Here is a 112,597-nt window from a genome sequence, read left to right on the forward strand (position 1 = left end):
CAAAATCCCCTGCTCTCTATTCCCCCAAGTCCAAGTGTATTTGATTAACCTCAGCATTTCTCACATATAAACCGTATTAATACTTAATTGTTTTGGTGACTCCGCAGCATGGCCATAATATCCCGCTCGCCGTGTCAACACCCAATAGTGAGAATTTCCGATTCTATGTAAATCGGGATATATTCCAAACGTATCATATTCCCAATACTCAACATTTCAGAATTCATGAGCCCTGTTAATGTACCAAAGGCTGTACTGAGGTTTTATTACAGCGGTTGCATACTGTAGCTGTAGATGAGGCTCTAAGGCCGGGGATTATCACATGTCCGTCCTTTAATATCTGTAAGTTGACTTTTTTTATTAAAGGAATGGGAGGTGATGACCCTCTCTAATACCGGTCATCTTATCAGTCAGGGCATGCCACTGTGCTAGTGTTGCAGTGGTTTCCTATGGGGTTCAGCCTTAGCTGTGCTTTACAAGGGTCCGACCACTGTACAGCCCTGTTAAAAGTGCACAGAGCCTATGGTGCATTTACTGAGGTCAGCTTCTGATAAGCAGAGGATTTGAGAGAGAGAGAGAAACAGAGAGAGTAGGGAGAGTGAGGGAGGAAACTGAGAGGTATTGAGAGGGAGAGCTTGCACTGCTATTGGCTTCAACTGAAGACAAAACATTGGTTTCAATAGGGATGTGGAACACATTTGTGTGGGTATGTGAGTGAGGATCTATTAGTATATACTGTGTGAATCCCTGACTCAGCTACTGTGTGATAAGAGACAGGATTGTTTACAAAATTATGGATCATTACTTACATACACTTTCCTAGTTTGTTCCTGCATTCCAGACAGTCCAGACCTATAATATACTATAGTCCACACAGCACTGGCTCCAGTCTGGCCCCTGTACTGTAGCTGTGTCTGTAGCTTTAGATGGGACGGTGGGCTGGAGAGCAGTGCTGTCAATGTTTACAATGCCTCCTGTGTGCAGACTGCCAAATTAGCCGCACACCCCAACTGTGTGTGGTCGAGTCAGTGTGTGACGCTGTTCTCTCTATCTTGTCTTATCCTGTGTGCTTACAGCTATCTCCTCTCTCTCCCTTGCTCCTTCTCTCTCTCCCTAATAAACAGCCACAACAGAGCAGGGAGAGGCGATGCGAAAGAGAGACATGGGGAGAGATAGATGGAGAGAGAGATACAGAAACAGAGAGAGACATCACAGGTGGAGGGGAACAGCGCGACACACACTCCTCTGTGAAAGACTAAATGCTGCATTATGTTTACAAATAGACTCAGTTCAATAAGATTAGTGACCTTAATGACTCCAGAGTCCTAGAAAATGTAGTATAGGCTGTAGGATTAAAAGAGATACATGTTTACAAACTGAGGACTGAAGACAAACGTGTGTGTGTGTGTGTGTGTGTGTATATATATAAATAGTTATATGTATGCATGTGTGTGTAATGACATGAACACACACAGAGGAATGTTTTTACCACTCTACCTGCCTTTGGAGTTGTTGTATAGTCAGTGACTCTGCAACTACAGTTCAGTACAGCAGGGGTCTCCAGCCCTGGTCCTGGAGAGCTACAGTCCAGTCCAGTAAAGTACAATCCATTGGGGATGTCGTCCACCAGCACCAGCAAGGAAGCACTGGAGACCCTGGGAGCTGTTGCATGCGTGGGGCGGACAGGACGGACAGATTGGAGCATGTTGAGCACCCTTGGGCTGACAGAGAGAGAGAGAGGAGCTGCCCTCAAATGCACAACAGCGCTGTTTTCATATCAAACAATGCAATCACAAGGGGACCACCTGATGAACTTGATCCTGAGAATGGCCTGAGTATGACCTCTTAAGAGAACTTTCCTTTCACTGGTTTGATGCCTGGAAACCTTATTGACAGAATCTCAGATGTGTTTATTGATAAAATGAACAGGAGACCAGGAGGGAAAAATCTTGCAACCCCCTCCTTCCCAATGATCTGCCCTTCAGTACAGCCCTGGCTGCTTGGTTGGTATGGTGTGGGTCTTTATTGGCTCAAACACAATCCCAAAGACACTGTAGCCTCCTGCTGTAGAGACACACACACATTCACAGACACACATGCTCACTCGCACACACACGCACATTCACAGACATATACACACACTTGCACGTTCACAGACACGCTCACACGCACAGACACGCACACGCACAAACACACTCACACATGCACACATGCACAAACACACATGCACGCACACGCACATTCACAGATGCATATGCGTACACTCACAGTCTCTCTCACAAAATCACACGGATCCCTTTCAACACCAGCCTGGGTTCTGGACCCACTCCTTAGTGACCCAGGTTCTGATTGGCTTTAGTGTGAATGCACAGACACAGGGAGACAGTGGGTCGACCCAGATCAAGAGCTGCCCAGGCTGGAGGTGTGTGAACCAGCCAGCCAGCCAACACAGGCCCGGGCAGAGCCAGGCGACAGGCCCGGCACACGGTGGGCTGCTGTACTGGTGTTGCAAGGGGCTTGGGTGGATTGGACACCTGGAGTGAGACCGTAGCAGAACTGGAGCCACAATGCCACTGTAATACGCACCAGACCCCAGAGGGACAGGGCTAATGTCTGCCTCACTGAATAGTGTTTACAGTCCCTGTCAGTCAGTGGTCAGTGCAATGCAGGTCAGTTGTTGAGAGCTGATGTTTGCAGCCCGGCCCACGTCTGGCTCGCACAGACAGGCAGGTAGACAGTCTTTTATTTATTTTTATCCTTTCAATCAAACTGAGAGCCTCATGCCTTTTTGTACCTTTCTCTCTCTTTCTCTCTCACTCTCTCTCCCTTTCTGTCTCTCCTTATCTTTCCTTCTTTCAGAAGCTCTGCCTCTGGCAGGGTGGAATGTAGTGTACACTGGGACTCTTACCATGTACAGCGCACTGACACAGACACACTTACACACTGACTGACACACAGACACACAAACTCAGACGAACACTTATTCTGAATGTCAGACACACAGGCACATAGACAGACAAGAGAGACAGACCCAGACCCAGAGCCAAACAGACAGGGCCATCTGGGTGGACAATAGAGAGAGAGAGACAGAGAGAGAGGGAGAGTTTGATGAAGGGAAGAGGGTGGGGAGGAGCAGAGGGTGGGGTGGAAACACAATAAAACAAGACACAACACAATACAACACAACACGACACGACACGTCAAAGCAACAAACATCTAATTTTGTATAACGTAGGAGGGTCCTATCTATCAGTTTCTGTACGGCGCCCGGCACCACACAGAGACAGCTGCATGTTTTCTACTGAGAAGCGAGAAAAACAACAAGAAAATGAAAAAAAGATAATAAAACCACAAAAAGAAAACAAAAAAAGAACCATTGTGAATGAAAATCGTCTTGCTCTAAGTTTTATACGGAGTGCACAGATATTATTACTACTATTACTATTGTTCATATGATTATGATTATTATTGCTTGTACTATCCTTGGTCTACTATATATCCACATATATAGAGATGACATATGATTATTATATGCGCTTATCACTTCTCGGATTATTGTTAACATGACTGTTATGATGTGCTTTTCTGGACTTCTTCCTTTCTGTCTTTCTTTTTGTTTTATTTTGACAACGAATTTCTCGATTGACTTCCCGACTGAGGGATTTATTTTTGTACAATTACTTACTCGGCCTCTCCGCTCTCGTCTTGCAAATGTCATTACCAGGAGCCTCGGGGTGGGGGCCCTGTGCATGGTTACAGTTTTACTAACGAGCCAGTCAATTAACTATTCTTTGATATTTAAGCAAAGGTATAAAAGACTTCGTACAGTGCCACAGTGTTTATCACCAGCTACTTAATGCATTACCTGTCCACTTTTTTTAACGCACCATACATTACACAGCTATACGTTTTATATATATCTATATCTATCTATATATATCTATATATACTGTATAAAGATATATGTTCATTTTTTTCATATATATATATATATATATATATATATATATGTGTGTGTGTGTGTGTGCAAATGTAGGAGTTTCAGCCAGACTCATGCTCTGTTCCATAGTATTGAATTTGATGTAACCATGTTGTATGGGGTTGGGGGGTTGGGGGGGTGGGGGGGGGGTTGCATTAATCTGGACTGGAAAGCATAGAAGCACTGGTTTAAGATGCTTGGGTTGGGGGTGTAAGGATGGAGGAGGAGGGAAGGGAGACAGAAGACATCACCAAAAAGTGTCAAGACGATACACCTACATATATATATATATATATATATATATATATATATATATGTACTGTTTTTCTTCATGCAATTTTCTGCCCGTCGTCACAATGTGGGCAGAGCTGACATCAAAATACTGAAAACATTATATATATATATATATATATATATATATATATATATATATATATATGTGTGTGTGTGTGTGTTTTTGTTTTTTGTTTTTTGTAAAGCTTGCCAGTGCATGCGTTTTAAAATACATTGATCAATGATGACACCGAAAATGTTTGTTTAAAAAAAGGAAAAGGAAGAAAAAGTTACAAAATAAAAAAAAATATATAAAAAAATTAAAAATGTTTCAAGGGAATCTGTGAGGATGAATAAAAGGCACTGCATGAGAACCTGACTGGAGACTCGCTGTGTTTATTGATTCTGTGATACAAAGTTATGTAGTTGTGTAGTTTACAGTGTGTGTAGTGTGAGTGTACAGTGTGTATAGTGTGTGTGTTGTCTGAGTGTACAGTGTGTGTAGTGTGAGTGTAGTGTGTGTATACAGTGTGTTTAATCTATGAGTACATGGTGTAAAGAGTGTGTAGTGTATGTGTGCATCAACATGAGAGTACATTGAATGTACAGTGAGTTTGCACACACAAACATTATTCAACCTCAAAACTGCACTGCCCTATAGGAGCTGACTAGGCACTGGCATACAGGCCGGCTGCGTATGAACTGTACAGGTTCATATTGTGCAGTACAGTGTGTACCGAGAGCCTGGCTGCAAGACTTTCTGGTTGCCAGGGAAACTGTTCTGGGACAGAGAGAAAGAGGGAGGGAGGGAGGAAGGGAGAGAAAACAGACATTTCAAGAAAGAAGGAGAAAAAAAATCAATTTCATTTGAAATTTTATAGCACATGAATTATTTAAAAATGCTGCCACAGAGAGAGAGAGCGCGAGAGAGAGAGGAGAAAGAAGGGAGGAGGAGGAGTGTGTGTGTGAGAAAGGGAGAGGCGACAGAGGAATAGAAATAGACTTGAATGCTACAGAAGAGAAGGGACAGGGAACAGAGGGAAGGGAAGAGAGGCATGGATACAATACAATGATGTTCTTCTGCAGGAGGGAAGAGAGAGAGAGAAAGAGAGGGGCTGTCAAACAACACCAAACAATTCAAAAAGAAAGACAAGGACTGAGATACCTTATTGAGCGCTGCAGGAGAGATGAGAGACATAGATTAGACTATTGAATTCTACAGGAGAGAAGAGAGGGAACAGAGGGGGGGAGAGAGAGAATGGGATAGAGATAGAATAATGAATGCTGCTAGTCTGCAAGTGAGAACGAGGGAAGAGAGAGAGAGAGAGAGAGGTTTGTACTCTCAGGGAGAGAGGGGGGACTGTAGTGTTTATATCAGGGACTGAGGGAGGAACCTGCTGTGTTATTTCTGCCTGTGTTGTATCTTTTGTGTTTTATTATATATATATATCATTTCTATCGCAGTAAGGCAATAAAAAATAATAGAACTTGAGAGGGGGGGGAGAGGAGGAGAGAGGGAGAGAGAAAAGAGGGAACACTGACTGAACACCATAGCATATTAACACAGACGGGGAGAGAGGGAGGGAGAGAGGGAGGGAGAGAGGAGAGAGGGGGGGGGGTTAACACTGACTGGACACCACAGCATATTAACACAGGGAGGGAGGGAAAGCTCCTGCTGTCATAATGCGGCTGTGGAGTGAGAGGGAGGAGCGAGGGGCATCTCTGGGGAAAACGAGTGCAGCTCAGAGAGGGAGAGAAAGTGAACAAGAGGGGGAGAGGGAAAGGAAAGGGGAGAGTGGTAGAGAGTGCCAGAATAAGAAAGGTAACAAGGGAGGAGAGAGATAGAATGACAATGATTGGATGAACGTGAATGTGATCGGGCCCTAAATAGGAATATTAAAATATTAAAATTAAAATCAGCGCAGATACTTCATTCATATGCGGGTACAGCAGACAAGACTTCCCAGCTTGAATTCCTTTCCCATTTTCATCATTTAAACACAGCTGTATCCCAAACACCTGACACGACAAAATCTGAACACACTTCTAGAAGATGACACACATTTTAAAATACAATCGTCCACTTATCAACGTAACTTTTAACACGCGTGGAACGGTGACATCATCAGATATTCGATTCAGGACGTTCCCGAGTGGGGCGAAGGAGATGGACAGATGAGGGCATGTTTAGAGAGAACCAAACACTTTCACCTCCTTCATCCAACAGAGCGAGGGAAAGAGGAGCCGTGTTGATGCAGCCAACGTATAGAACTGCCCCGATTGGGTTACAAAATGAATAAATCAGTACAATAACAATGAGACAGGAAGTCAAGTCCGTCTGACAGGAAGTCAAGTCTGTGTATCTTCACCTGAGAGCCAGTAGGCTCTCAGGTGAAGATACACAGACTTGACTTCCTTTCAACTGGAGCAATTGTACAGGAATGGAACAAACATATATTTTTTATTTTTTATTTATGCTGTAGGAAGTTGCTTAGCTACTAAAATCAACCGGTTTCCTGATTTTTAAATATGTGGTTTGCAATGTACATTTAAAAAAAAAAATGTCAGTACCTATTAACAGTTCCCAGTGATTAGAATGGTTTATCCACATCCTAGAAGTTTTACCCAAGGGACTTAAAGTTGACAGAAAGTACATTTTGAAAGCATTACAAGACACCTCAAGCAAAGCACCGCCCAAGTCCTGGTACAGGCGAGCTAAAAGAAGTGCCAAGTGATGTTTTTTTAAAGGAGTAAATAAACCGATAAAGAGATTCACACGGTTGAGAGATTTCACAGCCAGTATACAGTGGAATCAAGCACATGAAAGACAAAGAACAAGGTAAGAGACGGGAAGATGGGAAGATATAGGATGAAGAAGAAAGCAAAATCACAATAAAAAGAGAGTGACATGTTGGGAGAGAATTCACGGTCGGTGTACAGTGGGACCAGGCACTTGTTGAAAAAGACAAATTGAACGATGTATGATTTCAGTTAAGAAAAGAAGGAAGATCGAAAGAAAGCTATAGGAAGAAAAAGAAAGATTGAAGAATGAAAGGTGGGAAGAAAGAAGGAAAGAAAGAGAAGGAAAGACATGGAAAAGATAGAAAGGAACAAAAACCTCGAAAAACTAATATAAAAAGAGTAAAAGACACTGAAAATAATACAGGTAGACATAGTTGGAAATTAGACATCTGCTGGGAAGTATGGACCGAGAGTATTGGCAGCTGTGGACACACAGGGGAAGAGGGGGGGAAGAGATGGAGAGGTAGAGAAACAGAGAGGGAGTCATGGAGAGAGGGTGAGAGGAAGATTTGGAAAAAGATGTGGAGAGAAAGGGATGGAGAAAAAGAGAGAAGGCATCTGCAGTGCAGCACAGACAGTGAGGGAGTCATGGAGAGAGGGGGGGGAGAGGGAGAGAGATGGAGAGAGGAAGATTTGGGAAAAGAGGGGGAGAGAGAGAGGGCATGGACCCAGCCAGAGGGGGGACGGACGGACAGACAGACAAAGCTGGGGCTGGGCTGCCATCTGGCGGTGGCACTCCCCCACCACAGCCCCAGTGTACACTAGAGGGAGCCAGTCAGCTGGTACAGTAACGGCTGTGGAGTATAAACCCTGTCAGCGTGGTGTTCATCAGCTCGGCCCACGGCAGGATCCCCAGGGGCCGGCTCTACCAGACGTTTCCATCAGAAAACACAGCTCAACATAAAGAGCCCCACTGTTTCCCATCAATCTGTCCTCCTTACCATAACGTAGCCATACCTTGAGATTAAATAAATATATTAACATCCACAAAACTAACTGATCGTTTAGCTAGGCCTACCTACCTTAAATAATGTGGCAATGCAGATGGAGAGACAAGGCCATTCAATAATTGAACGTTGGTATTGCCCATAAGGAGAAACACCACAAAAACAGTTCATGAAAACGTACAAAACCTACAGATGCAGAGCCCATGTGTGCTGTGTAGAAACATACACAGAATAATACTGCATATCAGTTATATGGAGCTGAAAATGACTATCCTAGGGAAACAGCAAGATTGCTGTATATTTCCTTCTCCTTTCCAGACACTTTAAAGTCGTTGAATTTGAAGTTCAGATAGATTGTTACAGTTTTAATACCATATAAATAATTAAATCCATACATATACATATAAATTTGTATAAATCTAAGCTTAAAAGCAGTCATAGCTTGTCGCTGGCATTGACAACCTACCAACCTTTACCAAAGGGTTATTATATCAGATACAGTGCCTAGTATTACAATAGGGGCTACAGTAAAAGTACAGTAACATTTAGCCTACCACTTTTTTCACTATGAGGTTGTTAAGAGTTAATGAGTTGTGTTGGAATCATGTCAGATTTGTACTGAAACCACTTGCATTGCAACCATAAACTGCAGCCATAATAAACACAAAGCCGCCACTTTTCGAAGTGATGACGTCACTACACAGCACCGCCCCCTCCCGTGTCCTGCTTACACAGTAAATTAAATCAACTCAAATGAAAACGAAACGCATCATTACAGCCGCCGAAAAATCGTGGTCAAAGTGCACTTCTCGCACTTTGTGACGGATGTATCTGAATACACCAAACACGCACTTCAGCCCGATGTATTTTTTTTTATTGAAGTGTTGCGTTTTGGTGTGGAGCAGGACGATGACGCGCACAAAATGGCGTCGTGTTTACAGCGCCGCTGATCGATACACCTATAGACCAATTGTTTACACTCGTCTGGCTTTCGGCGAGTTTCACAGCACGGCGGTGGCGTCGGGCTTTTTACACAGTACGAACCTAGTCGGATTATAAATACAGGGGACACAACATAAGGTACGTTTGGAGAGAATCAGCTGAAACCAGGGAAGCTGCTTCTTTCTGAAAACCTGCTGATTTCCTTCTCTTTCAATCAGAAACACCAATGAATCAGTCACACTACGCAGGGGAAATCGGTGTGGATAACAGAGCAATATACATAATCAGACAGCGATGTGTTAATTATAATATCCCCCAATAATGCACAATTCCTGTCTTGATTGATTAGCTGATTAGGCACTCTATGAGACAGGAAGGGGTTTTCAAGAGTAAAGTTTTAAAGACATTAAGACCCGAGTCAGGGCTTTTATTTACAGTTGTAATAACCAATACAGGCTGATTACACATCTGATCGTTGCACTGGGCGGGTCTTATTGGTTTTGTATCCTTGGCCGTTATGAATGCTGATGTCATTGTTCGTCTCCCATTCATTAATGACGATTAACGCAGCTCCGGTGACGTCAGTCGCTCTGCTCAGCTGTGCACTAATTTGCCCGACACAGTGAAACAGCTGATCCGTGGTTCCTGTCTGGAAACAGCACCGGCACTCATTTGGTGTGGTTTCAGCTTCATGGCGACTTCCACATCCCGTCTTCTCCCACAGTGACCCGGTGACTGTGACATCACACAGGCCCCCGAATAGAGATTTGTTTATCTTTGGAACATTTACCTGTCCCTGTAACACTCGCTCTGTGGGAGAGAGATAATATCACATTTCCTGAATTTGGATGTTTGTCTCTCTCTCTCAGTCAGTGTGTCTGTACTGTATTTAACTCAAATTCAAATTCAAAGGTGCTTTATTGGCATGACCAATCACAACATTGTCAAAGCAGATACAAGTGTACTACTCTCGCTCTATCTCTCTCTTTTTTGGGTGTGCAGGCAGATGCAGTCCACGGAGCCCGCAGACTCGTCCCTGAGAGAGGGGATGCAGTCTCTGGGTGTCGGGGAGGAAGAGAGACCAGAGGGAACGAGCCGGGCCGAGGAGGGAGGACAGCGGGAGAAGGAGGAGCAGGGAGAGGGGGAGGAGGAAGGGGAAGCTCTGCGAGAAGCGACCGAGAAGACCCTGGATTCAGAGGGAGAGGGGGACACGGGAGGAGAGAAAGGTAAAGCACAGCGAGGGTGACTGGGCTGAAAACTGTAAAATCATCAAGGGGGAAAGAGTCCTGCTGGACTGACTGACACACTGACTGACACACTGACACGCTGACTGATACACTGACACGCTGACTGATACACTGACACGTTGACTGACTGACACACTGAAAATACAGTAATAATCTCCCCCCCCCCCACCACTCCAGATAGTGAGATGGATGAGGATGCGGCAGAGGAGGAGAGCGAGGTGAAGGAGGAAGGGGAGAGAGAGAAAGAGGGAGAGGGGCAGCAGGAGGAGGAGTGGGGGGTGCCCTGCAGTGACGAGGAGATCGAGGACCCCGCCTCCTGGATGCCCCCTCCCTTGGAAATCAAACGTCTGTATGAGCTGCTGGACCGGGGAGGGGTCCTGGAGCTGTGCCTGTCCCCGCTGCCCCGCCGCCCCCCCACACCTGACACACAGTCCTCCCCCGACAGAGACAGCGCCGACTCCGAGGAGGAGAGAGAGAGGAGGGAGAGGGAGGACAGGGAGAGAGACTACAAGTGAGTGAAAGAGAGAGGGAGGGACAGGTGGAGGGTGAGGGAGGAGGGAGAGAGGTGGAACAGGAGAGAGAGAGAGGGAGGGAGGGAGACTATCTGAGGGGATGAGAGAAAGAGGGAGGGAGGGAGGGAGGTGTGTTTCGGTGTATACTGTGTGCTTGGTGGTGTTCAGTGTGCTCACTGTGTTCACTGTGCTGCTGTGTTCAGGGCTCCCAGTCCGACAGAGTTTGACTTTGATGAGGAGACGACCCTCAGCACCCCAAAGAACACCTACATCAACCGCCGCAGAACCCCAGGTACACAGTGTGTCAATCAGTTTGTCAATATGTCAATATGTGTGTCAGTCAGTCAGCGTGTCCGTCTACCCTTCTTACCCTCCCTCCTTCTCTCCAGGCTCCTCCGGCCGCTCCCAGCGGCGGGAGGCCCGGCTGGACAAGGTGCTGTCAGACATGCAGCGGCACCGCAAGATCGAGGAGCACATCCTGCGTACGGGCCGGGACCTCTTCAGGGCCGAGCCCTCGGGCCCCACCCCCACGCCCATCCCCCCCGCCGCCCCCTCGGCCCAGAGAGCCGACCCCAAACACATCTTCTCCCCCCGCCAGCGCCGCTACTGAGGGCAGAGAGAGGGCTGCCCGACGCACTGTGTGCAGTACCGGACCGGACCGGACTGAGGGCCGAGCTGTCTGTCTGCCTCCGCTCGCCTCGTTCTGTAAATAATTGTACTTTTATACTGAAATAAACCTTTTCCCCAACAGGAAGGCTTCACTTGGAATCAGACTCTGTGCCCCGTGCTGCTGAGAGAGAGAGAGAGAGAGAGAGCGCGAGAGCAAGAATGAGAGAGGGTTGAGAGAACGAGAGAGGGGGGGAGAGAGAGAATGAGAGAGAGAGAGGGAGAGAGAACGAGATTCCCTATTCTGCCAAGTGTGTTCAGTGTCAGTGTGTTTATAATACAGCGCTGTCAATCCTGTGTGTGTAGCAGCAGTTGTGGAGTAATACAGTACTGTTCCCCAGACTGCAGCTGCTGATCAGCATGTCTGTCTGTGTGTGGAGACGCTGGCTGAGAGAGAAAGAGAGACACAGACACACGGGAGTGACTGGCGGGTGGAGACATTGGACTCACGCTGCTCTGATTTCTGTCAGCTGGAGTCATGGCTTGCTCCCTCTCTCCCTCCCTCTCTCAGCATGCTGTGGTATAGCATGGCTTGGTCTGTGTGTGCCTGCTGTGTATTGCAGTGCAGTTTATAAGTCTTGACTGTTACACAGTTTGGTTCCCAAGGAAACCCATTTTTTCCCTGATGGAGAGAGCGGGGTTGGGGGCAGAGGGAGGGGGAGAAAGAGGGGCAGAGATGAGGTAGGGGAGAGGGAAAACATGAAGGAAATCATCTTTACGTTACATGCCCTGAATTATTAAAGAAACATTGTGTCACAAAAAGGGAGGGAGGGGGAGGGAGAGGGAGAGAAAGCAGAATATACCTTTGCAGGAGGAAATGAGGAATGTAAGAGAGCAGGAGGGAGAGCTGGAAAAGAGGGAAGATGGAGGAGGGAGACCCAAGGAAAGAGGGAGGGAGGGAAAGCTCCTGCTGTCATAATGCGGCTGTGGAGTGAGAGGGAGGAGCGAGGGGCATCTCTGGGGAGAACAAGCACAGCTCGGAGAGAGAGAGAGAAAGAGAGAGAGTGTGAGAGTCAGGCAGTAAAAGCAGAGCAGGGTGCACTGCCTGCCCCTCTCCTCTCCTCCGACCGACACACCGCCAGCGTCCCCCGTACCCGCGGGGCTGTTGCTGGGGATGGGCAGCTCCGGGGATGGCAGGCAAAACTGAGGCTGTGCTGCCATCTGGTGCTCAGGCTGCAATCTGTTTACCCACACTGTGGTCTGACTGTTTGTGTTATTAAGGAATATCAGACCGCCACCCTATGGCCTGTGCAGCCGACACACATTATTGCATGTAACCCCCCAATAGAGGCAGTTCAGAGGAGAGCAACCAGACTTATTCCAGGTCTGAAGGGAAAGTCCTACTGAGAGACTGAGGAACTGAACCTTTTCACCCTGGAACAGAGGAGACTACATGTCCACTATAATTACACTATGGGAGGTACAGATCTAGATGAAGTAACACATGAGAAAGACCTAGGAGTCTATGTGGACTCCTCACTTTCTCCATCCAAACAATGTGGGGAAGCAATAAAAAAGGCAAACAGAGTGTCAGGGTATATTGTTAAAAGTGTAGAATTGAGAACAAGGGCAGTGATGTTCAGACTGTACAATGCACTAGTTAGAGCTCATCTGGATACTGTGTGCAGTTCTGGGCTCCACACTTCAAGAAAGATATCGCTGCTCTAGAGGCAGTTCAGAGGAGAGCAACCAGACTTATTCCAGGTCTGAAGGGAATGTCCTACTGAGAGACTGAGGAACTGAACCTTTTCACCCTGGAACAGAGGAGACTACGTGGGGACTTGATTCAAGTCTTCAAAATCATGAAAGGCATCGACCACATCAAACCAGAGGAGCTTTTCCAGATCAGCAGGGACACACGCATCCGGGACACAAATGGAAATTGGGCTTCAAGGCATTCAAGACAGAAAACAGGAGACACTTCTTCACACAGAGAGGCGTCACAATCTGAACAAACTCCACAGCGATGTGGTTGATGCTGAAAATTTGGGAACATTTAAAAATAGACGGGATAGGATCCTTGGATCACTTAGTTACTAATGGACACCAAACGAGCACGATGGGTCGAATGGCCTCCTCTCGATTGTAAACTTTCTTATGTTCTAATAGAGTTCAGTGAGAGGAGAAAGGTCTTTACGCTCCCAGAGAGGGGAATCGGGTTAGGAGGGCAGTCCTCATGTCAGCACTATCATCTCGGAAGCTCTTCTCGAAATATATGCACTATTTATGCAGTGAATACCCACAAAAGAAACAACAATAGGTAACTTAACACCTCTGTTCAGGTCTAGAGGCTCAATAGAGCTTTTCCTCCCTGTAAGGAAAGGAGCAACCAACTATCAATACACACTGTTCTACAGCTTACATATCCGTTAACTACCTAAAGCAGGTATACTTACCGAATAGCCAGCAATTTCCAAATTTCTTTCAGCTGGTTTGATATTTGACTGTTCTTACAAATAAAGTAGCTCAATAATTGTGCAACTGGTGAGACTGTACCTTTTCCCGATTAGTTAACTTGCTCTTGGGAAGGTTACAGTGTTTTTCTCCCCATTGCCTTTGGAAGAGTTGCTGATTGCAACTGCTTGTAACACATTTCCCACAGTTCTTAACTACCCGATGCAATTGTAAGAGCCGCAAAGGCAGGCAGCTTCAGTGCATCTGATTGGCATTAATTGTCACCTCATTTGCATAGTCTCCTCCCTGTTTTAGAGGCTTTTTGCAGAAACACCCAGAATGAAATCTTAAATCAACGGCTGAAACACGCTGGCAGATTGTTGCTGCAAAACTGTAAACCACACAAAAGCTGTGGTGTTAGTCCACGCCTCCCCAACATCGATTGCAACGGGTTAACAGCTCTTAAACCATGCGCAATCTTGTCGTACATCCAGCCCGTTGAGAAAGATTTAAAGATTGTGATGGGTTATTTGGGTGTAGATTTGAGGAGAATGGGATAGGGTGTAGGATGAAATATACAGTCAGCCTGTGATAAATCTTGCCAACATTGTACAGTCACACACACACACTGTTCAATGTACACATGATGTATCAGTCTGTAGTGGATGTGTATTACTGTGTACAGTCAGTCTATTGTCAATGTGTCATGTAAAAAGTTACAGCTTTTAGGTATTACAAGATTTAAGGTATAAGAAAATAAGTTAAAACATAATGAATGTGTGGCAGGGTGTCTGGGAGTGGCAGGGTATGGCAGTGTGGCAGGGTGTCTGGGTATCAGGCAAACATAATTCCATTTAACTTGCATAGGCTTTTATTCCTCATTATATGGACAACAGTTTCCACTACAGCCTGTTAAACAGTTACACACACAGCAGTGGTCCTTCATGTAGCAGACAGACAGACTGCTGCCTCCCATCTACAGACACTGTCATTGCAAGCTCTGTAGTCAGTTATCAGACATCAACCGTTGGCCTGATCAGGGTGCGGAGGTGCCATTTCCCATTGGAGTATATATCCCAATGGTAGCAGCCGGCAAAGGCAAATGGTAAGCAAGAAAGAGAGAGTCTTCTACGGTACACAGAAAGAGAGAGAGAGAGAGAGAGAGAGAGAGAGAGGAGGAAGGGGGGGAGAGAGAGAGGGAGGAAGGGAGAAAGAGAGAACGAGAGATGCAAAGGAGGAAGAGTTTACAGTTTTAAGGCTTTTTAGTGCATAACAGTGAGAGGCAGCTCCGCAGATCCTCAGGGGACACTGTACAAACGGCGCCCATCTCTCTCCACAACTTCTCCTCCTCGCTCCTCTCCCCCTCTCTCTCTCCCTCCTGCTCTCCGGGACCGGCCCTCTCTCCCCCGCCCTCCCGCTGGCCCCCTCACTGCTTGCCCACCCCCGGGGCCTGCAGCGTCCCCAGCAGGCCGGAGGCGGCGGTGAAGAGGTTGACCGGGGATGAGCCGTCGGTGATGAGAGTGGACTGCAGCCCCAGAGACTGGAGCAGCTTCACCTGAGAGACAGAGGGAGAGAATCGGGTTGGGAGGAGTGAGGGTCGGTCACGGTCAATAAATAGTGGTCAGTGAGGGTCGGTCACGGTCAATATCGGTCAGTGAGGGTCGGTCATGGTCAAGAGCGGTCAGTGAGGGTCGGTCACAGTCAATAGTGGTCAGTGGGGGTCAGTCATGGTCAATAGCAGTCAGTGAGGGTCAGTTTCCCACATGGGAATCAACGGGGCTTAGTAGCGCTCATGTCAGAGAGTGTGAGTCAGTAGTGGTCAGTGTGGGCTAGCAGTGTTCAGATTGGGTGAGTGAGTCTGTCATGGCCAGCAGTGGTCAGTACCTGCAGCTCGGGCCCTGAGCGGGCGATGTCGCGGACGGTCTCGGCCCCGATGCTGTCCATCATTGCCTTGAAGCGCTTGCTCTCGATGGTGACCAGCTTCTCCTGCTTCTCCACTTCCAGACGGATGGTCTCCTGCTGGAACTGCAGCTCCTGCTCCCGAGCCTTCGCCAGCCTCAGCAGCTCCGCCTCCTGCAGAGAGAGAGAGAGAGTGGGGGGTTCATACAGTATAGACACACTGACTGACTGACACAGCGTCTGACTGACTGACGCACTGCCTGTGTGCATGTCTGCCTGCCCCAGCCCCGGTCCTGCCCCCGGCCCCAGTCCTCACCGCCTCGATTTTCTGTGCCTCGGCTCTCAGCTTGGCCTCCTCCACCGCTGCCTCCCCCTGTATGCGCGCCGCCTCCGCCTTGGACTGCGCCTCCGCCTTGGCAGCGCCGGTGCTCTCCACAGCGGCACTGAAACGGCAGGGCAGCATCAGAGTTGGCACCGCCGGCACCATTACCACGGGCACTACTACTACGATTATTACCACTTTTATTATTACTACTAGTATAATAATATTCATAATAATTATTATGTTCATAGTAGCAGAAAAGCTATGTGCATGCACGAATGAGTGAGTGAGTGTGTGTATGGGTGAGTATGTATGGGAGCAGCTGACCTGAGGGCCTCCAGCTCCAGCAGCTCTTTCCTGGCCTTCTCGGCCTGCGCCTGGTCACTGATGCGCTGCCTCTCCAGCCGTCCCCGAGCCTCTTGCTCCAGACGCTCCGCCTCGTGCCTGAGAGAGAGAGAAACAGGAGTCAATACAGTACAGACACAGTGACTGACTAACTAATAGGTGTAAACAGCACTGCAGGCAGAGGTGTTACAGTGTGTGTGTGTGTGCGTACCGTGCAGATGCCTCCTGTGAGTTGGTGGTGATCTCAATGGCCAGCTGCACGCTCTTCTGCAGCGCGTCGCGGGTGCGCTGGTCCACCGGCTCCACGGACTGGATGTCCACGCTGGTGATCATCAGCCCGTTCTGGGGGAAGCACAGGCTGGAGCGCAGCTTCACCGACTCGTCGAAGCCGAACACGGCCGAGCAGATGATTCGGTTCGAGTTCTGGGTCCCGGAGAGGTGTGGAGAGAGAGTTTAGCACCTCAGGGCCTCAGTCAGTGTGTCGGCGTGTCAGTGTGCAAGTCAGTCAGTGTGTCAGCGTGTGAGGGTGTCAGGGTCACACCTTGTGGAAGTCGTCGAACTGCACGGAGGCAACGGCGCCCCTGATGCGGGAGGCCAGGGCCTTGCAGGCGTCGCCGATGAAGTCTGGCACAGAGAAGATCTTGGATGCCTCAGCACCCTTCGCATCCTGTGACACCTCGAAGTGCCTGAGAGGAGCGGAGACACGGCACACTGGGTCACTCTGCAGCTCGTTAGTAGAGACACTCCATAGCTCGTTAACCCCGAGTCACACTATAGGAAATACACATGGCACACACAGCCCAGCCCTGCCACACTCACACACTCAGCCCAGCTTTACCAGTTGTAGGAGAGCTGCAGCTGCAGGCGGGCGTGGTCGGCGGTCTCAATGGTGATGACGTCGGTGCAGAAGTCGGGGCCCAGCAGCAGGCAGATGGCCTTGATGACGTTGGAGCGCTTGGGCTTGTCCCCCGACAGAGACAGCACGGTGAACTGCTCATCTGGTCCCAGCATCACCAGCTCAGGCCCAAACACCACCCTGAGGGAGAGAGGGAGGGATTATAAACACATTGACTGACTAGCTGAGTCTGTATCTAGCAGTCCAAATATTGCCAATATAGCCCAGTCTGTACCCAGCCATTCCCCACTGTACCTGGCCTTCTTCTCTCTGTAGTCGTACACTTGCACAGCAGCGTTGTGTGGTACCCTGTAGGAGACAACGCGGGTGCGGTCCCTGGGCTCCTCGGGTCCCTGGCGTTCGTGCCCTCTCCGCTCCGAGCGGTCAGCCAGGGGGTCTTGGGCGGCGGCCAGCAGGCTCTCCACGTTGGGTGGCAGATCCTTCTCCCACAGCTCCTCGTCCTGGGTCAGCATGTAGGTGTGCCCGATCATGGCACGCACCTGGGGAGGGACCGGCCAATGGGGAGCGAGTTAGCGGGACCAAGGAGCCAATGAGGGCTTATTTGGGCAGGCTGGGGGTGGGGGAATTGAAACTGTCTGAGTTTGAGCCCATTGGTAAATTCCAACACTAGTTAGCATCTCTGTTCTCATAGTAACTGCATTGTCATAAACAAGGTAGATGATACATGTGAGGGGGTCAATTTAAGTAACCGAAAATAACCCATATTCCCCATCAATGATAATGGGAAAATGCAAGTCACACAATTCATAATCATTAATACTAGTGTAATCATTAAATCACTGACACTAGTAATGACATCACCAATCGTGATAATGACATCAATAAACACTACAAAGAAAGCCTCTTCCTCTTCCTCTTCCCCTCTCCTCCCTCCCTCCCTCCCTCTCTCTCTACCTTCCCACTCTTGATGTCTCGGATGTAGATCCCCTCGTTCTCGTCCAGCGGTATGGCCTGTCGCTGTAGCAACACCTCCACCCCCACCGGTGGCACGTATTCCAGCGGCCCACGCAGCATCCAGCGGTCCCCGGGGCGACGGAGCACCCCCCTCTCCCCTTCCTCTCCCTCCTCCGCTTCCCGCTCCGTCTCCTGCTGTGAGTGAGAGAGAGAGAGAGAGAGGGCGAGTTAATACAGTGCAGACTTACTGACCGGACACTGACACTGCACTGAGAGAGAGGGGCATATGATGCCTGCTTTAAAAGCATTGAGTTGAGAGAGAGAGAGAGAGAGAGATGACACAGAAGTCAAATTCCTGCTCTATGCGGATGGCCTAGTCCTGCTGTCGCCCACAGAGCAGGGGCTTCAGCAAAACCTGGCACTGCTAGAGCAGTACTGTCAGTCCTGGGCCCTGGCAGTAAACATGAAGAAGACAAAGATCATGATCTTCCAAAAAAATACTGTTTTATTAGGTTAAGTATTTTACAATCAAAATAAAAACAAACAAAACAAATTTTAATACTTCCAAAAAAAGGCCAGACCTCAGGGAAACAAATACCACTTCACGCTAGGCAACACTACCCTAGAACACACCTCACACTACACTTACCTGGGCCTGACTATTAGTGCGTCAGGGGGTTTTAACCTGGCAGTGAAGGCACTCAAAGACAAAGCAAGAAGAGCTTTCTACGCAATCAGAAGAAGATTCTATAACATTAATATTCCAGTCAAAATCTGGCTCAAACTAATTGACAGTGTGATCCAGCCCATTGCGCTGTACGGTAGTGAAGTATGGGGTCCACTCAGTCAACAGGACTACACTAGGTGGGACAGACATCCAATAGAGACCCTGCATGCTGAACTCTATAGAAACATACTGCAGGTGCACAGGAACACACCAAACCACGCATGCAGGGCAGAATTAGGCCACTTCCCAACCCTCATTAATATAAAGAAAAGAGCACTGAAATTCTGGATGCACCTGAAGAAAAGTGAGTCAGACTCACTCCAGTACAAGGCCCTCCAAACCCAAGAGCTCAGCCCTGAAAAGAGTCCCCTGAGTCAGCTGGCCCTGAAGCTCACGGCACTGACCCCCGCTAATACTGCGAACAGAGACCAGCTTCAGGTCAGCACTGCTTACCTGCCCCCAATTAGAGTCAACCAAATCATAAAGATAACCAAAACCTCCTATCTGGAACATTGGAACAATGAAACCAAATCCCAAAGTAAATTGGATTGCTATCGGGCCCTAAACAGAGAATACACCCTGGCAGAGTCTCTCTTCACTGTCAGAGATACGAAGCAGAGACGGATCCTGACCAAGTACAGTGACCACAGCCTGGCCAGAGAGACGGGCCGACACAGGCAGAGCCGGCTGCCCAGAGAGGAGCAGCGCTGTGGTCACTGCGAGACAGGAGAGGTCGAGACAGAGATGCACTTCCTCCTTCACTGCAATAAATATGCCAAAATAAGGGACACATTCTTTAATAAATTCATAAATATTATAAAATAATTTTCTGAATTGATAAATCCCCTCCTGGGGGAGGGACACACAGCCCCCCTGGCTGCCCAATATGTAGCCGCCTGCCACTGTGAAAACATACATGAGCACCAGCTGTAAACTTGTAAACTATAAATAAAGTAAATGTACATGTCTATTAAGATTTTATTTATAAATTATATTGTACTGTTTCAATTTTTTATTTTTTTTCCTCCTTTTTCTTACCTTTTATTATTTTTCAATGTATGTATATAATATCAACTGCTTTGGCAACACTACAAAACTGTTTGTCATGCCAATAAAGCACCCTTGAATTGAATTGAATTGAGAGAGAGAGATGAATACAGCCCTGACACAGAGAGAGAAGGGGGTGGTTAAACAGTGAGACACTAATATTATAGTGAATGGGAGACAGATACATATCTCAGCCCCAGCCACTCCCTCTTTCCGCTCATTCCCCCTCAGTGTCAGTGAAGCACCAGCATCCTTCCCTCTCTCTCTCTCTATTTATATGGCCAGTCCGTACCAGTGTGTATATATGACCAGTCTGTATCAGTCTCTATATGGCAAGTCTATAACCCTTATCCAGGGTGACTTACAATTGTTACAACATATCAAATTATTTTTACATTTTTTCACATTTTACATTACTGGAGCAATCTAGGTAAAGTATGGCCAGTCTGTACCAGTCTGAATATGACCAGACTGTCATAGTGGTCTGTACATGGTCAGTAGAGCACAGTCTGTGTGTGGCTCATCTATAGCAGTGTCTACACCTTGCCCTCCCTCTTGCTCACCCCCTCAGTGTCAGTGAAAGCCTCCACGGCTCTGAGCACCAGCCCCTCGTCCTCCGACAGGATGTACACGTCTTGGATGCCTTGTTCCAGGTTCTCCCCAGGTTGCAAGAAGAACGACTTCTCCCCCTGAGAGAGAGAGAGAGCGAGAGAGATGAATACACACACGGACACACAGACAGACACACACACAGTCACCCCCCCAACCCCTGCACCGCCGCCACCTACCTTGACAACCCTCTTCTGGCCCAGCTGCGGCTTGCCGTCGGGCCCCAGGGGGTCCAGCACCACGCAGTACTGCCGGCCGGTCAGCGTGGTCACCTGCACCACGCCCACCACCTCCTCGCTCACCTCGGGGATGTGCGCCTCGCAGTCGGCCAGCGTGATCAGCCACTCCTCACCCGTGCGCCGCAGCCGGCCGCCGGCATCCCGGAACGAGCGCAGCGCCCGCACGTGGAGCGCTTTCTGGGAGGGAGGGAGTGAGGGAGAGAAGGAAATGACGCTGTGCACTGTGAATACAACATGTCTGTTTATATCTGATAAAGTCTTCAATATCTAATGATTGTATCTGTTGTTCCTGAACACTGGGCCTGTCTGGCAATGCTTTGGCCACACTGATGTCACTCAGTCATGCCCATAAAGCTTCCTTGATTTGAATTGAGAGAGAGAGGGGATGTAATAGAGACAGTCACTCACTGACTGACCGATAGAAACACAACAAAGATCAGAGAGAGACTGACAGGCACACAGAGAGACAGTGGGACAGTCACATAGACAGACAGAGGGACGGATGAGCAGCAGTACCTTTTCGGTCAGTACGAAGGCATTGACAATGTCGATCACCTCCTCGTGGACTCCGGGGAGGTAGGCCCCCACTTTACGCACCAGCCACTCCTCCCCTGGGGCGACACACACACTGTCACAGTATGACACAGTCTCACACAGACGATCACTTCCACATGCAGTCACACAGCAGTCTCACACATGTCACTCTGTGATTGCTATTCCTGTCCAGTGTGTAGAGGTCAGTGTCGTGTTTAGTGTGTAGTGAGCGGCGCTGCGGTCAGTGTCTCACCAGTCACTCTCTGATTGCCGTTCCTGTCCAGCCCCTCCTTGCGGGCGCGCAGCCGGATGGCCTGGTTGTGCTGGATCACCGTGGCCTTCACCGTCTCCATGACCTCCACCTCCTTTCTGGGAATATAGGTCCCTAACGCACAAACACAGCACAGCAGTGCGTCACACCCATCCTGTCAATCTGCTTGTCACTCTCTGTCACTATCACCCACTCACTCCCGGTTCCCCTGTCCCCCGTGTCCCCAGGATCTCTAACCGGGCCCTTCGAACAGCCACTCGTCCCCAGCGATCCTCTTCTCCCCGTCGGCCTCCTCGAAGTCCAGCAGTGAACGCAGACGCAGGGCAGAGTCTGGCAGCACCACTTGCAGAGGAGCTATGTTCTGGAGGTGGGGGGAGGGGGGTGGGAAGACAACCAGTGTGTACAGTGTGTCAGTCAATGTGTACAGTCAGTGCATCAGTGTGTACAATGTGTCAGGGTGTACAGTATGTCAGTCCATGTGTACAGTGTGTCAGTCAGTGTGTAGTCAGTGTGTACAGTGCATCAGCTAGAGTGTACAGTGCATCAGCCAGAGTGTACAGTCAGTGTGTACAGTGTGTCAATCAATGTGTACAGTCAGTGTGTACAGTGCGTTATCCAGTGTGTACAGTGTGTCAGTGTAGGATTCAGACCTGCTGCAGCTCCTCTCCAGGGTACAGGGGAAAGGGCTCCTGGGTCAGCCGGATCTCCAGGTCGGCATGGCGCAGCTTGGCCTGCCCCGCCTGGTCGAACTGGACACGACCCTCGTCATCGCGGGCGACTGGATTGACGATGACACAATAATGGCGCGGGGGCACCATCAGCATCCGCACTGGACTGAACAGTACCCTGAGAGAGAGAGAGGAGAGAAAGGTAAGGAGGGAGGGAGGGAGGGAGTGTGTTTGCAGTGTATTACACGCCCAGTGTGCGTACCTCTCATTGTCCTGGCGGATGTAGGTGTTGGGCCCGGTCTCGACGCGGGCGATATTGGTGTTCTGGTCGAGCACATGGATGTAGTGGTGGGGGGGGATGCGGATGATGGATTCAGCAGACATGTCCATACGGCTCTTCTTCGCTGTCATTAGTGAGAGAGAGAGAAAGAGTTAATATGGACACTGGGAGGACACCTGCACAGAGGGAGGGAGGGAGGGAGGGAGGGACTGGCAGTCTAGTGCTGTGCTTTAAATAAGGCAAAATTGTGACTCCCGCCAGCAGTCCTGGACATACACAGACAGTTTGCCTATAGGGAAATGTGTGTCAGGTAAGTAATCACAGTTTTGCCTTCAGATTCAGATTCAGATTTCAACAAAACTGCCACAGAGGGTCCAGGTGGGTCTGCCTAGCAGAGCCCCCGTGCACAGCACCCCCTGTGGCCCCCTCAGGCTATGACAGGTCACAACATAATTTCCTGCTAGTGTGACTGCGTGCCTTTCTTCCGGTAGTACAATTGCTAATCTCTCTCTTTCAATCAACTGTGGGAAATGGATCTTGAGCTTGGCAGGTGTGATTGTCTGGCGTTTGTTTAGTAATTTCAGCTCTCAAATTTGATTTTGCTCTTTTTTTATATGCTTTTGCTGGATATCTGTACAGCGGCTCTCCAGAGAGTTCTGTTTTGGAAAGCCATTTCTTTTATTTTGGTCGTTGCGGTGTTTAAACGCTTCCACTTGTCCCAACCTGGTTTTGCTCGGACAATTTCTCTACAAGTTTTCTGTCGAGCGGCGGTTTTAGCAGTGCCATTATGACTGGCTTTTCCTATATCTCATTGAGAAGTGGAACTGCCAGATTGAGTCCCAGCTCAGTTGGCTGGTACTGTGTGTTAAGGGACGTGTTCACTGGGTGCCTCTGTGCTGTTCAGAGCCCCGGTGTATGTTTCAGGTTGTACAGCTTACAGGGCAGGGCGGTGTCAGGAGCACTGTGAGTCGGAGCGGCTCTTTTTAGGAACACAGCGATTCATTTTGCTCCCTCTCTCTTGGTGCAGTGTCCGTGTACCGCAGTCCCCAGTCAGTCAGTGTGTCTATACTGTGTGTGTGTGTGTGTGTGTGTGTGTGTATGCATGTAGGTGGATGGGTGGCCGCTCCCTCTTGCCTCCACAGTCAAGAGCTGTACTTTGACCCCGATATACGACTTCCGCACAAAGACAAAATCAAAGCAGAATCCTTTCTATATGCTGGATTCAAGATAATGCAGAATCCTCTTCAACATCATCACCATAATAATAATAATAATAATAATGAATAATAATAATAACAGCAGGATTTTAGATCCCCATTTTGCAACCCACACAGAACACTGGCTGCAAGCGCCTATAAAAACACATAAGCGGACTTGACATAATAACATATCAGTAACGACAACATCATTATAATATGAATACTATTACTAATCTTAATCGTTTTTCCTTTTATTAAATGCAAGTTTAGCTCCTTGTCATGCACACCTCATTTTGTTAGAACACAGAAACTTTGGTTTCAATAGCAAACGTCCTGTCAGCCACACAAAACCTCACCTGGAGCGTCTGATGCCATTGTTCGCCGGAGCTGGAGATACGAGCGAGGCTCACGCAAATAAAACGTTTATTCTACTTCTAGAACGGGCAGGAAAGAACGCCGACGTCGTTCTGACAAGCCACGCCCACCAGGGGCTGCCAGCCAATCAGCGAGGTCGGTGCGGGAACCAGGTGTGGCGAAGCTCCAGTAAAGAGAGCGGCGCGGCGCGGGGGGCAGGACCGGTCCGATCACATTGGCAGTGAAGGCGCTTTCAGACACACTGCTGCAGCGTGGGAGTGGACCACACAAAACATTGTCATTATTATCATGACGCACACTACAGTACTGCCCGCTCCCGTTTTATTGCAAAAAATGTAAACGATTGTAATTGGCTGTCTGTGCATTAACTTCTAGTTTGACAAGTGGATGCGTTTCAGTTGCAGGGCGAGTCTACCCCGTCCTGCCTCAGACGGGATCCTGGTCTCATATTTATATACAACCCAGTCACTTTCTACTGCAGCTTTTTTGTTTGTTTGTTTTTGCTGGCTGTGTATAAACAGAGTACGCACCATGACACATAACACATAACACACCTCAACAACCCGGATGCACCGACACACACACACACACACACACACACCACGCCTAAATCCAAACCCAATAATCATCTCCCAACTTACTTTAAAGGCTGAATGTTGCTTAGTTTCCCACACAACTTTTTGCTCAGTCAGAACCGACTCAATCGACCTCTCTGTCTTATCTATACTTTACTCTATATCTGTAAGCGTGACGTACAAACCTAATATATATATATATATGTTTGGCTCTCGGACGTGTATCAGCTGCCCCGTTGCAGAGACTGACGCAGGACCCTGACTTCCTCAAACGATAGCAGAACAGCCCACGCCCCTAGCAAATACCGTAATACCCGGCTGTACGGAATAGCCAGCCTGGCATCTGCCCACGCAGTCATTCATCATCATCATCATCATAAATCAGTGTGGCTGCTATTCATGGATCACTGTCAGTTTCTGATATAAGGGATAGTATATAGTAATAATCATAATAATAATACTAATAATATATACTGTAGTGACTGTCAGCACTTTTCTGTTTTCTGTCTCTAGGCTATAATGTGGCCCCTCGCTGTTAGAGAAACGTGTTTAATCTGATCATTTCCACTGAGCAATACGGTAATGGGGAGGGATTTCCCGGCATCCACATTGCAGCTGGCACTGGAATTGGGTCACGCATGCTCAGTTGAGTCACGTTGCAACAATGCCTCTCCCCACCCCGGGCAAGACTGATCGTTTTAATCAGCCCTACCCCCCCCGGCCTCTCCCTCCCTCCTCCGGCGGCTGGTGTAGTCCTGTAGTATATAGTGTAGTATATACTAGTATAATCGTAAATCTCGAAAAACTTCTCACTTCTAAATCTTTTGTAGTCATTTTGTGTGTACTGTATGTCTGGGTGTGTGGGTGTGTGAGCAAGGTGGCTGCTCCCTCTTGCCTCCACAGTCAATTACTATACTTTTTGACCCCCATAAATGACAATGACTGCACTTAGGACTTCTGCAGTTTAGACTCTCCCTCTGCTGCCGTGTGGTCAGCCATGTCTGATGAGAATACAGATCGATTTTTGTAAATGTAAAATACTTTTACCAATAAAACAGTATTTTACTAATTTTGAGAATTAATGTTTTTACTTGTGTTTTAACAATTGTTCTTAATGAAACATTTTCTTTTGTTGTGATAGTTTGGAGTTTATTTATTTTTTTAGTTTGTTTTTTATCCAATGCATTGACCGTTTTAATTATTTTAAATGCATCAGATTGTTTTGTTTCTGTTCCTTTGATGTTTCCCCTTTTTTGCATTTTCGGTTAAATTACAATGTTTTTGTAAAATGTTGTTGCTTTGGCAGTTCGCCATTTATTCACAAATGTAATTGTTTTTATGCTTTCATGTAAATGTTCACTTTGAGTTTATTTGGTATTTTTGTTTTCTTTAAAACACTTGAAGAATTTAAAAGTTATAAATGATTTTAGAATTGGATTTTATAAAATTGCAATCAAAAGTGAAATACTCAAACAATAAAACAGTATTTTTACTAAAGACATCTGTGGAGAGGAGCATTGATGAGTTTCAATATTTTTTTTTAGACAAACTAATATTAAGTGTGTGTGGAATGTGTCATATTTTGTTGCTATGGAATAAGAAAGTTGAAAACACGAGAAAGCGCATACAATGCCGTGTATCCCAATTCAGAAAAACAACTCACAAGAAATTGTACCCGCATGGTGAAGTGGATTTGCGACGACTATGACTTTTTCTGCAGTTGAACATGTCAGTTTAAAAATGAGCAATCACAATTATAAAGTCCCTTATGTAATTACCTTATACAATTACCAACGCACTCACGGACGAATGGAAACAGTCCAGGCGGGACAGCGCAGTTCTGAGCTGAACACACCCGTGATGCTGCTGTTGCGCGCTGTTCTCCACACCCACAGCCAGACTACAGGTTCGTTTCAAGACAAGATAGTGTATAGTAAATCGGCCGTGTTAATACTCTTGCTGTGCTGAATTCTGACCAATCAGGCATTTTCTTTCTTCATTTTTGCATTTTGAGGGGAGGGGAGGGGCCCCTATTTTGTTCACAATACCATCTCCCTCTGGGGGTGAGGCTGGTGTCTATATTGTCTATTGTCTTCATGTCAATTTAAAAATAATATTGTCACTAGCAAATTGTAACAAATATGGTGGTACATTTTTGCTGGATATTAATGATTTATAATGTATAAATTGTATTTATTACTTGATTCAATCTTCGCTTACAGACTGTTTTTAAAAGCCATTTTACAAAATAATCTGCAAAACTAATGCCATGCAAAGACATTTTGGGGGACAGCAGCTCATGGGGCACCCTACTCCTCTGGGGGGAGCACTGACGGGGGCACTTGTAGAGTCACAGGGAAAAAGGGCAGGGGCTCAAGCCCCCCCTGGGGTCTATCTGTGCACGTGCCTGCCCTTATGGCACCCCCATTAAAAAAGAAAATTGCCTATTGCAAATTAACCTTCTGTTACTGTACTATTTCATATGATATAGGCAGCATATGAGCTATCAGCTGTAGGCTGTGTGTACTAGTTTTCTCCCCAACTTATCCTTGATGACAATAAGAACTGAAAATAAGTCTGTTAATTTGGCACATTTTGGAGCATCTTCCTCAAGAGCCTTTTTTTCAGGGGTCTATCACTGCCACCACCTTAATTTTTTCCAATCCATCTCTAATGAATGACATCGAGTGAAAGTGGATCTCAAGCCTGTTTGACTTTGAATGAGAATTTGCATAACCATAAGATTAGCCTCCCCCTTAGCTAAACAGAAACCCGGGCTGGCCATTTTTTTATTTTATTAGCAGGACTGGTGATTGCATGCAGATTGGCCAAATGCTCTTTATGACAGAGAAATAGTGCAAAAATGCTATATATTTGTTTCAGCTTCAACCGGCCCACCTGTCTAAAAAATGGTCTGGCCCATCTGGCATTTGGCAGAATTGCCAGGTGGCCAATCTGCCTATGTCTAGTAGCAACACCAGCTCAGCAGTAAAGTGGAAGGCCACACAAGCTCACAGAACAGGACCACCGAGTGCCAAAGCACGTAGCGTGTAAAAATCTTCAGTCCTCGGTTGCAACAATCACTACCGAGTTCCAAACTGCCTTTGGAAGCAACGTCAGCACAAGAACTGGTTGTCGGGGAGTCTCATGAAATGGGTTTCCATGGCTGAGCAGCCGCACACAAATCTAAGATCACCATGTGTGATGCCAAGCGTTGGCTGAGTGCAGTAAAGCTCCTCTGGAGTGATGAATCACGCCTCACCATCTGGCAGTGCGATGGACGAATCTGGGTTTGGATGCCAGGAGAACACTACCTGCCCGAACACATAGAGCCAACTGTAAAGTTTGGTGGAGGAGGAATAATGGTCTGTGGCTGTTTTTCATGGTTTGGGCACCTTATTCCAGAGAAATCTCAATGCTATAGCATACAATGACAGTTTCCTGTCCTCTATCAGCATGACAATGCCCCCGTGCATAAAGTGAGGTCCATACAGAAATGGATTGTTGAGATTGGTGTGGAAGAACTTGACTGGCCTGCACAGAGCCCTGACATCAACCCCATCCAACAGCTTTGGGATGAATTGGAATGCAGACTGCGAGCCAGACCTGATCGCCCAACATCAGTGCCCGACCTCACTAATGCTCTTGTGGCTGAATAGATGTAAATCCCCACAGCAATGTTCCAACTTCTAGTGAAAGCCTTCCTAGAAGAGTGGCGGCTGTTATAACAGCCAAAGGGGGGACAAACTCCATATAAATAACCATGATTTTGGAATGAGATGAGCGATGAGCAGGTGTCCACATGTTTATGGCCATGTAGTGTAAGTACCAGATCGGACCTCCCTGTAGCACAGACAGAGAAAGGGATGTTGCAGTTCCATGCTGTATCCACGTGGTGTCAGGGTTGAGTCATCTCCAGTCTGCGTCGAGCCGGCACCAGATTTGGGATAAAAACAGCTAAAAATATCGAAATACTTTCAACTCATTTGCAATATGTCACTATAACAAAAAGTCAGCCCAGTCTGCTCGGTAATCTAAATGGAGACCATGTTAATAACTCTTTTTCAGTCTTTTACCAATTCAAAGTTACCCCTGGTGACTTGAAGAGAGCAGTTACATTATTTATTTATTTTCGTGTGTGGACTCATCCTGAAATATTTTTGAAAACTTTTACTATGTGCAACAATATCTATTTAAAAATATTAACTTTTTGAAAATGATTACTTAAGTAAGAATCAAACAACTATTTTTGTCATAGGTCCAAACTGAACATACATATTATAATTTGTATATCAGTTGGTCAGTGTGTCAGTCAGCCACCCAAACGGCCCACAGAAGAGACAGACACATGAGTCGGGACAGTATACAGTTTAGATTATATTGTTGCAAATGGATATTACATTACCAATACAGTCTTAATATCGCAGGAAACAGTAAGCAGGAGCAGATATATAAATATATATATATACATGTACAACTGAAATAAATAAATAAAAAGTCAATAAATAAATAAATAGACAAACAGGTAGATTGGTAGACAGAGAGAAAAACAAACAAAGAGAGAAGTATATATATACTGGAAGAGATATACTGTATATATATATATATAGTATTAATACTTTTCCTACATCCAGGCTTGTAACTGTATAGAAGTAGTTTTCTAAGTAGGGTTTTTACAGGGAGATGCACTTAGATGTTTCTCTAGGCGTAGTGTCTAGTAAGTGTGTCTGTCCTGTATCACCCCTTCCCCACCCACCCAGCGCAGTGTCAGCGAACTGCAGTGTCCAGTCAGTCGGTCTGTCCGTCAGTCCGTGTGTCTGACCTGCATTAGTCTCTCTACCCACAATGCACTGCAACCCCTTCACAGCTGCTATCAGTCCACAGGGAGGAGAACGAAAGTCACTGACTGCCTTTTTCACGACGGGATTCAAATTGGATCAGAGTTACAAGGGATAGAGCACCATTCACACACGGGACACGAACGCCACAGCCAGTCCAGCCCCGTCCACATCAGTGCAGTGCAGTCCTGTTTTTAACAGGATTTCACAATTAGTGATAGAAAGTTTCAGATTCCCCCTGGTTTCTCCCCTCTCCCCCTCTCCGTCTCTCCCTGTGTCTGTGTCCTATTGTGCGTGTGTTCTCTCTTCTCTCTCTCACTCTCCTGTTCTATTGTGTGTGTATTACTGTGAAAATCTGTTCTCCTCCCTCCATCCCTCCCTCCCTCTTGCTCTATTGTCATCTTCCCTCTCTCTCTTGTCCATGTCTGCCTCTCTGTGTGTGTGCAGCACCGAGGGACAGTGAGAGGTAATAGGAGTTTGCCTGTGTAGAAAGTGCAGAACTGATGGATTTAGGCATAAAATAAGCAATCTACAGCTTAGGGGCCTCTACATGGGGGGGGGGAATACTGAATTTCCACTTTTACATCAGAAGTTGAAAAATAATGGAATAGGGATGGGACAGTTTCAGTCAGATACGACTAAGAAATGACACTTTCACTGCTACACGATGACTTGTCCTACTCGGGCTGTCCCTCTGTGCAGGAAGAAGTACAATTCATACGGAAATGCCATTCACACTGAGGCAGCGTTTCAGAATCGATCGGTTTGCTCTAAAACGAGTCGACGTCAACCCGAAACAACCCAAGAAATTCCTGGCCCCCTGATTGGCTCATAGGCCTGCTCCCCTGTCAGAGCCAGTCCGTACTGTTAGTCTAATGGGTGCTCAGTTCCATCAGTCAAAATGGGCCCCTTTTTCTTTATTTTTTTTTCTTTCTTCATTTAAAACATATAGAAGCTATTTGACTTCCGTTTCGGGCTGCAATCTGTATATTTAGCTGTTAACTTCAACCCTGAAACTCCAAATTGCTTTGAAATCCTAAGAAATGCTGGCATTCCTGGTGTAAATGTACAGTCTGTTACTCAGTAACTTGATCAGATTAAATGGGTTTTGGATGAGAAGCCCACTTGCATTGTCCCTGGTCTTATTCAGGCTTTAAAAAATAGTCTTTACCTGGTGATTAAGTCTAGTTATTTCTGTTACAACACACTTTATTTTTGGTAATGCTGTGGCGGGCCTCGAAAGCTTGACACCGCTCAGACCTGGAGCCCCGTTCAAACAAACAGACACTTTGCATCTATGGGAGAAACATGTGCTCCTCATATTGATCAATGGGCCCAGACGGGCCCCTTGTCGGTATCTCTCAAAGATAAGCGCTGACTTTTGGAACGGATTTCAGCCTGTAGTCCACATATTTCCTCGCTAGGTCGACAACATCGCATAGAAATTATATCGTTAGTCTTGGAGAGGTTGGAAACATATATGGCGAGGTACCTTTCTGACCAAAATCAACATCAACATGGAAATAGATGTCACATCGATCCCACACTTTTTACACCCCCAAAAGGGGCCCATTTTGGTATAGAAACAACATCAGGAGCACGTGTCTGTACCATATATGGAAAAGAGGGCACAGATGGCACCGAGCCCCGCCCAGGAGAGAGGAGACGCACTAGTGGAGCCCGGTCTCTGTGGAGAACAGCTGGCCGCCCCTGGGAGCTCTCCCTTCAGGGGACATTGGACAAATAAAATCAATTCCTACACAAAAAACAAAGCTACATAAATACATCCATCCATAAATAAATAAACAAATAAATACATAAATACATAAATAAACACATTCATCAACTGGTGTACAAATGCAGTCAAACAGAGACATAAGAAATAATTACCGATCGAAGGAAATCAATTACACAGGGATGTTAATTACAGCAGCTATGTACACAGAAGGGGTCTCTGGTTAGAATCCTTCTGCTCCAGGCCTTGTTATCCCTCCCACCCCCATTCCCTCGGCCTCACTTTTACCGCCTCCTGTGTCAGTATGTGTTTGCTTATCAATGAGAGATTTGGTTCTCTCCTGCCTCTCCCCCTCCCTCTCCCCTTACTCTCTCATCTCTCCCGTCCTTTTTATATGTGTTTAGTACTGAGGGATCCTCGTGTCATCTCTCTCACCCCCTCCCTTCCTCTCTCTCCGTCTCTGCCTGTCTTCTGTGCCGTTGCGGAGTGAGAGGGATTTTCTGTTATCCTCTCCCTCTCTTTTGCACGACCTACTGTGTGTGCATTACTGTGGGCTCCTCTCTACCTCTCTCTCTCCCAATCTGTGGAGGGCATTCGAACTGAGGGATTGAGAGAGAGAGAGAGAGAGAGAGAGAGAGAGAGAGAGGGAGCACAAACAGGCCAGAAAAAAACCCAAATACATCCAAACTTCAAATACAAAGGAACCCCAACCAAAACCCCAAAGAACGTAGTCTCCGAGTTCAGAAAGTCATCAGATAATACACTAACTACAATGGTAACAGTGACAGCTGATCCACTGCTCTTACTGACCAGTAATCTACAGCTATGTGCTCTCCTCTTCCCCACACATCCAGGCTTTTACATTTCACATTTACAGTATAATACATTCCTATTCTGTAACCTGAATAAACACTTGCTTTTTAAGGTTTTTTACTGTTTGTTTCTCATTAAAAGGAATACAATCTGCGGGAGATTCTACTAAAACCACTGGTTTAGCCCCCCACCCAGCTCCCTCTCTCTCTCAGTGCAGTTTTAAAGTACCGGTCAGTCTGTCAGTCAGTCCATGTGTCTGTACGGTATTAAACCCCCTCACCTCTCTCTCTCTCTCTCTCTTTCACACCTACGTTAACACACTGTAGCATCCAATGAGTCGGTCAGTGCGACAAGCAGTCGGTCAGTCAGTGTGTCTGCTTTAACCCCTGTTCCCTCCCTCCTCTTCCTCAACGGGGTGAAAAACAAAGTACCGGTACCAGTAACAAAGCCCAGTCGACGCACTTACACCACCAACCCCCTTCGCTCCCTCCTCTCTCTCCCTCCCTCCCTCTCTCAGTGCGAGGGGGCGTCTCTGTCCAGAGCACCATATCCGTTGGCGTTGATGTGGTCGCACCCCTTGCCCCAGACGCTGTGCGGACAGTGTGGGGAGGTGGGAGAGGAGGAGGAGGAGGAAGAGGAAGAGGAGGAGGAAGGATTGGCCGGTGAGGAGAGGGCTGGGGGGCTGGGGGGAGGCGAGGGAGAGTGGCGGCAGTGTGGGTGGGCATGGGAGTGGCCGTGGGAATGGGAGTGGGAGTGGGAGAGGAACAAGCGCAAGGCGCCCCGGCAGATGAGGGTGAACCAGTACACCTGGGGGGCCATGAGGAGGGCGGCCCCAAGGTTGCAGTGCCAGGGGACGGCCAGGGGCACCCGGTGCAGGGGCAGCCCGGCGTACCGCCCGTAAGCCCAGTACAGGTAGGGGAAGAGCAGGATGCGGCAGGTGAAGAAAGTCACCAGCATCAGGGCTCCGTTCACCTTGTGCAGGAGAGTGTGCTGCTGCTTGTACTGATGGAGAGAGAGAGAGAGAGAGAGGGGGGGGGGTGAGTACAGTTTATGCTGACTGCTCATTGACCTTGCATTGAGCCTCAGAGACAGAGACAGGCAGGACAGACAGAGAGGCGGGGATTATTGGGAGAACACACACATACACTGAGCCGGAGAGAGACAGTAAGAGACAGTGAGGGACAGTGAGGGATAGAGAGACAATGAGGGATAGAGAGACAGAGAGACAGTGAGGTATAGAGAGACAGAATGAGACAGTGAGGAGTAGAGAGACAATGAAGGATACACTGAGCCGGAGAGAGACAGAAAGAGACAGTAAGGGAAAGTGAGGGATAGAGAGGAGAGAGACAGTGAGGGATAGAGAGACAGAAAGACAGGAAGAGACAGTGAGGGAGAGAAAGAGACAGTAAGGGATAGTGAAGGACAGAGGGGGGGGGACAGTGAGGGATAGAGAGACAGTGAGAAATAGAGAGACAGAGGGAGACAGTGAAGGATAGAGAGACAGTGAGGGACAGAGAGGCAGAGAGACAGTGAGGGATAGAGAGACTGAAAGAGAGTGTGAGGGACAGAGGGACAGTGAGAGAAAGAGAGAGAGAGAAGGGGAGAGATATTGTCAAACACAAAAGTGATGTGCTCAGTACAGAAGAGGCGCTTGGTGCCTGAGCGCGGGCTCGGCCAATCAGAGAGGAGCCCCACGAGGGATCAGCGCCGTAATCTCCTCCAGGTGCTGCTCATTTCAGCAAATTAAAAATAGCTGCAGAGAAGAAAACGACACAGGTCTCCCTCCAGTGAGGAGAGCAAAGCCAATCAGCCATTTAAAAGGACTGTGTTTAAAGAGACAGCCGCCCCAGGTCTCCTTAGAAAGCCTGTGAAAATTTTTTATAGGGGAGCAGATATTTTACTTATACACTCCTACTAACACCCGAGACCAGAGAAAGCCATTGTTCTTGGGACTGCGCTAGATCCCCCCTTCAGGAGGAAGTGACATCAGAGGTCATTGTAAAAAAGCTGACTTAAGAGACATTCAGGGACTGGAAGAGGCAGAGAGAGAAAGAGGGGAGGGGGTAGAGAGAGAGGGGAGGAGTAAAACAGATGGAAACAGAAATAAATGCCAGAGAGTGTGAGAGGCAGAAAAGGGAGAGACAGAGAGTGAAGGAGGGGTGGGAGGTGGGGGGGTACTGTAATCGGAGGAACAAGGACAAAAGGTTAAAACAGAGAATGACAGAGAGAGAGAGTGACAGAAAGTGACTGAGAGAAAGAGAGACAGAGAGAAATAGAGAGAGGGAGAGATAGAGAGAGAGAAAAGGAAAGAGAGAAAGAGAGTGGAGATATTGTTGTAACCCTGTCCTACCACGAGAGCTATATTTGGGGTATGAGCAGCTGTTAGACTGTGCAGTTAGAGTTACTGCATAAACAAGCACACACACATTGCACACACATACAATATGCACACGCACACACACACAACATATACTGTTTAAAACGCATACACACACACACACGCAGAAGCCTTAACTGTATAGTATAGTATAGTATAGTATAGTGACCAGACTGGAGCCAGTGTTGTGGGTACTATAGTATAGTATAGTATAGTGACCAGACTGGAGCCAGCGTTGTGGGTACTATAGTATAGTATAGTATAGTATAGTATAGTATAGTATAGTATAGTATAGTATAATATAGTATAGTATAGTGGCCAGAATGGAGCCAGCGTTGTGGGTACTATAGTATAGTTTAGTATAGTATAGTATAGGGCCAGACTGGAGCCAGTGCTGTGCAGTTCAGTGCAGTATAATGTAGTATAGGGCACAGGCTATGTGTGCAGTGAGCTCACCTGGATGAGGATCTTTCCCAGACACACAGATGGGGTGCTGAGCTCCGCCAGGAACATACAGCCCTGGAAATAATCGCCCTTCCCCTGCCGCCAGAACTGAGAGAGAGAGAGAGAGAGAGAGAGAGAGAGAGAGAGAGAGAGAGAGAGAGAGGGTTCATATAGACACACTAACCGACCGGTCACTGCAGTACACTGACACAGAGAGGGACACACATACCCAAGCCGATACGCAGAAGCATACCGCACACACATCATAACACACAAACTGAGAAATAAGGGGAAGCTGGTTACCACGGAGACGGGGAAGCAGACGGTCACCATGACGACGTGGTGCAGCACCATGAGGAACTCCCGGCGCAGGTAGCTCCGCAGGGCGGCCGCGAGCGCGCCGGGGCCCGAGCCGTGGCCTTTGACCTGCAGCTTGTGCCAGTAGCACATGAACATGGCATAGATGTCGTAGATGAAGTACGGAACAGCGAAGAGGATGTAGGAGCTGGTCAGCCAGTGTCTGAGAGAGAGGGGGGGGTTAATACAGCATAAGCCAACTGACCGACTGAACAATGCAGCCCACTGACACTGTGCTGCGAGAGAAAGACACACACGTGCAGACAGACATTCGGCAGATACACATCAGACAAACAAACCGACTGGAAACTACAGAACACTAACACGGCACTAAGAGCCAGAGAGATAAATATAGAGCGATGCAGACACACAGATTAACTGAACACTGCAGTAGAGATGGTGGTGGGGGGTTTAATACAGACAAGCCCAAACATACTTTGGATTACACTCTGTGTTACACCTTGGATTTCCTGGATAGAAACTAATTAGGTTTCTAATTAGATTAACAAGGACAAAAGATTAAGCCTGAGAGAGAAGGAGGGGGAGGGGGGAGGGAGAGGAGACAGAAGGGGAGTAGTACTGATTTGCTTCTAAAATGCATTGTGTGACTACAGTCTAAAGCACCAGTGGTATATTGCTATGTCAGTGATTACTAACGGTTTGTGCTGTCTGAAGAAGTAAGAAAATATTCTGCAGTCTACAGTACACTGCAGTCACTATCAGTCCACCAGAGAGTCAGTCAGTCAGTCATTCAGTGTGTCAGTCAGTCAGTGTGTCAGTCAGTCAGTCGATGTGTCAGTCAGTCAGTCAGTCCAGTGTTTCTGTCACTCTACACAAACACATACACTCACACACACACTCAATCACTCACACAGTGCCTGGGTGCAGCAGACCTGACCTTCTCTACACTACTGCAGACCTTCATTCGTCCCAAACATTAAATATTTACTAATTATTGAACAGGGATCTTTGCAACACTTATCGACTGCGATGTGCAGACCCAGACCTGTGAATAATGGATGGACTTTTCCCTGTTTTCAGTGTTTGTGTCCAGTGGTCAGCATCTTTCCTTTGCTGACACAAAAAATTACTGAAAACAGTGTGGTGTACCAGCGCTGTGTGGACTATAGTATAGTATAGTATAGTATAGTATAGTATAGGGGCCCAGACTGCAGCCAGCGCTGTGTATAGACACCCCCAGAAACACTCTCTCCTACTTCATGGAAAACTTCAGAATGAATTTAGAATTTATTTTAGTCATAGTAGTGTCGTAGAGTCCAAGGCTGAACTCGAAGCGTGTTGATATCCCACAGATCCCTTCTCCCCAGCAGCCACTGTATCTCTCGATTTAGAAAAACAAAAGTGCTTGTGACCTTCCTCAGAAACGCAGAGACACTTCCTTTTCCAGCAGCGTCTCTCCCTCCCCTATAGAAAGACACACACTGTCTTTCCACGGCCCCTAATCTTCCACTCGTATTCCCAGTACTGAGTCCTCCGGCTCTGAATATTTTGTAATCTCGAGGGATGGGACAGTCCTGGAGCATCCGCAATACGTAAGGAATTCGGTGCCATGGAATCGGCACGTACCGCAGGCACATAGAAGCGCATGCGTGAAAAACGTGGCGTCGGGTTCAGGGAAGCGCTGCTTTTGGCGGGACGATGAAACTTCGCTTTAGTGAATGCTCCCAGCAGTGGAGGCGTGAATGTGCACAGACACAGTAGTGCCCAGCGTACAAAACATCCCAGCTTGGCATCCTGTCTCACTTCGGTTATGATAATACGAGCTTATTCCACACAGCCTGGACTGTCTGCTACCAAGATGCAAGCTGAACACACCTATAGAAGATGACATGGTTTTACAAAGAAGCGGTCAAGTTCTCAACGTCACTTTCACATGAGCGCGACAGTGATGTCATCAACCAGCGCCAGATAGTCGAATTGGGAAGTTCCTGTGTGGGGCGAAGGAGACTGACAGATGAGCATGTTTAGAGTAAACTGCCGCCTTCAGGTAAAAGGTAGAAGTAAAGTGGAGCTGCACTGAAGCAGCCAGTGCCGAATTGATTAAAAATAAACACTAAAAATAGGACAGGAAGTCAAGCTGGAAAATTTTGTCCACTGGGAACTCTTAAATCCCACAGCAGTTTGCAACACCACAACCAGTAGCGCATCCTGATAGACAAGAAGGCCTTCATCCAGGGGACCATCAGCTCTCATGCCTTTCATAAAAAGTCAGCCTACAGATATCACTGTGTCAGCTGACAATCAAGACCCATCTCATTCCCTTTTATTTTCCCTTTCTCCATGAATTGTTTAAGATTTGACAGTGTGACAGCACCACTGAGACCAACACAGTATCCAAATGTTCAGTTTCATATCTAAAACGATACAAAAGAGTAAATGTCTGGTGTTACATGCGTGGCTACTGGAACAGCAGCCCTCAGCTCAGTTCCAGGGGAGCTGCAGACACCTGGGCGATGCTCTCGGCGAGGGTCAAGTTGCAATTATTTCATACAGGCCTTGTTAGGATTTCAAAACAATTTGGAGTTTCAAATAGTTTCTGTATGTTTTAAATGTACAAAGAAAGAAAAAGAAGCCCATTTTGACAGATGCAAAATATAAGGAGCACTCTTTAGGCTGGCTCTGACAGGGGAAGGCCTAAGAGCCAATCAGAGGGGCAGCTGGGACTCGCACTGCGGGCAGACGTTGGGACTGACGTGTGAATTATTCTGTGGGAAGAGCACTGATTGGATAATGCAGAGATACCCTCAACCCAGCTTTCTGTTCAGGCCGATAGGGATACAGTCATGTGCTGATCAGCATCTCTGATGACATGGGTGCCTGTGGCTAGATCCCCGATCGTGTCCCTGACAGGGGAATCGAAATATCGGAGGGCCACGGGGGGTGAGGGGAGGCTCACTGTGGCGCAGTGTGCAGGCAAAGCGGCACCATGTCACAGCAACTGTGTAGGGAGACCACAGGCATCCCAGAGAGGGAGTCAGTGTGTCAGTCAGTCAGTGTGGCAGTGAGTGTGTCTGTCAGTCAGTGTCTCAGTCAGTCAGTGTGTCAGTCAGTCATGGCCCTATTCAATAATATGTCAGAGCTACAGTTGATGGGACCCACACTTCTGTCAGTTGTTCCAGAGCATGTTCTTGCAGTTGTTCTCTTCTGTAATAAGTTATATTAGACTGTGATCTGTGCCGTTCCTGTGCTGGGCTCAGAGACAGGTGTGGCTGGTTCCATACAGTGGCGTGTGGGGCTGTGGTGTGGTGGGTGGACAGTTTTGTTTCAGGTGCCAGTGACCCTTGCACAATGTGAGAGTGTGAATTAGACCAGGACATGTGTGTGTGTGTGTGTGTGTGTGTGTGTAGCAACTACTACTACGAGTACAACTGCAACTACTACTACTAAGAATAATAATAGCACAGCCTGATGCCCCTACTGTACTGTACTCACATATATCTGAATATAGCATAACCTTCACTATAGCACCAAACAGCACTGCAAAGCACAGTTAATCTGTTTAACCTTCATACTGAATGCTCTCTCTCTCTCTCCCCCTCTATTTCCAGGGATCATAATCCTATAGCAGGGGTCTCCAGCCCTGGTAATGGAGAACTACAGTTCCTACTAATTTTCTATTAAAAAAAAATGGACCTGTCTATATATATTTGTTTAGACAGTCAGTTTATAATTAGTTAATACAAATATGCAGCATTTTGATCAAAAGAAAGAAAACGTATGATTTACTTCCAGGTCAGAAACCTTAAGTCAGCATGTCTCCCTGGTGTTTTATGCATTTAAAAATAAAAATGGGATTCAATTGCACCAGAGAACACACCCCTTGCTGCCCTTATGGATCAAACATATGTTATAAACAGGACCTGTCCGTCAAAATGAACTCAAGGCTGCAGTGTTCAAACATACACCCTGCCAGTGACCACTGCAGTCCTGATTGTGGTGCTTTTCCTGCCACAGGCCTTGCTGGCCAGTCAGCACTATCGCTCTCTCAGGTTGGGAATGAGTGATGGAGCTTAAATATATAAAGAATGCTGTGTAAGATCATTATAGTTTTAAGGTACTTGTATACATTTATCGATGGATTTTTACATCTATGTGGATTGTGTTTTTTTCTTGGAGTAATTTGATATAGTTGATGGTTTTAAGTGCTGATTGTATAATTGTGTACTGGTTGATGCACTGGGTTTTAAATTAACTGAATATAAAAGTAAAAGTCTCTATCCCTCTCTTGGGCTCTCTCTCTCTCTCTCTCTCTCTCACTGTATCCCTCCTCTCTCTACCTCTCTCTCTCTCCAAAACACAACTGAAACTGTGTGCTCAGGGGTCATACGTTTATGCCTTCCTCAGCACTGTCCGAGAGAAGTGTGTCACAGCGGGGACGGTGCGTCAGTGTACACAACCACAGCCTCGCATGACCTGCAGGTGTTTCACACTGCTGGCCTGCCTCTCTCTCTCTCTCTCTATTTCGTACTGTCTCCCCCTCTTTCTGTATGTCTCGCCCTCTCTCTTTCTCTCCCTGTATCTCCCACTCCCACTTTCTCTCCGCCACCCTCTACCTCCCACTGGACACCATCGCTGCCTCTACTGGCCTGCAGCTGTTCAACGCCGCTGGTCACAGGCTCAGGTGACAGCTGGGCTGGCCTGCCTCTCTCTTGCCCCTTTTCCACTGGCACATCTGGTGCGGTGCTGGAAAAGGGAGGATTCTTCTTCCCTCTTCCTTTTGGCCTCTCTCTTTCCCTCATTTCCCTGGGATCCCTCACTCTGCCACAGGCAAGCAGACACACTGGAACCATCCCGGGCAATCCTTATTATGATTATAATGATTATTATTAAGTTATTCAGAAGATGCCTCTATCCAAGGCGACACACATGCGTTCAGAATCACTGACACACAATGCTCTCCATGTACACAAAATCACAAGGAAGACAATATATGAGTATCAGACCGGAACTGATCAATTTAAATTTTTTTCAACTAAACTGAGGAAGCTGAAACTGTACTTCTGCATGTCTGCCTGCTGCCTCGCAGAGCATGTGTGGGCTCCCCTTGACCGCTCCCCGTGGACAAAAAGTGTTCCAGACAGAGGGGACATCCCAACTTATCTCACCCACACACAACCTCACCCCTTTTCTCCGCAGGGCTGTGTATGCCCCCCCCCTCCAAGTCACACACATATATTAAGCAGTGTTTCTCCCGTCAAGGTAACAGTAAGGAGAAAGATGATGTCATCAGATTACTCACTGGTCCTCAATGATGTCATCGCAGGAAGTGGCGATGATGTAGCCGGCTGTGGAAGCCATGATGGCCTGAATTGAGGACACCAGCCTGCGGACAGACAAACAGACAGACAGACAGAGAGACAGGACTGTGTGAGTTGGACAGACAGACTGGCAGGGTCCAAGAGTCGGAGATGGAAAATCAGAGTCACCGGGGCTATACTGAAGGGTGGATAATTTGGGAGACGGATGGAGAGTCAGGGACAGACAAACACTCTGTACAGTACCGTCTCCAGTCAATCAGCTAATGCAAACCGCATTGTCAGAGTTAATGCACTGGCTTTGTTAATGTACTGCAGTTGCCGGTGTGTCAATATAACCCCCTGTGTTAATGCATCCAGGCAGTCCTCTCTGTGTGCAATGTTTCTGCCCTGCGGTCTGCAAGTCAGTCAGTGTTTGTGTAGTATTACAATCCCCATGTTACAATGTCCAGTCAGTGTGTCTGTTTCAGCCTTTAGGTCACCCACCTCCCTCCCAATACTGTGTTAGTGTTAGTGTACTCACAGTGCAAAGTGAGTGCACCTGTTCCAGTGAACCAGTGTCTCTACTAACTTCCGGTGACTCTCTCTCACTGTCTAGGTGTAGTGTCTGTATACAGTAGCGTCCGTACAGTGGCAGGCAGTGTGGAAACTCGATATTAACCCCTCCCTTGGCCTCTCTCACCTCGCCGACACGATCACGGCATCCCCTTCGCTCCATTGCAGTGCCGGGAGCTTCTTGAGGCAGCGCTTTGACAGGACAAACAGGCCGGGGAAAAAGAGCGAACCGGCGGCAAGGATCGTCAGCATGGTCTGAGCGGAAGAGGGCCAGAGAGAGAGACGGGAAAGGCCTCGGAAAACGCCACCGGGCGTCACAAAAATAAGATGTAAAAAAACGATATATATATACACAAAAATAACCCCCAAATGATGTTACTAATGAGAAATGATTGGGTGTTTAGGGGTGTGTGAGGTGTTCCCGCCTCTTTTTTAATATATAAACAACCCTCTCCAGAGAGTCAGTTGAAGTTCACTAGGCCACACGTGTTTACAGACGGATCTGTGGGTTTAGTATAAGGTGCCTCTTGCCTGCAAAGCCAATTGTCCAATTAACAACGCATGCGCTGTTATCAATAACGGTATTAATACAGTTTTAAGTAATAACTCATTTTCTGAATTATTCAATTTGAAATGGACGTGTCTGCCTTAACCCCCCTCCCTCCCCACCCCCCCAACCCCCCACCCCCGTCCCCCCCACGCAAAAGCTTAACAGATTGCTAACCTGTATTTTATTTCGTTAAATAGACGGAGAGAAAAAAGGATACAAAAGAAGAAAGAGGAATGGGGAGGGGGGGCAAGGGAGGGAGTGAATGCAAGAAGCAGTGGGGAGAGAGAGAGAGAAGACGAAATTCACTTTACTGTGGGCAGTATTTTGGTTCCCCCACACCTCTTCAGTTAGGAATAAAATGACTGTACAATTTATACGGAATTTAATGTCTGTTACTAATCTTAAATCAATAAATAGACTCGCCAATGGATACACACAATTAGAATAGACAATGACCTTCTCTCTGTCCCTCACATCTCTCTGTGTTGGAGGGTTGGAGACGGAGAGGGGGATTGGGAGAGAGAATAAAATGTCAACCAAAATAGATCTGGCACGGATTAGACAACGGGGAGATTTAGAAAGATTACAGACACACACACACACACACACACAGAGGGAGAGATGGACGGATAAAGGGATAGACGGAGAAAGAGGGAGTCAAGGAGGAGGGGTGTGGGGGGCGAGGATGTGGGTTACGTGTGTCTGGGGGGTTATGAATGGGCAGAATGTGGAAAAGGAGAAAGGAAATCGAGGAAGGAGGGAGGTGGGGGGGATCAAATTGGGGAGTGGGAAGTGTCGGATGAAGGGAAGACAAGGCTGGGTTTGTCTAGTGGACGCAGGCCGGGCCACCACTGACAGACACAAACACACACTGCTCTCTCATGATCACCCTCTGCCAATGCGGGAATTAAAACAATTAATAACGCTCGTCTGCAACGGTATATTTAGTTACAAGCGCTAACAACTGCACAAACACGCACAATCGGCCGCATTCAATCAAAGCGCAGCTCCTGCCTCCCCGTCCCCCCGCACCACCGGCGACACAATAACGGGGCTGTTTCGCTGGATGCGCCCGTCCTTTCGTTCAATAGGGTTTTGGGTCTCGCAGACGGGACAGGATCAGCAAATGCACCCCCAGCACTGAGCTGGACCACGGGCCCAAATCCCAGTTTGTGTGCGGGTTATCTTTGGAGAAAATGCGCAATGCGCTATATAGTATAGTAGCAGACAACGGCCGAGCGCTCCGTATTGGAATTAGACGTCGCTATTCTTTTTATAACACAAGCGAGGGTGATTATAATAATACTGATAATATTAGAAGAAAGCACACTTACGTCTTTGCAAAAAACATTTTTTTTTTAAATCCTCCACCGCTAAATACCCAGTTCTCTCGCAGAATCCGTGCTTATTATTTAATTCCCCCAATACAAAAAAAAAAAAAAAAAAAAGACAATTTGCTGTACAGGAATGAAATTGTTTTTGCAAAAAAATCAAATGCAATCCTTTTTGTCCCTCTCTCGGCTCAATCCCGTCGCTCTTCTCCAGCAGCGACCGCCGGCGATCATCAATCAATGAGGCAGGACTGATGCCCAGTCCGAGCAGCGGCGCACACACGGACCCACACGCACTGGCACTGGCACAGTCCCGGGTCGGGCCCAGTCTTGGCACTGGGAGGTAATCGCAACACTGTCGTCTGTGCACCCGGGTCGATATTAAACCTGGGTGGGCATCGATGTTGGATGTTATGTGTCAATTTTTTTTTTATTTCTATATATCTTTGGTTTTCTTTCAAAGGGCACAAGCGGCGCCTGTCGTGAAATGTAGGTCGAGCCGTGCCCGTGTCGCTGCGGCGCCGAGTCGATGTGTCTCTCTCCCCGGCTCAAGCGAGTCGATGCCCCGGCTTCCTGCGGCACAGACGACCGCGATAATTCTCCACATGTTTAGGAGCCGAGAGGAGGGGGGGGGATGGAGGGATGGAGGGAAGGGGAGGGGGGGTTGCTCTCTCTCTCTCTCTCTCTCTCTCTCTCTCTCTCTCTCTCTCTCCTCCGCCACAGGCTGTCACAGCAGTCCCCAAGTCCTCCCTTCTTCCTCCCCCCGATAAAAACCAGAAGCCGCCGCTGTTTACAGACGCACCCGTGGGGACATCTCTGTTAGCCGCCGCATGAATGAACCGCTACTTCTGCGTGTATGTGCGTGTCTTTTTATTTATTTATTAAACGCGATCTTTCATTTATATAATTTGGTATCTCTCTCTCTCTCTCTCTCTCTCTCTCTCTCTCTCTCTCTCTCTCTCTCTCTCTCTCTCTCTCTCTCTCTCTCTCCCCCTGTCGCCGGCACAGATGTATAATGCCACAAAAAGAGAGAAAGTGCCCCGGTTTTGCTCTCTCTCTCTCTCTCTCTCTCTCTCTCTCTCTCTCTCTCTCTCTCTCTCTATGAATGAGTGAGAGAGGGGGGCTGGGGGTTATACAATGTCGCCGTGTGAGGCTGTCAGAAAACGGGAGGAGGGGGAGAGAGAGAAAGAGTCGTTTAAGGTCGAACGGCCTACTTTGGAAATCGCGGTTGTTTTTGAAGCAGGGGTCTTTCCGCCGCTAGGTAGCCGGCCTACCTGGGCCCCCCTGCCCGCCCCCCACTGCAGACAGGGCCGCGGTCTCGCAGTCTCTCCTTTCCCCTCAGGACAGAGGGTGCAGGGGGCACCTACAGGGCATCCCTCGTTGTACCCCTGCTGTACTTTTCTTTATACCGTGGAAACTCCCCACCTCTAAACTCAATGCCTTACGCCTGCGCCTTGGTCTGCTACATATGGCCTGTGGTGGCATAAAACGCTGGACCGGGAGAGACCTTGAGTCACTGTGCATGAGTGTTGGCTGCAGGATCGCACGATGACTATGGTGGACACACAGGGCAGCACAGAGAAACAGGTGTAGGACAGTGGTGGCCCTGGGGGGGGTTTGTTCACCTTGCATGATCCCCCCCCTTGGAAAAAAGTGCCAAATCTGTCCCGGTGCACGTATGTTATCCAGGTATCAGGTGACAGCTGTGATATATTGCGACAGCGATGAGAGTCCGTGTATTTAACCCCTGGCAATGCACAAACACTTGGGGGGGCTACGGTTATTCTGGGGAGTCCTGCCAAATGTTTGATCCGCTCCCTCCTCTAAATGCAGCTGTCCCCCTTTAGCATCTCCCTCCCCAAGTGTCAGATCTCTGACACCATCGCTTTGGTGTCAGGAACGGATTAGGTTTGTATCTAGCTTGCACAATACTGCTCAGACCCTTTTGCCACCAGCATGCCCGGCCCAGTTTGGACTCAGGTTCTGAGTGGTGTTAGTGTGAAAGCACAGGCATGGGGAGAAGGAGGATTGGGGTTCTCCAGGACCGGGCTTGGACACCCCTACCATACAGTGAACCCAATCAGAACCCAGGTTGCTGAGAAATGGGTCTAAACCCAGGTTGGTGAGCTGGTGTGAAAGGGGCTATAGTCACACAGGGATCTAGAGTAACATGTACTAGTGCCTGTGGATAATGCACTCAACCCAAGGCACCAAGCATTATTATTACAAATAATAATTACAATTTGTCTTAGCACACACACAGTATAGACACCCACACACAAAGTATACACACAGCATACAGACACACAGCTAGCCCCAGGAGAAAAATCCCAGACCAACATACCCCACCCCATTCCCCAAGGTGGCCAATCAGACACAGCAACACACGTGACCTTGGGCACCCCCTACTCCCCAGACACGCCCTCTTACCTCACAGAAAGGTCTCCCTCATTTGTTCAGCACTAGGGGCCACACCGTCTGAGACTCCTGAAGTGGGGGACGCAACAAGATCCCACAGATCCCTGATGGACCTGCCCTGTCAGAAACACACAGAAGCTAGCAGATTCCTTTAACGTGAGGTAGAATTGTGTGATCCCTATCTTTTCATACGCCAAAACAGACCCTTTTTGGTGTACGTAGAATAAAAGGATGACACACATCTTCTATATCAATATCTAAATCTATATCTATATATCGATATCTGCATTTGTTTTATATGGGTGACTCTTCTGTCTTTCCCTCCCATATAAACACACACACACATTGCGTTGCCCCTGGCCATGACAGCACACAACCCACGTACTGCTTTATCGAGCCGGCTGCACTGACCCCAGAGCAGGAGCAGCACGAAATCTATTATAACTTTTTACATTTGCCCCCCCCATGGACAGAAATAGGCCCGTATGCTATGTGTCCTGGCGCACAGATTATTAAACAGGTATCAGGTGGCATGGTGTGATATTGTGGCAGTGCTGAAAGTCAGTATATTGATATTTATATTTAGCACAAGCACGTAGTCATTTCGGGGTGCACCGGCATGAGTTTCACCCACAGCAAGTTGTACTGTTACAGTGTGACACTTTTATCAATCTGTTCTGTCCACATGCATAATATGTACATTACATACATACAGTTCAAATACTCTACCAGTGACAATATCCTAAATGTATTCCAGCTTACTACTACTGATTATAATAATAATAATGATGAAGATGATGAAGATGATGTGTCTTGTGTGGATCGACCGTACCAGACCTTCGGCGTGCGGTTGCCGAGGTAACCTGTAATCCCGCCTCCTGTCAGGTCGGTAATCTGCCGGCGCGCTCCTGGCAACCGCGCCGCGATTGGCCAGCTCTCCGATCAATCATCATGACTCGCTGCCACTCATTGGTGACTGGCGGCGCCGTGAGCCAATAAAAGTCGAGCACGACGTCTGCCGATCTAATTGACGTCAGCACCAGCCAATAGACCTCCGGGAGCAGAGAATAATGTGAGCTATAAAAGGAATAATCCACTAGTATTGTACTGCAGCCGCCTAATGTAACAGGAGCGTTTTAAAGTACTGTACTGTTACTACAGGCCCTTAATGGAACAGCACTATTCTACTGCACTGTTACTACAGCCCCCTATTGGAACAGCACTATTGTACTGCACTGTTACTACAGCCCCCTATTGGAACAGCACTATTCTACTGCACTGTTACTACAGCCCCCTATTGGAACAGCGCTGTTCTACTGCACCGTTACTACAGCCCCCTATTGGAACAGCACTATTCTACTGTACTGTTACTACAGCCCCCTATTGGAACAGCGCTATTCTACTGCACCGTTACTACAGCCCCCTATTGGAACAGCCCTATTCTACTGCACTGTTACTACAGCCCCCTATTGGAACAGCGCTATTCTACTGCACCGTTACTACAGCCCCCTATTGGAAAAGCGCTATTCTACAGCACTGTTACTACAGCCCCCTATTGGAACAGCGCTATTCTACTGCACCGTTACTACAGCCCCCTATTGGAACAGCCCTATTCTACTGCACTGTTACTACAGCCCCCTATTGGAACAGCGCTATTCTACTGCACCGTTACTACAGCCCCCTATTGGAACAGCGCTATTCTACAGCACCGTTACTACAGCCCCCTATTGGAACAGCGCTATTCTACTGCACTGTTACTACAGCCCCCTATTGGAACAGCGCTATTCTACAGCACCGTTACTACAGCCCCCTATTGGAACAGCGCTATTCTACTGCACCGTTACTACAGCCCCCTATTGGAACAGCGCTATTCTACTGCACTGTTACTACAGACCCCTATTGGAACAGCACTATTCTACTGCACTGTTATTACAGCCCCTTATTGTAAGGCAACTGTTCCAATGCACTTCCATTAAAAGACCCCTATTGCAACATAAGCTTTGCCTTGTATTACAGCCCCCTATGGCAACAGGCCTCTATATCAGTGCTATGATGGTAGACCGTCAGCAGGGAGCTGAATTATGTATCAGGCTGTTATGAAAGTTTCAGACAAAGGGAGGCTGGGCAAGTCCAAGGTGGACGAATCACATCGCTCCACTGCCTCCCGCTCTGAATAAAACATGAGCGTCTCCTCATTGCAGCCCCAGCCCTGACATCATCAGCCAGACTGGACTTTATGAGTGTGTGTGCCTGTGAAAGTGTGTGCGTATGTGTGGGCAAGTTAGAGAGAGTGTGTGTGTGTGTGTTTGTGTATCTGTGTGCGCGTGAGAGAGAGAGAGTGTATGACTGTATAAGAATGTATGCGTGTGTGTCTGTTGATCAGTCTATATATCAGTTTATCTGCTAATCTGTCTGTCTGCCATTTAAAATATATCCCATTTTATGAAATAGAGAACAAAATATATCTACCATATTGTAAGAAATCCAATGTGTAAGGATTACATAGCACCATGCTGACTCAATAAGATGTATATTAAATAATGGTAAGAAAATAATCTAGAGAAACAGGTGGATCCCCAGACTCCGGGAAGGTTCATTTATAGATTGAGACTTTGAAAGCAGACAAAAAAAAAGTCCCTATATGGGAATAATTAGAAGAATCAATGAATATGCATTAAATACTGATCAACATGCAAGTCTAACAGATTATATTGGCTACTGAATAATCAACAATATAGCTATAGTAGATAACTAACAACCTTTGGTACATTTCCACCTCAGCACTTCTGTAACCTTGTGGACGACTCTCAGAAACAACAGGAAGGTTTGTTATCAATAAAGCCATCTTTACCTCATTCTCTGAAAGTGGCGAGGCAGGGAAATCAGATGTATTGACAGCTGAGTGTCTCTGTCTCCGAAGTTCAATATAGTTTGCTGATCAATATTAGACATTCTCTAACACTATAGAATTGCCAGCGCTGGATTAACAGCCTGGAATCTCTGATTATTTCTTAGGCCTGTAGTGTATTCTGGAAGTCACCTGTAGGTGGCGCCCCCTGGTGCACCATCTGTCAAGACCAGACTGGAGCCAGTATTTTGAGGGATTCAGAGAGAGAGAGAGAGAGAGAGAGAGAGAGAGGGGGGGGGGGTGAGTACAGTTTATGCTGACTGCTCATTGACCTTGCATTGAGCCTCAGAGACAGAGACAGGCAGGACAGACAGAGAGAATAAGAAGGAGAAAAACAGAAAAAAACACCTGTTTTCTATAGATCTGTTATTGGCATGACTCTCTCTCTCTCTCTCTCTCTCTCTCTCTCTCTTTCTCTCTGTCTGTCTCTAAGCCACCTACCCCCTCTTCTCTCTCAATTCGATTGGATTCAGTTCAGTTCCATTCAGTTCCGTTTAGCTCGGTGTGTGTTATTAGTGTGACAGTGTTATTGGAGTCTTGTTCAGGCGTACAGTGCAGCTGGACAGTGAAAGCAGTGACGCACATTGAGCACAATACAGTACAGTGCAGCGCAGTACAGGACAGTACAATTGTAGTACAGACACGGGACAGTCCCTCAGTGTGTGTGGGGCTGCACCTGTTGAAGAGGGTGCAGTGTACAGGGTCTGCCACAAGGCAGCAGAAGAGCTCTGGACTGGAGGGGCTTCCCTCTCCCTGTTTCCTTCTTTCACCTGTCTGTCACTCTCTTTCTCTCTCTCTCTCTCTCTCTCTCTCACGCACACACACACACATCAACTCTGACACAGTCTCTCTCTCTCTCTCTCTCATGCACACACACACAAATAAACTCTGACACAGTCCCTCTCTCTCTCTCACGCACACACATACTCTCTCTCTCTCTCACGCACACACATACACACACTGTCACGCACACACATAAACTCTGACACAGTCTCTCTCTCAAGTAATCACACACACCCATACACTCCCTCTCTCTCTCTCTCTCTCTCTCTCTCTCTCTCTCTCTCTCAAACACACACAATGCACTGTAAACAAAAACAGTAGTATTGCAGTAGAGTATCACGGGGCTTAAGTGTCCTACTGTACATTTTACATTAAACTGTGTGTTAACCATAACTAATCCAGTACACTGAATACCTTCTGACTCCTTTCTGACGCCTTTGCCCCAGTTTGGCTCATTGTGTCTAACGTCAACACAGCGAGGGCTGGCCAGGATTCCAACCTACAGTCTGGCAGAGTTGAAACAAGTGTCATATCCACTGTGACACCGTTCCACCCTGTGGCACTAGGGAAGACACCTGCATGTATTTTGGGATTTAGCCATTTCCGCACACTGTGAACCACACTGAATGAATTAACTTCCCAGTCCTGTACTCACCTGCACCAGGTTTGGAAAGACAGCTTGATATCTCATCATGCATGTACACCGTAGGTTACATGTTTACATTGGCAGTTGTGTTTACAAAGCCAGTTCCATCCCATGCAACTACACCCAGGCTGCAAATTCAGCACAATATGAAACCGGCACACCAGTCTGATCAATTCCCACAAAGGCCACCAAGCTGCCGACAATAGGTCTGGACTGAAACAATGTATCAAAGCGATACGAAGCCTGTCTGACTCAAAAAGACACATATTCATCAATCAATCAATCAATCAATCAATTTATATTTGTATAACGCCCTTCGCAGGGTAGCCACAGAGGGCTTTACAGAGTGGTAAACATACAACAGACATATAGCAAAATAAAAGACAATAAATACATTAATAAAATGAATAAAAATAGACCTTTATCAGTTGAAATGAACTAAAACACAGCAAACCAACATTAAAATAACACACAGCAAATTTGTACATAGCAGTAAACAAAAATGCAGTTATAAATCAGTTATCCTGACATCATCTTTCTACGTGTGCTAGCAGAACAGGGTTCTCAAATACCGGGAGCATGTTGTTGATCAATAGATTAGGATGATGAAACTTAAATAACAACGATGAGTTTGCAAAAGATACTGTCATATGGTGTTCTTTTCATAATATGGCAAGAGTCCAGGTACCTCCCAAAACACAACCTGTCCTGTTGACATTTCTGTCAACAGCCCAGGTACATTTTGACATAAGGAAGTTATTGTCTTAAAACATCACAGGAATTTAAACCTTGCACGCTAGTATTTCATTACCTTCCTTTCACAACTCTAATCGTGCAAACAGTTCCTAAACTGACAGTCAGCCAGTCCTGTATTCATTTCAGCACAATATTTTGCTGACTTTTGATGTTGCCCACAGCTATATAAAGGTGGAGAACTACTGTCTATCTGTGATATAAAATTTGCAAAATACTGCTTCCTTATCAGACGATGGGCTTCTTAGAAATCTGAGCAAAGTACAGTAATAAAAACATAATGTTGTGTTTTACTGTGAGGAATACAGTTTATATGAGGAGCTTCAGCTGTTGAAGAAATACAGTAGATTATAGCTGTGTGTGATATAAAATGTTAACAAGGCTGCTAAATGCTGCCTCCTTACCTGGCAATTGGCTTCTTAGAGATCTGAGCAATGTACAGAAAAAACAAAAAAACATCACAGTGTTTCACTATGAGGAATACAGTAATATACAGCATTTGTGTACAGTGTGAAATAGTCTCACACTCACACTGACACAGCCTGCGGAGAGAAAGAAAGAAAGGGTCGGGGATGGGGAGTGCTTCATTGAAAGACTATGACAGAAGAAGGGAAAGTGAAGGACAGAGAGGGAGAGGGACAATGTCAGTGTCTATCAATCATTAATGTGGTCTGGACCAGAGTTCTTACACTGTCACCCACTGCACACATCCTGTACACACACACACACACACACACTCTGGCTATAGTCCACACAGTGCTGGTCCCTATACTGTACTATACTATAGTCCACACAGCACTGGCTCCAGTCTGGCCCCTATACTATACTATACTATACTATACTATACTATACTATACTACAGTCCACACAGCGCTGGGGTGGGAGTTAACCCTTTCCTTCCAGTTTCTCTCACTTCTCAGGTTATGCACTGCAGCACCTATACTGCACCTACCTTTTTCTCGGTGTGCGATTACTGTATCTTCTCCTATGCCTACCCCACCCTTTAGCACTTGACCGAACTGAGCAGAATCATGTCTGCAGCCAGATCATTAGTACAGGGACTTGCGCTTATTGTATACAGTAGCTTACTGATTGCATTTACTGCACTTTTTCATGCGTTGAAAAAGGTTTCTTGTGAAAACTGTCAACTAATATGGGGGGTGGGTAGTATTTATTAATTTGCTTGCTAATTCTTTTACTTTACAGACAAAAGTGTACTGGATTGAGAACTTGTGAGACCTGAAAAACTACACCCAGCAGAGAGAAAGAGAAAGAGAGGGGCGGGTATAGGGGGAGTGTGCTTTGATGCGAAGGAGGGGAATGGTCGAGGGGAGGCAGAGATGGATAAATATATGCTATTGAGAGAGAGAGAGAGAGAGAGTATAGTAAGTTTTGCTCTGTTTGCTATTTCGTGTGGGACCAGCTATAACGCGCAGTGAGTCAATTATTATGATTCTGATGATGATGGTGGTGGTGGTAATTATTAGTAGTGGCAGTATTGTTGTGGTCTTTATTGTTTTCATACTGGGAGAGGAGTGTGCGGTGCAGACAGCGGGCTGTGTCGCGTCCTGTGCCCGGGGCTCGGGCGCTCTCTGCCCGCCTGGCTCAGCGCTCCTGGCTGCCCGCAGCTTTAACCCTGCAGGCATGGAGACGAGTGGCACCCTGTCAGGAAATGAGAAAGATAATGGGACTGAAGTAGGACCAGTGCGTGAGGTGCCTTTCAATAGCACGTCAGTTGAGAACAAGTTGGAAAGGCGTTTGCCACAGCGGGAGAGGTCCCCACCATGTCGTTTTGTCAGGGTTACCGTCTTTGCGGGTTTCACACATTGCTGTCAGTCTCCCAGTACGCCGCAAGGGGGCGCTCTTAGTGTGTCTGTATCATCTAACCCCCCTTCATCTTTCTCTCTGTCCCTCTATCACTGTTTACCCCTCCACCCCTCTTTTTGTCTCTCTCCACCGCTCCATTTCCATCTCTATTATTCACTCTGTTCCCCCCTCTCAAATTCAAATTAAACTCAGGTGAACTTCATTGGCATGCTTTATGGTGGTGCCAAAGCATTTATCATACAGACATAACCATACTTTTAAAATCGTTGAAGATGTTGAACAATAATAATAAGATTAACTTTATATATATATATATATATATATATATAGAGAGAGAGAGAGAGAGAGAGAGAGAGAGCACTTACCAAGCACAATTGCTGCACAATCAATACGAAAACAACAATAGTTAAAACAAGGATACACAAAGAAATACATTTTAAAAAAGAAAAAAAGAACAAGATGCAATCAGGAAAGCACATAAAAAATGTCAAACAATATAGCTAATGAAAATTGTCGAGGAGAACAAATGCAGTAGATAATACAACAATACAACAAGTAGCAACGTTGTGTGTTAGATGAGAACTTACAATAAAACTATCTTTAAAAAATGTTCAATAACTGTTTCATAACATACATTTGGAAGTTCAAGTGTATAAAAATGAGTTTTGAGATGTGATTTAGAAACATGGACCGACTCAGAGGATCTAACGTTAAGAGGTAAAATGGGCCTTTAGGGCAAAAGAACAATCTCAGATTAGATTTCTTAAATTTCAACCTAGACTTTGGAACGGCTACAAATCCCTGGTCTGAAAATCTGAGTGGTCTTCTAATGTTATAGGGAATGTAGGAAGGCGCCAGACTATGCAATACTTTGTATATGATTGTAATATCTTAAAATAAACCAGTGTAGAGAGGCTAGTACTGGGGTAATGTGTGAGCAAGAGCCGGGCCAATGTACGGTAATTTAAGCCTGAAAATGAGGTATTGCAGTAATCGAGACGTGAAGAAATAAAAACATTAATAATGTTCTCTGTATCTCCAAAATATTAAACAGATCAAACTTCAGCAATGTTTCAATAAGTGAGTACAAATAAAATCAGTGTATATGTATTACAGCCTAGGTAATGACCTGGGTACTTTCACCAGCCAGTGTTGTGTGGAGTAGATGAGCGGGGAGATTAAACTATTTTAATGTGATGATCTGGGGGGTTTAATAGGAAAATGGGTTCATTGATTATCTTGGATATGGTTGTTAATGGTGTGTAGTGTGTCTTCTATGATGGTTACATTTGTTTTTTGAGAAATAATGGGGATTAAAATGTCTCTCTCTGTCCCTCCCTCCTCTCTCTCTCTCTCTCTCTCAGGGATGGAGTTGGTTCGTCCAGAGCTGTTTGATTTTCGGGGGGTGGCCATGACTAACTATTTCACTGACAACTTTGACAATGTGGAGAAATTCTCAGCCAAGCCCGATGACATTCTCATTGCCACCTACCCAAAAGCAGGTCAGTGTCAGAGAGCAGTGTGTGTGTGAGAGAGAGTTAGAGAGTTAGACTGTGAGTGTAATTAATTAAATTCTCTCTCTCAGGCACTACCTGGATGTCACACATGCTGGATCAGATCTATTTTGGGGAGAACCCTGAGACCCTGGCGTCCGAGCCTGTCTTTCACAGGGTGCCCTTCATGGAGATCTGTGCCCCTGGTATCATGACAGGTTGGTGCAGGTTGTGCAATGTGTTGTGCTGTGTCAGTCAATCTGTGTCTGTACTGCATGTATTCCCCCATCACTCTCTCTATCACTCTCAAATTCAAAGTGCTGTATTTGTGTGACCAGTGTACGTATTATGAAAACATTAGTGACAAATCACTCTCTCTCTCTCAGGTGTGGAGCTGATAGAGAACATGACCTCATCTCCTCGCCTGATCAAGACTCACCTGCCGGTCCAGTTGGTGCCAAAGAGCTTCTGGGAGCAAAACTGCAGGGTAACATTAGACTGAGTCCAGTGTGCTGATAATTAGACTGAGTGGAGTGTGAGCACAGTGTGTGTAACTGATTGCAGTGTGTCTGCAGTGTGTGTATAGTGTGTCCACAGTATCAGCACAGTATGTCTGCAGTGTGTCTATCGTGGGTGCAGAGTTTAATGTCAATGCAAACTGAGTACAGTGTGGGTCAGTCAGTTTATCTCTCTCCCTCTTCATCCTCTCTCTCCCTCTCTCTCTCTAGGTGATCTATGTTGCTCGTAATCCTAAGGACAATGCTGTGTCTTATTACCATTTTGACCGCATGAATAAACTGCAGCCGGAGCCAGGAAACTGGGAGAGCTTCCTAGAGAGATTCAAACAGGGACAGAGTGAGTCACACAGAGAGACAGTGTATCAGTCAGTGTGTGTGTCAGTCAGTCAGTGTGTCTGTATTCACCTCATCTCTCTCTCTCTCTCTCTCTCTCTCTCTCTGTCAGTGGTGTTTGGGTCCTGGTACCCTCATGTTAAAGGATGGTGGGAGCGCAAACAGACCAACCCCCGGATACTCTACCTCTTCTATGAGGATCTAAAGGAGGTGAGGCTGCTACCCCTTGCGGCGTACTACAGCCCCCTATTGGAACAGCACTATTCTACTGCACCGTTACTACAGCCCCCTATTGGAACAGCACTATTCTACTGCACTGTTACTACAGCCCCCTATTGGAACAGCACTATTCTACTGCACCATTACTACAGCCCCCTATTGGAACAGCGCTATTCTACTGCACTGTTACTACAGCCCCCTATTGGAACAGCACTATTCTACTGCACTGTTACTACAGCCCCCTATTGGAACAGCACTATTCTACTGCACCATTACTACAGCCCCCTATTGGAACAGCGCTATTCTACTGCACTGTTACTACAGCCCCCTATTGGAACAGCACTATTCTACTGCACCATTACTACAGCCCCCTATTGGAACAGCACTATTCTACTGCACTGTTACTACAGCCCCCTATTGGAACAGCACTATTCTACTGCACCATTACTACAGCCCCCTATTGGAACAGCACTATTCTACTGCACTGTTACTACAGCCCCCTATTGGAACAGCACTATTCTACTGCACTGTTACTACAGCCCCCTATTGGAACAGCACTATTCTACTGCACTGTTACTACAGACCCCTATTGGAACAGCACTATTCTACTGCACTGTTACTACAGCCCCCTATTGGAACAGCACTATTCTACTGCACCATTACTACAGCCCCCTATTGGAACAGCACTATTCTACTGCACTGTTACTACAGACCCCTATTGGAACAGTATATACAGGACCTGTCATTCAGTCATTGTTCCTATACTACCTCTTTCTCTCTCTCTCTCAGTGCAGTGTCAGTCAGTCAGTGTGTCTATACTACCTCTCTCTCTCTGCCTGTGTCTGTGTTAGGACACTGATAGAGAGCTGGGCCGGCTGTGTGAGTTCCTGGGCGTGTCTCTGAGTGAGGAGTCCCGGCAGAGAGTGCTGAGAGCCGTCGGTTTCCAGAGCATGAGGGAAAACAACATGACCAACAGCTCCTCTGTGGACCCCAGAGTGCTGGACCAGAAGATCTCTCCATTCCTGAGGAAAGGTAGAGACAAGAGGGAGAGAGAGAGAGAGGGAGCTGAGGCGAGAAGGGGATGGGGCACACTCACACTCTCACACACTCACACACACAGGCACTCACACACTCACACACTCACACACTCACGCACTCACAGACACACACACACACGCACATCTCCTCACAGCCTGTCTAGTTAGACGTTGTTTCGCATCCCTGTATGGCATGACCTCATGGAAGCATATGTTGGATGTAAGTTCAGCTCTTGACCTGGAGCCTCAACAGAGAGAGCCCCACTTCCTGAGGCACTGCGGTCACCCGGCAAAACAAGCAGTCTGAGAGCCACATGGGAACACACGCTCTTATCACACTTGAAGCTCGTGGTAGACATGTTCGGATATTAGTGGTTGTGGGAAAACCTTTAAAAGTCTGCAACCGAACAAAGAAACAAGGGGGGGGACAAGTAAGAGTGGGAGAAGACACACCAGGCTGCCGGCTCACACTCATACACACTGACCTACAAACCATTAACCCCTCTCTCTCTCTCTGTTTCTCTCTCTCTCTCTGCAGGGATGGTTGCAGACTGGAAGAATCAATTCAGTGTTTCACAGAGTGAGGAGTTTGATGAAGACTACCAGAGGAAGATGAAGGACACCACACTGACCTTCAGGATGGAGATATAGACTTTGTGTACTGTACTGTACTGCATTATACCACTATACTGTACTATAAACTGCATTGTACTACAGCTGAGATAAAGAGAGAGAGAGAGAGAGGGTGTCTCTGTGCTGTAATGTACTGCATTATAGTAATATACCGTACTAAAGTGCATTCACATAGATTTAATATTTATTTTGAATATATGGTATTATATCAACACTCATGTTTTTACAGCACATTACTGCACTTTCTAAGAAACCCATCACCTGATAAGGAAGCAGCATTTTGCAGCCTAATTCAAATTTTATATCACAGACAGACAGTAGTTCTCCACTTTATATAGCTGTGGGCAACATCAAAAGTCAGCAAAGTATTGTGCTGAAATGAATACTGTCTGGCTGACTGTCAATTTAGGAATTGTTTGCACGATTAGAGAGTTTCCACATCAAAGTCGAGTTTGATAGCTTTGGAGTGAGACATATCGACGGCAGCTTGGTGGCCTTAGTGGGAATTGTTCAGACTTGTCTGCTGGTTTAAGATTGTTTTGAATTTGCCGCCTGGGTGTAGTTGCGTGGGACGGAAATGGCTTTTCACAGTTTGTGAAAATGGCTAAATCCCAATGCTAGTGTCATTCGCTAGTACCACAGGGTGGAATGGTGTCTCAGTGGATATGACACTTGTTTCTGCTCTGTCGGATAGTAGATTGGAGTCCTGGCCAGCCCTCGCTGTGTTGACCAATAGATACTCCATGCTGAACTAGGGCACGGTCATTGCTGCCGAGGGGAGTGGGTGTCAGATGTGTGTCAGATTCACAAAGCACTCTAATAGCTCTAAGAAAACAGTAGCTTATCAGATTTAAAACTAGTGTACAGGAATAAAGAGGGATTTTTTTTTACAGTCATGTAATAGTTACAGTAACTTAGTGGCCACTCAGCTGCAGATTTATTTTATATTCATTATTTACAGAGTAGTTACACGTCCACTGACAGGTCCCCTGTATGCTCTGTAATTTTCTCTTTCTTGATTTCATTCTTCCCTTTTTTGCCTGGCTTCCTTCCTCTCTTGTTGTCTTGCCAACTCTCTGTCTCCAGGAGTACTTGCGGAAATTAGAGAAAATGTTAAGAATGCATCCCATGGGGATGGGGGTGGGTAGTGGCTTAACTCGACTAAAACTGTACTTTTTATGGCACTTAGGAATCTTAGAAAGAGAGAGAGAGATTGTTCTTGCCCTAGATTTCACAATCAGTCAATCAAATAAATACTTTCTGTAATTAATCTTGTTCTGGTTAATTCCTACCCGCTGTGATGCACGTCTGGAAGTTATTGCACAGGTAGAGTACAGAAATCACTAAAATAGACACATTTTCTGATCAGGCTTTTTCTTACAGTCACGGACAGTGCGTTATTATATTATCAGGACAAACCACATTTTCCTGCTATTTACCACTACAAAGCAACTGTTTTATTTATTGTATCAGATGGTCTCCTGGTTTCTCGCTCCCTGCTCCACATCCTCCCTGGCCCCTGTGGCGTCCATCTCAATGCAGCTGTGTGCTTGGATGGCCCTTTGGTGTGGGGCGCCTCTGCCAATCACAGCTCTTCGCTGAAGTCCACAGCCACAGAAACAGGAAGTCATGTGTGACAGCGATCCAAACAATGTTATTGACCACAAGCTGCTTAAAGCTCTCAATGGAAAGCAGAACTGGGACTGGATTGTATTTGTGTAGTTTGTAATACATACAAGTGAGGTGCTAAAGTTAAGTTACAGTCCAACTACATATTCTTCTAGAGTACAGACACTGACTGAGCCCTGTACTGTACTGTATATATACACCTGGAGTACAGACACTGACTGAGCCCTGTACTGTACTGTATATATACACCTGGAGTACAGACACTGACTGAGCCCTGTACTGTATATATACACCTGGAGTACAGACACTGACTGAGACCTGTACTGTATATATACACCTGGAGTACAGACACTGACTGAGCCCTGTACTGTACTGTATATATACACCTGGAGTACAGACACTGACTGAGCCCTGTACTGTATATATACACCTGGAGTACAGACACTGACTGAGACCTGTACTGTATATATACACCTGGAGTACAGACACTGACTGAGCCCTGTACTGTATATATACACCTGGAGTACAGACACTGACTGAGCCCTGTACTGTATATATACACCTGGAGTACAGTCACTGACTGAGCCCTGTACTGTACTGTATATATACACCTGGAGTACAGACACTGACTGAGCCCTGTACTGTACTGTATATATACACCTGGAGTACAGACACTGACTGAGCCCTGTACTGTATATATACACCTGGAGTACAGACACTGACTGAGCCCTGTACTGTACTGTATATATACACCTGGAGTACAGACACTGACTGAGCCCTGTACTGTACTGTATATATACACCTGGAGTACAGACACTGACTGAGCCCTGTACTGTATATATACACCTGGAGTACAGTCACTGACTGAGCCCTGTACTGTATATATACACCTGGAGTACAGACACTGACTGAGCCCTGTACTGTACTGTATATATACACCTGGAGTACAGACACTGACTGAGCCCTGTACTGTATATATACACCTGGAGTACAGACACTGACTGAGCCCTGTACTGTATATATACACCTGGAGTACAGACACTGACTGAGCCCTGTACTGTATATATACACCTGGAGTACAGACACTGACTGAGCCCTGTACTATATATATACACCTGGAGTACAGACACTGACCGAGCCCTGTACTGTATACATACACCTGGAGTATATATACTCACCCGCACCCCCCCACCCATCACACACACACAGTGTTTCGATGTGTTTTGGCATCAATTTATCGAAGGAACAGAAACACAGACAGCTCAAAAGATATACATCATTTGTTTATTGGTATAAAATTGTGTCTGAGTTTCAGTGGGCTAAGTCAGTGTCGTCGCTATTGTAGTAATCAGAGCTGAGAGAGGATCGACCCTGCTGTGTGTAACGCACTGAATCAGTTCACACAGTCCCTTGAGTTACTGCCTCTCTGCCCTCAGATTCAGTTTGCAGTTTGCAGTTCTCACTGTTGTAGTATAATGCAGTACAGTACAGCACACAGTCTCTATATCTCCATCCTGAAGGTCAGTGTGGTGTCCTTCATCCTCCTCTGGTAGTCTTCATCAAACTCTTCATTCTGAGAGACAGTGAAGTGATTCTTCCAATCCGCAACCATCCCTGGAGTGAGAGAGGGAGAGATAGAGAGAGAGAGAGAAGGAGAAGGAGAAGGAGAGGGTTGCCTGTGGGTTAATAGTTTGTGAATATGGTGCACCACACTACACTACTACACAATACATTAAACTACATTTGCACTACGCCTCTCCCCTGTCTCTACCTTTCCTCATGAATGGTGAGATGCTGTGGTCCATCACAGCGCAGGTGGAGTAGTTGGCCATGCTGTTGTCCTTCATGTTCTGGAAGCCGACGGCTCTCAGCACTCTGTCCCGCGCCTCCTCGCTCAGAGACACGCCCAGGAAGTCACACAGCCGACCCAGTTCCCTGACCACGTCCTCACACAGACACAGGGACAGAGAGAGAGTGTTAATACAGACAAACTGACCGACTGACCTTCCAATAGGGGGCTGTAGTAACAGTGCAGTAGAATAGTGCTGTTCCAATAGGGAGCTGTAGTAACAGTGCAGTAGAATAGTGCTGTTCCAATAGGGAGCTGTAGTAACAGTGCAGTAGAATAGCGCTGTTCCAATAGGGGGCTGTAGTAACGGTGCAGTAGAATACCGCTGTTCCAATAGGGGGCTGTAGTAACAGTACAGTAGAATAGTGCTGTTCCAATAGGGGGCTGTAGTAACGGTGCAGTAGAATAGTGCTGTTCCAATAGGGAGCTGTAGTAACAGTGCAGTAGAATAGCGCTGTTCCAATAGGGGGCTGTAGTAACGGTGCAGTAGAATAGCGCTGTTCCAATAGGGGGCTGTAGTAACGGTGCTGTAGAATAGCGCTGTTCCAATAGGGGGCTGTAGTAACGGTGCAATAGAATACCGCTGTTCCAATAGGGGGCTGTAGTAACAGTACAGTAGAATAGTGCTGTTCCAATAGGGGGCTGTAGTAACGGTGCAGTAGAATACCGCTGTTCCAATAGGGGGCTGTAGTAACAGTACAGTAGAATAGTGCTGTTCCAATAGGGGGCTGTAGTAACAGTGCAATAGAATAGCGCTGCTCCAATAGGGGGCTGTATTAATAGTGGAGTAGAATAGCGCTGTTCCAATAGGGGGCTGTAGTAACGGTGCAGTAGAATAGCGCTGTTCCAATAGGGGGCTGTAGTAACGGTGCAGTAGAATACCGCTGTTCCAATAGGGGGCTGTAGTAACAGTACAGTAGAATAGTGCTGTTCCAATAGGGGGCTGTAGTAACGGTGCAGTAAAATAGTGCTGTTCCAATAGGGGGCTGTATTAATAGTGGAGTAGAATAGCGCTGTTCCAATAGGGGGCTGTAGTAACAGTGCAGTAGAATAGCGCTGTTCCAATAGGGGGCTGTAGTAACGGTGCAGTAGAATACCGCTGTTCCAATAGGGGGCTGTAGTAACAGTACAGTAGAATAGTGCTGTTCCAATAGGGGGCTGTAGTAACGGTGCAGTAGAATAGTGCTGTTCCAATAGGGGGCTGTAGTAACGGTGCAGTAGAATAGCGCTGTTCCAATAGGGGGCTGTAGTAACAGTGCAGTAGAATAGTGCTGTTCCAATAGGGGGCTGTAGTAACGGTGCAGTAGAATAGTGCTGTTCCAATAGGGGGCTGCAGTAACGGTGCAGTACAATAGTGCTGTTCCAATAGGGGTCTGTAGTAACGGTGCAGTAGAATAGTGCTGTTCCAATAGGGGGCTGTAGTAACGGTGCAGTAGAATAGTGCTGTTCCAATAGGGGGCTGTAGTAACAGTGCAGTAGAATAGTGCTGTTCCAATAGGGGGCTGTAGTAACAGTGCAGTAGAATAGTGCTGTTCCAATAGGGGGCTGTAGTAACAGTGCAGTAGAATAGCGCTGTTCCAATAGGGGGCTGTAGTAATGGTGCAGTAGAATAGCGCTGTTCCAATAGGGGGCTGTAGTAACAGTGCAGTAGAATAGTGCTGTTCCAATAGGGGGCTGTAGTAACAGTGCAGTAGAATAGTGCTGTTCCAATAGGGGGCTGTAGTACGCCGCAAGGGGTAGCAGCCTCACCTCCTTTAGATCCTCATAGAAGAGGTAGAGTATCCGGGGGTTGGTCTGTTTGCGCTCCCACCATCCTTTAACATGAGAGTACCAGGACCCAAACACCACTGACAGAGAGAGAGAGAGAGAGAGAGAGAGAGAGATGAGGTGAATACAGACACACTGACTGACTGACACACACACTGACTGATACACTGTCTCTCTGTGTGACTCACTCTGTCCCTGTTTGAATCTCTCTAGGAAGCTCTCCCAGTTTCCTGGCTCCGGCTCCACATAATTCATGCGGTCAAAATGGTAATAAGACACAGCATTGTCCTTAGGATTACGAGCAACATAGATCACCTAGAGAGAGAGAGAGAGGGAGAGAGAGGATGAAGAGGGAGAGAGATAAACTGACTGACCCACACTGTACTCAGTTTGCATTGACATTAAACTCTGCACCCACGATAGACACACTGCAGACATACTGTGCTGATACTGTGGACACACTATACACACACTGCAGACACACTGCAATCAGTTACACACACTGTGCTCACACTCCACTCAGTCTAATTATCAGCACACTGGACTCAGTCTAATGTTACCCTGCAGTTTTGCTCCCAGAAGCTCTTTGGCACCAACTGGACCGGCAGGTGAGTCTTGATCAGGCGAGGAGATGAGGTCATGTTCTCTATCAGCTCCACACCTGAGAGAGAGGGAGAGGAAGACGGAGAGGGAGAGGGAGATAGTACAGAAACCAATTGGGTGGAGACATTACAGTTTCTGTATTGGGACTTGTAATCCCTTGTATAGCTGTGTCTCTGTATGTTTCCCAAGATAAAGTAAATCCAATCACTTTGAGACTGGAGTGGATAGTTGAAAATGGTCTATAATGTGTCTCTCCAGTAGTGTGTGTGTGTGGGGGGGGGGTGCCCTGAGCTGACCTGGCATGTGTTTGGGGGCACACATCTCCAAGAAGGGCACCCTCTCGTAGACGGGGAGGGATTTCAGGGTCTCAGAGTTCTCCCCAAAATAGATCTGATCCAGCATGTGGGACACCCAGGTAGTGCCTGAGAAAGAGAGAGAGAGAGAATTGAGCATTCATCATTCCCATTAAAATCCCCCTTCCCACACCTATGAAAACAACAACTCTAACCACTGCCCCTCTCCCTCCCCAGCAGCAGTGGCAGGGCCCATGTGACTGCAGGCTGTCAACACATGATCCACACACGGGTCCATACACTGGTCACACACATATAGCTGCTCTCTGACACTGACCTGCTTTTGGGTAGGTGGCAATGAGAATGTCATCGGGCTTGGCTGAGAATTTCTCCACATTGTCAAAGTTGTCAGTGAAATAGTTAGTCATGGCCACCCCCCGAAAATCAAACAGCTTCGGACGAATCGCCTCCATCCCTGAGAGAGAGAGAGAGAGAGAGAGAGAGAGAGGTACTATTTATGTCTACCTGGTTGTTAGTGTTTTACTTTTTCTTTTTTCACTTAGAAGGAGAGACTGATGGAGAGAAAGGGAGAAAAAGTAAGCGACCAGTGAAAGGAGGAACAATGGCAGCTCAGTGTAATAACATGCTGCAATATGTGAGCTCAGTGGGAACAAACTGGGACATTGTTACCGCAAAACATGGATTAGCATCAGCTGTAAACAGAGCTTGTACAATAGGGGGCTATAGAAACAGTAAAGCGGATTAGCGCTGTTAAAGTAGGGGTCAATGGAAAAGGTACAGCACAGTATAACAGTGGTGTTACAAAACAGGGGGCTGCAGTAACAGTACAGTTATGTCCCCTACAGCTTGCCATACAGGTGTGAGCATAAAGTGATTTGTTTCCTGTGAGACACATCCCAGTCCACAGAACAAAACCCTGTAATGGATTAGTATTCTGAGACTGCCGGAACTGAAATTTGACCATGCAATATATGTATTGTGCTGTTTAAAGGGACCAACACACTATTATTATTTCTTTCTTTCTTTGCAGATGCCCAGGGTGACTTAAGGTTTTCATAAGAGACATTTCCAAAGCATTTAATGTGCAGTAACTACAATCAGTACAAACTACAACACGCACACGTCAGTGAAGACATAATTGTTCCGCCTCAGGTGTGTACCAAGTGGTGAGGCTGGCATGGGAACAGGAGTAGTAACAGTACACTGATAAAAGGGCTCAAAATGCAAAAGTAAACAGGAGCTTGAGGGAGCAGAGTTGAATATATGCATAAGAGCAAGATTGCTGAGCTCTCTGATAACGTAATTCAATGTAATACTAAATATACGGTATTCTAGTTTTAATTTAAATTAATTTCATAGCACTTTAACTGCTTTTCCACATGCCTGACACTGTGCTAACGAAGCTGTCAGGGAATTCAAGGAAGCCAGCGTGGCATTAATTACATTCACTATAAGGAACATAAGCTAGTTTTTAAGAAAACGTTGAAGATACACATATCCTATGAAATAAATAATTCTCAAAAGAACATCTATAATAGGCAAGCACTGATTTTTGGGTGGTAAATATTGTTTTTATTGCACATTTATGAGCACACAAGACCTCATGATGGGATCTACTGGTGTACCACTGCACGCACAGGCTGCTGGATCATTATCGCTAACCTTGCTCAAACCAAAGTGTGTTTGTTTTACCACAACCACCCTTAACTTTAAGGCTCAACTGATGGCAGAAAGCACACTTTTGACACCTGTCGACTGCGTGGTTAGTCGGTCATTGTTATCTGTTAAACACAAGCACTTTTAGATAATGCAGTGTATTTGTTTTCATTACAGTCAAAAGTGAGCACTCCATTGCAGGTTATATATCTTGGACTTCTTGTGCAATGTTTTACTTTTACAGATTTATACTATAGTTGAAGAGGAAGGAACTGGTCTTACAATAATAGCAGTCCATTCGCCAGTCTTTCTGCTTGATCAGGCATTGCTTTGACTGCATTGTAATACTAATCATACACTGGAAAACTACAGTGTTGAATACTGAACAGGTTCAAACAAACAACTTTAGAAAAAACATGAATTATTATGATTTTAAAAGTCCCATGTTTGGTGCATAACCGCATGAAAAAACAAAAATGAACAATAACTATACTCTTCTCGATATACAATTAGTAATGACCATTTTTTTTTCTTTCTTTCTTTCTTTCTTTCTTTCTTTCTTTCTTTCTTTCTTTCCTGTCTTTCAGTTTGCTTATGTCTCCCTTTCTTTTGCTCAATCTGTTTCCTACAATATCTGCTGTCAAAAAAGTCTCCACTGTCCACGAAGAATTTAAACATGTTTTCAATCACTTCAACAACAACCCACATCAACATTTACATGTTGGCAACACGCCAGGAAACAAAAACGGTGGACTTTAAACAGCAACCCAAGCACAAAACCTATTGGCTTTCTATTCATTTTTTAAGTCAAGGCTGGAGAGCGGGTGCCACTCTCCACTCTTGTTTCAACATGCTCTTCTCTATGTGGAGACACTACAATCACTGGAGTTATAAGTAGCAATGGCCACAAACAATAATAGTAATAATAATAATAATAATGGACTCACTGCGTGCGATTGCTGGTTGCCTGCTTCCAACGAAAAATCACAATTGCACCCCCCGTCTCTCTTTCTCTCTCGCACACACTTATACACTTCTCCCCTCCCTCTTTTCTTCTCTGACCTACCAGGCTAGAACAGTACACTCCCACTCTCTATCTCTCTCTCTCTCTCACACACAGACACATTTACACACTTCTCCCCCCTCCCTATTTCTCCATGACCTAACATTCTGTCTCTCTCTCTCTCTCTCTGCCAGCCTCTTCACCTCATTCACCCTTTCATTTCTATTGTCATTCTCTCTGTCCCATTTTGCCCCCCTCTCCCTCAATCTCTCTCTCTCTCTCTCTCTCTCTCTCGCTCTACTACTAACTGAAACCGCTGCCAAACCATTCAAGTCAGTCCTAATCCACACTGACAGACTCATAACAGTCTCTACAAATCTAGGCAGACTGACACGGCGGCTCCCCCCTCAGAGCGCCTCACAGCCGTGCTCCCCTGCCCTTGTCACGCCTTGGACACATGTACTGCGTTGACTGGAAAAACTTTTTAACTGTGTAAGTTAACTTTAAAGCGAGACACCTGACAGAGACGAATCCCGAGCCTTTACAGCCTGAGCTGCCACAGCCTGGGGAGAGAGACAGGCCGACCCCGGCAGAGAGGAGAGAGAGTGTGGGCCGTGGGAGAAGTGGAGGATGAGGCCCACTTCCTGCCGCACTGCCCTAAAAACACCGCCATCAGGGACGCCCACCCCCACAGACTCGCAGGCCTGACCCCTGATCTCAGCTGGGGGAGGAGGCACAGACAGCAGACAGAGAGCAGTGCCATACTTCAGACTATCTATACTGTCTACACAACAATTGTCTTCAAAATGTCTGTATTTATCATTGCCATTGCCCTGTTCATGAGCACCAGACACGTCTGTCAATGCTTTGGCAACACCGATGTCAATTAATCCTGCCAATAAAGCTTTATTGATTTGACAGAGAGAGAGAGACTGTGATCAACTGTAAGACAGAGAGACACGGAGACTAAAAGTGGGGTTGGCAAATGGGAAAATTGTGTGTTTGAGTGCATAAGAGATAGAGATACTGGAGCGAATAGAGAGAAGGAGAAAGAGAGGGAGAGAGATGGTGAGAGGAGAAAGAGGGAGAGAAAGAGAGTGACAGTGAGAGAGGGAGAGAGAGAAATGCAGATCTTAAATGTATATTTACTGCATCTATTGTTCACCACTATTGTTCCTGAGCACTGAAGCTGTCTGTCAAAGCTGTGGCCATTCTACTGTCACTTAGTCCTGTCAATAAAGCTTTTCCAAATTGAACTTGAATTGAGACGGGGAAAGAAGTGGGGGTGGGGGGAGTGTGTCAGAGTGCAAGAGAGAGGTAAAGAGGGAGCCTGACTCTTAGAAACGTTGTCAATAAATGTAGAAAGATTAAGAAAACCAGAAAGAAATCACTCACAAGAAACCTGTCTGACGCTCACCTCATTGCAGAAGCGCCATTTGTGTGTTTCTACTGGCGATCTTTACTCCCAAGATAAACTGTCATATTAAAGGGTAGGTTAAGACAAGAACAGGTGTTAGTCGAGGGCACGGGTCGAAGTGGTGAAACGGGGCCCCCCGCTGAGTGCAGGAGGGCCACATGGTCAGAGTTGTAAACAGACACGAGCTGACAGCAATGGCCACGTGCAGGGCCCAGAAAATGAAGGGGGGGTTTCAGTCTGTGCCAGTACAGCTCAGAATTTTGCAGAGTGTACTGGGCATGGGCACGAGCATTAGAATATTCGAAGGGACGTATTTGATTACTTGTGAGATTAGTTGAATTCTGGGAGATTAAAGAAAATTGTAGGCATATATAAAAACATTAAAAAGCTTCGACTGGAATATAAAAATAAGCTATCAGTCTTACATTATCCTAAGGGTTGTGACATTTGAAATTAATGAATGTAAGTCCACACTAGTCTCTCCCCTGCCGTGGATATGGCCACTTTATTAAGAATGCTAATGCAGCTGTACATTTTAGTTTTTTTTAACCGATACCTTATTTCAATGTAGCCTAAGCAATTTATTTATTTTAGCACAAGAACCTGTATACAGTATACGCACGGTACAGTAGCCCAGTTCTGAAGATACAGCTCTTTTCAAATTAATATTTTTCCATGTGTAACTTTTATTTTTTTATTATAATTTGTTTGCACAATAATTGGCGTACCTTTTGAAGTTCATATATTTTTTTCATTACTTTTTTATCATTAACGTGAATGCCGAAGGAAAGGTTTTCGATAATGCAATATATATGTTATTATTATATATTTAGTAATAATCAGAATCCAATTTACTGGTATGAAATAAAAATGTATATTAATCATTTAAAACGTAAGCGCTTAATATGTTCAATTGCCGATGGGAAATTAAGTCACATGACTTTTCATCTTTTTAAAAATACGCATGCGCATGCATGCATCGTGACCACTTAAAGACGGAACCGGAAATGGGACTGGGAAATATACATTTAAATAGGTAAACTAAAAATTAATATAAATGTATATTAATAAGTATTAATGTTGCTAAATACGCAGTACAATTCAAAATTGTCAATTGAATTAACAGCTGTAATACATGATTTACTGTCCCGTAGCACATATTACGTATTGAGACATTAATATAGCATGCGCCAGACCCCCCTCCGTGGAGAGTGGGCTCGGCCCGGCTACAAAAAGCAGCGCGCGCACGCATTCGCTCTTTTCTGCTCGCGGAGACGGTGGGGCGCATGCGCAGGGGCCACAGCGTTGAGGCGCACTGCACGGGTGAGTAACGAGGGGGTAAACATTAGCTAAAATGATTGAAGCCACGAAATACAAGTTCAGTGTAAACGTTTAATTGTTATGAATGTGCGAGTTGGAGTGCAGTGCAGTCCGTGCCAGCAAGACGCTGTCGCAGAGCTAGAGCCTGCAGTCAGTTTTCACCTGCGAAGCTTCGTTGTGGCTAATTTGCGTGACTCGTCGATGACGTCACGTTCATAATCAATGCGTTCACACTTACGAGGCCCTGGGCCGCCTCAAATGGAGTCGGGCCTTTTTTAGAGACCCCGTTCACATTTGCGGCCTAAACGACATGCATGCCGGGAATAAACATCTGCTCAAGCCAGTGATTAGGTCTGTTTACAGGTGTATGCGCTATATTTATAATTACAACTTGTTAATATTGGTGTGTATATATAGGCTACTGATTTGGTTCTATATATCTTTTAAAGTTTTGCAGCCGAAGCTGTCGAATCGAACCAAGTTCCTCGGAAAAACGTGCGACGTTTTCTCTGGACTCCACTGCGTTTGTAATAGTCTGATCTTTGCATTTTATTTTCCTTTAGCCATTGAAAGCAGCCTCTGACGCGTCTATAGTTTTATCCCCAGACAGCAGCGCTGCACATTTCCTGGGTTTGCTTTTTAACTGTATGTTCATCCACATTGTAAACAGCGCTTTCATTTCTGCATCGTCCCAGTTGTCGCCTCTAACGCCGGCATTTGTGATTGTACTGCTCAGCTCAATAACTGCATTTCGGATTGCATAGTAAATAACTGGTCTCGTTTTTCACGTGTAAAATGCATAGTTACATTTCAGACTTAAATCACTACTTGGTACAAGAACAAACAATAGCACGTTTACCAGCTACACGCTTATTTTAATGGACTGAGTAGTTTGAACTGTTAACATTAGAACTAATTACTTAGCCTAGACTTTTTAAATGTATATAAAGATGTGAGCTAGCGAAATGTATCCGTACATTTTAAGGCTATAGATTGACTTGACATTCAAACAATATAGACAATATACTGCGTGTCCTGTAGTAGGGCGAGCTGTCTTGGTGTCCATTTACTTTGCGTTTACTCTCGGTTTACGCGGACACGCAGTCTCTGGGGGCGGGGCTTGTGTTGCGTCACGCTGACCCTGTTCACATTTGAGTTGAAAAGGTGATCGTCCTAAAACTCGAGTGTGAACGGGGTCCATTACATGTTAACTTTAATTTTGTATTTTATTCAATAAAGTGTTGGAAATGGCCAACAGGTGTAAAACCAATGAATATAACCCAGTGTAACCCAGTAACAAGACTGAACTAGTATACTGAAAATAGTAAATGCCAAAGACACCGTAACACGGTAACCTTGACATTTGGGCTAACCATAATTAAAATTAGGTATACAATACTAATACTAATAGGTTAATGACTCGTAACTTGCAGAGTTCGTAACGAGCTGTGTACTAAACACGGGTCATCTCCAGTTTGCTGTCATAAGTCCTACTCAATTGACCCATTAAACATTAACGCACAAAAGGTCCTGAAGCCAGTAATTAGTTTTGAATAGTTGGTCTGTATCTAGTTGAATGGGTTAACCTCTATTGTGGCACAAATCTTTGATAATACTTTAGCATTGCAACAGCAAAGTAATTTACAAATGCACAGTGAGATAATATGGGGAGTGGAGTTGGCCCTGCCTGTAGGGTTTGATTACAATCGCATTTCAATCATTTTTTTTAAGCGGAGGTTCTGTCACACAGCCTCAATCTCACACCAGACTTCTGTCTTCCCAAACATTAGCAACAAATACTTTCCCAGCCTTCACTTTGTTGCCTCCCTCCTCCACAAATCCAACCCCTGCAGCAGCTCCTTCCTCCTTTTACATTACATTTGTCATTTAGCAGATGCTCTTATCCAGGGCGACTTGCATTTGTACCCATTTGTACAGCTGGGCATTTTACTGGAGCAAGTACCTTGCTCAAGGGTACAACAGCACTTCCCCTTCTCCTTCTGTGTGTGTTGCTTCTGCTGACCACCTCCTCATGGCCAGATCAGTTTCCTTAGTCAAGGCGTACTGGCAAAATTACTTGTATTGCAAACATTCAGAAAACCCCAATAGACTGACTGATTGTGGCTGCTAGGTGTCAGTGTTACTGTGAGCAGCTGGATGTGGATGAGATGCCGTCACTGAGCAGCTTCTCTGTCTGTAATGCACTGGAGGCAGTGCTGCACTGCTTGGCGCAGTCTGTGTTTCTGACTCCAGTTCATTGTCCTCTGTTTAACGTGATTAGACACTGCACTGTTTTCCAGTAGAGCCTGGTTCAGCACCAGCTCAGCTCACCCCCACCCTGCTGCTCAGTGGGAGCCCTTTCCCCAGAGTCTGGGAGAGCGCTGGCCTCTACAGCTCCTGGGGGAGAGATGAGACTGGAGAACGGCAGCTCTGAGGACAGACCACCAGTACAGGTCAGAATATTGCAAAGTATTCCAATATCCTAAGAGATGTTTGTATTTGATTTACTTGTGAGTAGAATTATGGGAGATTAGAAAAAAGTAGGCATATTTAGGTGTGGAAAAGCTTTGACTTAAATATAAAAATAAGCTGTCGGTGTCGCACTATCCTGAGGTTTGTGGCCATTCAAAATAATAAATGGATGTCTGCATTCGCCTCTCCCCAGAGCAAGTGGATGCATGTTAATTTTCTTAATGCTTCTGGCTAATGCATTTGTACTGTTGCAGATCTTTTCAGATTGTGTCCACTTGTGACTTGGTTTTAATTAAGGACACTTAATGTTTAACTTATCCTTTTCTTTGCACAATAATTGGCGTCATTGTGCACCACTGCAATTGGAAGACTGAGCCCTTTTCCATTTTCAGCCATGCATTGGGGCAGACTGAACATTTATACGAGTAATGGGCGGAACAACATTCAGAACAATGACTAAAGCAACTAAATAGTTTTATTGTAAACATTTAACTGGTCTGAATATGCAAGTGAGATTGCAGTGCAGTTTGTGTCAGCAAAGACACTCGCAGAACTTGAAATTCAGTCTGAAGGCATAGTTTGAAAGTTAATGGAGTGAGAGATGAAATGTGCTTTTATGAGGTCTGAGCATCATGATGCTTGTTGATGTTCATACAGTAGCCTGTAAAGCGGACGTGTAAGGAAGGGAAAGGAGAGTGGACTGCATCTGAAGCCAAACGCCGAGCCATGTCATCCTATAAAACTGTTAATGTCTTTCAAAGTTCTAAAATGGTATTCTAGTATAAGCGCATGTTTAACTCGCACTTCTGCTGGTGTATTTGAACAAACTAAAGCGAAGTTGAAAACCTTTGCACAAAGCTCTAGTTTGTTACTGTGATTCAAGGTCTGTATGTGGTGAAAAGGGCGGGTAACAGTCTCTCTCTCTCTCTCTCTCTCTCTCTCTCTCTCTCTCTCTCTGCCCGCAGCTGCACTCTTGTCCCGCCACCATGAGATTCTGCAGCCTGTGTCGGCGCCTTGGATTTCATGGTTCCTCTGTACTATGCCGGTGTCCCTTCCACAGACTAAGCCTTTAATATCAGGCCTCCGGGACTAATGAGGAGCAGCAGCCCAGGAAAACTAAACTTAAAGAGATGCGGAAAGGAACCTCCGTCAACCAGAGCTGCTCTGCGGTTTGGGGACATGGGTTTGCAGTGACTGATTGTGGCTGCTAGGTGTCCGTGTCACTGTGGGCAGCTGGATGAGGATAAGATGCCGGTACTGAGCAGCTTCTCTTCCTCTAATGCACCATCGGCTCCTGAGCTGGTCGTCTTCTGGACTACACTGCAGGCTGTGCTGGACTGGAACATTGTGCACTGGATTGCATTTACTACAGTGTATTGTCCAGTCCTATAGACTACTGTAGTATACTGGTGAAGTTCATTTCTCACCACACTTCACCATCACCCCCTCAACTGCACCCCATCCTCAGGGCAGTAGACTCTGGGCCACACTGTCCACTTACAGGAAGCCGTGCTCCCAGTTTACTGCTGCCTCCTGTAATCTTCTCTAGTCTGACATCACTGAACTGGAGTCAGAATGCCACCTGGGCCCAGTGTCTTCCGTCTTAATCTGAGCAGACGCCACACTGGGGTTACACTGTATTCTGGTACAGTCCAGTTCTGCTCCAGCTGGATTTGGTCCCAGTCCCGTTTGAAGCTGGGGATCGGTGGCTTTGCCCTTTGGTCAGTCTCCAGTCCACTGAGCACAGTGTCTCACCCACTGACTTTAAAAGAGGATAATAGCCTACTCTCCCCCTCGGTCACCCGTGTCTTAGACCTGCAAGACTAACTAGAAGATGCATTTGAGTGTGGAATGGGGGAGGGGGATTGAAGGGGCTGTGGATGTATTGTTCAGTAGTTTTTTTATTTATTGGTTGGCAACTGGGATTGGGGTTGATTGGTGCCCCCTGTAACCTTCTTCAGTCCATCACTGGGCTCAGTCTGGGTTTCTGACTGGATTCATGCTGTTTTCCAGTAGAGCTCAGTTCTGCTCCAGAAGGGTTGGGTCCCAGTCCTGTGTGAAACCCGGAGTTGGTGGCCTTTCCCTTTGCTGTTTGCTCCAGTCCACTGAGCTCTGGATTTGGGGTTGTTTTCCCCTCTGTGCTCTGACAGGGTCACTCCCACGGACTTTAATATTGGGCCTCTGGGACTGAGGAGGAGTCTAAGAAAATGAAGAGAAGAGTGGATAAGAGCCTACACCTCCTCAGCCACCCATGTCATAGACCTCCAAGACTAACCCCTTGAGTGTATAATGGGTGGGGGTGGTGTTAAAGGTGCTGCTGTTGTGTTGAGTAATTATTTGTTGCTCCTTGATTGAATTCATTGTTCTTGTTTCTGCCTATTTATTAATTTGATACAAGATATCGGGGAGCTCAGGATCCCGTGATGGGACCCACCTCCGGGGACGGCTATCTCCCCCTGCTGGAGCCCATGTCCAAGATCTTTTAATGAAAAGATTGTTTTTAAAAATGATTTGAAGAATGAATTTTAATTGTTTTTAAAGAATTAGTTGATTTTTAAATGCACCGGTTTTGTTTATTTTATGGTTTTATTTGTTATGATTTATCTGATGCATTTTCAGTTAATTTAAATGTATTTGACCATATTGTTTTTGTTTAATGGTTTTATTTGGCAGTATTGCCCTTAATCACAAGTTTATTTGATTTATTGCACAGGTTTATTCGAGTATGTATTTTGTTTAAGTTAATCACTGTAAGATTAAAAAAAAAAAAAAAAACAATTAAGTGATTTTAAGAATTGATTTAAATTTATTTTAATTTTGAATATTTATTTACTGAAATGTAAAATACTTATCCTAATAAAACGGTAGTAATTTGAAATGTTAAATTTATAAAATGGGGTGTCTGCAAAGCAACCCTACCGCTGAGGGTTTCATTTTTATTACCATTACTACTAAACTGTTGGGTGTAACGGTACAGTCTTGTATAATTTGCACCCTTCATTTGAAATTGTGATTAGCTTAAACCGTGTTCCTTAAACAATACAAATGTATCTAACTTTGCTGAACACTGATTCAGCATAGGAAGTAACACCGGTCCATGTTGCCCACTGTAATTTCTCAAAATATTGATCTAGGTCTCTGACTTAATGCAGCTACATGATATCCAATTAAACTGCTTTGAAACTGGGAAAAGATACTTTTACAGGGTACGGGAAAACCCACTGTATCTTATAAACTGGAGACTACACTCACCTAAAGGATTATTAGGAATACCTGTTCAATTTCTCATGAATGCAATTATCTAACCAACCAATCACATGGCAGTTGCTTCAATGCATTTAGGGGTGTGGTCCTGGTCAAGACAATCGCCTCAACTCCAAACTGAATGTCTGAATGGGAAAGAAAGGTGATTTAAGCAATTTTGAGCGTGGCATGGTTGTTGGTGCCAGACGGGCCGGTCTGAGTATTTCACAATCTGCTCAGTTACTGGGATTTTCACGCACAACCATTTCTAGGGTTTACAAAGAATGGTGTGAAAAGGGAAAAACATCCAGTATGCGGCAGTCCTGTGGGCGAAAATGCCTTGTTGATGCTAGAGGTCAGATGAGAATGGGCCGACTGACTCAAGCTGATAGAAGAGCAACTTTGACTGAAATAACCACTCGTTACAACCGAGGTATGCAGCAAAGCATTTGTGAAGCCACAACACGTACAACCTTGAGGCGGATGGGCTACAACAGCAGAAGACCCCACCGGGTACCACTCATCTCCACTACAAATAGGAAAAAGAGGCTACAATTTGCACAAGCTCACCAAAATTGGACAGTTGAAGACTGGAAAAATGTTGCCTGGTCTGATGAGTCTCGATTTCTGTTGAGACATTCAGATGGTAGAGTCAGAATTTGGCGTAAACAGAATGAGAACATGGATCCATCATGCCTTGTTACCATTGTGCAGGCTGGTGGTGGTGGTGTAATGGTGTGGGGGATGTTTTCTTGGCACACTTTAGGCCCCTTAGTGCCAATTGGGCATCGTTTAAATGCCACGGCCTACCTGAGCATTGTTTCTGACCATGTCCATCCCTTTATGACCACCATGTACCCATCCTCTGATGGCTACTTCCAGCAGGATAATGCACCATGTCACAAAGGTCGAATCATTTCAAATTGGTTTCTTGAACATGACAATGAGTTCACTGTACTAAACTGGCCCCCACAGTCACCAGATCTCAACCCAATAGAGCATCTTTGGGATGTGGTGGAACGGGAGCTTCGTGCCCTGGATGTGCATCCCACAAATCTCCATCAACTGCAAGATGCTATCCTATCAATATGGGCCAACATTTCTAAAGAATGCTTTCAGCACCTTGTTGAATCAATGCCACGTAGAATTAAGGCAGTTCTGAAGGCGAAAGGGGGTCAAACACAGTATTAGTATGGTGTTCCTAATAATCCTTTAGGTGAGTATATAGATTTATCGTAAAGTAAGTTTGCATGAAAATCAATCAGGTATTTATGACACTGGGTGGGCTTGATTAAAATACGTGAAAAGCAACTTCTGGCTTAGTGGGGATGCATGTAGACTGAATGCAAACCAGTTGGGATGGCTGCAGTATGGAAGTAGGTACTCCTGTTTTCCCAGGACATGTCCACAGGTAAACTTAATTAGCAGGGAAGCTTAGGCCTGATTCATTAAACATGTCCGCCTATTTCTAATGTAATGACTTGGCATGGCGGTGCGCATGTATGCAGTGGCTTTGCTCTCCTTGAAACCGTCTTTAATGTTTGTTTTGTGCTAAATTTCGTTGTATAGTTTTGCAATGACAAAGGTATTCTACAAGGAATAGCAGTCAAGTGGCAAGCTGTCCAACTAAAGAGCAAACTAAAATAGCTTGGCATTCTTTGACTGTTGAAGTAGCATGGTGTATATGAGGTTGGGAGGAAGAAGATGATTCAACAAGGTTTATTTTCACTTATAGGGAGTTCTGTATTTTATTGGGTTACAATTGACATCTCTTCGCAATGCACCTTCTCCCTTTTCTCTGAAATGCAAAATGTCACTCAGTTCCAGCTTCACTGCACTGGCCAAGCTGCTTTTATGACTAGTGTATTTTGCTTTACATTACCTTTCCCTGTTCGCATGAGAAGGAAGAGATATTGATTTTGGTTCCCTGGAGGAAATACACAGATAACCAGCTCAGGAATGTATACAGGGTTTGTATATCGGAGAATCACTTTAGATGATTATTATTATTATTATTTCTTGGCAGACGCCCTTAGCCAGGGCGACTTACAACATAAGTAAATACATAGTCCAAGACTACAGTTCAGTACAAGGCATCAAACATTACAAATTCAAATTTACATTAAACAGAGCAATTGAAAATATAATACATTTTACAACTTCCAATTTACACAGGTAAGTATAGTAAGTGAGGTCATGATTTAACGTGTTTGAGAGTGACAGTCTGACCCTCCCCCTCCCGCACAGTGCCATTTAGAGCCGCTCTCTGCATTGTGATGGCACAGTGTCACGTGTCTCCACTGACCCGAGCTGCACCTCTGTGTCCAGGACCGCACAGGAAGTTGACGACCATAATCTCATTCTGTATCAACGAAAAAATACAATAAGACTGGACTTGATCAGATCAAAATCTGTTACAAACATCTACTCAATCACAGTATCATTTCATAGCAGGAGCAACTTTCTATTACATACTAATAATAACATTTGTAACACACACACACACATGTATCTATATATATAGACTAATAATTGAGAAAATAATATGTTTAACATACAGGTTAAAGTGATTTAAAAAAATACTGTGTTAGAGGAAAGTGTGAACCAAACCAAAGACCAGGAACGACACGACATGGGCCGTGTCTGAGCTTTTACAATTGCACCTGAAACCCAGCAAGACCAAAGGGAAACACATTGTGACTGAAGTGGTTTTCTGGAGAAGTCTCATCAACTTATGATGTTCAGTAGCCAGTGGAATAAAACAAGTTCAGTTACCTCTCAATTTCCCCCTGAAGTGACCCGTAGGTCTAACACATATTGAATACTTAAGGTGTTGCATGTAAGTGGAGACAGAGGTTCCTATTTTAATGGCATATATGGAGTTTTCACTCGTTGCAGACTTCTCTCAGGCAAGGTCTGATATCACAACCGCACAGCTGCAGTCCAGAGTCTGGGCTGAATGCCAAACCACCTCTTTCAGCAGCTGCACAATTACAGTGACATGAAAGGTAACATGCGGAGCTGTACAATCAGCGTATAATCTACATGATAATTGCCCGTAAGCAGCACACTATACCTGTAAAGGGTATATGTTTATTAAAATTTGAAATCTGAAGTGTGACACATGAGTAACTGCACTGTAAATGAACTGTAAGCGATCAATGCCACGACATTTACAATTCTGACGATTCCATTTGATGACAAAGTGCACCATCATAATCAGCCAGAGGAATTTGTTAAGCGAAAGAATACAATCAAATGAAACCGTTTCAGGGTCCTGAAACGTAAGCACAGGTAATTCTGGGGGTTCGACCTGGGCTCGGTACTGAAACGGCCTTAACCAAAATAGTGAGTGATGCTCTTCTGTCCTCTGACATAGGTGACTACCTATTATTGTTCTTTTAGACACACATGGGTTAGCCCCTCTACACCATGGCGAGCTCATAGCCCTGTATACACCTGATCAAACACTACCTGGTAGTCCCTAAAATGTGTAAAGACAATACAGGCGGTAAAGCCCTCTGGCACACATCTCTAACTCATCTATTTTGTTCTCTCCGCATTGGATGACAAGCCACAGATGAGGCACGTCCTCCCTGTTTATGTTTACATTGTCTCAAGGGGAGGCAACCATGAGGCCTAGGCCTTACGCAGAGGACCCCCAGAGATTGATTTTCTCCTAGAACCATCTATCATTCCACAGGAATTTTTGATTTTCTCTCCTCTGTGCCAAATGCTTTATTTTATTTGGGGAATTTTGTTTTAAATAACTGGTGTCTTGTTTTTTTATTCTGGAAGCACTCTGTGGCAACCTCGCTAAGGGCGCTATAACAAATCAAAATTGATTGATTGTGAGGTTGACCTGAGTATACAAACAAACCGTTTGCTTCACACTTATGCGAAGTAAAAGCTAAAACATTCCAGGTGCTTTTAAAATGCTTTTCTATGTAACTGATCATTCAGACTGTTGAACTACTACAATAAATTCTACAATGGTGTCACTATATGTATTCATCTGAAGGTTGTATTGAAAATATGAATATGTTCATAAAAGACAGTGGCTTACATGATCTGTAGTAATTCATGTTTGTATTCTTTGTAATTGACCCTTCCTCATATTGCGGTAGATTGTGGTATTTTTTTATTTTTGTTAAAAAAAACACTTTAAGAAAGCTGGTATATATTGTTTAATCATAAAATAATTCACACAGCTACAACAAATACACACAATCTTTGTTTTTTGTATTTTTATGGACCTTTTCAAAAGTGTGTGTAATTTAGCGGACAAGATTTCAGGTTGCCATTCTAGTTAAGTTACCCAAATTATGTTTATTTGTCATTGTCTTTTGCCATTCATTATCTTCATGAAATTAAATGTAAAAAATATAGTATGAAAGAAAATGTGAGCACTATTCTGTTTTTCACTTCTGTCAAATTAGCTACACATTTAAATTAAATACGTTCACTACATTATGAATTAAACAATTAGCTATTGTCACTGTCATCTGAGGTGACACCTATTCTCAATATGGTCTCGAGAAAGAGTGCTCGAGCGCTTTCAAAAATGAAACTGGGACACTTTTCAACAATATAATCACATACCTACATTGTGTAGCTATAGGTTATATTGGTACATGTATTAAAACAAGTTCTACGGGGATCTACAGTGAGGGAAAAAAGTATTTGATCCCCTGCTGATTTTGAACGTTTGCCCACTGACAAAGAAATGATCAGTCTATAATTTTAATGGTAGGTGTATTTTAACAGTGAGAGACAGAATAACAACAAAAAAATCCAGAAAAACACATTTCAAAATAGTTATACATTGATTTGCATGTTAATGAGTGAAATAAGTATTTGATCCCCTATCAATCAGTAAGATTTCTGGCTCCCAGGTGTCTTTTATACAGGTAACGAGCTGAGATTAGGAGCACTCTCTTAAAGGGAGTGCTCCTAATCTCAGCTCGTTACCTGTATAAAAGACACCTGTCCACAGAAGCAATCAATCAATCAGATTCCAAACTCTCCACCATGGCCAAGACCAAAGAGCTGTCCAAGGATGTCAGGGACAAGATTGTAGACCTACACAAGGCTGGAATGGGCTTATACTTATTTCCCTCATTAACATGCAAATCAATTTATAATTTTTTTGAAATGCGTTTTTCTGGATTTTGTTGTTGTTATTCTGTCTCTCACTGTTAAAATACACCTACCATTAAAATTATAGACTGATCATTTCTTTGTCAGTGGGCAAACATACAAAATCAGCAGGGGATCAAATACTTTTTTCCCTCACTGTATAATAACCTGTTTGTGCTGGGATCCTATGCTTTTTGGTGAGCCAGCTGGGCTTAGGAGAGGAGGATGCTGGAATGTGGGAGATTTTTGGAGAGGGGCTGCGCGACACACCATGCTCCTCTTCACCCTCGCTGACCATCTCAATGGCAAGACCATCCGGGAGTTTGTGGAGAACAGGTTCACTACATGGCCAAAAGTATGTGGACACCTGCTCCTTGAACATATCATTAAAAAATCCTGGGCATTAATATGGAGTTGGTCCCCTCTTTACTGCTATAAGAGCCTCATCTCTTCTGGGAAGGATTTCTACTAGATGTTGGAGGTTAAGGTACAATCCTTCAGTTGAAGCAACCCTTCGGGTCCCAGTGAATCAGGCACCCCAGTTAGCGCTTCCAGTAACAGTGTAGACTCTCAGCAGGAGACAGGCCCAGGAAGTAAAGTCACTGACACAATGTCTGTTCGTTTATCTTTGTTTATTGAAAGTTTCTACAAGCAATATTTCAAAGGAGGTTCGGGGCCATCCCGAACCTGGATGATATTTTCTTGGCATATATCCCGGGGCAGTTCCGAGACATGGGAAGCAATAATTCATGAGGTATTCTTTATAATTGGGGAAACAATATTTCATCCAGACATGGAAGCGCTGGTACCAAGGACACAGCACACACTATACTGATGTTATATAATTTTGGTTCGTTAACTAAAGAATGTCCACAGCAGTATAAATGATCTCTATCTGCCACACAGATAAGTCTGAGCAGAGAAATCCAAATAAGAACAAGGAAACCCTTATAAGAGCAAGTTTTAACTAGTATCTTACTGGAAAGCAATTTTACCCCAACATTGGATCATTGCTGCAGGGATTTTCTTCCATTCAGCTACAAGAGCATTAGTGAGGTCAGACACTCACAGCTGGCATTACACTTCATGCCAAAGGTATTTGATGAGGTTGAGGTCAGGGCTCTGTGCAGGCCAATCCAGTTATTCCAAGATCTGGACAATCCATTTCTGTATGCACGGGGTCATTGTCATGCTGCTCAGCCATGGAAACCCACAGTTATTGTGCTGACGTTGCTTCCAGAGGCAGTTCAGATTGTTGTAACCAAGGAGAGATGGTTTTACATACTACACTCTTCAGCACTCAGCAATCCTATTTTATGAGCTTGTGTGGCCTTCCAATTTGCATAGACTGTTGTTGCTCCTAGACATTTCTAGCACATTATTAATATTTGATTTCTTAGCAGACTTATAATTGTTATATCACATTTTACCCATTTATACACTTACTGGAACAATCTAGGTTACAGTACCTTACTGAAGGGTCTCCCACCTGGAATTAAACACACAACTCTCTCAGCTCCAGAGTCCAGAGCCCTAACCACTATTCCACACTACTGCCCCAGTGGACTGGGGTAGCTCTAATAGGGCAGAAATTTGACGAACTGACATGTTGGAAAGGTGGCATCCTTTGATGGTGCCATGTTGAAAATCACTGAGCTCTTCAGTATGGCCCATTCTACTGCCAATGTTTGTTTAAGGAGATTGCAAGGCTGCATGCTTGATTTATACACCTGCCAGCAATGGGTGTGGCTGAAATAGCCGAATCTAACACTCATTAGAAGGGGTGTCCACATACTTTTGACCATGTAGTGTTTCGCGCTCTGGACAACAAGAACAGGGGCGATGGCACAAAATACAGGAGATGAAGGCAGGAAATGATGGCAGCAATTATCTGGCTGTATGACCAGAGTATGTTACTGGCCTGGCAGAGATAGCAGCATGACACTGAGCTCACAGTTATCATAACATCGCTGCCAGAGCCTAAGATGTGTTTGTAATCGTAAGGTCATTAAATAGTGTAATGTAATACTGTAAAAATCAAAACTGCGCTGAGCTGCATGCTGAACTTTCTATTCATCCTTAGTAAGTTATTTATATTTTGTTAGGTTTTAGTGTCCTCGTGTGGTGAGAATATATATTGCAGTGTGGCACACTTGCCCTTCTTTCAGAGAAGGTTAGATGGGTTGCAGAACCAATTAAATGTTTGAAATAGATATGTTTTTTGTGTATGATTTGAATATTTGATTTGTTTATGTTCTTTTAACTACTACTACTACTACTACTACTACTACTACTACTACTACTACTACTCATTTGTGTAATAGAGAAACAATAATTGACATTTTATTTTAACATAATACAATTATGTTTTCAGATCAACAAGGTTTTATTCAGAGTTTTGGCTTTCTAATGAAATAGCTATAATTTTACACAATAACCTATATTCAGTCCAAAAACAACCAAACCACTTTTTATACATGCTAAATAGTAATTTCTATTGGTTGACATTGTATTGGTGTCATGGTGAAAGTGAAACAAAAAAATTGTGTATATGTGGTACCTATAAATACTGACACCAGTTTTCCATTTCATGAATACTGCATGATGAACTTCAGTGCTAACACAGAAGCTGTATCTTGGAGGAAGATTCAGACTGAGAACTGAGAGAGGTTGAGGCCATTGAGAGGTAATTCATTTAAACTTAACTACTGAATTCCAAAAATGTTTGCACTCTGGTTTTCATTAATTATTTTGTGAGTCATACCCTATGGAAATAAATTATATGCAAAAAATTGATGGATAGATGGATGCAAGGGCACCTTTATAAAATAAAATGTGGAATCTTTGTTACATATAAGGAACATTTATTACATATATGGAACATGTGTCACATATAGAGGGCTAAAGGATTAATATTTGCATTTATTTATACTGATATTGTTACTTTAATTTCGCATCGGCCACACCTCATTAAGCAACCTAATGTTGAATTAAACTCTTCTCAAAGGTTTTGTTTAAATAATTTTTTGTTTTGTTTTAAAGGAACTTCTTGTACATTTTTCTTTATTATTTAAACCACAAACACATACTTTCATAAGGAAATGAACAACTAAAACTATGTATTATATATATCGTGATTTGTTAACTTTTATTGTAAAATTGAAACTCGATAGGATGGTTTTGCAGATTTTCTTTGAAAATGTCCCTAGCAATAACGCACACAGTCATCATAACATTGTCATGTCGTTCATGAAGTGCAGATTTTCGCAGTTCTGCGCGGCTCCGCCAATGAAAGCGGAGGATTCTGCAGTTCTGCGCAGAACTGCGAAAATCTGCGCACAAGAACCCGAACTAAAACACGAATATTCAGACAATAGCGCGACTCCCTGTCTCCGCCGTGCAGCACAATTGAGTGGCTCAGAGGGAGAGGGACAGACCTGACGTTTAAATGTATACCTCACGCGAAATGTTTTAAACTACTGAAGAAAATCATTCTCAATTATAGTTGTAAGTAGTGTTCATATATACTTGTATGTTCTGTGTCAGGAGACGCTATTGGACCGAGGTAAAGCTAGTTTTACTTCCGATATTCAACAGACTGCTGTCTCCAATAGCTTCCCAGAAACACAGCGGGTTCTCTCGACACTGGTGGTGATCTGAAGGGAAATGAGAACTACATTGCACAGCCATAGTCCTTTCCTCCACAAACCCGGCCACACGGGGTTTGAGACGCTAGAGAGTTAGAGACGGGGGTGAAAGTGCCTATTGGCGAGTTTTAAAGCCTAATAGCTTTCCCCTCTTAGATGATAGGGACATAAAACCAACTTCTTTATGTGCAGGAAGACACCACACAACTTTCACATTCATTTTCACATTCAGCTATTCATTTTCACCCAAGTTGTAAAAAAAGGTACATCATTGCATTTTTCTTCTTTCTTTCTCTAATAACTGTTTTGTCTTTGTAGGTAGGGACGTGAAACCAACTTCATTGAGTGCAGAATGGCCATTTACAACTTTCACAACCATTTATTTTAACCCTAGTGGTCGAAAAGGGCACAACATTGCATTTTTTCCCCTTTCTTTTTCGAATAACTTTTTTGTCTTTGTAGGTAGGGACTTCAAACCACTTTCATTGAGTGCAGAATGGCCATTTACAACTTTCACAACCATAAAATAGCCTTTTAGGAACTAGGAATCGGTCTTTGTGTGTTCGTTATTTCCTTAGTTCGTCACACAGTAAGTTGACTTTGTGCCCCTAGTGGGTGGTCTGGTCACTGATTAAGCCAAGGGGAGAAGTACATCACTGGTGGGTTACAACATGTTTACTATTTCATTGTGAACCTAGTGTTTCGATATATAAAACATAAGTTCTCTAGTCACTATAAATTCTCTCCTTTGACTATGCCTCACAGAGACTTTGCAAGTACCACTGTGTGTCTGAACTGGTCACTCTCTCCAATTAGCTGGTTGCCTAATACTTAAAAACCCATAACCTAAACTGATAGTCACACCCTTCTTGTAGATATGGAGAAACTTTCTTTCTTCCACAAGTGCTTCACCTTAGGTGATTCACCTCATCAATATATTCCACCACAGCAAGTGTTACACAAGGTCACTACCTGAGCTCTTGGCTGCACTCACTGTACACCTGTGACTGTACAGACAAACAGAGTAGCAACCACATCATCAGGTTGGTAGATGAAACTTCTGTGGTTGGTCTGATTCCCTCCAAAGATTGGACATAAGCCTACAGAAGGGAGGTGTCAGATCTCAGATGTCAGTACAACAACCTGAGCCTGTGAAGAGGCTTATTACAGTTTATTTAGATTAATTAAGTTAATGTTTGCTCCATGTTTCTTATACAATATGAAGAATGTAATAAATCAACAATTTAGTCACAATGACAGTATGTATATGTAACCTTATATATATATATATATATATATATATATATATATATATATATATATATATATATATATATATATATGCATGTATACAAAATAGTATTACAATTGGAGCAGCCACATTTCTGTTCTCACTTTATGTTTCACATTTCTGTTCTCTATATCCTATGATGAAGCTTATAAGGCTCTTAAGGTTTTGACTAGAGTAGAAAAAAAACACAGTGAGCTCTCAGTTGCATGGCTTGGAATGTGTTTTATTGTTGTCATTGGACAATGTACAAACTCTGGCATAACCAGATGTGGGATGCCTATATGTGGGATGCCTATATAAGCCTAATACATTGTATATAGAGTTGAATTCATCTGTGACTTCCCTGATGCATCAGTATTCAATTTACCAATGTTAATTTATTGGTTAAGGAGTCTGTGAGTAAATTGGTTTGTCAGTTAATTTGTTCAGTGTTTGAATCAATTTGAACACCTACAGTAAAGTATTATTGCAAAGAAGTTGGCTTCTGTTTGGAATCTTTTGAAGACCTGCCTCACCACAGAACCTAGTTAAAAATGAAAGCTTTACACCCTCCAGACCTGAACACAAACAAGACACAAACAAGACAAACAAGCTGATTGTTGATTTAAGGACAGGCAAGAGGAGCGCCTCTCCCATCATCAGCAACACAGAGGAGGTAGAGAGTGAGCTGCTTCAGGGTCCTGGGGATGCAATGTATGATGACTTTGACTGGACCCACAACATGGAAGCCATCATTAAAAAGGCACACCAGTGCCTCCCATTTCTGAGGTGCCTGCAGAGATAGGGATTGAGCATATAGATGCTTGTAAACTTCTACCACAGCATCATTTAGATTATCCTGTCCGCATGCATCACAGTGTGGTATCACCACCGCCCAGGACATGTTTAAAATGCAATCCAAAGAGTAGTGAAAGCAGCACAGAATATTATTAGAGCTGAGCATCAAGCCACCAGCTATCTGTACACCATACCACTCCCCCACACCGCTGCCTTAACCAAGCTTGCCGTACCGTGGGACACCGTCTGTCGCTGTCCCTAGTGCTGAAAGCATTTTTTTTTCTATTTCATTAGCACTTGTGAAAGAAAGACATTTCTGTCCATATCTACAAGAAGGGTGTGACTATCAGTTTAGGTTATGGGTTTTTAAGTATTAGGCCACCCACTAGGGGCACAAATTCAACTTACTGTGTGGAAATAATGAACACACGAAGACCGATTGCTAGTTCCTAAAATGCTATTTTATGGTTGTGAAAGTTGTAAATGGCCATTCTGCACTCAATGAAGTTGGTTTCACGTCCCTACCTACAAAGACAAAACAGTTATTAGAGAAAGAAAGAAGAAAAATGCAATGATGTACCTTTTTTTACAACTTGGGTGAAAATGAATAGCTGAATGTGAAAATGAATGTGAAAGTTGTGTGTTGTCTTCCTGCACATAAAGAAGTAGGTTTTATGTCCCTATCATCTAAGAGGGGAAAGCTATTAGGCTTTAAAACTCGCCAATAGGCACTTTCACCCCCGTCTCTAACTCTCTAGCGTCTCAAACCCCGTGTGGCCGGTGCTGACCCGGTGCCGCGCACTTAGAGCTCGTTGTGAAGTGTAGTCCTCACGTCCCCCTTCAAATCACAAGCAATTTCGAAAGAATCCGCTGCTGTGTTTCTCAGAAGCTATTGGAGACAGCACTCCAATGTCTGTTGAATATCGAAAATAAAACTAGCTTTACCTCGCTTAGAAATTAAATTCGGGATTAAATTTGGGGAAATCTCGATGGAAAAGTGCCGAGAACCCAGCTAGCTAAATAAAGCGTACACCTACTTTTCATTCTTCTCCTTCTTCGTCTACAACATTAACATAATAATAATAATAATAATAATAATAATAATAATAATAATAATAATAATACGTTTGTCTAATAGAATTGTGGTTACCCATGTTTGAAAAATCCTTGATTTCGAGCTAAGTTTCACCTACAGTTTAATACTCTTTGTAATGTAGCAGAATACAGCAAATGCAATTTATTTTTCTGTTCTCAGCGTCTGAGAGCAGTTCAATTATATAATCCTATATCCTTAATATGGAAGCGTATTGCTGCCACACGAAAACAAAACAAACACAAAATCATGTTTACCACAGAAATAGAAACATTTAAGTTTTTATTTTTTTTCCGTATTTTGGGGGCATGTTGTTGCCAGGAAAAAAAATACCACAGAAGTGGATAGCAACTGAAACTATATTGTTCATGCCAATCGTTCTGAAAAGGCGTCTCTTTAGTTAAATATTTCTTTGTGTTGTGTTGTCATTAAACAAAGTTCAAAACTGCCACAAAATACACTACTTAGAAACATGTACCAGACAAATCACTTAATCACAAGTGCAGCCGGAGTTCCATGCTTGGGATTTGAGCCGCTATAAGCACAGCAGCCGCAGCCCGTCCAGCACAGTAGTGTTAAGCCGCTACATAGAAATCGCAAGTGTCAGACACTGTCCACCTTTAATTTAACCATGGTCTTAAGCATAAATAAATATTACAGTGTTTGAGCCACGTATACGGAACTGTGCTCAGTATGATGAAAAAACATGCCCGCTTTACTTGAAGTGGCATTGTTTGTGATGGCAGTCCTTCTGACAAATATAATATGCCTTTGTCTTATTAAGTAATTTATTCAGTACACAACAAAATTACATCAACAATTTATGTAAGACAGTACAGTATATAAAACATGCAATCATTTGAATCAATTGTACTTATTTACCCTAAAGATTATTTTATGGAAATGGATATATACACCGATCAGCCATAACATTATGAGCACTGACAGGTGAAGTGAATAACACTGATGATCTTTATCATGGCACCTGTCAGTGGGTGGGATATATTAGGCAGCAAGTGAACATTTTGTCCTCAAATGTATAAAGTTAATTTAATTGCTTGTTTTGTTTTCCAGATTGCAAAACCTTTCTCCAATAATTATACATCCAGACGGAGGGATCAACTTACTCAAAATGGGAAACATAATAACTTGCAGAATATGTGGACAATTTATAGACTTAGATTTTATCAGGTTTCTTTTATCAGTTTTCTTTCCCCATCTTACATTTTCTCTTCATATAATCGCAATTTAACTTATGTAGGTCATGTTACAATAGACAGAAAGATGCAGATGAGGAAAAACAAAAGAGGGAAGAGGAGGAGAGAAAAAAGCAGGAGAGGAGAATGAGGGAAGAGGAGAGAAGAAAACAGAGGGAAGAGGAGGAGAGAAGACAGGAGCTGGAGAGGAGAAAGGGAAGAGGATGAGAGAAGCTGGGAGCAGGAGAAGAGACTGATGGAAGAGGAGGAAAGAAGACAGGAGTTGAAGAGGAGTAAGTGGAGATGGGAGGAGGAGAGAAGACAGGAGCTGGAGAGGAGAAAGAGGGAAAAGAGAAGACAGAGGGAAGAGGAGGAGAGAAGACAGGAGCTGGAGAGAAGACAGAGGGAAGAGGAGGAGCGAAGACAGGAGCTGGAGAGGAGAAAGAGGGAAGAAGAGAGAAGATAACAGAGGGAAGAGGAGGAGAGATGCCGGGAGCAGGAGAGGAGAAAGATGGAAGTGAGGCAGAGACTGGAAGAAACTAAGAATGATTTGCATGAAAAGAGAAGAGAAAGTATAAGAGCTGAGCAGGAGAGGTTTGAAACCAAAGTGGAGAGAAAGACATTCCAGTGCCAGTCCAGCTTCCCAGACCACACATACCCTGACCTTGGATTTCTCAACATCCCTGAAGAAAACATAAACCTCAGGAAACTCTGTCCCGAGCAGATCCTGTCTCTCTCACATTCTCTCCAGGAGCTCTTGTTTGAGGACTGGGTTGAAGAACTGCCCCAGATGGATACTTTGACTCATGCTCATGTCCTGATTGCAGAGCTGTGTGTGATGGCACTGGATACTGACCATGATGACTTTCTGGAGCTTACTGCTGACCAGCTGCAGCTGGCAGTGGAGACAGTGGGGCATGCAGTGACAGTTCAGGATGACCGGGAGGAGGAGGAGCTACAGGTACAGTGTCTGCACTTCACACAGGCCTTGTTCTTGACTTACACACGGCTATTGCTATCGCCAAGGAATGGAGTCAGGGAGAGATTTCATCAGAGCAACTCTTCCTTCTTCAATTCCTGGAACTCCTCCTCAGAGTCCTGGAGTGGCAGGCAGGCCTATCTAGTGCAAAGGAAAAGCGTCTGGAGCTGATCCTGGAACAGGTAGGTCAATCTCTGCCTGAAGAAACCAAATCCTTTGCTTGTTTGCTGCCTATTTTGCAGGCACTACTGAGAGCTAACTGGACACCCCTGGATGCACTTGATTGCATAGAGAGCTTGGGACAGAAAAAGTTGAACTTCAATGACGCACTGTGTGTCTTAGAGCTGATACAACGGCACAATCTCCCTCCATCCTGGACAGACAGTCAGGGTAACTCGCTGAACACTCTGCTGGAGTCCACATCCAAATGCAGCAAATTCTACCGCGGACTGGATGAGAAGCTACAAAAGGAAAGCTCACACTGCCTGGACTCCCTGCTTTCTGAAGTGCAAGAGACAGAGTGTGATCAGCTGAGGAGTGTTATTGGTGCTGTGCTGAAAGACATAAAAGAGATTCAGGAAGAAACAAAAGACAAGGGAAATGCAGGTAAACCTTACAAGACACTTTTCCATTACCTTTTGAAAGAATCCAGGTTTGGGACAACAGAGCTGAGGATAGTGCTGTCCCACCTTTGCAGAGCAATGTTCTACACACATGGTTGGTATCCCTCAGTACCTCAGATAATAAAGTGGTATAACTTGGTTGAAACTTATGGAAGGAAAGACTGTGAGATCCTAACGCTAGAGAAAGACCCCTGTGTGGCAGCCATGTATGCAGCACTCAGGGTGCTTCAGGGGCATCGGGTGGGCATAGTGCTGGGCTCTACCTCCTCCAGGTCACAGGACTGGCCTCCTCTCCTATCATTGGTCAATCTTTCATTCACCTCATTCAAACCCTCTCTCCTTCACAGTACTTAAACCCCTCTGTTTCATAGATTCATCGTGAAGTCTTGCTTTCTTTCAAGAATCAATTCTGAGCCTTGTTTTGTGTTTGCTTCTCCGTGTTTTTTTACCTCTTGCTATCGTCTCTCGTTTACCCCTTCTGGATCTCCCCACTAGCCTGTTCGCCTGATCGATCGATCTTGGACTGTCTCTGTTTTCTCTCTCTCATTTTGCCCTTATTGGATTATCTGCTTCAACTTCTAGCCTGCACTTGGATGCCTTCCTTTGGTCCTTGTGGACGTGACAATATATATATATATATATATATATATATATATATATATATATATATTTAATTTACCCTCTCATATGTCATTCAGACTGAAAAATATGACAATATGAATAACAATAAGGCATAGTTTTATTATACTGAATTCAGGCCTGCATGTAATATTATAATGTATAACCATTGGTTCACTTTATTAATGTATTCAATGTAACTGCACTGTGTGAGAAGGCATAACAAATGATGCAATAATACAGAATGATTTACCTTCTCACACAGAATAAAGTGTGATGTGCTCTAATAGTATGAACTGATGTATTTTCTATTTTTTGTCTTAGCTCTCAAATAGACAAAGACAAGATCAAAACACCTAAAAGATGAAAAAAGGACTAAAGCCATGGAAAAGAAAAGCCATTCACATTTGGAAAAAAAGATGAAGGGATAACAGTGTGGCTCAAATCGACTTGACAGTTCATCACCTTGAGCTCAAGATCAATGCAACTTTGAAAAATGTAAAACTTAATCAATAATGTAGGCGAGCGCAGGATCGAGGGTGAATATTTAGTAAATATTTTAAACACCACACAAACACCTGGAACGCACAATGCTTGAAAAGTGCCCCTGTGGTGTTTTAAAATAAGTTTTGATGAAGAAGTAACCTGTATAACCGGTTAGCAATAGCTTAAGAATATGACATTGTGTTAAAATTCACCAAAGCACATTGTGTTAAATAGACACATTGTGTTGTAATTTTGTAAATTTTAACACAGTTGTTCAATTTAACACATTAGTTCTAAGAGTACATACATAAACAAAAGGAGTTACAACACACTTGTGCTTTAATAGTATCAGCATTTTGTGTGTGTGTGTGTGTGTGTGTGTGTGTGTGTGTGTGAAGGGGTGCAACAACAAATAATAATGTAATAATAAAAATAATAATGTCCAATAAAGTGAAGAAATAATTTGTACCCATCAGTATCTAGGGTAATTTGATTTTTGTATATAATAAACATTAAAGGTTTATCAATTCGTTAACATTTAAACATCCCTATTAGGTAGCACAGTATACAGTGAGGGAAAAAAGTATTTGTTCCCCTGCTGATTTTGTACGTTTGCCCACTGACAAAGAAATGATCAGTCTATAATTTTAATGGTAGGTGTATTTTAACAGTGAGAGACAGAATAACAACAAAAAAAGCCAGAAAAACGCATTTCAAAAAAGTTATAAATTGATTTGCATGTTAATGAGGGAAATAAGTATTTGATCCCCTATCAATCAGCAAGATTTCTGGCTCCCAGGTGTCTTTTATACAGGTAACGAGCTGAGATCTCTTAAAGGGAGTGCTCCTAATCTCAGCTCATTACCTGTATAAAAGACACCTGGGAGCCAGAAATCTTGATGTACCAGCTCAGTGGGATGGCAAGAGACAGTCATTACATTACATTATTTGTCATTTAGCAGATGCTCTTATCCAAGGTGACTTACATTTGTACCCATTTATACAGCTGAGCATTTTACTGGAGTAATCTAAGTGAAGTACCTTGCTCAATGGTACAACAGCACTGCCCCACCCAGGATTTGAACCCACAACCTTCCAGTTACGAGTCCAGAGCCCTAAGTAGGCAACTTGTTGCAGTCACATCTGCTATTTCTACTGCAGGAACTGTAAGCAATTATTACATTACTACTGTAACAGATGCAGCAGCACTAGTAAAAATAATAATAATAATAAAAAATCAGCAGTCTTTTTAATCTACAGAGCCAACAGGAGGCAGAATAACTAGGTCCCTATTCATATCCAGAGTCCAGAAGAAGGGATAGAGCTTATCTCCCTCAGTGAACTGAATGTCAGCGAAGGTGTAGATATGAGCCCTGGACTCCACTTTGTAAAAGGAGACCCGCCTCCTCCAGAGATCCACACACACCGCCATCCGGCTGGGCTGTAGGCTCTGGGGGAGGGGAGTCACAGGGTCGGTGAGCGCTGAGAAATCGGAAGAGAAGGATCCCAAAGCCCAGTATCCCTGCTGGGGCGTGAAGGCGAACTTCCCCTTCCTCTGGGCGGACTCCCGAGCCACGCCTATCCTGCACCAGCCGTTGACCTCCACCATCCAGTAGTGTGTCCCCGAGGTGAAGCTCTCCCGGCTCACGGTGCAGCACCAGGAGTCGAAGCGCCGGGGGTTGTCGGGAACCTCCCGCAGCTTTCCCCGTCGTACTCTCTTCCCATCCTCGGAGAGGGCGAGCTCACAGTACGCCACGTCAGGGTCCAGCGTCACGTCCACTGTCCAGGGAGGGGACACAAACATATAGTGTGGTGCGTATAAACAACACGGCCAGGGTGATACCACCACCATCAAAATTCATCCACACATTGACAGGGTTCAAGTGAAGCCGAGTGAGACGCAGCAGAAAAGACCATTTTGTTTATTAATGCAGCGGATAAAGGAAATAAACCCACCAGCAAGCAAAGGAAACATCTATGTACAGTAAAGAATAAGTAATTTAGAAGAAAAGATGGGACAGTGCCGACATGTATTATTACTATTATTAATCAATCAGGCAGCAGTGTGGAGCACAGGTTAGGGCTTCGGCCTCCTGGGCTATATTGAAGCAATTGTAAGTTGCCCTGGATAAGGGTGTTTGCTAAGAAATATAATTATAATATATTTCCAATCTCTAGCGTTAGTTAAAGTCAAATTTAAAAGGATTTTCCAATCACATCATAAAGGATACTCAATGCTGGTGCAGTACACCTTGTCTCTTACGGTGACGTGTAAATAAAATGTGTGGGAGCGCACAGATGAGGTTGCTTCTCATAAATCAGCAGCAAAGAACACTCACCCCATTTGCCCAGGAGACCTGCAAGAAACAAGGCCATACGTTAAAGATGAAGAAATATTATTCCAATCAAATTGCCTTTTCATATTGCACACTTATGACAAGAAAGATGCACGCTGAATGTCTTGTTGTTTTCATGACACATGCTGTAAGTAAGTGTTTTCTACATTGTCAGATTCTGGAAATATTCTTTGAAAGTAATTGTATTTGGCAATTAACTTACACATGCCTGTAACCCAAATTCGCAGAGTAAACCAATAATTCAACACAAAAATTGAAAATTCATAAACCACAATTTTGTGCTGTGACTTTATGGGAGACATGTGAAAAGTAAGACAATACATGCAACTTACATGGCATTTCACAAATAAAAAACAGAGAATGCGCTTTTTATGCTTTATTGAGAATTCAGACAAAAAAGTAAGAAACACAAAATTGGAGTTTAAACAGCTATGTAGTGGTCATGTGGGTCTTTGAAACTTGCCTCAGATGGAGACTAAATGTTTCCCCTGTCAGGCACTATTGCTCTCAGGCTGGAGGGAGGACTTGTAACAGGCTCGGGTGAATTAATGCAGAGTGGATCCCCAAGAAATACAAATGTCACCAAATTGATTTACTTACCTTTAAATGCCCACAGATTCTCCTCCTCTGCAAAAAGAGAAATGGAGTGGAGTCAGCAACCCTGTGAACCCAGCAAGTCCACTGAAATCGTAGCGATTGCTTTTAAGAAAATAGACTCAAGAAAAGTCTCATCCTGCAATATTAAAAAAGGGGGCTACAGCACAATGTGGAAGTGTAAACCCTCTTCAGAGGCACAGAGAATCCCCAGCACACTGTTCTCATAGGAGTGACTAATTCAGACATGCTTACAAGTGGACAGCACAGAGATTTTATCTATCTATCTATCTATCCAATGATAATCTTATAAAAGGGTCTTTTAGTTTTGTGGATTTTAAGGAATATGCTGCATGTGATTGACTGCCTGGTGAGCCAGAAGAAAGTTCTTGAAAATAGGGTATTAATTGAGCATCTGGGAGTCTGTGTGTGCAAAAAGGCTAAAGATCCTCCCCACTCGATGATCAGTCACCTATCGCTCTTGAGGTGATGGTCATACACCACTCTGTTATCTAGATTGAGGGTGCATGTCAAAGGTAACAGTGTCTTTAAGAACAGCTACAGCATTCACAGTGACACACATTATGATCAAGCTACTCACTGTCCATTCTCCTCCACTGCCTCAACAGAAGAGGAACCGCCACCACACCAGTGACCACAGAGAGAGCTGTGGTGAGGAGGAAGGCCACCATCCACCCACAGGGGTAAGGGAAGAAGTCCACTGCGAAACAGAACAGGAAGGTTAATCCACAGGAACCCTCACACACAACTCCTCCGCTGCTAATCTGGGCCTACGTAGCAAAGCCACTACAATACTGGGACAGACGAGGGCAGTGGCACCCAGTGTAGCACATCATGGAGGTGGTCCTTGTCCTCTTGTTGTCATCATTCCCTTAGTCATGTGAGTCTAGGCCTAAACAAACTATTTACTTTCTGCTACATATGCCTATTGGGTTTGTCCACTACAACTGAAAAGAAGCCATATCGTGAAAATTATTAAACAAAGAGAGTAATTTAGACATCAGATGAGAGATTGGAAGAAGAAAACTACATAACATATACTTGATTGCATGGTAGAATAACAAAGATGGTTATTGAATTGTCTGTTGTGTTGAAACAGCATCCTGCAGTGACTGAAATGAAAAGGGGAACAGCGAGCTACAGAAAGTGACACCTCAGTGTGCAATCGGTTGCAAAGGAAGTGTGTCATGTGACACTTAGGGAGTATCAGCTCTTTGAAAACAGCAGAAGGTCAAGGAATTTGTCTATTCTCGATTACAGTAAGAATTACAACATCTAGTTGAGTAATTGAAGTTATGAGCCAGTTAGGATTATTACTATTTTTTATTATTATTTAAATGTGTGCAGTAAAAATCTACTCTATAAGAACTGGAATGTTGCAGATCTAGGCCAAAAATAGTTTTCCAATTTTTCCAAATAGCCGAAGTAGTATTTAAATATATATTATCAACAGAAGCAATTATTAGTTTTTAGATTCAAATGTTGATTTCACAAAAACAACATTTTCAATATTTGAAAGTATTTTAATTGAATCTCACAAAACATGGGTAATTAATTGTATGTAAACATAATGTGATATATTGTAACAATTGTAAGTCGTACTGGATAAGGGCATCTGCTAAGAGATATAATAATAATATTGTGTATTTGGTGTTCCTGTTCAGGTTTGCTCATTGAAAGTGCTCATAATTGCGCTTTAGCAACTGAGAGAACCTGAAGTACTCACTGGCTATGTGGAGCTGGGATGCCCAGTCTGGTTCAGGCACTGTGCTCCGGATCAGGCAACAGAAGACACTGGAATTCTGTCTGAGTGGGAAGTAGCTTCTGACATTCAAACGCCCCTGACCGTCACTCTCCACCGTGGTCTTGGATTGATTGGTGACGTTGTGCCCGTTGCTGTCTGTCCACATCACTGTGGGCGCAGGGTACCATCCCTCTGACCTGCACTGCAGCTGGGTTTGACCTCCTTCAGAGTGGAGGGACACTGTGGACAGGGTCCCCAGAGCTGGCAGGGGTTAGTACAGCTGGGTGAGTCTGTCTGGGTGGTCAGTGAAGCTCATACAAAGACAGCTGAGACATCATCAATGTTCTAGACCAGAACATATAAAAGTTTAGTATCACCTTATTAGGTACTTTATTCTTATGTCAATGCTCCCCTGATTACCCTGAGAAATGCCACTGGTGTAAATGTGACAAGGGAACCCTGTATTACAGTGTATCATCTACATCTACAGGAACAGCAGATAATAGCCACTGGGCTGGGAGTTCACGTGACATACACAATGTGAAGGTCATTCCTCTTTATTGTCGTACTGGTCGAGAGAAATGCTCTATATTGAGGTATAGAGACACCCAGGCGACCAAGACCGAAAACGTCTATGCCACGTTGCTCTTTTGAACCAATGAAACTCTCACCTTTAACCTCCACATTTGTCACGAGTAGAACAGTAGTTCTAAAGAGCGGTTTAAATAAATTGTTATTGTTATTATTATTATTATTATTATTATTATTATTATTATTATTATTATTATTATTATTATTATTGTTCTCTATCCATCTATTTCTTGATGTAATTGTTGATTCATCGCAAAAGTGCAGACACCTAAAGAACCAAGACCAATAAACCTCACCTTTCACGACAACGTCAATGAGAGCTTCTTCGTACCACTCGTCAGTTTGAACCAGACATCTGTAGCGACCGTCGTCAGAGCCTCGCACCGCCATCAGGCCCAGAGACACGTTGCCTGTCCTGAACTCCTCTGGGAAGAGTCGTGTCCTGTTCTGGTAGGCTGCCATCTGCTTCTCGTTGTCGTACTTGCCCCTCCAGTGTAGACACACAGGCGCCGAGTGGTCCTCTCTGAACCACCTGATCTCCATGCCCACTGCGCTGATGCGGGACGAGAGATGACAAGGCAGAATGGCATCCTCTCCGGCGAAGATGACAAAGGGTTTAGTGGGGCCGAGAACCTGAAAATTCCCTGTGGGGAGACAAATCACACAGTTGAAGAAACAGTCTTTTATACAGACCAACATATAGATGAAAAAAATATATAGACAGTATGGTCCATGACTAGCATGAAGCACCAGATTGTTATAGATGATGGGTCAAATAGAGATGTCTCAAAACCTACACCCAGCTACCAGCACACTCGTCTGTCCCTACACTTCCTCCCATCCATTCTGAACTTCCTGTTCGAGAAGATGCCCCCAGTGTTGTTGTTGGGGGGGAGGGGATTGACCACCACCCCTGATTAGAAAAATATGAGATTCAGATGGAAACTACAATGAAGCTTCCATGGAAAAAATACTTCTCCACTGTCTACTTCTGCCCATCAGTGCTGAAACGACAAACCCACTGGGGTCAGAACTACCCAGTCCCAGACACAGCTTTTCAGACAGTAATACCTCAACAACCTCCTGAGAAGCAGCCTTTAATATAACTGATTTTATGTTCATCTCCTTGGGCTCCTGTGCTCAGAAACCAATGAGAAGAGCTGAACTGCAGGCATCTGGGGTGGGCTGGGCTGAAACCCTGCTGTTGAGGGTCTGAGCCCCACTTGGCAGAGCAAAGCTGCTCTCACTGTACCTGATCCTGAGACTGAGCAGTGCTGCAGCAGCAGGGCAATCACACAGAGCCACTCCGAAGGGTCGGGCTTCATCCCTGGAAGAGACGGACAGATTAGCAGTGACAATTCCCAGGTGGGGTCAAGTGTGAGGAATCGGTGGGGTGTGGGAGTGTCAGACCCCACTGTGGGAGATGGCGGAACAGCTGTGAATACTGTATTCAGGCTGTGTTACGCAGATAAGGGAGAATCTGGAAGTTGTAATGGAACACATTCACGCCCCTCAACAGACACTTGTGCTAGTAGTAGTAGTATCAACAAAAAGAGTAGTATTTCTATTAGTAGCAGCCACAGTTGTACAACTAGTAGTAGTAGTAGCAGCAGCTGCAGGGACAGATGTAGAAGTAGCAGAAATAGCATTTGTAGTAGTAGAAGTAGTAGCAGCAGCAGTAGTAGTGTAAACCTGTGTTTTGGATGTGCTGAAGGGGTTACTTGTCACACTTTAAAATAGGGTGGTGTGATTCAGAAGGAGGCAGACCGTTGCCAGCTGAGTTTTATCACACAGCCTCACACACTGCCCTCGGTTTACTTCCTCATTACCCAACTCCCTTCCTGTGTGAACTCCCAGCTTTATTCACAAAACCTCTTCGACAGAGACCTGAAGAGAGCTGTATATGAAACCTTATGAACACACACTGACAATCCCTGAATTGTTTCCATAGCAAACCTGCTGAACTGAAAGGCCTTCTACCCTTTAACTTTCTTCTGAAGAGCTACTACTTTATGAACTGCTATTAATACTATAAATGTTACTGTACATTGTGGAACCATTACTAAAATACATTTCTTTGCCCTGAATAAAAACTGAAATATTCAAACATTTTCTTATTTTCTTATGGTGTACTCATTGTCTAGTGCTAAAGTGAAATTTTCACACACCGTTGAAAATCATAGCATTGTATCCCAACAGTTTGTGTTTTTCCTACTTTCATTTTCATTTGATGAAAGTATAGGAGGCTGTCTTCTCCATTCTCCCAAAGGTTACATATTAACCACTATTCTAAAAAATACTGTTTCAGTTCACATCAAATGATATACACAAAATAAAGTGAATCTATACGTAGCAATTAAAAAAATATTAAATTTTAATATGTAGAATAAAAATAAATCCCCATTAATAATTCATATATTTTTTAATTCACCTGAACATCGACAAATGTGATGCAACTTTTGCACAGTTTAAAGTGAATATTTTGCTCTAAGGAGATTTTTTTGGCAGGTGTAAATTTGCTATTTTAGATTAGTGATACACTTTCTGTAGTTTATATATATTGCTACATTCAAACCACAAATACTACACAATGTACTCAGAATGGCAGTCTTTAGCTGCTGGTGACCAAGTGTGGGTTCAGTGGCAACTCCAGGATTCTCAACTTACTGGGGTAACTTAGAAACCTCATTGATGTTACGTAGTTGTCCATCAACCAAAAGGAGTAATCTTCTAAATGATAGTAATGTTTAGAAAAACTTTAGTCAAGTCTTCCCGATTGGATGTCTCCGCAGTGTTTCGTTATAGTTGAATAACCTATATTGGAATTATTCTCATTAAATTGGGTCCTTGTTTGCCTATCAATTAAGGGAGTATATTTCTCCATCTCACTCCCTCATCTCTCTTTGCCTCTTTTTGTCCTTTCTCTCTCTCCTGTCTAAACTCTAGTCTGCAAAAGAACATGATAATACAAAATAAACACCACCAATGACAATATAATTTACAGAAATATAAATGACAAAATTACGTTTCTTTGGGGGAGATTCCACTTTTGACATTCCTGTAATAATGATAAAGATGTATTAAAGAAGACCTCCCATTAGTCCGGGAATGTCACAAATGGAACCTCCCCCAAAGAAACACAGGGTTTCCACAAAACAATTGTAGAAATTCACTTATATGGGACATTTATATAAAAATTGAGTTGAGTGAAAAGCAATCCTGCTTGAATATTTACAGTTTTCTTTACAATAAAAGATAAATCTCAAATCTAAGTTTATTAATAATGGCTAAATAGTCTACTGTTAACCTTCATCACCCCATTTCACAAGTTCAACAACCTCTAAAATATTTGCAAGTTAGTAAAAGTGTAGATAATCCATGACTGCATTATAAAAAAATGTATAAAACCTGTTTTTCATAGTATGGCATTCTTTTTCTTGCAAATACAGATAGAAATAATCCCTGCACACTGTTCAACTCTTTTCCAACTTTCTGGCAGAGGTGTTGTTGGAATTTGCCATTTAATCAGGCTAGTAATTGGACACAGACTGACACTAATATCTGACAGAGCTAGAAAAAGTACCATGTCAAGTTTTCTATGTGTGTTATTGTAATCGTCACCTGAGGCAATTCAATACTGTATTACTTCAATAAGGTTCTGCTAGTATCCAGATCTGTTAGTATCTAGTAAATAATTTATAAAACTATGAAAGATGAAAATGAATAATTTACAAGCCGAAGTCATATGTTCAGTTTTATGACAGATATTTAAAATAATGCAATATAATTTTAAATACTGCATTCACTATTAGTTTACTTTACTCCAAACATGGCCTTCCAAAAAAAAAAAAAAGTGCGACTACACGAGGAAACTAATGATGAGACTAAAATGAAGGTTTTGTAGCAATTATTAAACAACCTTGAACTTGATTTATTATAGCCTACGCCTCGGAAACGTTCATTTCGACCTACATACTTTTACATTATTATTTCTTTAAGTGGCGAATTGGCGGATAGAGTTTTAAAAGTTTAAAAATACGCAATGTGAGACATGTAGGAAGCCTATATATATTTCAGTTAAACGTGAAGGATACGGTTGGTAATTGTCGTGAAGCGGGGGGGTTACCTGGTCACAGAGAAGCCTTGACGCAGTTGCACATCTGGCTCTTTCTTGCCGCTGGAGTAAGGTGGGTGCAGTTACACCTCTATTCCGATATAAGGAAGGATCTGAAGAAAATGTATTACAAAAAGTTTGAAGAACACACCATCTGTGGGATAAGGGAGCGCAGTCTGTACATTGCTGTTTCTACAATGCTAGTTCCTTGTTAGTCTCTTTTTTGTCTCCTGTTTCATCCACTGATGAACTCATATGGTTTCTCAATATCTGAATCCCCCCCCCCCCCCCCCCCAGCCGGGACGGATTTAGAAATTGGAAAAACCATAATAGGCGTAGGCAACATCAGTGGAAGAAACAGTAAACAAATGCATACAAAAAAGAACTGTAGCCTATTGTTTTGCATGGACGGTGTTTTATTAAACTGGTGTATTTAATATTGTTTTACTTTTACTGGGCAAAGCAGACTATGAATCACCAGCAAGTGTTTACATCGTCTGGGGGAAACGATTGCGATGACAAACGGCCGAAAAATGTGAATCTGAACCGCAACGACATATTTGTTACACTTTCCAAATTAACAACGAGGTAAAAACACACAAGAAAACGAATGATCGCGAACCGCAACCGTGATCCGTCACCCCATTATCAACCCTGACCGCCTACCTTTATATCCAACTGCGATGAAGCGCTGAGGTACTAATCGTGTCATTCCTGTGGTTCATACATTCCCGTTCCTCGGTAGCATGATATTTGCATGTTTGATCCACAGACATCAATTGTATCGCATTATAGCAGAAGTACAAAAGCCACGTTTGCAACAGGGAATTTTAAACCCGCCTTTCTGGATTTCCGTAGTTGCATCACTGGGACTATGCCACTGAATTTAAGATGAACCCTGGACACGTTGTAACCATGCTTAGAGGTGGGTTCCTAGGACAAAATCACACGCTGTGCTCTGGTGTGAAAGGGATCTGCCCTTTATTCAGTGGCGTGTCCAGGAAATGTTGAATGGCGTGGCCGAGGTGGGCACAGACCCAATTTATGGGGGCCGTCCATAATCGATGCTTTCAAAGCCAGTGTGAATGGAGAGCAATAGGACAAAAGCAGGCTACCGTAGCCTGCATTTGGGTGGCATTTCAGTGTGGAAGGGGCTTTTGACGCGGGCAGCCACAGTGACTCAAACAGTCTTTCTGGCTCCGTGCTCTCACACACTGCGTGAAAGTGTACACCAGGGATGGCGAGCCTGTGGCACCGTGCCCAGAGTGGCACGCAGAGCCGTATAGGTTGGCACGCCAAGTGAGCGACTATCTGCGTTTGCCAGCCCACCCCTCAATTGTCTAAATTGATTGGCACTTTATGAAAACCAGTCAGTATATTTGGGAGTGACGGCACCGCCCACAAGTCATTTTCTGAATATTCATATCTTAGGTTGGGTTCTTGTGCGCAGATTTTCGCAGTTATGCGCAGAACTGCAGAATCCTGCGTTTCCATTGGTGGAGCTGCGCAGATCGGCGCAGAACTGCGAAAATCTGCACTTCACGGACGAGGTGTTAGTGTTATGATGACTATGCTGCGGTGCGGCGCTGTGGGACCGGGAGGAAGAGGACAAACTGTGAGTCTGAGCTGTTGTGATGAATTGTGTCAGCAATGGACGGGTTTGTTGAACACGCTTGTGGAAAGCATTTTGTTAACCGTTATCTCCTGTATCAAATGGAGAAATGGCCACAAGCATTCATATTTAACACTCCAGCAATTTAAAAACTTAAATTTACTTTTTGTAAATTCTCAAAAATAAAGAAATTGTGCTCACGGTAGATTGATACCACTGCATTATGTTTTGTCTTAAAACATGTGCCACAAGATGTATATTAATCTACCCGTTTTAGTTATTTTACAAAATGTAAAAGCAGTAGATATTAAGTAAATATACGTTGAAAAAAAACTAAGGCACATTGGTAATGATTGAGTGCAAGTGCAAACAAAACACAAAACAATATGTATAAGGGTTACTAATGCAGCCAAATGAACAAACCTCTTCTTCTTGTATGTAACGGCAGGGCAATGAGGGAATCTGTGGGACTTTGCTTTGGGGGTAGATTGTGATTTTAATGGGGTTTTTAAATGTACTTTAGCATTATAATCCTCAAACTTAATGCGTGATTAAATGTGATTCATGCATTTTACTGCACTGTAGCAATATTGAAACATTTAAATTATGTATTAATGATATAATTCATTTATTATTTTATTATTAGGGATAAGGGGGTGGGTTCAAGGTGGTGGGGGGGGGTTGGCAGTGGATGCAGGTGGCGTGTGTGTGCATGGGATGGTTCTATCTGTCCATAGTTTTTAGATTTTTCTGTATTGTGGTTTGTTTTGTTGGCATTTTTGATTAATAACTTAAATTACAACAAAAAAATAAATATAAATATTGGTTAATTAGCCCCTGTATAAACTTTGATATACCTAATTTGTCATTGGCACCCTTTGTAACTTAGCAAAGTATACAAACCAGACTTTAGGCACTCCAGTGAAAAAAGGTTCACCGTGCCTGGTTTACACTGTCTGTGCCTGCATACAAAAAAAAAGAAAAAAAGAATCTCAGAACTAGGAATCACGCTAAAAGTTCGTTTTACACATAATTTTAGTTGGGATTATGAATTTTTAAACGTTTAAGATTTAAGTTAAATATATCAGTTAAATATCTAACAAAATACATATTTAGCTTTAACATTGTTTAGTTTAAATCTAAATGTTCAATCAAAATATACATGTTTAATATACCTTTACACTGCTTTGTAAATGTTTGTTAGATACAGGTATATATACAGTTATTCAAGTCTATGTTAAATAGTAGGGTGCCTAAGCCCCACCCGCAGAAATCTGTGCAGAATCGCGCATCTGAAAAGTTGCTGTGGCAGGCGAGCTGAGGCTGTGAGACAGATGCAGATCATGAGGGACCTGTTAAGCACCCCAGACTCACTAGAGAAACGTCAACCAGTTAACGTTTAGACACTGCAGTATTTTCTGCTGGAAAAACTTTACCAACTACTCAACTAAATGCAATTAGACATATCATAATGTATAAATACAATATGATATCAAATAAAAGTAAACGTGGTCCTATCTCTTCCACCCCACCAAGATGGCGTTTCTGTGAATGCGCTATGATGACGTCAGGCTGTAGAAACCGCTCTACTTTTGTGCTGAGCAGATAAGGGGCGGAGTTTGTGCTTCAGTTCAAACCGAGGGAAACAAGTAGAAGCAGCAGCTGCGAGCAGCGGAGTAGCGGTTTCACTTTCTACTCAACACGGACTCACACAGTACTGACCCGCACTGAGTAACTACTCACCTCTTACACACAGCATGTCGGTGTCCGCGGCTCTGAGCGGCCGCCTGTCCTCGGCGCTGGCCGAGCTGATGAGAGCCGCCCTGTGTGAGATCTGGAAGGCGGTGGAAGAGACGGTGTCGGAGTCCCGGGTGGAAATAACCCGCAGACAGAGAGAAAACGAGGCGCTGAGGCGGAGGCTGCAGGAGCTCATGGTGGCGGGGGAGGCGGCTGTGTGTCACTGGAGCTCCGGAGCGGACGGGCCGCCTGTGCAGAGCCGAGGAGCCGGGAGGAGAGAGTGGAGCTGCGGCCGGACGGAGGGGGAGGCCCGGGCCGCCGGCGCTGGTAACATTTATTTAGTAGTGTGTGTGTTGTAAGGGTAGTTCAAAAATCCACAACCTTAGTCCAATAAAGATTTGAAGGGGGTGGTCTAGTAGTAGTAGTATTATTATGTATTCTTATTATGATTATGATTATGAGGAAGGCTCCCGGAGAGAGAAGGATACACACAACGGCAATCCTTAGGCTGTATAACTCATTGCTACAGTACAGGTGAACCGCGCAGTTGCTGTCATTGCCTATTTTCGCGGCTGCGTTTTCTACGGCGGTAGATATATGATGAAAGCTATCGTTGTGTAGAGATACTGTATGGAAGCATATATTGGACTTTATTCAAATGCTAATGCAAAATGGAACATGATTATGCAATCCCACAATTGCATAATCATGCCCCATTTATGCAGGCATTATTTGGGACAAAGTGCAAATGCAATAATACAATTTGCATTTTATTATACGAGTAGACTATGCATATGCTCTGACAGTATTAAAATGCAAAAGCCAATTAAAATGGCATTTTCAAAGACTTTCCCCACTTCATGATTGACTTTATTCATATGATAATGCAAAATGGAATATGATTATGCAGATTATCCCACAATTGCATAATCATTTTCCATGTATGCACGTATTATTTGGGACTAAATATTCATGCATGTTCAACCCCGCTTCATAATGGATTTTATAGTCCCCGCAGAAACTGCCGACATTTTTCTTAAATTCTGCGATTTAAAAATGTATTTTCTGCAGTGATTGAGATCCGATTATTTTTTCCGTGTAATTCTATGAACAGTTAAAATGCATAAACTGAGAGGATGATGTCTAATTTAACTGGTATACAATTTCCATGTGTCAAAAATCAACATGCAACTCTATGATTGCCAATTTGAATGCCAATGCTTACATATTTTAAAATAATTTGATTTAAAAATGCATACAATTACATGAACTGTATGCAAGGGACCCCCCCCATGCTCAATGTGGAGAAACAAAATTATGTGGGAACACAAAGGAGTGCTGCAAAAATGTATTAATTCCAGTAGTAGCATTGCAGTATAGCAGGATGCACCAAAGATTACAGTCAACAAAAATAAGTCAAAACAAACATATATATATGCAAACAACAACTCAGGACTCTAAATGTAACTGAAAATACTTTCAGCTAAACAGATACATACTTCAGTCTTAACTGAAACCTAGGTGGTGTGTGTACAGGAGGAAGTCTAATTAAGCATCCAGCCCCCTTATGTTGGTGCTGGCAGGCTGACTCCTCACATAGTGGAAACCAGTGGTTCTCAAACCTGTCCTTTAAAAACAATAAAAGTATTAAATTCCCCCGATAACCCATATTCAACTCTACTCCCCCCATAGATATAAACTTGTCCTCGCCTGCCCCTTTAAATATAATACCATTGGTGGTGTTAAAATGGTGATGCACACAGACCAGACAAGTAAACTCATAATGTAAACACCCCAAAAAATAAAGGAATATAAATGGAAACATGGTGTTGTTTGTACCAGATTGAACAAAATCTTTAAGGGGAACTCCACTGAAAATCCATATTTTCTCAGATTATTCTATGAATAGGAACCTGTTCCGTGGAGTGAGTTTTTCATGTCCAGCTCATTCAATGTACCAGAAATCAGAGATCGAGAAATATGCTGTGACGTCACTGGGGTGCTATCTCTGGAGCTGCTTTGCTGGAAGTCAAAGGAGAAAATCAGAAAAGTCATGAAATTCATAACAAAATAAATTTGTATGCACGTTCGATGGCCTCTTCACACTATTTTTCCAAAAGATCCACCTGTTTGTAGTACTAAAACCCAGAACTTTTGCTATAATTTTACATGATTATCTTATTCCAGGCACTGCCATGCAAACTACAATTATTTTATCTGGGTGGGGGGAAGGTGGTAGTTTTGCAATATAGTGCGTCTAATCATGATCAACAATGCAGAAACTGATTCTGTAGTTTGTATGCTTTCATTTGAGTTTTCCCACATGCCTGTGGCCCATATAATGGAGAAACGGCATGTATTTTGTGGGACAAATTTTTGTAAAACTTTTCCACATAGGCTAGGTTCTTTCAAATGCATTTTTATCCCCTTCATTTCTAATGCTTTTGTCACGCAACAACTTCTACAAGTTTCAATTTGAGTGGTATTTCTACATAAAATGTTAATATCAAGATTTCCCATAGACATTAATAGAGGAAAAAGGTTAGAAAGGTCAAAATATAATATGTAATCTAGTTTGTCTAATCATGATGAACTATGCATAATATTATACCACAGTTTGTCTAGTTTCATTTGATATGTGTCACATACCTGTACTCCTTATAATGTCCATATTAAATACTTGAGTGTCTAAGAAGTTCCAACCAGGTGAAAATGGGGCTGAGTGTAAAGGGTTAATCTGCTATTACTGTCATAGGAGGGACAAAACTACATAGCTTAACTTTGTCAACATGATCAGTGACCCATAGAGAGGTTTAAAATAGAGAGTTTTTTTTTTTTGGACCAAATGGCGTTCAAAAGTAAAGTTGGAAATGTATCAGTTAAACAGAGAAGGCGGGAGTGCACAGATCTTCACGAGGACGGCAGCAAGTTATATTTTACTGTCTGTAACAAAGTCCTTGACCACACATTGAAGTCAACAGAAGCGGAAGTCCTGCAGCGCTGGTTCCTCCAGCCTGAACTCATTTTAAAATGCTAGGGGACCTTGACAACCGCCATATATAAAATAGTGGCTTCTGAAGAGAGAGAAAATGTAGATAGTGTGCCATGAGTACACACACACACACACACAGCTAACTAACATTAACATGTTAACAAATGCAAACTGATTGTCTAACTTGGCTAAATCATTATCAGTTTGTTACAGTTAATGCTGAGTATGTCTGATTCCAAGCATCGCTCTGTAGACGTATAAAGCCTTAAGTCTCAGTCTAATAAAAAATAATCTTTGTTACACTGGTATTTACAAACAGTGTCCACAATACATGCATTAGAGAGATTAACATTTGGATTGTTTTATTATGCTCACAATAGTCCTCTTGTATATTTTATGGACTATTGTCTAATAGACACTTGATTTGATTAAGAAAATGCTTTTTTAATAGACAATTTAATGTTTTTAATTTACAGTAATGCTATCTAAAGGAATGTATGTTATGCATTTATAGTTCATGTAATTGTATGCATTTTAAAATCAGATTATTTTATTCTATTGATTTTCATAGTGATTTGTCATGACAAATTGGATTTATCTACCTGGGCCACATGAACGCTAATACATACAGCAGGTACCATGTGCTAGCAAGTCTTTCTGTGCAAGATATCTCCAGTCCAGCAGGATATGAGCTGCTACTGCCACGTCATAACTTTTTCTTTTACTTTGTTGGCAAGCCACTTTGCAATGAATGCAATGAAATTTGGGAAAAGGATTTCAAATTAAAAGATAAACTTGAATGTTATCTGGCCCTAATAGGAATATAAAATGTGCAGAATACTTAAAAATCAAAAACTCAAAAGAAAGGCAAACATTGACAAGGTACCACATCCTGGCGATTGAAACGGGCTGACACAGACGGTCCTGGGTTGCCAGAGAGGAGCGGCTGTGTGGCCCCTGTGAGCAGGGAGAGATCAAAACAGAGACGCACTTCCTGCTGTCCTGCTCGAAATACACAGATATATGAAAATAACACACACCCCCAAGTTTCTGAACCATTAAGTTTTGAATTCTTACAGGATAATGTGTTATTACAACAATCTGTTTAAGGAACAATCAATACATAGGTAATGTGATTGATTTATTTTCTTGATGACTTTAGTGTACTTTCGCATTACAGCCATGTTGTTGCTGAACATGTGGACTGTGAAACTCCCTCATCACTCTTATAGGTGTGATTAAGTTGATTTTGTAAACGTCTTTCTCCCCTCCCTTCACGATGACAATATTTTTGGTATAGATAGATGCTGTTCTCCTGTCTTGTCTCTCCCCCAGGAACTCTCCCTGACTCTGGGGAAAGGGCTCCCATTGAGCAGCAGCACTGTGAGCAGGAGTGGAGCACCAGTCTGAGGCAGGACACAGAGCCCACAGCTACTGAAGACAACCAAGGACTGACTGAGCAGCACAGGAGCAGACAGAGTGAGAAGGAGTTCAGGGGACTTGAGTCTGGCCACAAGACAGAGCCACAGACTGAGGATTTAACACTGGGACTCGGGGTACTGGGATCTGAGTGCGGACCCAGTGCAGCTAGTGCCGAGCTTTGCTCTACTGCAACACAGCCTGAACCCAGTGTGGCATCTGATCACATTAAAACGGAGGACAATGAATTGGAGTTAGACGCACATACTCTTCTGAAAGATGAGCTCTATAATGTTAGACTGGAGAACATTATAGGAGGTTTCAGTAACCTGGAACCTGAACTCTGTGTAGATAGACTGAGAGAAACAGAATCCGTTGCCTTGAGGACAGGGCTGAGTGGAGGGAGTGATAGATGTGTGAAGGGTGAGAGCCCAGCTGTGTGTAGACAGCTGTGTCCTAGACTCTGCAGCTCCCACACTTCCCCCTCAGAACAAGCTCAAAAAGATCAAAGCTCCCATTGCTGCCCCAATTGTGGGAAGACTTTTGATAAGTTTGGAAGCCTTAAAGAACACCTGTGCAGTCATACACAAAAAGGACGGTATTGTTGCTCCCAGTGTGGGAAGAGCTTCAGCCATGCAGGGAACCTTAAATGTCACCAGCGCATTCACACAGGAGAGAAACCTTACTGCTGTTCTCAGTGTGGGAAAACCTTCACTCATGCATGGGGTCTTCGGTCACACCAGCGGGTTCACACAGGAGAAAAAAAATACTGCTGCCCCCAGTGTGGGAAGAGCTTCCGGCATATAGGAAACCTTAAATGTCACCAGCGCATTCACACAGGAGAGAAACCTCACTGTTGCACCCAGTGTGGGAAGACTTTCACTCATGCATGGGGTCTTCGGTCACATCAGCGGGTTCACACAGGAGAAAAAACATACTGCTGCCCCCAGTGTGGGAAGAGTTTCCGTCATATAGGGAACCTTAAATGTCACCAGCGTATTCATACAGGAGAGAAACCATTCTGTTGCACCCAATGTGGGAAGAGATTTGGTCGTGCATGGGGCCTTCGGTCTCACCAGCGGGTTCATACGGGAGAAAAAAATACTGTTGCTCCCAGCATGGGAAGAGCTTCACTCAGTTAGGAGGCCTTAAATCACAGTAGAGAGATCACACAACGAAAGTTTTCAATCAACTTCTTAGTTACTTCATTAAAACCTTAATCCTTTCATATGCACCACTGGTGCATCCACTGTTGACTGGTCCCCAGAGAGTACTGCTGTATCAGAACATTTGCATTGTTATACGTGAAGAAACGTATGGTCTGTCTCTCTGTGTTTGGTTTTCTCTTCTCCCTCTCTTCAGTCTGCTTCCTTTTCTTCCTATACATTTTTCTTTGGAAACGCAGTCCAAAATGTGCAGAGTGTTCTGCAGGGGCTGTAGGAAGAGATCAGAGGTTTTGCAATGATTGAGGACAGCCCTGGAATCAGTAATAATTAAAATTACAATTGTGTTATTCAGATTAATTACATTTATATTGTAAAATTACAATGACCAGAAAGCAGAAGGCTGGTTTCATGTTATCAGTGTTATCTCTGATTATGGAGTCAACTTTGTGTCTGATTTTGTCATTTTGCTCTCTCTTGAGCAGCACTATGTTCCCTAGTGCAGGACACAGTGAAGCACCTGCACTGTAAAAGCGATGTTGGGTGTGTTCACTGTGCGTGCTCATGCCTGCCACCAATCCCTTAAAAGCTCCTCATTCTCTTAAATCTAATAGGACAGTAATAAAATACACCTACCTGCCTGACTGCTGGTGTGGCACCTGCCTTTAACGTGGTAAATATTCACACTCAATCTACTGCAACAGGTGGCAAGCTGTGTGAAGCATGAATCTGCTCAGGGCATGTTATTACAGGGTCTTGGCTGCCCTTGACTGAGATTTCCCAGGTTACTGTGTTCTGCTATGTTTCTTTATTTAGTATTACTTTAAGTTATTGATCAACAGCACTGGTACAATATGACCGATTGCTATTTCTCTTATGTTTATGGTTGAAAATAAGTTTTCTAATTAATTATGATGTTTTGTTTATTCGTTAAATTATTCACCTTTTTCTCAGCAAAATAAAATGTTTTTTTCCCTTACCTCTGCTGCCGTTCTTGTAGTTGGGCCTATGAATAAGCTCTTATACAGCAAGGTAATTGCCTGTATGTTGGTATAGCAAGCAGCAACAAATACATTCAACAAATAGCATGCTTTAAAAACAAACAATGTACACCAATCAGCCATAACATTGTTATTCGCTTCATCTGTCAGTGGTCATACTGATAATCTCGTTATCATGGCACCTGTCAGTGGGTGGGATATATTAGGCAGCAAGTGAACATTTTGTCCTCAAAGTTGATGTGTTAGAAGCAGGAAAAATGGGCAGCGTAAGGATCTGAGCGACTTTGTTTATTATCCATAGTCTTGTTTTGCAAAGCCCACACCCCAGGCACTGACTTACAGATTTGACCCCACGTATGATCAGGCCATTCCAGGGACAGACTGGGACTAAACAACAGTGCTGGACTTTAACCCAGACTGGCTCATCACAACCAGCCTATGGATACTTCACCTCCCCACCGATGCACGCACGTTCACACACCAGCCCCTAATACCAGCACCGAGCTGCATCACAGCTATTCTTGTACGCTAAAGCTGAGGGGACCCCAGTCTACATTGTTCTATGGAATATGGGATACCAGTCTATACTGTGTATATATGAAAATGTAATGTGTATCAGTATCTTTCATAATTTATTCTTAGGCTATATTATAATAATTAATATAATTGAGCAAATAAATGAATTAATGAACATAACTGTAAAGAGGAAGACATTTAAATGTCTATTCCATGTTATCTACAGTACCATCCTTAAATAAGGCAGTGAATAATTTACTGTTGAGCACCATGTAGGGGTGTAACGATTTCGATTCTAGTTTGAAAATTTAAAATTATTAGGTTCTATTTCGAACTGTGAAAATATTCAGATTTTTTGTTATTTTTACATTATATTTACATAAAAGTTGTTTTAATAAACAACTAATATTTATGAAACAGGGCCAATAGTCTTAACAGCAGTGTAATCAGCACTGAAAAAAAATTTAGATCATCGAAAATACTATTTTATTGGTATAAGTATTTTACATTTCAATAATAAAAACAATAAAAACTAATTTTAATACTTATGATGAAAAAAAAATAAAATCAATTCTTAAAATCACTTAAATTTTTTTAAATCTTAGTGATTAACATAAACAAAATACATGAACTTCAAATAAACAAGTGCATAAAACAATAAAACAAACTTGTGATTAAAGCAAAACTGCAAACCAACAAAAAAGGTCAAATACATTGAAATTAACTGAAAATGCACCGGAAAAAGCAAAAAACAAATAAAAAAGATAAAAATAAAAAACAAACCAAAACAGTCCGATGCATTTAAAATCAAAATCCTAACGGCCAATGTATTTGACAAAAGAAAAAAACAGAACAAAACTAACCAAAAAACCCAAACAACTAGTGCTTTAAAAACAACTAAATCTTTAAAAACAGTTAAAATTCGATTTTTAAAAGTCATTTTTTTAAAAAACAATCTTTTTTTTTTTAATCGAGTCGAATCGTGACCTAAAAATCGAAAGTGAAATCGAATCGAGGATTTGGAGAATCGTTACACCCCTAGCACCATGTGTTCTCCTAGGACAGGGGTTCTCAACTGAGCTCTCAATTACTTAATTGAACCCTTAATTTAACTAATAATGTCCTAAATCTCAGCCTTTAAATTATTTTAAATATTACAGATTTGAAATGAAGTATAGAATTGTGTAAATAACTTATTAAAGAACCAGATTTTTCATACACATTTTTAAAAGTCAAATCAAAGCCAATTGTTAATTCAATTAAGGTTCAATTAAGTAACTGAGCGCTCGGTTGGTACAAAAACCAGCAGGGAAGGGGATCCTCCAGGACCAGGTTTGGGAAATCCGGTCCTAGGATATATAACAACTTATATATATATAATTTCCATAGATATAAAATGCAACAGAAATGAGTGCGGTTTCTTCTGCCTTTGCGGTTTAACAGGATTGTTGGTAAAATGGCACAAATATTTAATACATAAAAAATACAATTTGTCCAATCAATGTCAGTTAAAATATTAATTAAAATATTCCAAACTACACAATTAGTGACAATATTGAATCTGGTTAAACTAATTCTGCAACAATTCACCTTGTCACATTAAAATCACGAGACCTTTTAATACTTATTGACTGCTTTTATATCGTGCCTGCGATTTACCGGCCGAGAGCCCAGATTTGAACATCTCTGGAGAGATCTGAAAATGGCTGTGCACTGATGCTCCCCATCCAACCTGATGGAGCTTGAGAGGTCCTGCAAAGAAGAATGGGAGAAACTGGCCAAAAATAGGTGTGCCAAGCTTGTAGCATCATACTCAAAAAACTTGAGGCTGTAATTGGTGCCAAAGGTGCTTCAACAAAGTATTGAGCAAAGGCTGTGAATACTTATGTGCTTTTTTTGTTTTTTATTTTTAATACATTTGCAAAGATTTCAAACAAACTTTCACATTGTCATTATGGGGTATTGTTTGTAGAATTTTTAGGAAAATAATTAATTTAATCCATTTTGGAATAAGGCTGTAACATAACAAAATGTGGAAAAAGTGAAGCGCTGTGAATACTTTGCTGATGCACTTTATACTTATGTAAAAAACTAAATGTTGCATTAATGTGTTTCAGTATAAATGAAAAATAATAATAATGCAAGAATCTAGGCAATAATGCAGCAATAGGCAAAACCTATGGAACTACCTTTCCATGTATCACAGACATGTCCATTGAAGTACATGATTGTCAGCCTCTTTGTGAGTTATTCAGGTCCCTCAGACATGCCACTGAGCAAAGCTGGGCCTCTCCATGAAGTGACAGAGGGGCACCTCGGGGTTTGACTCCACTAGACCTCTGAAGGTGTGCTGTGGTATCTGGCACCAAGACGTTAGCAGCAGATCCTTTAAGTCCTGTAAGTTGCAGGAACTCGTGCACCTTGAGCTCGTGATTCATCAGACCAGGCCACCTTCTTCCATTGCTCCGTGGTCCAGTTCTGATGCTCATGTGCCCATTGTAGGTGCTTTCAGCAGTGGACAGGGGTCAGCATGGGCACCCTGACTGGTCTGCGGCTACGCAGCCCCATACGCAACAAACTGCGACGCACTGTGTGTTCTGACACCTTTCTATCAGAACCAGCATTCACTTTTTCAGCAATTTCAGCTACAGTAGCTCGTCTGTTGGATCGGACCACACGGGCCAGCCTTCGCTCCCCACGTGAATCAGTGAGCATTGGCCGCCCATGACCCTGTCGCCGGTTCACCGCTTTTCCTTCCTTGGACCACTTTTGATAGGTACTGACCACTACAGACCGGGAACACCCCACAAGAGCTGCAGTTTTGGAGATGCTCTGACCCAGTCATCTAGCCATCTCAATGTGGCCCCTGTCAAAGTCGCTCAGATCCATACGCTGCCCATTTTTCCTACTTCTAACACATCAACTCTGAGGACAAAATGTTCATTTGCTGCCTAATATATCCCACCCACTGACAGGTGCCATGATAACGAGATTATCAGTGTTATTCACTTCACCTGTCAGTGGACATAATGTTATGGCTGATTGGCGTATATATAAATGTGTGTGTGTGTATGTGTGCATGTGTGTATGTATGTATGTGTCATTTTT

General features: G+C 44.1%; 7 protein-coding genes across 12 annotated transcripts; 3 read left to right on the plus strand and 4 right to left on the minus strand.

Moving 5' to 3' along the window:
• Positions 1-8,917: 8,917 nt before the first annotated feature.
• Positions 8,918-11,452, plus strand: LOC136767913 (PAXIP1-associated glutamate-rich protein 1). The gene is made up of 5 exons (XM_066721987.1): positions 8,918-9,081; positions 9,946-10,169; positions 10,368-10,701; positions 10,906-10,994; positions 11,092-11,452. The coding sequence occupies exons 2-5, from the start codon at positions 9,950-9,952 to the stop codon at positions 11,310-11,312; spliced, it is 864 nt and encodes a 287-aa protein (XP_066578084.1). The 5' UTR covers positions 8,918-9,081; positions 9,946-9,949; the 3' UTR covers positions 11,313-11,452.
• A 3,163-nt stretch (positions 11,453-14,615) lies between these two features.
• On the minus strand, positions 14,616-26,563 carry mvp (major vault protein). 4 transcript variants are annotated; one of them, XM_066721722.1, is made up of 17 exons: positions 26,441-26,563; positions 22,496-22,637; positions 22,216-22,411; positions 21,803-21,926; positions 21,548-21,679; positions 21,277-21,371; positions 20,701-20,937; positions 20,476-20,601; positions 18,139-18,333; positions 17,479-17,723; positions 17,167-17,364; positions 16,870-17,014; positions 16,540-16,751; positions 16,311-16,427; positions 15,978-16,104; positions 15,647-15,835; positions 14,616-15,317 (listed from the first exon to the last, which is right to left on the minus strand). In XM_066721722.1, exons 2-17 carry the CDS (start codon positions 22,621-22,623, stop codon positions 15,189-15,191), a joined length of 2,595 nt encoding a protein of 864 aa, XP_066577819.1. In that variant the 5' UTR covers positions 22,624-22,637; positions 26,441-26,563; the 3' UTR covers positions 14,616-15,188. The 4 variants fall into 4 exon arrangements, with proteins under 4 accessions (XP_066577819.1, XP_066577818.1, XP_066577817.1 ...); XM_066721721.1 differs by lacking the exon at positions 26,441-26,563 and adding an exon at positions 24,848-24,961; XM_066721720.1 differs by lacking the exon at positions 26,441-26,563 and adding an exon at positions 24,729-24,926.
• A 4,460-nt stretch (positions 26,564-31,023) lies between these two features.
• On the minus strand, positions 31,024-41,715 carry LOC136767894 (ceramide synthase-like). The gene is made up of 5 exons (XM_066721957.1): positions 41,185-41,715; positions 40,487-40,570; positions 35,173-35,389; positions 34,882-34,977; positions 31,024-33,050 (listed from the first exon to the last, which is right to left on the minus strand). Exons 1-5 carry the CDS (start codon positions 41,307-41,309, stop codon positions 32,562-32,564), a joined length of 1,011 nt encoding a protein of 336 aa, XP_066578054.1. The 5' UTR covers positions 41,310-41,715; the 3' UTR covers positions 31,024-32,561.
• A 10,019-nt stretch (positions 41,716-51,734) lies between these two features.
• Positions 51,735-56,614, plus strand: LOC136767899 (cytosolic sulfotransferase 3). 2 transcript variants are annotated; one of them, XM_066721965.1, is made up of 8 exons: positions 51,735-51,881; positions 53,638-53,775; positions 53,859-53,984; positions 54,153-54,253; positions 54,495-54,621; positions 54,730-54,827; positions 55,688-55,868; positions 56,412-56,614. In XM_066721965.1, the coding sequence occupies exons 2-8, from the start codon at positions 53,640-53,642 to the stop codon at positions 56,522-56,524; spliced, it is 882 nt and encodes a 293-aa protein (XP_066578062.1). In that variant the 5' UTR covers positions 51,735-51,881; positions 53,638-53,639; the 3' UTR covers positions 56,525-56,614. The 2 variants fall into 2 exon arrangements, with proteins under 2 accessions (XP_066578062.1, XP_066578061.1); XM_066721964.1 differs by having other exon boundaries at positions 54,495-54,827.
• Positions 56,615-59,400: 2,786 nt separating this feature from the next.
• Positions 59,401-65,554, minus strand: LOC136767900 (cytosolic sulfotransferase 1). Of its 2 annotated transcripts, XM_066721967.1 has the most exons (8): positions 65,272-65,489; positions 62,985-63,122; positions 62,651-62,776; positions 62,312-62,412; positions 61,940-62,066; positions 61,734-61,831; positions 59,907-60,081; positions 59,401-59,749 (listed from the first exon to the last, which is right to left on the minus strand). In XM_066721967.1, the coding sequence occupies exons 2-8, from the start codon at positions 63,118-63,120 to the stop codon at positions 59,637-59,639; spliced, it is 876 nt and encodes a 291-aa protein (XP_066578064.1). In that variant the 5' UTR covers positions 63,121-63,122; positions 65,272-65,489; the 3' UTR covers positions 59,401-59,636. The 2 variants fall into 2 exon arrangements, with proteins under 2 accessions (XP_066578064.1, XP_066578063.1); XM_066721966.1 differs by having other exon boundaries at positions 61,734-62,066; positions 65,272-65,554.
• Positions 65,555-89,245: 23,691 nt separating this feature from the next.
• LOC136767842 (butyrophilin subfamily 1 member A1) lies at positions 89,246-100,000 on the minus strand. The gene is made up of 9 exons (XM_066721877.1): positions 99,716-100,000; positions 99,062-99,162; positions 96,188-96,262; positions 95,232-95,579; positions 94,327-94,605; positions 93,181-93,300; positions 92,586-92,612; positions 91,968-91,985; positions 89,246-91,407 (listed from the first exon to the last, which is right to left on the minus strand). Exons 3-9 carry the CDS (start codon positions 96,258-96,260, stop codon positions 90,878-90,880), a joined length of 1,395 nt encoding a protein of 464 aa, XP_066577974.1. The 5' UTR covers positions 96,261-96,262; positions 99,062-99,162; positions 99,716-100,000; the 3' UTR covers positions 89,246-90,877.
• Positions 100,001-102,304: 2,304 nt separating this feature from the next.
• LOC136767804 (zinc finger protein 227) lies at positions 102,305-108,951 on the plus strand. The gene is made up of 2 exons (XM_066721814.1): positions 102,305-102,725; positions 106,726-108,951. Exons 1-2 carry the CDS (start codon positions 102,419-102,421, stop codon positions 107,949-107,951), a joined length of 1,533 nt encoding a protein of 510 aa, XP_066577911.1. The 5' UTR covers positions 102,305-102,418; the 3' UTR covers positions 107,952-108,951.
• Positions 108,952-112,597: the final 3,646 nt, after the last annotated feature.

Source organism: Amia ocellicauda, chromosome 14 (assembly GCF_036373705.1).
Source record: "Amia ocellicauda isolate fAmiCal2 chromosome 14, fAmiCal2.hap1, whole genome shotgun sequence".
NCBI classification, from domain to species: domain Eukaryota; kingdom Metazoa; phylum Chordata; class Actinopteri; order Amiiformes; family Amiidae; genus Amia; species Amia ocellicauda.

Excerpts from the sequence above, each read along its gene's own strand:
- LOC136767913 (XM_066721987.1), top strand. The coding sequence starts at position 9,950 with ATGCAGTCCACGGAGCCCGCAGACTCGTCCCTGAGAGAGGGGATGCAG. Across the intron at positions 10,170-10,367 it reads GGACACGGGAGGAGAGAAAG|ATAGTGAGATGGATGAGGAT; the intron begins GTAAAGCACAGC and ends CCACCACTCCAG. Across the intron at positions 10,995-11,091 it reads CAACCGCCGCAGAACCCCAG|GCTCCTCCGGCCGCTCCCAG; the intron begins GTACACAGTGTG and ends CCTTCTCTCCAG.
- mvp (XM_066721719.1), bottom strand. Across the intron at positions 21,680-21,802 it reads GTGGCTGTTCGAAGGGCCCG|GGACCTATATTCCCAGAAAG; the intron begins GTTAGAGATCCT and ends TTTGTGCGTTAG. Across the intron at positions 17,015-17,166 it reads CTGCAGCTCTCCTACAACTG|GCACTTCGAGGTGTCACAGG; the intron begins GTAAAGCTGGGC and ends CGCTCCTCTCAG.
- LOC136767894 (XM_066721957.1), bottom strand. The coding sequence starts at position 41,309 with ATGCTGACGATCCTTGCCGCCGGTTCGCTCTTTTTCCCCGGCCTGTTT. Across the intron at positions 35,390-40,486 it reads GATGACATCATTGAGGACCA|ACACTGGCTGACCAGCTCCT; the intron begins GTGAGTAATCTG and ends CCTCTCTCTCAG. Across the intron at positions 33,051-34,881 it reads TGGGAAAGATCCTCATCCAG|TACAAGCAGCAGCACACTCT; the intron begins GTGAGCTCACTG and ends TCTCTCCATCAG.
- LOC136767899 (XM_066721964.1), top strand. The coding sequence starts at position 53,640 with ATGGAGTTGGTTCGTCCAGAGCTGTTTGATTTTCGGGGGGTGGCCATG. Across the intron at positions 53,776-53,858 it reads TGCCACCTACCCAAAAGCAG|GCACTACCTGGATGTCACAC; the intron begins GTCAGTGTCAGA and ends TCTCTCTCTCAG. Across the intron at positions 54,828-55,687 it reads TCTATGAGGATCTAAAGGAG|GACACTGATAGAGAGCTGGG; the intron begins GTGAGGCTGCTA and ends TGTCTGTGTTAG.
- LOC136767900 (XM_066721966.1), bottom strand. The coding sequence starts at position 63,120 with ATGGAGGCGATTCGTCCGAAGCTGTTTGATTTTCGGGGGGTGGCCATG. Across the intron at positions 62,413-62,650 it reads TGCCCCCAAACACATGCCAG|GTGTGGAGCTGATAGAGAAC; the intron begins GTCAGCTCAGGG and ends CCTCTCTCTCAG. Across the intron at positions 60,082-61,733 it reads TCTATGAGGATCTAAAGGAG|GACGTGGTCAGGGAACTGGG; the intron begins GTGAGGCTGCTA and ends TGTCTGTGTGAG.
- LOC136767842 (XM_066721877.1), bottom strand. The coding sequence starts at position 96,260 with ATGAAGCCCGACCCTTCGGAGTGGCTCTGTGTGATTGCCCTGCTGCTG. Across the intron at positions 95,580-96,187 it reads CTGCTCAGTCTCAGGATCAG|GGAATTTTCAGGTTCTCGGC; the intron begins GTACAGTGAGAG and ends GTCTCCCCACAG. Across the intron at positions 93,301-94,326 it reads ATCCCAGCTCCACATAGCCA|TGGACTTCTTCCCTTACCCC; the intron begins GTGAGTACTTCA and ends TCTGTTTCGCAG.
- LOC136767804 (XM_066721814.1), top strand. The coding sequence starts at position 102,419 with ATGTCGGTGTCCGCGGCTCTGAGCGGCCGCCTGTCCTCGGCGCTGGCC. Across the intron at positions 102,726-106,725 it reads GGCCCGGGCCGCCGGCGCTG|GAACTCTCCCTGACTCTGGG; the intron begins GTAACATTTATT and ends TCTCTCCCCCAG.